The sequence below is a fragment of the Peromyscus eremicus genome, chromosome 8a, assembly GCF_949786415.1.
Source record: "Peromyscus eremicus chromosome 8a, PerEre_H2_v1, whole genome shotgun sequence".
Taxonomy (NCBI): Eukaryota; Metazoa; Chordata; class Mammalia; order Rodentia; family Cricetidae; genus Peromyscus; species Peromyscus eremicus.
This window is the reverse complement of record NC_081423.1, coordinates 77,815,456-77,946,307: the sequence shown is the minus strand read 5'-3', so window position 1 is coordinate 77,946,307 and position 130,852 is coordinate 77,815,456. Positions and strand designations below refer to the sequence as shown.

Below are 130,852 nucleotides of genomic sequence, written 5' to 3'. Positions count from 1 at the left end.
TTCAGTCCATAACAAAACTAGGTTATAACTGGAAGGGACTTCAGAGATTGTGGCTGTCCATGGATGCTTGTTTCTCAAGCTCTGGGCTTCTAAAGACTTGCCCATGGGCTCTAAAGAAAGAGAGGACCAATGGGGTTAGAGCAGGCCAAGCCTCTCTCTGCTGGCTTAGGGGAGAAGCTAGGCACCATCTCTTATTCTTCTATTCTCCTGGCACCTCTCATGAAATCTTTCAGGAACGCCCATAAATTCCAACTTCAAAAAGCTTTTGAATCCACACCTTTTCACTGTCCATTCAAGTTGTAGCTAACATCCTCTTTTGCTTGGGCCTAGAAAGTCCTAACTGCTTTCCTCAATCTTTCCCTTTGTGTTTTTAAGTTTGAAACAGGATCTCACTATTGTAGCTCTGGCTATCCCACCAATCGCTATGTAGACCAGGCTGGCCTCTAATTCAAAGAGGTCTGCCTCCCCAAGGCTGATATTAAAGTTGTATACCACCATACCCAGCGTTTTTCCTAATCTTTTGTGTAGCCCTTAATCCAGTTTTCATTTAGCAACGAGGGCAATCTAACAAAAACTGAAGTCATTTGTAAGTCTGGATTAAAACCTTTGACTGGGCCAGGACTGGTATTGCATGCCTGTAATCCTAACACTAAGGAGATGGAGCCAGGAAAACAGGAGTTCAAGGTCACAGTCAACCACAAATCAAGGTTGAGGCTAGCCTGGGAGACATGAGATTCTCTCTCAAAAAACTCAAACAAGGTATCGAAGAAATAGCTCAGCACTTAAAAGCACTTCTGTTTGGTTCCCCAAACTGGCAAGGTGGTCCACAACCACCTGTAATTCCGGTTCAGGGTATCCAATGCCCTCTTCTGGCTTCTGCAGGCACCAGGCAATACACACATGGCAGGTCCTCACACATACACATAAAATAAAAACAAATCTTAAGGGAATAAAATACCTTGAATGGCCGCTGCACTGAGAATGAAATCCAAGCATTGAAGTCAACTGCAGAAACGTAAAGTTGCCGGGGAGCACTGGCGCACGCCTTTAATCCCAGCCCTCGGGAGACAGAGCCAGGTGGATCTCTGTGAGTTCGAGGCCAGCCTGGTCTACAGAGCGAGATCCAGGACGGGCACCAAAACTGCACAGAGAAACCCTGTCTCGAAACAAACAAACAAAACAAAACAAAAAGTCATGTCCAGTCCTATTGCGCGGCTTTGTCTTCTGTTCTTGCCCCAGTCCCAGCGGCCGGCGTCGGTCAGAGTGCCCAGAACCCATTGAGCTCCCTGCCTAGCCAGATCTTGGCGGTTACTGTTCCTTCTGTCTGGAGCACCTTCTCCCTCGCTGCTGCTTCTTCTTTATCACGTCCTCAGAGACCCTCTCTAACCACTTAGTTTCTTTTCCAACATAGCAGTCTGGATTGGTTTGGTTTGGTTTGGTTTTTGTTTTGTTTTGTTTTTGTGTTTTCAACACCAATAATTTATAAGTGTTTTTGTGTAATCGTTTGTCTATGAGTCTTCCCTACTGAGATTATCAGCTCCCTGGGGACATGTCACTTCTGCGGTCCCTGAAGTCCTGGTATGCTGACCATGGATAGAAAGTGCTAAGCACATGTTTACTGGAAGGATAAATGGTGACCGTAACTTTGTCTGGGAGGTCAGAGAGGACCCGAATGAACGTTGGAAGCTGTCCTGGTCAGTTTTTTTTGTCAACTTGGTACAAAGAGTCATTTGGGAAGAGGAACCTCAATTGAGGAAATGCCTCCATCAGATCAGACTGTGGGCAAGCCTGTGGTGCATTTCTTGATTAATGATTGATGTGGGAGGACCCAGAACATTGTGTGTGGTGTCACCTCTGGGCAGGTGGTCCTGGGTGCTATAAGAAAGCTGACTAAGGAAGCTGTGAAGAGCAAGCAAGTAAGCATGCTCCTCCATGACCCATGCTTCAGTTCCCACCTCCAGGTTCTGAGTTCCTGCTCCAACTTCCCGTCGTGAAGGACTGTAAGTTGTAAGCTGAAATAAACCCTTTCCTCCCCAAGTTGCTTTTGGTCATAACAAACTGTAATAGTTTGTTTTGTTTTGTTTTTCGAGACAGGGTTTCTCTGTAGTTCTGGCTGTGCTGGAACCCACTCTGTAGACCAGGCTGGTCTTGAACTCTGGGATCCACCTGTCTCTGCCTCCTGAGCGCTGGGATTAAAGGCATGCACCACCCCACCCAGGCCCTGGTGGTCAGAGTGTTTTATCGAAGTAATTGAAACCGCACTAGAATAGAAATTGCTATATGGATCATGGGATATTTCTGTGATAGACCTGACCATGTTGTATTTGGGAGGATTGTGGAAGGACTTTGGTGAACTGTAAGCTATAATATGAAATAAACCCTTTCCTCCCCAAGTTGTTTTTGGTCGGCATTTTATCACAGCAACAGAGAGCAAAGCAGGACAGGGGTCTAAGTGGGGAACTGATAAGCAAAGGGGTAACAGAGGAGACAGACAAGGAGGACAAACCATCCAGAGGCCAGGGAGGGTATGGGGTGTGTGTGTGTGTGTGTGTGTGTGTGTGTGTGTGTGTTTGTACATCCTTGAAAATTAGTGACTGAAGGGCAGAGAGCAAGTGGGAGGGCCGTGTGAGATGGAGGGGGAGGGAGGAGGGGGAGGGAGGTTGGAAGAACCCTAGAGATAAGGACAGGGAGGAGGGAAGTTAAGAGGAGTTAAAGCCATCCCCTGAAGACCCCTCTTCTTGTTTCCCCCATCTCTCTGACTGCTCCTTCTCACATATCATCAGACTCTTCCTTAGCTGTGTTTGAAGGCTGGCTTCCCTTGGACCCATTCACTTCCTCTTGTCACACTGTCCTTACTTGCCTACAGATGGCTCATTCTCTCTCAGCTCCACTGCTATCCATCTGCTACAGAATATTCCCAGTCTGCCTGGAGCCAGGCCCTTCTCTCCAAGCCCAGACTTACCCAGGTACCTCCCCGGTGACCCACAGACACCTAACCACAGCAGATCTGGAACCTGCTCCATCTCCAGACTTCTCTATCTCCCCGGCTGTGTAAGCCGGGGCACTGGGAAGCACACTCGGCTCCCCCAGGCCTCAGCCAAGGCATCACTGAGTTCTGCCACTCCATCCTTTACTCATACCTCAGTCCCACCCACTTCCTTCCCTCTCTGCTGACACATCCCCAGTTGTTCTGTGGCTTACAAAGGCCTCCCAGCCTTTCATTCTCTACTCTCCAGCCAGAGTGAACGCTCTGAAATGCCAGCCTAATTTGATCACTTGTTTGCATAAAACCCTTCAACGGCGCCACACTACCCTCAGGGAAATAAAGTCCAGACTCTTTCATAAAGAAGAAAGACTCTCTGCTAGATGACCTGTGCCCTTGTGACCTGGGCTTTGTCTCCAAGCTCCTCCTTCCCTTAGCCATAGACTTTCTAGTCAGACACAGAGCTGCTTTCCATGTCTTACACAGTTCCTGGAGTGAGACTGGTTCTAGCTTTTTACGTGTTACCCTCCCCCAACACCTTTCTGGGCCCTCACTCACTCATCCCACATTAGTTTTCTGCTGAGGGACCAGCAAGATGGGTCAGTGGGTAAAGGTACTTGCTGCCAAGCCTGAGGACCTGGGTTCAATCCCTGGATCCCATGTGATGGGAGGAGCAAGCCAGCAACCCACAACCCACAAGTTATTCTCTGACTTCCATATGCATGCCATAGCATGCAAATCTGTACTATGGCAGGCTCCCTTACACAGACGCACACATATTGCTATAATAAAAAACCTTTAATTCTCGGCTGACTGTTGAGGTTCTTTACCCAGCTGCCTTCAGGACACTGTCTGTCTGGTGTTCAGATCCCTGAACTACTTCTACCCACGTCTCCTGCCGTGAACTCTCGTTTCGTGCTGCAGTTGCCTGGTCCTTCCCCACGTTGCTGCCAAAACTGTCCACTCCTCATGGGCAGAGGTTTCCTTTTGCTTTTTTTCTCTCCTATAATTCTGTACCAAGCAGCATTCCTAACACATAGCAGGTATTCGGATAAATGCATGTGGGCTGAATGTATAAATGAATAGTGAAATAAACATTCCTTTCAAGAACATGACTCTTGCTCTTTGGGGCCCAGAAGCTTCCATTAGCTTCCTCTTCCTGCATCCATTGTTTAGTCAGGTTCTGAGGACAGGGACACTCTTCCAAAAGGCTCCTTGACTCAGGCCCTCTGCTGGGAGCCAAGCTTCCCTTAAAAGGCCACCTTATCGGAAAGTGCCCGTGATGGCATTTATGAGGCCTATTTTTATCTGTGCTGGAAAGCCTCAAAGTTAATTCCCAAGCCAAAGACATTAAACTCAGGAACGTGGATGAGCAAGGAAGCATCTTGGAGATGCCTTTGAGTCATTCATGGCTTTGTTTCCTCTGGAAGAGCCTCGCAGATCCTCCCATCACCAGCCCTTGTTTTTAAGGACTGACTGACTCTAAAAAGCCTTTGATCTTACTTTAGTTAAAACTAGATCCTGTGGCCCTTAATGACCTGGGCTGCAGAGTCATGTTCCCCAAGACTATCTGCTCTGCTGGAGCTCTGGGGGGGAGGGGGGGCGCGGACCAACACAGAGCAGCTTGGCTAACAGCTCCAGTTTATTCAAACTGGTTTCCCAGCCCCACCCCCAAATGGAAATTAATCGTTGGATGTTAGAAGGAGGCAGGATGGCCGGAGGAAAGGGCTCCCACCCAGCCTGGCCAGAGGGATAATTGGGCAGAAGCTGGAGAAGCAGGGAGAGGAACCCAGCAGGGCTGTCCGGGCAGCCGTGGGCCTGTGCCAAGGAAAGGATTCAGTGTGGCCACTGCGGAGCTGGAGAAGGATTGCACTGGGGGTGTAGGGAGGGGTTATTGGGAAGGGTGCAAGGAAGGGAGAGACAGGGTGCAGGCTTCCAGGTGGGGTGGAGTGGGAGAGAGCAGGTCAGGGTCAGACGGCAGCCCCAGAGAGAGGGTCAGACCGATCCTGAGTTGTGGCTAGAAATCTAGATGCGTGCATTCGAAATGAGAACTGGGCCAGGCATGGTGGTGCACGCCTGTAATCTTAGCATTTGGGAGGCTGAGGCAGGAGGACCAAGAGTTTCGGATCAGATTGAACTATATGGTGAGACTCTGTCTACTGTCTTTTGGAAAGAAGAAAGGGAAGAGATTATAGGCAACGGGGAGAGGGAGAAGAGAGGGAGAGAGACTGTGGATGTAGCTTAATTAGCAGAGTACTGTCCGTACACAAAGCCCTAGGTTTTATCTCCAGCACCCAAAAAATCAGGCATAATAGCCCACACCTGCAATTACAGTATTCAGGAGGTAAAAGCAGCAGAGTCATAAGTTCAAGGTCATCCTTGAATACATAGTGATATTGAGGCCAGCCTGGGCTATATGAGACTCTGTCTCCAAAAAGAAAGAGAAGAGGGAGAAAAGCAAGGGGGAGAGGAATGGAGGGGGAGGAAGATGGAGACAGAGACAGAGAAACACTAACAAAAATCTGGGCAATGTAACAGTGAATGCTCTTACTTTCAGATTCAACATCGGATTTTACAGAGGAGTGTCATGGTGCACCCCGATAATCTTGCCGCTTGAGAGGCTGAGACAGGAGGATTGTGAGTCTGAGTCCAGGCTGGGTTACATAGCAAGATAATACATCCTGTAAATAAACCAGGAGCTGTAGAAATGGCGGAGTGGTTAAAAGCACTTAAAGCTCTTGCAGAGGACCCAGGTTCGGTTCCTAGCACCCACAGGGTGGCTCATAACCACCTATCACTCCAGTTTCCGGGGCTCCAATGTTTCTTCTGACCTCCTCAGGCACTGGATGCACATGGTAACACATACATACACTGAGGCACTCACACATACACATTAGATAGATAGATAGATAGATAGACAGACAGACAGACAGACAGACAGATAGGGGTTAGGGCAATGACTCAGTAGCTAAAGTGCTTGCCTTGCAAACATGAGACCTGAGTTCGATCCCCAACACCCACATAAAAAAGCCAGGCCTGATGGTACATTTGTAATCTCACTGCTGGGGAGGCAGGCACAGGCAGATCCCTCGGGCTCATGGGCCAGCCAGTCTACTTGATGAGTCATCGGTGAATGAGATATACCCTGCCTCCAAAAAAAAATGTGTATGGAGCCTGGGAATGACACCCAAGGCTGTCCTCTGGCCTCTACACACACACACACACACACACACACACACACACACGCACACGCACACGCACACGCACACGCACATGCACACGCACACGCAAGCACATATGTGTATCCCCCACACAAAAATAAATAAATAAACCAGATCATGTTTTGCCACTATCCCTAATGGGATGGTGAAATTAGGAAAGATATACTTTGTTAAAGAATGCTGGAAGCTGGGAAACTGGACCGCTTTGATCTTTTCTCCCCGCAAAACCCTCCCTGGTTCAGGATCTTTGTCTCATTTCCCTTCCCTGGTGCTATAGGTACACAGGGGAGGACCACAGTTCCCTGGGCACCTCTGCCTCATTGGCCACTCTGGGACAAGGGCCAAACAAGAGCTGGGCGCCTGGGCAAGTCAGAGTGGTCCGCACACCCGAGGGATTGCTTCCTGGAAAGTCTTGCTACAAAGATTCCCTCTCTCCATGCACTGGGTGGCTGAGTGAGGCTGCGGGTGGTTTCTACTTTTCAAAGCTCCTCTCTTCAGAAAGAACAGCATGGGGCACAGGCGTCCATAGCCCAGCCTAGAGAGTGACTCCAATCTACTTCAGCTGCCCCAGTCCCCTTATTCAGGAAGACTCCAGAGGTATTTCAGGGCCAAGATGGAGGCTCGGCTTCTTGAATGATCTGGTTACTTCAGGATGAAATATACTTTGGAAGTCTCAGATATCTATTTTTCAAAGACATGCCCTTATTCACTGGGGCAGTGAGAATGCATATGGGCTGCTCTGTGTGGGCAGGAGGCAATGTCCTCTCTAGATGAAAAGCACAGCACAGCCTTCCAGAAAAGCAGCAGACTACGGCGGGGTCAAGTGACTGCTCTGCTTCTGGGGGCCACGGCGAGGAGTGTGAGCCACCCCCGCCTTCTCTTTCCCTGGCAAGTTTTGATCACTCATACATCTTCTCCCCCAACGCAGGGTAAGGGATCATTCTGATGATCTCATTTTGGACAAGCGAGAAGCGAAAGCTTTTTAACTCTGACCCACTCGACTGCTTGCTATGCAGTGGGCACTCCGGTGTGTAGGCAGTGGGTGGCAGCAGCTGCCAGACACCTTCCCCCGAGGATGCATCAGTTGGTACCAAAGCCCACATCAACTCTTTCTCAACTCTGTGCCAGCGGCGGCAGGTCCTGGAAGGAAGCCAGGAAGTCCACCGTGGAGCCCTGCCTTCTTCCCCAGCCCCCATCCTCCAAGAACAAGGAGGGCCAGCAGGAGAGCCCGCTGAGAACGGAGCCGATGGTTCTTGGACACGTTTTCCAGCTGCCACGCCTACTAACACGAGAACTCACACATGCATGCACAACCGCACACTCAGCCGTGAATTCAGTGTCAGGCTTTTGTGCTCTGTCTGTCCCATGCCCAAAGCAGTGGCAGTAAGAACGTCTGTCAGCAAACTGTCACTCCCTGTCCCCTGCCTCCCTCCCTCCCTTCCTCTCTTTCACAAACATTTGTTGAATGCCTGCAGTGAGCTGCTCAGTCTTGGGGTTAGAGCCCTTAGAATACTGCTCTGATGATGGGAGTGCCATAGCAAGGGTGATGGCCGCCTGGTGGTCCCAGGACAGACAGACCTGACCAGAAGGCCTGTCTACTGTAAACCAGCAAAGAATTAAACAAACAAAACTCTGGGAGAGGTCTTGAAGAAGAGAGCATTTCCATTCTCTCCTCCTCCTCCTCCTCCTCCTCCTCCTCTTCCTCCTCCTCCTCCTCTTCCTCCTCCTCCTCCTCCTCCTTCTCCTCCTCCTCCTCCTCCTCCTCCTCCTCCTCTGTAACCCCTCTTTCCCTTCCTTTCTTTGAGGCAGGGTCTCACATAGTCTAGGCTGATCTTGAGCTCACTACGTATCTGAGAATAACCTTGAACTTCTGGTCTTCGTGCCTCTACCTTCCAAGTGCTGGGATTCCTGGCATGCACCACTATGTCTGGTTTGTGATTTGCTGGGGATCGAACTCAGGACTTTGAATGCTAGGTGAGCAGTTTACCAACTGAATTATGTCCCCAGCCCTCCGTCTTCTCTTGACATGCATGACAAATGTCATTGATCAGAAGAAGAAGATCTACTGCACCCTGTAGGTGGTATTTGCATTTCAGTCTATCACAAACAATTCCATCCTGATCCCGTTACATGCTTCCCATCCCTACTGACTTAAACTGGCCACTTCCTTTATGTGTGTTCTCTGCAGTGACTGGACCGGTATCAGGATCTCGGGCCCTTAACATGAGAGGATCTGAGAGGGGACAGTTAACTCTATTCGAGGAAGACAAGTCAGTTAACCCTTGAACCAAGTCCAAGTACTTTGTTATGTATTTGCTTGTATCATCCTTCTCCCAATGGGAATCATAGGGGAAGGGCTCCAGGCAGCCTTCTGCTCCACAGTCTCTCTGGCACACAGCACATTGCCACGGCCCGTCTCAGTGCATACCAATGCAATGTGTTGAATGAACAGGGTGGCTAAAAGTACCAAATGGAAAAGGGGGATTCCAAGCAAAGGGAACTCTGGGCACAAAGGCATGCCGGTAAATACCATACAAGGGAAGCTGCAACTAGTTCCTGGTGAATGGGAGTGCTGGGAGTGTGAGGTGAGTGGGATGGAGCAGGCTGGAATGCAGCAGGAGTTGACGAAGGGAAAATAGACACCAGTGGGCTCCTGAAGGGCTTTTCATGCTCCATGGAGAAGGTAACTGGGGAACCTTGGAAGTGATTTCGGAGCGAAGTGACAGGATCAGGTTCTTGACTCACAGAAATAGCTCTGGCAGGGTGTTAGGGTGAGAAGTGAGCTTCAGGGGGAGGACAGAAGCAGCAAATAGAACCTTCAATTCAGTGTCGTCCCCCCCCCTTTCTCTTCCTGAAGCCCCCAGCAACTCGCCTGGAGAATCTAATCTAGGTGAGTGGTGCCCCCTGCTGATGAAGTCTGGTACTGCACTTCCCTGGGCCTCCGGGGAAATAAAAAAATTTGGCCCCGAACAAAAAGTACCTGGAAGCCTTGAGCACAGAACTGAGACTTGAATGAAAATGAGAGCGCCTCCTTAGGAAGAGAGGGGCCCACGAGGACATTTTGGATAATGACTAATGCCAGATAAAATATAGAATGCTGGCTAAATTTGAATACAGAGACATATACCAAAAATGTGTTGTTTATCTGAAACTCAAAGTGAGATAAGCAGCCTGTATTTTTATTCATTAAACCTGGCAGCCCTGGAGAGTATCTGGAGGGTCCAGGAGGAAACTGGAAATTCAACTGGATGGGCTGCTGTGGTTGGTGTACTGTGCCCTCAACCTCATTACCTCACCCATAAAGCCACTGGAAACAACTACCTTATTTTGCAGGATACCAAGTCAAACTGCTCTGTTTGGGAAATCATTGTGTGTGTGTGTGTGTGTGTGTGTGTGTGTGTGTGTGTGTGTGTGTGTGTGTGTGTGTGTGTGTAGACAAGGTCTGGCCTCAAACTCACAGAAATCTGCCTTCTGAGTGCTGGGATTAAAGGTGTGTACCACCATGTCCGGCTGGGAAGTCACTTTGAATTAAAGGAGTCCCATGACTATGATGAATCTTGTGTATGGAGCCCCCAGTAAATATGAAGGGAATATGGACCCTTTCCTACATAAAAGTGAGCCTACAAGCTTGGCATATCACACACACACACACACACACACACACACACACACACACACACACACACTTCATGGAGTTCCCAACCTTCATGGATAGAGCCTTCAGGCCTGTGGTCTGAATGTGGCGATTCTAGGATCCCAGGTAGGAGGAAAAACATCTCGTCAGATTGAAGATGAAACATGGTGCCTTTCCTGGTTTTGAACATCCAGATGCCATGACCAAAACTGAGAAGGAGAAGCAGCACTTGCTTCGGCATATAGCCTGAAGCACTTCCCTCTTTCACCTTTCCCAGAAATCACAGGAGTCCACCCGTTCGGACACAAAAGGAGAGCTTCCGGAGAAGGCAGAAGCAGCAAGCCACACGTGAGGGCTTGTGGCTCTGTGGGCAGGAGCCACTGACTGAATTGCTCTTGGTTTTTCATCCCTCTGGGTCTCCTGGCCCCTTGCGCTGACTGAATCGCTCATGGTTTCAAGTTCCCCTGGGTCCTCTTCCCATCCTTCCTGCCAAAGGCAGACAGGGCTCACTGGCTGCAAGTCTGAGGAACGGGCCTGTCAGATGGCTTCGACAAGGCAGTGGCTACTCTCCAGTATGTTCTGGATGACACGGAGCTGTGTGATGAAACCAGTCTGAACATACTGCAGGGAGGTTTCGGGAAGAACTATCGGAGACGCCTCGCAGCCCCTCTTGAAAAGCCCCTGGGACCTCCACAGCCTGCCTGCCACCTGACCACGAAGTGAGGGCAAAAGCCAGGAAAGGTTGTCAGGGGGGGAGGTCAGGGGAGGTCATTTGGGGCTCGCAGGTTGCTCTGAGTCACGGACACTTTCATCGCAGGATGCTTTCCTGCATCTTTTTCAGCACGCTTGACCTTGCCCCCTCCCTCTGCTGGGTTGCACTATGGAATGAGACCTCCAAACCGCAAGGGGTTTTGCCTTTCCAATGCTATGAACTGAACCCAGGGCTTCACTCATGCTATGTAAGTGTAGGCTAGACCCCCCTACCTAGCCTCTTCTATTTTTTGTTTTGAGATAGGGTCTTGCCAAGTTGCCTAGACTGGCCTTGAGCTTGCCATCCTCTTACCTCTGGCCCTTAGCAGCTAAGATTACCAGGAGTGAGCCACTGTACTAGCTCAAAGAGAAAATTATACCACATGAACACTCCTAGTGAAATACCCTGTGATGTCTAATCAGAGAATGATTCATTTATGTAGTCCTGGGGATTGAACCTAAGGCTTCCCAAATGACAGGCCTCTGAGCTGTATCCCCAGTCCTGGCTCCCCTTTGTTTTTGTCCTTTGTGATGGGTCTCATGCAGTCAAGGCTGACCTCAAAGTTGCTAGTTAGTTAAGGACCCCGGCTTTCTGATCCTCCTGCCTGCATCTCCTGCTGGAGATGCAGATGTGTTTTACCATGCCTGGTCGTGCCGGCAATCTAACGTGCTGGCTTGGACTTCACGCATCCTCAGGCAGGGGCCCTACCAAGTGAACTCTATCTCCAGCTCCACTCATTGGTTATTTAATTTGGTTTTGGGTTTTGTTTTATCTGTTTGTTTGTTGAGAGAGAAAGAGCCTCATGTAGCCCAGAGTAATCTTAAACTCCGTATAGAGCCAAGGATTATCTTGAGCTCCTGATCCCCCTGTCTCCACCTCCCAAATGCTGGGATTACAGGCATGGCAACTGTGCCCAGCACTCCTCGCCCCCACTGTTTGAATCAGGTTCTCTTAACTTGGCCAGGTTGACCTTTAATTTGCAACCCACCTCAGCCTCACAAGTAGCTGAAATTAGAGGCACATGCCACCAGGCCCGTCGACAGAGAATAATGTTTTGTCCAACATCTTCTGCAAGCGAAAATAGAATTTATCATCCAGATAGTGGGATGATTATATTCTCTTGGGGAGCAAATGGATAGTCTTTCCCACAATTTTTTTTTAGCTAAAATGTTCTTTTCTAAACTGTAATGGTGTTGGGCATGGTATCCCACACCTTGTAATCCTAGCACTTGAGATGAAAAGCCCGGAGTTTGTGAATGTTTCTTAATAATATGTATGTGTCTGTGTTGGAGTGTGTGCCTGTGAGTGCAGGTGCCCTCAGAGGCAAAAGGTATTGGCTCCTCTGGAGCTGGAGTCACGGGTGGTTGTGAGTCACCAAACATGGGTTCTGGGAACCCAAGTCCAGTCATCTGCAAGAGCAGCAAGTGCCCGTCACCCCTAAGCCATCTCTCCATCACCTCCAGAAGGTGGTGTCCCAACTACATATTGAGTTCTAAGCCACCCTGGGCTAGACGAGACTGTGTCTCAAAACATGAAAACAAGGCAAACTATAACGGTCACAGATTCTATTTTTCTATTTCCATTTTTAAAAGTCAGCATTATTTGTTGTCAGTCCTCAAGTTCTTTGGAAGTTCTCCTAGGAATTTCCAGAATCTCCAAACAGCTGAGATCCACCAGCCCAGCTTACAGAAGGTTAACGAAGTCCCTGAAAGGAAAAACCAGGCTTTGGCTACTCCACTCCCCCGACCCGCCACCCTCCAGCTGTGTTCAACCATCAGCCGAGGCACCTTGGTGAATTTCAGACTTCCTACGTCAAATGTGGGAGGCTGCTTCTGGCCCAAGCTGTCCCCAGGAGTGTCTTAAGGATAGAATGGCCCAGCCTAAAGAGCCCTGGGAAAGCAAGGAGCATTATAAACATGTGAGCTCACTGTTCCTGAGGACAGCTGGTCTGTTTTCAATGGGAAGGGCTGAATGATCCCACAGAGACTGAGGGCAATTTCTCTGCCAGGGCATCTGGGGGAAATGACCAGTTGTGCTTGTAAAACATACAAACTGTTCCCTGACAAGTGGAACCAGCTATTGGAGGCGATGAGCCTCCTGAGGGGGCTTTACTTTCCTCCCTGGGAGGGCCCAGGTCTAGAAGACAGCCACAACCGGAAGACATACCAAAGACCTACAGCTGGTCACCTAACCTTCTGGCTGTTAGGTTCTCCCATCTCTGAAAAACACAGACATTGTTCGGTGCTCCTTGCAAGTGTGTTTCAGGGGAGCAAGGGTACAGAATCTGTTCCTTACGCTTGATCTACAGTAACACTTAACACCTGCCCTTCCACATCCTTTTAAAAGCAGTATCATTTTTATTTCTATGTTTAATTCCAGAACAGCTCTCCTTGAGATTGTACCCCAAATAACACTTGGGCCACTCTTCCTTGCTGTAGGCCAAAATGGAAAATCAGTTTATCAGGAGCCTGAGCACCAAGACCCAGAGAAGGCAGACCTGATGTTTTGACCAAAATAGAGCTAAGTATAATGCAGCCCTAGTAAAAACACAGGGCTTCAGGAAGTCTGCAGACTGGGTTCCTCCCTTCTGCACATAGCTGAGAATTAACTGCAGAGGAGGGCCTTTGATCTTTCCAAACCTGAGGCATCAGGTTGCCCAGGGTTAGCAGATCCACATCGCCTGTTTGAACTTGCCTGGTATTTCAGTATCAAGCCTGTTTGAGACTAACAGCAGGGCTGATTTAGTCAATTCTGGCCTTCCGTTTCCATGTTCCTGCGGGTAGCATGCCAGCCTCAACAAGCCAGCTGCTGAGTTCTTAGATATCTTCGAGTTGAGTAGAATGCTGCCTCAACTGAAAACCTTGGTCCTGCCCCGTGTTCCCACCGAAACGAACTGGGGATCGCCGACCACAGGTGAGAGCGCAAGGCAGTTGGAAACCACGTTTCCTGCTCAGCAGCGAAGCCACGACTCCCCTCCTTTCATCTTCCGACATGCCAGTCAAGCCTCGCCTTGCCCGGACACCTTCTTGCATATCACTTGAGTTTCTGAGATGCAGTGGTTTGTCTCCCAGCCTCCCTAAGAGCCTCCTAGAGGCAAGAGGCAAGCACCAGTCTTCCCTAGCACTGAAGCTCCCACATGCCCGCAGGTGGCACCAGAAGTATCAGGTGAGCAGACAGGAATACCCGGAACCTGGACTCCCAAGCACCAGCTGGCAGGACAAGCTGATCCTATGAGCCATCTCATCTCAAGCTGCTGAGACCGGTCTTGTCTTGGTGACCAGTGCTGGATACTTTCAAGATAGCTAAATGGCAGGGGGAACTGATGTTTTTTTCTTAGAACAGTAGACACAGATGAGGGCCACCCGTGGGACCCTAGCCATGCTGACAGGTTCCAACCGCCATCCAACCCACGAGAGAACACCCAAGAACTGTGAGTGCAGCGGAGAAAACAACCTTCAGGGTGATGAAAAAACAGGGAGGGGGTGGAGAAAGGAAATTAATTCCACCAAGTAGCTTTAAAATCCCCCCCTCCCCCAAGTGGAAGGAGTTCAAGAGAGGGAGACTTGCATCATGACACCCAGCCCCTGGGGAGCATGGGGAGTGTGAACAGGGAAGGGCTTAAAAGGCTGGGCAGAGGGTGGCAAGGCAGCACTCAGGAAAGAGGCCAGGATCCCATCTGGAGAGCCAAGGGGCGGGGGCTGGAACAGATGGGAGGAAAGTTGCAGCTGGTGGCAGTGCACTTTCATGTGTAAAGTTTGGTCCCTGGAGGATTGTGCTCCGGCTCTGAAGGCAGGAGTGAGCAGGTGGCTCTGCTCCATGCTCCTCCTTCTCCCCCATTACCACCCAGAGCACTTGACAGCTGCTCTGAACCGGGACTCAGCCACCCTGCCTTCCGCCCGCCAGCATCCCCTTCAACGGGCAGGAGCTGGCGTGGTGACACCTTGGCACACCAGCACGGCACAGGGCTGAGATGCTTCAGCTGAAGTGGGCAGGGGAACAGGAGGAATGAATCCAGGCTCCCCGGAGGGGGCCAGGTGGACGAGAGAGGAGGAGGGAGGGAGGGAGTCGGGAAAAGCATGCTCAGGGACCTTGGAAACATGTTCACGACTCACGCACAGGTTCTGGGTTAAGTCTGGCTGAGGGGTGCAGCAGGAACAAGATAGAAGCCAGCGGATTTTGAGGTCCTGGGCCCGTCTCGAGCTCTCGGTGTTCCTTGAGAACACACCTTCCGTTTTTTGGCAACCCGACTCGTTTGCTGCCGTGCTTTGAAGTGATTTTACATCCTCTGGCTCTAACAGCCAGCCACCTGTCTCAGCATATTTAGAGCTCGCCCGTGGGAACAGAGGCTGCTGGCACAACCCTGCCAACTCCCAGAGCTCTCCCTGCTCATACACACTTCTGTGCACTTCGTGGGGAGCCTTACCACCCAGCCTCGCCCAGCCCAGCCCAGCCCAGCCCAGCCCAGAGAGCAGCAGTAGGGTCTCCAGCTTCCAGTTTGCCTTTCTTCTCTTTATTTGTGCTAGACTGGGAAAAACCAGACATTAGCAACCTGTCTTGTTGCTTTGTTTAGAATATTCCATCTTGCTTCCTTTGATTTTATTTATTTATTTTTTATAAAAAGGTTGGAACCCAGTCCCTTATCGTGATTGAGTCCATTTTCCCAAGATGTCACCGTTGGAGATAATAATTTAAGTGTTTCTGGAGTGGAGGAAGCCTCTCTCTTCCTAGTGGGAGGTCTTCTTTGCTCCTTTCCCAAACTTGGCATCAAGACCGAGACCTATGGAAAGGGGAGAAGCTGCTTAAACTTCACGGGAGGACATGAAGCCTGCCAACAATTTGAGGAAGTCAGCCTAGCTTCCCAAAGGTGGGGATTTAGATACAACAGACTCTGTTTGGGTTTTTTTGTTTGTTTGTTTGTTTGTTTGTTTGTTTGGAGACAGGTTGCTCTGGCTGTCCTAGAACTCACTGTATAGACGAGGCTGGCCTCGAACTCACAGACCTCTGTCTGGCTCTGCCTCCTGAGCGCTGGGATTAAAGGTGTGCACCACTTTGCCCAGCTTTAGGTACAACAAACTTTGGAAGACTATTTTATGTGGCTTCCTCAACGATAACAGAATGCCGTCGAATAAAAAAAAAAAAAAAGAAAAGAAAAACCCAAGACACTGGGAACACACACAACAATACCAAAAGAAAAGTCAGAATCAAAATTCCCCAGCTGTTTCCTTCAGCTCCTATAATATCACAGGTGGCAGGGGAGTAAATACCAGACTCTGTCCCGCTCACGTCATTAAAGGACACCACGAAGATGGAGCGCACAGGAGGGAGGTCCTATTAGAAACAATGCTTCCTTTCCCCTTTAGAAAAATTCTCTTTAAAATCACAAGATAAATCCCTGCCATTTTCCCTCAGTGGCCCCTGGAGGCACTTGCTCTGGGTAGTACTCACCTAGGAATACCAGCACGGTGCCCACCCACTGCATGGAGCTGATAGGGTTGGCAAAGAAGATCACAGAAGCCAAAATGGTGAAGAACTTCCGTGTTGTGGTGATGATGGAGCATGTCAGGGGACCAAAATACACAACTGTCATGAAAATGAAGCTCTAGAAAGAGAAAGGTGGGGGAGACTCCTGAGCACTGCCGTGAGTTACGACAGACACCAGGCTAACTGGGCCGCCCTCCTCCCCCAGCAGTCTTTCTAACTGACACAGGAGGGAAGCCGAGCTTGCCTCCTCCAAGAACTTACCTGACCCAGGGCACTGGTCAGGCCAAAGAGCAGGATGTTATAGATGATGCTTGGGTACTTCTCAGCGAAGCTTAAGAACTCCCAGAGTTCCCCAGTGAACAGGATCCCTAAAAAATTCAAGAAGTAAACAGCTCATCTTATGCTTACCCATACACCTGCATGCAGCCTGCTTAAATACCATGAGGGAGGCTGGGCGAGGAACCATATGTGGAGTTTACTCTGGCCTGGTATGCACCTTTCTCAAATTCCTGTCTAGTTACAGAAACTAACCTGATTTTCCAAGAAAGGCTTCAAAGTTGATATACTTCTACCAAAGTGATTGATGTTGGGTGTAATCTTGGAACTCTCAGAAACTGAGGCAGGAGGATTGTGAGTACTAAGCTAGCCTGAACTACAGAGTGAGAAAATGCCTCAGAAGACAAAACAAAAGTAAAAGTTAAAACCAGCAATTTTAAAAAAGGGATTAGAAGCAGAGATCCTTGGATGCTGCTGACAGTGACCTCTAGGTCTCCAGCTCAAGGACACTCCTGGAATCGGTCACCTCCAGCCACCAAGTCTTCTCCACTAACCCCATTGTGCTACATGAAAAATGCCTTCTTCATGTGCTCAGATTTGAGAAGTTAGGAACCACTGATTCCAAATCAAAGGTTTCATACATGAACTCCAGTATACTCCTAAGTCAGCAAGTACCATACTAATGTCTCATTCGCTTCCTGAGAAAGAATTCCCTAGATACCCCATGTATTTCACCACGTAGCTTCTCATGATATCTGGCACGTCTACCCCTACAGTGTCAGTAACAGGGGGCAGAGACACTGCCAGCACAGGTCTTTCCAGGAAGGTCTCTCAGGGGCTGGACAGAAGGGCATGTTGGAACCAAGTCAGGCCCTTGGCCTGCACCAAGTTAGCAACTGGCAGCAGAGCTAGGGATAAATGGATGAGAGCAGTCTGCCCTCTGGTGATCTGTGCAAAGAACAGCAGAACAGCTCCTTACCAGCACCGAGCAGCAATGTGGACCAAAGGTTGATGTTCAACATCATGTGGTTGGAACCTGTTTGGTAATGAGCCCGCATATGGTCCTGAGAAACACCTGTTAGTCCGTCCAGGGTCAGAGACAAGAGCTGAGAAAGGAAAGGGAGCGGCTGGCAATGAGGTGGCCAGCAGGGCCCCTTCCTAATCCAGGACACAAGATCTTCCCTCAGGCACTTCAGAAAGCTGCTGCTCTGAGTCCTCAGAACTAAAGCTGCTTGTGGTCGGGTGGAGGGGTGAGAGAAAGACCATGCTAGCTGTCCCTAGGCAGGCACTGGACTGACAGACTAACCTCATCACAATGGACTGTAATCAGAGCAGAGCAGGAAGCCCGCCATTTCTCAATGTCAAAGCCTACAAGCTGGCGCACAGGGACTAGAACAGGCCATGGTGAGTGGGCCTCCTCCTGCAGGGTGCCTTCTGCTCGTAAAGAACTACCTCCAAAGACTAGGGTCTGAGATCTGACTGCCTGGCCTGGAATCCTGACTGCCTCGACGTGTATGACAATGGGCAAGTGACTTAGCCTCTCCTCAGTTTTTCATTTATAAAATGGAGATAACACTACCTGTGTCAGAAGACTGTTATAAAAGTTAATCAATAAAGATATGAAGCACTTGGGACAGGGTCTAACACTAAACGATAGCTCCTGTTGATTCAAGTCTGGCTTCTATGTTGCCTGAAAACCTAGGGAAGCACACACCTTCTTGCCTAGTTGGGTCTCTCTGAGCTCACACCAGGATCTAAGCACAGACCCCAGAGGACTCTTCTCCAGGACAGCTTGCTTAGCTATAGCTAAATATTTCAGCCTTCCTACTGTGGCCATAGCAGAACCAGGGTCCTTGCAGCAGTCAGGGGATAATAGCAGCTCCCATCCCCCCTGGCTTTCTGCCTGCCTCCACTGTCCTTGCTGGAATGTGCTAGAAAAGGCTGCCTTCATAAAAGGACTGTGTACCAGAAGCAGCTCTCCGAAGCCGACTGTGTGCTCTTCTACCCCAACCATTTTCTTGGGCTTGTACATGAAGAGAGCTACACCAGCCACAATTAGCAACACACACAGGTACTTGGCCACTGGGTACTTCTTCTTCAGGAGCGTCACCCCAAGGAGCATAACTATAGGGGAGACAAAACAAAAACAGTGGCAATTCAAGCACCCACTGGCATTAGTGACCCCAACACCCTCCTCCCGACAGCCACTGGCATTAGTGACCCCAACACCCTCCTCCCGACAGCCACTGGCATTAGTGACCCCAACACCCTCCTCCTGACAGCCATGTCCAGACTGAGGGAGAAAAGAGGATGAGAGCTGGGAGGGGTGTTGGGCTGGCACCCAGATAAAGATGATTGAGCAACAGGCTTGAGTAGTGAATAAGGTGGAGAAGGGCAGAGGACAAAAGTCCAGGAAGGAACTGGGCAAGGGTGGAGAACAGGGAAAGATGAGAAAGGAAGAAACTGCTGGCCCAAAGGGGACTCAGGGTGTGAGGTGACGGTGTAAGCGCAGGGGACACTACAACAGCTGAGGACACAAAGTAGGCAAGGTCAGCTTCCGGCCCTCGCTCAGCCTGTGCACACCACAGGAAGCAAGAGACGACAGGAAAATCCCTAGACAGACCTATGACGAGATGGTAAAACCCAGAGGGACTCAGCGCTCTTGGAGAGAGAGGAAGAGTGAGCACAGAGAATGGGGACTGGATCATCTTTGCTTACCTGGGATTGGCTTGCAGGATTTACCAAGGACCTGAAATAAAAGTGAGCAAGTGATTTCTGAGCACCTGTGATGTGCCAGGAAGGGTCGCAGGTGCTGCATTAAAAGGCGTTAGCACTGGAACTATACCAGAGAACTTGGCCTCAAGAAGCTGTCCTGTCACAGCCAGACCCATACTCATACCCCAATTCTATGGTCCTACACTCTACACTCTTCTCAAGCATACTCTGCTATGACTATTTTTTTCTCCACCCCCTTTCTTTTCTTATTTGTTTATTTATTTTTGAAGCATAGTCTTATTTATTTATTTATTTATTTATTTATTTATTTATTTATTTATTTTTGAAGCATAGTCGCAAGTAGCCCAGGTTGGCCTTGAACTGGAGATACAGCTGAAGACGACTGTGACTCTCTGAGTCTGATCCCCAGCCTCTACCTCCTGAGTGCTGGGGTTGTAGGCATGTGACACCACACCTGGCTCCTGCAGTGTTGGGGTGGAACCCAGGTCTTCATGCATGCTCAACAAGTTCTACCAACTGAGCTACATCCCTAGCCCCTAGGACTGTTTCTTTTTATTTAAACCTCAGACCTTAGGGACGACCCCTTAGTCCTGTCCACACAATTCCGAGCCAACTCTCGTCTCACCCTGAGATTTCACCTGAGTTGGATAGTTGACAAACTGTAGTGCCGAGTTGCTGGAGACCATGGCACCCACATAGGAGACGGAGCAGGCAGCATAGAGCCAGGTCCGAGTACGGTCCACCCTGGCAGTGTCAAAAAACTGGATCACTGGGAGAAGACAAAAATAAAACAAAAACAAACAAAACATACAAGAGAAACCCGGTGGGGCAAGGATGGACCACTGAGCAGAGGCTGGGGCGATAGGAAAGGAACTTGCCTGTCAAGTACGACAGCCATTTCTATCCTCTTAAGCTGGGAAATCTCTGAAAATTATTCATCTCTCCAGTTCCCCTTAAGCCTAACAAGACCACATGCAGAGGGAAGGTAGGGATGCATTGAATTCTAGAAAGGATGGCTTAACTCTGCCAATAGGCTTCAAGGAACAAAGACATGTTTGAAGCTGTCATACAAAGCAAAGTCAAAGGGATAAAGGGGGAAATGTTCTAAGTATTTTCAGTGGGGATTTGGAATACAGAAGACCCAGTCATTTCAGACTCAAAAGTTGGTATAATTTAGAGACCTAATATTTTAATCTCATTTCACAGCCATCGGTTTTACAGACCACAGAGGGCTGTTTTAAATCTTCAAGGGTATGGAGGCAGGGAAAACTTAGACTTTAAAGATGAATCCACATCTAATGTCCAGAATATGGGGGAAAGCTGGGTGCACCCAACAAATTACTAGGAGGTACTCACAGATCTTGGCAAACATAGCATTGATCACGCACTGGATGAAAACCAAAGTTAAGGCAAAGGTGAACGTCTCCTGTTTGGGTCCTTCCCCATACTTTCCTCTTGTTCTACGATGAAATACAAGAAAAAGAGACAGGAGAAATTAGTATGCGTCACTCGGTGTCATCAAGTATGTTCAGAGCCACTGAGGGCTTTGGAAATATCGTGCTTTTGTGGATGTAGTGAGAGTTAGTAAGGCTCATTGAGTTTATTTACTCAAAGGGGCCGACTTGATTTAAACCTAGAAACTAGATAGGCTAGTCTGCTGATACCATAACCAAAAGAAAGAATATCCATAAAGAATACAGTTAGGGGCAACAAGGAAAGTCAGATAGCGGGATAAAAAGTATCCCCAGTAGGAAAGCAAGAGAGAGAACAATAAGATTAGCGGTCTGCAAGCTCCCGAGAGTTCAAACAAAGACCTGGCTCTCGGGTCACAGAACGCTCTTGTAATCAATAAAGGTAAAAACGTCTAAAGGAAGAAAAACAATCGCGTCCCAAAAATCCAGAGGCCGGCCCTGTAATTTTAGAACCACAAGGATGCTCAGCCGGCAAAACATAATAGCAGAGTGCAAAAGAGGTCAGAGGGCCGAGCCGGAGAAGAGGGAGACCTATACCACACACAGGAAGCCTGAGGATCAGGCCGTAAAGCAGGCGGTGGGCACTGCATGCCGGCCCTGGTTGGGGGATGTTAGCAGTCCTGCCCCCAAGGGTCCACTCACATCTTCTCCTGTAGGATCCCATAGTAGAAATAGCAGACAAAGACACCCAAGAAGCACAGCGGCAGGCGCAGCCGGTCAGGCACCAGGGATCTGCTAGCGGCCATGAGACGCACGGACGAGTCGGCCGGAGACCCGCTCAGAGCAGGTAGCGGTAGCGGCGGCGAAGGCGAAAGCTCCAGGCGGACATCGCCGGCCGGTGGCAGGGACCTCATAGGAGCTGCGTGCGACCGCCGCCTTGTAGGACGGAGCAGCCACCTCCAGAACTGCCAGCTCACAGCGGCCGAAAGAGAAATGCCTCCCACCCCGACAGCAGCATTCTAGAAGAGAAGGCAGGTCTTAAAACCTTGGTTCCATTCCTGGTGGCCAGGAGAGCCAGCCATATCGAGGTTAAGGCCTCATCCCCTAGATTTTCCGATCAGGCAACGCCGAGGACACCTATAACCCCGAGCTCGTCGGGGAGGCCTAGGAGATAGCCCGGCGTGCAGTGATGACGTATGAGTATGTGGACGTTATCAATTGGCTACACGGAGCGAAAATAGACAGATGGGCGGAGAAAGAGGCGGTGAGGCCAGGAGAGTGAATCAAAAGTCTTTTTTGCGATGGGCTGTCAGGCCTCGGCTGGGTCCTAACGCCAAGAACTCTTCATAGTGCCTTAGCGCCCTCTAGTCGCTGTCCAGCGTCAGCGACTCCAACCCCGTCTACGGGGCGTTCAAGGCCTGGCTGAGGAATACAGGTCTTCTGGCACTTGAGGTTTCCAAGACAGGAAGCCCGCAGGGCAGACTCCGTGATACGCCAGGGCTCTTGTCACTTAAAGGCAGCACAGCAGTGTTACTTAAATTCTGAGCCCCAGTTTTCTCACTCTGTAAACTAGGAGTAATTAGTAATAAGCACCCTGTCACCCCTTGAATGTTCTGAGGATTCAATGAGCTAAGGTTTGCCAAAGTGTTTTATAAACTGTAAAGTGTGCTGTGCAAGTTTGAGGTATTATTAGTCATCACATTTTCTCAACTTCAATTTTATTTCCTCACCTCTTGGAGGTGAAAGCTTCAAGTTTATTGAAATGTTTTTGTTTGTTGTTTTTTGTTTGTTTTGAGACAGGATCTTATGTAGCTCAGGCTGCCCTCGAACTTGCTATGTAGGAGAATGACCTTGAGTTTACAATCCTTTCTTCTCCGGCCTCCCACCCCCCATTAAGTACTTAAGTGAATTTTTTCAAGGCCTTCCAACTCTCCAATGAAGCAACCCCTCACACACACTCCTTCCCATTATTGGGCTCATCCCCAATCCAATGATTGGGTCTCCACTGCTTGACTAGAACTACAAGACTAACCCCAGTCCAATTCACAGGCAGCCGAGGGCCTCTGGCCTGCTTTTCTCTTCTAGCAGCCTGGCTCCTCTGGCACAGCCTCAGGCAAAGGAAGGAAAGGCCAGACAGCAACCACACCCATCACTGGGGACCTGACTCACTAAGGCTTTGGGGACAAGCCAGACATCCAGGGCTAGGAGGACCAAGAGAAGATGGGGTCTGTCCCTTGCCTAGTGTCTCCTTTGGGGAAGAGGAATTCCCACACTTTCTTACCCCTGACCTTTGACTTACTCTACTGAATCAGCAGACACTTCCAGGGAACCAAACAGTAACTGGGTGAGTCTTGGATTCCATTTCTGCCTCTTTAATTTACCAACTGGTACCACAGACAATTCACTTGACCTGGGTTGAGTTTCCCCATGAGAAATCATGGCAATATAATAACCAGCAGGAGAGCTCTGTGGCTAGGAAGCCCCAGCTGTGGAGAGAAGCAATCAATGTTCCAATTCTTACTCCCCAACTTGGTATGGTCTTTTTGGAAAAAGTTATTCAATCTCTTTGACCTCCCTTCACTCAGAGAGCGGTGCTTATATTTCTCTCATCTAACGGTTGTCATATTCCCAATGACATTTCATTTAATACCCTAACTTGGTATGTAGTGATTACCAAACCAACAGATAGTAGTAGTTGGGATAGCCTGGCCTAGGGGTCTGTCCTGAGGTCTTCTGAGACAGATACAGTTGTATTCATTAGGGTAAACTTTCCATCCAATAGAATGGGAATGTCTTTTGCCGAAATGCTTCATAAACTCCATGCACTAACAGAATGTAGGGATGGCAATTCCCACTTTTCTCAAGTGTCTAAGTTCCATTTTTTTTTTAAAGATTTATTTATTTATTATGTATACAGTGTTCTGCCTGCGTGTCAGATCTCATTACAGATGGTTGTGAGCCACCATGTGGTTCCTGGGAATTGAACTCAGGACCTCTGGAAGAGCAGCCAGTGCTCTTAACCGCTGAGCCATCTCTCCAGCCCCATGTGTCCAAGTTCTTACAGCGCAGCACCAACAGAGAGGCTATAAAAGGACAAGATCAGTTTCTGTGCCCCCCCAAGGCTGCACACTTTGCCTTGGGTACTCACTGAGACACAGGCATGAATTTAAAACCTTAATGCTGTCCTAGCTTCATGTCATTCCCTGGTCTTGTTTCCCTGCCAAAGCAAGAAGTACCTGCAATGTCAAACTGTCTCCCTTCAGTTGCCCTCATGCTCTCTCTCAAGTCGACTGTCCCTCAGGAGCCTTTTCAGACTATTGTTAGCCCCGTCCCTAGTGACTCCCATATCCACTTGCAGGACACATCATGCTCTCCATTCTAGACAAGACTTCATGAGTCTACCGTTAGTGTGTCTTCGGGAAGAGTCTCTAGCAAGGCCCATCCTTACAGCAACTAGACCATGATGTGTTAAATGGGGCTCCTTCTCTTGAAGACAGGCTAAAGTGACAGCTCTAACCTTAGCCTTCCATTCTACCGTTCTCCTCCCACCCCAGGGACTCACAGAACCCAAACTGCTGGAATACTTATTTATTTGGTCTATTAACATCAAGATCTGCAAAAAACAACCTCTAAACACAAGATAAGAAAACTCGAACATTAACATTCTTCAATTTTGTGTAAGCTCTGCAGTATGGAAAATATACAAACTTCAAATAGTTGCAAAAATAGTGTCTTTGGGAGAAAATAGAGTTTCTACATCGATACAAGAAAAATAGGCATTTTTCTAATCCAACCCAACCCTGGGGCAGGTGGAGGGTATGGAGCCACTACATGCCACCTGGAGGAGTGCCAGCTCTCCCTCTTCCCACTATCCACTTTGGGCTGGGATGCTGCTTAAGACAATCTTTAGTCAGGGTAAAAGTGAGATGAAAATGCCACTTGGGAAATCTCGTGGTCCCCCTGCCAACAGCTGAATTGGTCAAGTGTTCTGGCCCTGAGGACCACTTTGGTCAGCTCCTCTAGGAGGAAGGCATCTGGTCTGCTTTCCTCTGTCTCTAGAGGTGGGGCTGTAAGGAAGTCTGTGGCATCTCCCCTCTCTCATTCACAGCCAACTTGTTCCATAACAAGAGCCTCCTATAAGTCATTGGAACTCACACCCTGGGCTAGAAGACTCGAGACCTTCTAGCAAGTGAGGGAAGCCGCAGGTACACAAGTGTAAGTTGTGAGCTGCCTAGCTGCTAGTGGAGAAGGTAAGCCTCCTCCCTTTTGGAGGGGCTGACGTCCAAAGGACCTGGAGCTTTGACACAATAAATGAAAGTGCTCAAAGGCCTAGAGGGAAGGGCTCCTCGATCCCCCAGCTTGGGAAGCTAATGAGGAGCTTGCCACCAAGGCACTAGTCTCCATGGTAAGAGTGTGTGTAAGGAGTGGGGTGGGGCTCAGACTACCAAGGAGCTCTGGAAAAGCACGGACTCTTCTGATGGTGGGGTGCGCTGCCATGGCTCAAATGGCAGTGAGGAGGCCTTGGAAGCTTCTGGATCCTTCCGAGGTGGTGCCCTGGGGCTGGCAGGGGGAAGAGGAGAGCCAGGGCTGGAGGGGCAGTTCCGGAAGATGAAGCCCATGCTGGGGAAGAGAGGTTTGATCAAGCTGACAGGGCAGAAGGCTGAGCCAGTCGGGTTGAAGTGAACTTTGTTCTTGTCAGGACAGGAAGTCAAGAAGGCCAGGTCAGGACCTGGGGACCTGAAGGATGGAGAAAGACAGACATGTCAGTACACAGAAAAACAGTCAGTGAAAGAAGGGAGACTTGGCTTCAGCGGGGCGCCCTGGGAGCTGGGTCCCTGTTCAGAGAGGCTAGTGACCTGAGCAAAACCTGAAAAGCTCTGTCACCTTTCAGGTCCCTCAGGTCTCATTGCTGCTGCAGTGGGTTTGACCTGAAGCAGGGCTCCCAGCCTTAGCCCTATTGACATCTGGGGTTGAATAGTTCCCTGTTGCAGGGATCATGGTCAGAGGCACCGCCATGCATGTCACAGGACATTTAACAGCATCCCTGACTGTACCAACTGGATATCAGCAGGATCATGTCTCCTTCTCCCTAGTTATGACAATTAAAAATGTATCTTGGGCTAGGGGTGAATGTGCGAGGCCCTGGGTTCTATTACCAACTACAGAAATATATGCGTATAAGGAATTTCTCCGTAGGAAAACTGAAGAAAGCCCAGGAGTTCCTAGGAAATAACTGATCAACAGCAGCACCTTCCATAAAGGTCTAATGCAGGGTGGGAAGCTAGAGGAGATGACTGAGGTAGACTACCTCTAGCTTCATGACTCTGGGACACAGTGAGGAACAACCTCACTTCCGTCTGTGCTCATGGTGTGGAGGGAGGGAAGCTACAAGAGCCCAGCCTGCAGAAGCTGAGAGAGAGCCTCTTCCTTCACAACACCTCAGAGGACCAGAAGCCCGAGGAACACCAGGCAGCAGTGGGAACAGTAACGAGGACCTGCTGACAGTGGTTCTTTTCCAGAACGCCTACCACCATGGGCTGTCTTCTCCCTCAGTTGAGATACAAACGGTGCCCTCAATGCCCGAAACCCAGACCTAGCCAAATCTTTACTCCCACACCATGACTAAACTTCCTGGCTGCTATCGAAACCACAACTCCAGTGTGAATCTGCCCAAACAAACAGAAAGCTGCAGGAGAAAACAGAACAAGCTCTCTCAGACCTGCAGAGGGGACTGGGGTGGCCTCTGCAACGGCTATCCGCAAACCCACACAGATGGGAAAGAAATCAGTGGATGGCTTCTGAACCATCCAATATGACTGGAGAATATTCCAAAGTTCTTTCCTGCAAGAATTAGATTTCTTTCTGGAAGATCACAACGCTAGACCTGAACAGCCAGCCGGGGGTAAAAAAGTACTGGTATGTTCATTCTCTTTCATGCATTCATATTCAGTCTGTCTGTCTGCCTGCTTGCCTGTCTATCTATCTGCCTGCTTCCCCCCTACCCCCCTCTGATTATGGTCTAGCAAGTCCTTATACTTTCCCCAGGAATGGTAAAAAAAAAAAAAAAAAAAACATAAATAAAAAAAATAGAAGGAACAAAAGGCTTAGGTTTCAGATCTCTTTCCCTTCCAGCTCCCTCTGTGCTTGTGGCTGGCATGTGGGCAGAAAGCAGGTTTCTATGGAGATAATGATAAGCAAAGATTTAAGTGCTCAGAGTAGGTAATGTCAACAAGTTTGATCATGGAAAATCTGCGAGACTGATCATCTGATGTTGACAGCACCTCTAGACCGGAGAGAGTGGAGAGAGACTGAAGAAGGACCTGTCAGGTGGGATAACACAGGCTCACCCTCCATGCTGTCCCTCCCTCCCACGCCCCATCCATGGGATGTACTCACGTGGCCTCCTCAAACACACGGACTCTCTCACAGCCTTCTGGGGGCTCCCGTTTGAAGACATAGCTGTGATTGGGCCGGGGGGAGGCAGCAAAGGCAAGGACTGGAGACGGACTGCCATCTTCTAGGAAGGCTGGGCGGCCTGGAGAAGAGGCTGCAAACAGAGCAGGGTTGAGCCAATGGAGGCAAAGGAAAGCCTCCACTTTCTTAAGCTCAAGCCTTCTGTACAAAGGGGCCACATCGCTCTGCTATTCAGGCATATTTCATACTATGCCACTGAGGGTGGCGGTGTGCTCGGCTGTAGAGCACTTACTAAGCAGTATGAGGCCATGGGTTCTATTCCCAGTACCACCACCAAAGGGGACAAAATTGCTGAATGATAGAAAAAGATTCCTTTCAATCCTATATTCCCAGGAGCCAAGAGAGTGCCTGGCTCTCTGACACAAAGGGAACTACCTGCTGTCCCTCTGCCTTCTCCTGGGAGCAGTGCCCTGCCTGAGGAACACCACAGCTTCATCAATCTGCATTTTGGAAACGCTATCCCCTCCTGTACAATACTCTTGTATTAACTCCAAGAAGCAACCTTGACTCTACCCCACTCAGAGGATAAAATTTCTCTCACTTTCCATCCTGGAACTGCACTTTGCCTAGGCTGCAAATATTGACTTTATCTGTGTTTCTCTTACATTTATTCCTCCTCATTCAGTGCTCTGTTTATTTCCCTGTGTATACTGTTAGACTGTGCCCTCGGCTAGCCTACCTCATGGGGTTAGTGTGAGCAGCGAGTCAGATGGTGTGGGTAACAGTGCTTTCCAACATATGGTGTTAGTAGGATCCTGACTTATATAGTGGACGGCCAAGGTGTACATGGGAGAAAGTAGGAATTCAGAGCCAGAAAGCTGAGGTGTCAGTCTGGGTCAAACATGCAGGACCCTGAATAAGAGACTGCATTGTTTTACCGGATTTATAACTGGGTGGAAGCTCTAGCTGGATGAGTCAAGGGGACCCTTGAATGGAGATGCCCTGGTTTTCTACCTTGGCGCCCTGAACCTCAGCCAAATAACAGGGATGGGAAAGGCTATTCTTTTGGGTTAGAGACTTTATAATATAAACTAGGAGTCAGAGTGCTGTAGGGCCATTATTATCACAGGTAGAGTGTGCAGAACGATGACTCACAGACACTGGCTGGTTCATAATAATGCCAGGCCTGAAACTGCTTCAGAGCCAAGGCCAGTGGAGCCCCCTCCTGTTGCCCAGAGCCAGCTCTAGTGCCTTGGCTCCATGACTCACCTTTGTCACTGGGGATGGATGTCAGCTCCTCAGTGGCACCCCGGTGCTCCTCACGGCTAGCCTGGCCAGGAGGCTGAGGGGATGCCAGGGGCACAGAGGGAGAGCTGGTCATGTTGCCTGGTTCCAGGAGGAGGAGGGGATGGTCACAGCTGCTATTGTGTGAAGGAGCTGGGGCACGGTGCCCATCAGGGACCTCAAGGATCTGACGAGGAAGGAGAAGAGACTCAGGCCAGGGCCTTCTCAGCCCGGTGACTGCAGTGACCCCCAGGAGATTCCCTGCACCTTTTCTCTTAGCCTCGAGGACAGAAGACTGTCACTTCCTCAAGTCATTTATTCCTTGACCTACCTTCAGTCTAGGAGAAACTGTTTCTCCCAGAGCACTTTTGTTTTTTTTCCTCGAGGCTTGTTAGTCCAATGTACCGTCCCGTTCATTTGTGTCATGTGATCAGTGCCCCTCTGTGTACGAGTCTCTTGGACACAAAGGTGATTGATACACAGGGTGATATAAGAGGGGCAAGGTACTAGAACAGCACACATGCTATAAGCCACTGCAGGGCAAATGTGCAGATGGTTATCATACATTGAATACCTATCATCCTCCTTTTTAAACATTTGATGGTATTTAGACCCCAGTGAACTAGTTGTGTGCATGTGTTTGGGGGCATATGAAATCCTACATATATCCAATTTAAAAAGCAACCATAAGCTGGGTGTGGTGGTGTACATCTTTAATGCCAACACTTGGTAGGCAGAGGCAGGTAATTTCTGTGAGTTCCAAACCAGCCTGGTCTACACAGTGAGCTCCAGGACAGCCAGAGCTACATAGTGAGACCTTGTCTCAAAAAAACAAAATAAGTAAATAAACAATAATAAATAAAAATCAGCCAGTAGGTAAATAACAAACTGAGGCCTATACCCATCAGAATTATGTTCATACTGCCCAACTGCCATTCTGTAATTAAACTGTCAGTATAAAAATCTGCCCAAGATTGCAAAAGAGGTAGCTGGTAATTTTGCCTGTGGGACAGGGAAAAGGCTACATATGGCACCTGGGCATGAAGGATTGACTGCTGCATGTCACCAGTAGAGACAGAGGGAGAGAAGTGGTGACTGAAAGTGAGGTGGCAGGAGCTGAGGCACACGTGGGTGAGGGTGCCCAGTCCTCAGGGACCTGTCAGTGGACAGTTTCCTCCTAGCTAGGGTCCTCTTCTGTGCTCATTTGTCCTGGTGAATCTTGCGTGTCAGCTTTATGGAAGTTAGAACCCCAGTGGAAACAATCTCTGGGCATATCTGTGAGGCATTACTTAGGTTAGGTTCACTGAGGTGGGAAGACCCACCATAAATGGGCATGGCGCCATTCCCCAGGCAGGGGTCCCAGACTGAATCAAAAGTACAATCAAACTGGACACAAGTATTCATTGCTCTCTGCTTCCTGCAATGGGAGCTACACAGTGAGACGCTGTCTCAAAACAAATAAATAATAAATACAAATCAGCCAGTAGGTAAATAACCAACTGAGGCCTATACCCAGTCCTAATCCAACTGTGTCAGCATAAAAACTGACATAGAATAAAACCATCAGTCTCAGCCTCTCGTTACCATATGTGGAAGCTGGAAATGTGAGCAGTCTGTCACAGCAAAGATGAATAACTAACCTGCCTGTCTCCACCACGAGGCCTTCCCTAGTGACACCCCGCCCTGCTGTTCTTGTGCTCAAGTCCATCTGAGACCAATGAACTCCACATGTGTACTTCTGGAAGGTGGTGTTTACAGGTTGTTGCTTACAGAGCTACAGCCTGAGAACCCCAAAGAGTGACACTGTTATCTCCCCCATCGCAGGTACGGCCTTCAGTACACTCAGGGCAGCTCCCACTCACCCTCAGCAGCTCCTCTTCACCCTGCTCCTTCACAAACACCTCTTCCAGCTCCTGGTTGAGCCCCTCCAGGCTTCTGTGCAGGCAAGGGCTGAGTCGCAGGACAGGGGACCCTGGGGGGAAGCTGGGAAGGGGTGCCTAAGGAAAGGCAAATGAAGCAATCACATGAAGTCCCCACCAAGCCCAGCCAGTTATCCATTATGACCAAGAGTATATATCATGTCCATATAGCTTTCTTCTTCAGAGGGGCTTTCTCCAGGAGCTGGAGCTTTGAGGTATCTCAGGGATGCTGTTAGTGTCACATGTGATCGGGGGTAGAGGAAAAAGGTGCTAAGAACAGTGAGGGGCCCTTCCAATGCAACTTCGCCTGGTCATCCATGTGACCATGAAACATTAATGTGGCTCAGTGCTACAAGGCTGGAGAGAACTCTATACACTATGGAAGTCTGCCAAGAAGGAAGACAGAGGGGGCCTGGTGGTCAGGGGAGACAGCATACCCTCACCATTCCCCGAACAGCGTGGTCCCCTTGGACAGGGGAGCTCCGCTCCTTCTCCTTCCCACTGCGGCTCAGCTTCGTCCTCTGCAGCTGTTGCTTCAACTTGGTGATCTAGCAGCCAGAGATGGAGGAGAAAGGAGTGTGAGGCAAAGGCAAAGTATATTGGTTCCTTCCCCTAGGTGAAGCTGCTGTCCCTGAAGATACAGGAAAGGGACATGGACGTCAATTTTTTAATCTCAAAACAGCTCAGTGGTGCTAAATCCCATGACAATCAGCTCCTCAACTAAGCTGGATCCACTGCTTCTAGACTTGATTTTTTTCAACTGCCATGCATTCCCTAGGTGAATCGGTTTCTAAACAGAAAACATCTAACATCATGGTTATGGATTGTAAGGGACACTCTTCCACTAAGATCATGGGGTTAGGCATGGAAGCACATGCCTTTAATTCCAGCACTTGAGAGGCAGAGGCTGGTAGATCTCTATGGGTTCCAGGCCAGCCTGGTCTACATAACAAGCACCAGGATAGTTGGGGGTACATAGAAAGACTCTGTCTCAAAAAAATAAAAACAAAAAAGGGCAATGGATGGTCTCTGTTTTTCAGGAGGCTGGAGAGATGGCTAAGTGATTAAAAACATTTGCCACTTGCTGCTCTTGCTGTGGACTTGAGTTCAATTCCCAGCACCCACATGATGGCTCACAACCATCTGTAACTTAGGTTCCAGGGGATCCAATGCCCTCTTCTGAATGCTGTGGGCACCAGTCACACATTGGTACATAAGACAATACATGCAGGCAAAATATTCATACATATAAAATAAAATCTTAATTTTTAAAATGTTTCTCAAAGACTTCTTTTCAATTGTGTGTATGTGTGTGAGTCTGTGTGTGCAGGTGAGTGCAGGTATTCATAGAGACCAGAAGCACTGGATCCCCCTGGAGCTGGAATTGCATATAGGTGGCTGGGAGCTATCTGACATGGGTGCTGGGAACTGAACTCTGGTCCTTTGTAAGAACAATGCATGATCTTAACTGCTGAGCCATCTCTCGAAACTGGCTGTTTTTCTGTTTTCCTTCATTGAGACAAGGTATCATTCTGTGTAGTCCAGACTGGCTTTGAACTCACAACAATCCTTCCTGCCTTAGCCTTTTGAGTATTGGAGTTATAGGCATATGCCTCTATGCCTGGCTGAAAGTGGCATTTCTGAGGGTCAAAAACAATTTCTCAAATGATATTCTCAAGTACCCCCAAGGCTTTGAGACCAGAGAGTATGGAAATCCAACCCTTCTCCTCATTTAAAAGCAAACTACACTGCAGAAAGATATGTGCTCTAGAAGGACAGACCGTGTTTCATCCTGACTCCCGGGCCCTGTAACAATACAGGGTATCACTAACATTTTTTGGTCGTCAAGGAACAAGCCTACTATAACCCCAGCACTTGGGAGGCTGAATCAGAATTTTTAGTTTGAGGCTAGCCTAGGCTATACAGTAATATCCTGCCCTCTCCCCTGCCAAGAAACCCCAAGCCAAACAAATAAGCAGACAAATACTTTTGAATATGATTCCTATCAGACTTGTAATTCTAGGCCTTCAAACCCTGAGCAGGACGCAGAACTATATGAATGGGAGGGAGCCTAATGGAATTCAGAAAGTAGGTCTGCTGCTCACTGCCATAAAAGTTACCGCTTTGTTAAATTGTTTTAGATTTATTTAGTTTATGTGTATGAGTGTTTTGCCTGCATGCATGTTTGCTTAGTGGCTGTGGAGGTCAAAAGAGGACATTGGATTCCCCCAGAACTGGAGTTACTGATCGTTGTGTGCTACCACGTGGATACTGGGAACAGAAGTAGGTCCTTGGAAAGAACAAGTCCTCTTAACCTCTGAGCCATCCCTCCAGCCCCTCAAAAATGCTTTGTAATTACAGTGCTGGGGACTGAACCCAGGGCTAAGCAGGCAATCTACCATTGGGCTGCATCTCCCAGCCCAAGAATGTGTTTTTCGACTTGCTACTGTGGATCAACCAGACCATGAAGACCAGGACTCCCCACCCTTCCTGTGCAGAATTTGTTTACTCTGCCAGTCAAGGCTTTAAGAACTTTTTACGTTTCCACTTGGCCTTTAGCTTGCAGTCCAATCACCTTCCATTTTCTCAGCGCTCTAAGCATCAAGGAGGGCAGAAACAACGTCCCCCTGTGAACGGGTCAGGGATGAGTCCTGGTAAACTGACCTTTCCTTTGGAGCCACTGCATGACACTTCAGGCAGAGCTGGGTTAGAAGCCTTAGAATTCTAGCCTGTGGCTTTCTCTCCTCAGTCTCAATACCTCGAGCCCTCCTGGGGCAGAGGGAGGGCCAAGACAAAGCATTTAGGAACTCAGGATTATTTTTCTCTTCTTTTAAAAGAAAAGTACGTGGATGATTAAGTAGCAAATGAGGCTGGGAGCTAGCTCCTGGTTCCCAGGGGCTTGTTCCCTGCCTTCTTTCAGTCTCTGAATCACTTACGAGAGTCCAACCCCAAAGTAGCTAAGGCGAACAACTCTCCCAGTCTGGATGCTGGAACCATCAGCAGACACTGGCTGGGTTTTCCCTGGCAAGAGGGTCTGTGGTCCTACAACCAAGCCAATGGAAGGTTGGGAGTCAGCTGAAGAGCCATTCTCTCAGAAGCAGGAGGCAAGAGAGACTGGAAATGTAGCTCTCCTCAGGTAAAACTGTCACACAGTGCCAGGAGTTACAGAGGTCGTGGAGAGAGGGCGGTTACCTCTTTTCGGTGGTCTGTGCTGCCCCACGATGCTGATCGCTTGTGCATGCAGAAGCTGGCCCGCTCACCTTCTGGCTCTTGCCAGGAGAGGGGTGTCTGTAGAAAGACAGGCGGTCAGACAGGCAGCACTGCAGGCAGGAAGCAGCCAGGCGGTTTCCTGGATAGAGGTGGTGACCTATGAAGCCTTCTCACATCTGTTCATCCACCTCGTGGACACACCCAGCCTGCTTTACTCTTCCAGGGAAGGAAAGCCATGTACATGGCCTTATCCCAATTTTTACTCTCCAGGAACCCTTCCCCAAGGTCTAACAGTGTTGACCTCCTCTCTCTTTTAGTTTTTTTTTATTGTGTGTTTGGTACTAGGTATGGAACCCAGGGCCTTGCATATGCTAGGCAAATGTTCTACCTCTGAGCTACATCCTCATTCCTCCTTTCCTTATCAGCCCCCCCTCCCCCCATGCCCTCCCCCCTCAGACAGGGTTTCTCTGTGTAGTTTTGGTGTCTGTCCTGGATCTCGCTCTGTAGACCAGGCTGGCTTCGAACTCACAGAGATCCTCCTGGCTCTGCCTCCCAAGTGCTGGGATTAAAGGCATGTGCCACCACCGCCCAGCTCCTTATCACTTTTTTCATATGTTATATACCCAGTCAGTCTGGGTACACTCCAATGGTAAGGCCAAGTACTGTCTCTCTCCCAAGCCACTTCAAAAGAGCCCTGTACCCTTTATTCTCACTCCCTGTGTGCTAAGCCAAGGCCAAGGCCAAGTGCCTAGGAGCCCATGAAAAACAAGTCACCGGACAGGATTCCAAAGAGGAGCCAGGAGAAAGGTCTCCATGGGTGCCTCTGGATGAAGCAGGTGGCAACTGTGTACCATGGTGCCTCAAGCTCACTTCATCACACAGAGGGAGTGTCGGGAACTCCAAAGTCCTCCTGAACAAGCAAGGAAAAGACAATTTCAAAATATGGAGCCAGAATTCTGAATGGCCCGCTCACACCTCCTCCCCACGGGCCTTCCTGGCTCCTCGTGGGGAAGGACTTCCCATTTGCTGCCTTCCTCTCTCTGCTGCATGAAGACAGGGGATCCAAGATGGTGGTGGAGGAGCCCCTTCTAAAAGAGGGAGCTATTGGCTTCAAGCATGAAGCTCAAGAGGCCCAGATCCCTCCCCATCACTAACATCCTACTTCCATTCCAGGAGAGGGGCCAAGGGGAGGGCTCCAGTGGGACCAATTCCTCTCTGACTACTGGGCACAGGCTGCCAAAAACGCAGGGCCTGGGAACTTAGCTCCTCTAAGAGATCTGCTGACCTCCCCTGAGAGGCTGCTGCACACAGAGAGGGGGAGGATCAGGGGGAAACAAGGCTCCTCACCACCCAACAGCTGCTAAGAGGAGCTCACTGGGCAGCCTGAGGCAGGACTGCCTCGTGTGACAGCTGCATGCAGAGAAGCCTCTGCAGACGGAGCCTCTGGCCCTTCCTGTCTGCTGCTGCTGCTGCCCATGAGCAGGACCTTTACCAGGCCCGAGTAAGACAACTGGCATCACCAGGGAGCACGTCCTCAGCCCATTCCCATCGTTCCTCCTTTATGAAAAGGGCGGTCAGGAATGTAGCATGTGCCCAAAGCCCTCAGGTGACGCTGGCCCTTACAGTCTCTGGGAACCAAGTAGCTGATCTCCTTCCAAAGGTCCACGTCTCCTAAACCAGGGTGTCTGACTTCCGAAGAGCTGCACGGGCTGACAGGGAACATAGCCCATTTCCCCCTCAGCTGCTAGGATTCTGCAGACACCCGCATGCCCTCCTTTCCTGGTACGCCTAAGCCAAGCTGGCAGATCACCAGTGCTGCTAGTACAGCTGAGTCCCACACATCCCTGTCACCCCTGGAATAGGAGCAAAGAGCACAGAGGAAAGAGGAGGCAAACCCAGAGGACGACACTCACGCCTCGCCTCTGAGAGGCGGGCGGTGAAAGACGGAACACCCCGGGTCAGCTTGCAGCTTTGCAGTTCAAATGCTTCAACCACCTTCTTCTAGGAGGTGTGAAGGAGTAAAAGGGAAGTGTGGGCTGGCATAGGAGTGGAGGAAGGATGTGAAAACTCCTACTCCATTTCCCGCCTCCCTCTCCTCAGCACCAACCGCTGCCCACTCTGTGTAGATGGAATGCTAAGGGCATCACTTTATCTCAACATCTACCGTCTGCCCAAGGAGACCATCACCCCACCCTCATCCCAGGCAAAGCCATCTCTCTCTCCTTTTCTGGCCCTCACCCACTGGTCTCTAAGCCTCTTCCCATTGAAGACGGTGTGCCTGATGGCCACTCCCAGCCTTGCCAGTGTCCTTATAAGAGGGGGGGCTGAAGGAGCGGGTATATGCTGAGAGGATGCAGCAATGTGACCACTAAAGCAGAGACTAGAGCAAGGTGCTGTAAGCTAAGAGAGCCACTGGAGAGCCAGGCACGCCTTTGATCCCAGCACTGGGGAGGCAGAGCTAGGCGGATCTCTGTGAGTTCAAGGCCAGCCGGGTCTACAGAGCGAGATCCAGGACAGGAACTAAAACTACACATAGGAACCTTGTCTCAAAAAAACAAAACAAAACAAAACAAAAACAAACAAACAAACAAAAAGCCACTTGATGTCAGAAGAGGCTGGGAAGAAACCCCGCCCCCAAGATCATGGCATCCTGAACTAGATGTCAGGCACCTGCACCAGCACTTGGGAGGCTGAGGCTATAGGACTACTATTTTCAAGGCCAGCCTGGGCTACACAATCAGTTCAAGGCCAACCTTCCATAGTAAGGACCCTACCACAAAAAGTAAAAGAACAACAGCTTCTGAGAGCATTTGGTCCCGCCAATACTTTCATGTCGAGTCACTACAACTGAACTTGGAGACTTCTGGAATCTAAAACTCTGAGGGAATACACATCTGCTGTCTTAAGCCATGAAGCCTGGAGTAACTGCTAGGCACCCCAGGAACGTAACACACCAGGGACGCCTGACCTCCAAGCTGCTTCCAGGTTGTTGTGAGTACTGTCAAGCCTAGCTTGTATGACAGTCTAACTTTCTGCCTCTCACTGTAGTAGGTATGTCGGGGGGGGGGGGGGGTACAGGGGGGATGACGACTGTGCCCCCTGGTTGCTCAGGACCCTCCTTCCTGAGCCTCACTACAAAGGTCTAGATCATGGTCTCCTTAGGGAACAGTAAAGTCACAGCTAAGACCCATCTCGAGGAGGTCACCAGGTAGGGTCAGGCCAAGCTGTGGGACAGCAGTATGAGTAGTCACTCTAGCCCCTTTGTATAAAGGAGAGTCTAAGGCATAGAAGACCTAAAAGTCGTGCTTGCCAGGGGACTCATGCACTAGAATGGACTTACTCCACACCCTGGCGAAGGAAGCAACTGGGTACGGAGTGAGCTGACTTACGAACCGTGAGTGGGGCAGCCAGCTGTGGGGCAGCCAGCTGTGCAGCTGCTCAGACTGTACAGAACTGGACATGCATGGGTAGAGTATGAATGCCTTGCCAGGGATTCCAAGATTCCAGGGCGATATGCGGAAGGAAAGATGGGCATGGAAGTGGAGGACAGCTTCCCAAGGAGCTAACAGGGCAACAAAAGGAAGGAGGATGGAATCCTCCACACTAGAATGTCTTTTTTTTTTCTCAGATAGGGTTTTTTCTGTGTAGTCCTGGCTGTCCTGGATATCACTCTGTAGACCAGGCTGGCCTTGACTCACAGAGATCTGCCTCGCTCTGCCTCCCGAGTGCTGGGATTAAAGCTGTGCGCCACCGCCGCCGCCCAGCTTGGAATGTCTTTTTTGGCTTCCAACACAGCTAAGTTTCTACCTGGAGGTCATGACCAGACAGGGAAGAGTCCAGGCTCTCAATGTCTCCAGTGCCCTTGGCTCCTGAGCATATTCTGATTGCAGAGCTGGGCTGAGTCTTAAGAACGTTACCCACTGTATCTGTTAGAAGTAAAGAGCAGCATGGGCCCTGGCTGGGGAGCCACATGACTAGCTCAGTTCAGCAAGGAGCCAGTCCCTTGGGACTCTGGCCAAACAAAGAGGCTCTGAGGGTGGTCCACTGGCCAGTACCGAGAACTCTGGCTGCAGGTGGCCAAAGCCACCATTGCTAACTCAACAGTGACTAGATGACCCTCAGCTTTTCCATCATGACTCCATTTTCAAGTATTTGCTGTATTGTCAAACCATGTCCTGAACCTGGTTGCTAGTTTGGAAAACAGGCTCTGTGCCTAAGCTCTCACACCCACAAATAAAAAGTTGTTAAAAGCCTGTGACGGTCACGCTGAATTACGTGCCACCAGTGAGCACTGAGGTAATAGCTCAGGGAAAGGGAGGACCCCTTGGTCCCACCCATGCCACCACAGGTGGGAAAAAGACAGAAAGGAAGTCCTCTCCAACCAGTAAGCTGCCTCCACCTCTGGCCTTTGGGATGCTGCTCTATGATGTCTGTTAAGGACTTATGCTATTTCCCCCGCAAACGATAAGTCAGAGGTCCACGTGGGGAGGAAAATCACAAGGGCTTTCCTATCTTACCAATGAATGAAGCAGAAACGGGGATGCAAGGAAGCAGAGTGTGGGTGGAGCCAGGCAGGGCAGGTACCCAAGGTCCCTTCTGTGGGCAGGATGCCACCAGCTGGGGAACTTCACTCAAACAGCCATCCCAGCTGTGGTAAGCCCACTTCCCCCTACAGAAGAGTACAAGGCTTAGATGCTTTGCACAACACGAAGGGAGAGAGGTGACCACAGCCACTGGCATGTGCTGCCATCGCTGGCCCTGGTCTGGGCCCAGCCACTCGGGAGAGACCGACTCAAAAGCACTTGGTGGCCAGCTCTGGGTTACCGAATGGCCTGGGGGAAGGGCGGGCCACTGCGGAGAAATCACACTCAAAGGCCACACTCAAAAATCACACCCAGGCCATTCTGAAAACCTCCTCTGAGACACAGGACTTCCCACAGAAAATGAAGACGCCACAGCGGTGGGACTGGGGGATTAACTTCCTTCTCAGGAAGCTAATGAAGGGGACACCTGTTCACATCTTTCACATTGTTCCTCCAGGCTCAAAACATGCTGGGCTTGTTTTAGGTAGAGCTCAGGAGCAGAGCATTTGGCTAGCATGTGCAGGCCCTGGGTTCCATTCTCAACACTGCAAAAGACACAAACCATGAAGCGGTACTTCCCGAGTACCCCTCCCCAGTTGTCACAATCACACTCCTTCCTTCTTCCTAGAATAGCTGTTTCCCCAGATAAGACCCTCCCATCTTCCATTTGCTCCTCTGGCCTCAGCTATGTGAGGATCCTAGCTCCCATGTGGATCGATGGCTGCCCGAGGACCGGCTTCACACTTGACGGAAGGCATACAGCGTGGCCAGGAAGGGGAGCCTGAGAGTGCCAACCACATTACCGTAGACTCGGGTGCTGAGAGCTTTCAATCATCTTCTGCCCTGTGCAGAGGCCCGGAGGACACAGCACACCCAGCTCTCTAATGGCAGGTGTTGTGGGTCTGGGGTCTCGTGCTGACACTGGCTTGGAATGAGCAAGGCCCCTGGTCCTTCTAGGGATTTTCTGGGAAGGTGCTGCTTAGCCTCAGCCATAACTGAAAAGCATGTCCCTGGGAGTGTCAGGTATGATACGGCCTCCAACAAAAGGAGTCTAGGCACCCAAGAGAGCGGTAACAAGTACCTGCCAGGTAAGCTGAATGAATCAGACCACGACACGCTCCACTGCTGTGGCTAGGAGAGAAGGGGCACAACGGAGGGGAAGGGTAGGACTAGCTGGCTTGCTCAAAGCAACTGGGAAAGCTCTGGCATCCACCATGCCTGACGGCTGAAAAGCTTTTAATGAGCTTGGGATGCAGCTCAGTGGTACAGCACAAGCACTTGCCTTGCATACTTGAGGCCCTGGGCTCTATCGCCAGCATCATAAAATTTAACCAACCAACTAACTAACTAACTAACTACATAAGCTTTCAAAGACCTTAATAGATCTAGCCTCCTTCCTCCTCTTTTCCTTTCCCCATACTCCCTGAAAATGCCTTCTTTATCTATCCTTTCTGGGTGATCTCTTGCTGTTGAGAAAGGAAGTACAAGGTCTTCTGGGGAGATGGCAACTGAGTCTAAGGCTTTTACAGTGTAATGCCAGTGCTAAAAACGGTAGCTTGTGCCAGGCCAGGGGCCTCCAGCAGGAATTTGAGTGGAGCCCAAACCTAGAAGCAGAAAATTCCCTGAAGAGCAGGACTGGAAGACGGGCAGAGCGCATACTTGGGGTTGGATGCTTTACGCTGATCAGAATTCTCCCACCTCTTGCCTGCAGCCACAATATTGACAGGTTGCTAAGAGTTTCCTCGAGGGCTGGAGCCCATCCCAGGGAAGAAGAAAGCTGGAGGGCTGGGCCTTGCCAGACCCATGGAGGCACATCGCTGACCTCTGTCTTGCTGTGGCAAGAAGCCCAGACTTGTTATATAAAAGATCTGGCCTGCAGCTGGAGCTGAAGCAAAAACATGCAGTTGAGAACCCAGGCCACTCCACTTGGCCAGAGGACGCCTGAGGCCAGGCTTGCCGAAGGGTGACAAGGAGAAAGCTATGTGAGGAGTGGGATGGTCACTTTGCAGAAGGCTAGCAAACAGGAAGTGACAGAGGTAGGGATAAGTGGGCTGTACAACTGCCTGATGTCTAACAAAGGATGCTCATGAGTCCACCTACTTGAAGCAACCTCAAGTCCCACTCCTGCAGGAAGCCCTCCTTGATTAAGTACATTATCTGGACTGAGTCAAGGAAAAGGAGTGTGTCCTCGTAGGCCCACAAGAGAGAACCTTGTTAAAAGGATAAGGAGAGAACAGTGCTGGGTTCCCAGGAGGGTGCCCACTCCTCTCCCCTCCCCTCCACCTGCACATCTAAAGAGGACCGTTGTCGTCACCTTACTATCTTAAACTTGTTTCAGTTATTTCCCGTGCAACATGGGGGCATTTCCGGAAGAATCTTGCTCCTCCAAACTCTGCCAGACACTCACCCCATGACAACCCTTGGCTGTTCACTGGCCTTCAGGGAACTGGAAACCAGGCTCAAAGAAACCAAATCTTGTTCCCATTGAAAAAGAGTGAGCAAATTCAAACATTCATTAATAACATTTGAAAAATAGATCTCATAAAAAGAAAGGAACCAATGTGATGTGCTGAGAAGGAGGCAGAGTGAGCTGCATGGGAAGGGGGTCTACATCCCTTGGCCATCATGCAGCATGTATGTGGGCAGAACAGATACACTCTACTCAGCACACAAAGGAAGAGCTGCCTCGCTCCTTCTCGTCCTGTTACCCAGAATGGAGGGCTGAGGTGAGCTGGGTGTTCTTTCCTACATTTCCACCTATAGAAGAACAACTCAGCTGTCTTGAAGTTGAGCAGGACTCAGCCTAAGCTGCCCCCAACGGGAGCCTTACTCTCACCAAATTAACTGCTAAGAAGACTGAAGTCCTGAGTCAGACGAGGAAATATCTTTGGGTGGTTTCCAGATGGGATGACTTCTTGCTCAGGCTAACAGGTCTTATCCAAAAGACGGACACACAGATGGAGGTCCCTTCCAAGGGCAGGACTCTTCATGAAAACACAGGAGAGAAAGCTGGGCTCTGCAGGACTCAGATGGGTGCCCTGGAGCCCTAGCCTGGCTGCTAGCAATGCGTAGCTCCTCACAAGAATGCCTTACTCCTATTGCTCTAATGGGGTCGAGCCTGGCTCAACACTGCTTTGACCACTTCCTTGGCTGCCTGGGGGAATGCAAACTGGACTGAATGTCGGCTTGAGTGTAACTTCAGGAAAGCAAATTTCATTTTAAAAATCCCAAATTCCAAAGTCGGCTGTGGAGTCCCCACATGTAACCTCTGAAAACCCCAGCTTGACATCTCTCTTCACCAGGCAGATAGAATGCAAACTCTTTTTCATCTACATTTACAAAGAAGAACAACCGCAATAACAACAAAAACCCTGGTAAACAGTAGAGGATGAAGAGTGTCTATGAACAACCAAAACCCAGGACAAGTCATTTCAATGAGAGTAATGGACCAGAGGCCCCCTCAGCCAGCCCTCCTCTCCCTCCTGATCCCATTAGGAGACAGCTGCATTACCTGGGTGGCCTTGTCATTGGTACAGCAGGTGAAGGCCCCATCGGCATCTCGTGGCCACTGGCCCAGAAGGTAGGAACTGAGGACGGTGTCCAGAGAGAATGTACGTCGGACCTGGGGTGGCTGAGGCCTCCACACTGACTTTTCTGGGGCCACCGAACATGGGACACTGGCTGAAAGAGAGCACAGCCCGCAACGCCTTGACATCAGCATGGAGGACAGAGTCCTGGTAACCAGCCTGCTCTCTGGCAGGACACCTCACCTGCAGGCCATGTCTTCACTCCTCCCCTCCCCCACAAATAATTCAAAGCAGCAAAAGCACATCCTATCTGACAAGCTTTCCTGACTTCACTTTAGCACTGGGAATGATTTTTCACCAGTTCACACTGGAATTAGGGGTTACTTTTTTTTTCTTTTCTGTTTGGTTTTTTAATACAGGGTTTCTCTGTGTAGCCCTGGCTGTCCTGGATCTCGCTCTGTAGACCATGCTGGCCTCAAACTCACAGAGATCCACCTGCCTCTACTTCCCAAATGCCGGAGGTTAAAGGCATGTGCCACCTGTCCGGCTTTAGAAGTAATTTTAGACTCTAAGCCCAGAGCTCCCAAGTCTCCACGCCGAGACTCCTTGGAGGAACTCTGTTTCCCAGCCTTAGAGGGAACCCCATGTTCACAAAATCCAAGCTTTCTTCTCCCTTTCTAATTTTCTGCCCTCCTTCCTCCCTCCTGTATCCATTTTGGGGCTTCTACTCTGCACAAATTTGGCTCAATTCATTTAAAAAAAAAATTTCTTTCTTTCTTTTTTTTTTTCTGGAGCTGAGGACCGAACCCAGAGCCTTGCGCTTGCTAGGCAAGCGCTCTACCACTGAGCTAAATCCCCAACCCCCAAATTTCTTTTCTTCTTTTTGTGCTGCTGGGGACTGGATCCAGAACCTTATATAGGCTAAGCAAGCATTCTACCACCGAACTGTATTCCACAACTCCATTTTTTCCCCCAGTTTTTTTGAGATAGGATCTTGCTACATTGTTCAGATAGCCTTGAATTGACTACATAGCTCAGGCCCACCCTGAACTTGTAATCCTTAGGTCTCTGTTTCCCTACTAGCTGGGATCATAGGTGTGCACCTCCATGCCCAGCACGAAGGAGTCTTCCTATTTCCTCCAGTCCAGGCAGCTCCAGGAGAGCGAGGGGACTGGCATGGAAAGAATCACAGAACTCCTAGAAGAGGAGTCCAGTTTAGGACACTCTCCAAGTCTGCAGGTCCTTTCCTCCCCCTTCTCTGCCTCTTATCTGAGTGGCAAAAACAAAAAGAAGGCAATTATGAATGCATTCATTTCATTTTATGTCGGTTAAAGATTTCTGGGAGAAATTAAAAGTTGAAGCTGTTTTTAAAACGTAAGGGTTCTGGAATCATCTGGAAGTTTCAGTGATCTGGGTTGACCCTGTTTTCCATGGCCACGTTCAAAACATTCCACTATCTGCAGATCTACAAAGACTCTCCTTTAAACAGAACAAAATGCTTTCACATCTGTAGTAATCCCTTGGTAATTTATGTGTATATTCAGCACAGCAGAAAGAACTGGGAACTGTAGGTATAAATAGACTCAAAGAGGTTTATATTAAAGAGACACAAAAAGATTGGCAGTTCCTCAAAAAATTAAACAGAGGAGTCCCTGAGGGTCCAGAAATTCTACCTCTAGGTACAGACTCCCCTCAAAACAAAACAAACAGCAACAACAAAAACCAACAATAAAACAAACCTGAAAGCTGAGATTTTTAAAGTTATTCATACACCCGTGATCACAGTAGCATCAATTATAATAGTACGGGAACAACACTGACGTTGCAAGGTGAAACAATCCAGACACAGACAGGCGGGCAAGTGTTGGATGATTCCATCTTCATGAGGCAAATCCACGGGGACAAGAAGGAGGCAGAGGTGACCATGGGCACAGGAGGAGGGGGAATGGGAGTTACTGTTAATAAATACCAACTGTCTGGGATGATAAAAAAAATTCTAGAAATGATATGGTGATGGCTACACTGTAAATGTACTCACGCCACTGAATCATAAACTCACGATGCTTAAAGTGGTAAATTTTACATCATTTATGTTGCCACAGTTAAAAAAAAAGATACTAACAGTGTCATAGTCTCCAAATTAATTTAAATATATATATATAAGCTATAATCAGTATAAAATATACTATACTATATTCCAGCCATTATAAAATCCCAATTCAAGTATCAATGATCTACATATTTGCCATTTTTAAAGACTGTATGATGTCAAGCTGTAACTTGTTTAATCATTCCTATATTACTGAACACTTTGTTTGCTCTCTCATATGCAGATCATCAGTGCTAGTGCATCGCCAACCTTTCTTCTTAGTTTTTAATTTAACCTTTGTCATATTTCTAGGTCATCTCCCTTGGCCAGCAAGTAAGTATTCACTTAGAAGAACTTAAAAATGACTTTTAATGACAAAGTTGTAAGTATGAACTGTCGAAAAGTCAAGAAATATATAAATCAAACCAGCAAACAAAATAAAAAAACAAAACAAAACCTCAACCTCATCACCCAGAGATAATCACTGTCAATATGTGGGTATGGTGGTGCACACCTTGAATCCCATCACTCTGGAGGCAGATCTCTGAGTTTGAGGCCAGCCTGATCTACAATATATATATATATATATAATCCTTACCTTCTGAATATGGATACACATACATTTTAAAAATTGAAAAATGGGCTGGGTGCCAGGAGGTGGTCACGCACGCCTTTAATCTCAGCCCTTGGGAGGCAGGGGCAAGCTAATCTTTGTGAGTTTGAGGCCAGCCTGGTCTACAGAGTAAGTACTAGGATAGCCAGGGCTACATGGTGAAACCCTGTCTCAAAATAATAAATAAATAATGATTAATTAATTAATAATGGGAGCACATCATAATACTGTTTGGCTGTATTTCTACCTCCTTTCTAAAGGAAACCAATATATTCTGACTATAGCATACTTTTCCAGGGAGTTTGGTTTTTTTGTTTGTGTTTTCAAAACAGGGTTTCTCTGTGTAACCGCCCTGGCTGTCCTGGAACTGGCTTTGTAGACCAGGCTGACCTCAAACTCAGAGAGCTCTGCCTGCTTCTGCCTTCTAAGTCCTGGGATTAAAGGGGTGCATCACCACCACCCAGCATTTTTGGCTTTTTGAACTGATCTCTTTATATAGTCTATTCAGGCCTTAAAGTCGTACTCCTCCTGGCCCCACCTCCTAAGGGTTAGGATTATAGGTCTGCACCACCATGCCTGGCCATACATTATTTTAAATGATCATAACATCTCTACACTAAAATTCTCCAAAGGCCCTTTCAAAGCTGGAAGTCAGGAGCTAGCAAGATGACTCGGAGGGAAAAGGCACCCGAGGCCAAGCCTAAAGACCTAAGTTTGATGCCCAGGACTCGTTGGTGGAAAGAAAGAACCAGCTCCTGAAAGTTGTCCAGGTTGTCCTCTGACCTCCACTCTCATGCCATGGCCGTGCATGTGTGCAAGACACACACACACACACACACACACACACACACACACACACACACACACACTAAAGATGTCAAAAAAAAAAAAAAAAAAAGCCCGGTGTCAGAGGCCCCGTGTTGTGACCCACCCACTCGTCCTGTGCATGTCACTCCTTTCTCTGTATCCCAGACAGGGCACACTCTCACACTGTACCATTTCCCACCACTGACCAAGCCTTCTCTCCTCGGCCTGGTGTTGAAATCTGAGCTATTTGCCAGGCCAGCCTAACTGCCTCCACCTCCTCCCCAGCCTCCAGATCCTGGGAATCCCCTGCAAGGAGTGTCTCGGAATGTCTCGGGTTTGCTCGCCGGCGTCCTTTGTCCTCCTCTTGTACTTACTGTTCTCTCTCTTGGGCTGCAGGTATTTGTGACCCCTAGATAATGAACAGCCAGTGAGGTCAGGCTCTGATTTATCTGTGTAGCCCCCAGTGTCTACGGCATAGAGCTGGCAGTTGGCAAGACCCCAAGCACTTGAAGAGAGCTGAAAAATCCATAGCAGAAAGATAAAGCTTCTGTAATTATACCACCGAATCTGTACAGATCCATACCAGCTGCTCACCCCGAGTAAAGACCCCATAGCCACTTGTCTATCTTTCCCTCTCGGAGGCTTTGGAGGGCTCAACCTCTTTCTTTACTTTCCTGTGACCTTGTTACTGCAGTAAGTCGGTGACAGCCCATGAGTTCAGGAAGTTTACCTTCCACACAAGCCATTCAATTGCTCATTACTCTGCGCTGGGCTTAAGACGTAAAGTGGTAATTCAACTATTTCTAGGGGCTTCTGGCCTACAACAGAAACCAGCTCAATAATAAAGAGGCAGGTAAGCAAATGACTGGCATGTAGGCCAGGATGTCGTAGTCCCAGAGGCTGCTGCTTCTTCAGGACAGAGACTGTGACTCCAAGGCTGAGGAACCGTGATGGGGGAGAAAGGTCATTCAGAGTCATCTGCCCCATCCTCTCTGCTGGAAGACTCTCCAGAGACCCTGACATATCTCATGCTTCTATGATATTTCTCTGTCGTGCACCATTGCTACAAAGGACTCTGGTCTGCAGTCACCTTTCCCTCTCGTCAGCCCTGGAAAGGGACACGGAGACTGAAGAAAGTCAAGGCACTGAGAAGCAGTGTCGCATGACACCCCTCATCTCAAGAAGGTGGCAGCATCCTGAACCTACACCAAGGCTGTTTTCCACCTGTTGGGAGGCTGTGGGATACCTGCAGGGGACTGCCTTTTTAGCCCCTCTCAGGGACAAGGCATTATAAGAGGTAGAGGCGGGCCTGACCTTGGGTCTCCCGACATCCTGGCCTACATGCCAATCATTTGCTTACCTGCCTCTTTATTATTGTTAATGCAATATTGCAAACGTGCTTTCCAGGGTTCTGCCTTCTCACTGGGCTGTTAGGGGCAGTCTTAACGGAGGGTTAGAGGACAGCAGTTCAGTGTCTGAGCTGGTTTCATTTGTTTCTTGTGAGGCCTTTGAAATCTGTCACAGAGGAATCTATCACCAAGCGACCACGGCAACCACACAGATTTTACATCACTTCCCATCACCGCGCATAGCCACCCTATTCTGTGAGCTATTGCTGGGGTCCAATTTCAAGAACAGTGAATCGAGTGGTACTTCACTCACAGTACTAACAGACAGGGTGCAGGAAGTACTCAACATCCTGGAATTAGTATGAGAATCAACCATTATTCCACTTGATATTACATTCTTTCCAACTGCCTCTAATCAAAATTGTTCACAAAGACTATGTGACTTGTTCCTCCATTTATGCATAAAAATCACAAATAGTAAAAGGGAAATTTTTTTTTGTTTTGTTTTTTCGAGACAGTTTCTCTGTGTAGCTTTGGGGCCTGTCCTAGAACTCCCTCTGTAGACCAGGCTGGCCTCAAACTCACAGAGATTCGCCTGCCTCTGCCTCCTGAGTACTAGGATTAAAGGTGTGCGCCACCACTGCCTGGCTAAAAGGGAAATTTTAAAGGAACTAATAAGATAGAAAGGGAGGGAAGGAGAGAATGGAATGAAGAAAATCAAGTGTCCATGTGGAAGACTGCTCTGCCTCCTCTGATGGCAGGCAGATCTGCAAAGACCTCACCACAATGAGCCCACCTGAAGGACCCACCTCGCTTTCCCCACCCCTTTAAATGAGGTCACAGCTGGGCCCCTGCCTTATCTCCACAGTGGCCACATCCCAGCACGGGGTGCTGGCTCAGCTCCTAGCTAGCCACAAGGTAGAATTACCTCCTTTCTCAGAGCCCTTAGGAAGATTCCACGGCCCCTCCCAAATCCCCAAATTCTTGGCATGTCCCAGCCCCTTTGAGGAGACTAAAATGCCATGTTTCTCTCATGCCTAGGAAAGAAAGGAGAGGGTACTTTAAAAAGATTAGATTTTTTTTTTTTTAACTAGGGAAAAAACAAAATCTCCTGCTTATTTCGTAAACCTCCCCCGAAATGGTTTGGCAAGCACCTGCTGTTTCGGGCACCAAAACTGATTAAGAGCTAAACCAAGGCATCTATTTCCCCTAACAATAAATCAAAGCCAAAATCAGATACTGATGTGACTCTGTGCCCCTTAAAGGGGCTGCGGACTGGGGTGCACAGCAGGGTCCCGACCCTGAGAGGGTCCACACAAGCAGTGTAGGTCTGACAGCTGTGTCCTCCCTGTAGTGGGGCTGCAGCCCACTACCTTCATGGACCTGCCTCCTAGGGATGCTGAAAAGAAAAGAAATGCAAATATGCTTTCGTCCCTTAGGAGGATGCAGGGGAGGAGGTGGAGAAGGAGGAGCCTGCTGAGAAGCCTGTTCTGAGCAGGCTCTACCTGTAGGCCTGTGCTTTTTGGACTACCTGAGAAGGTGCAGAGCAGGCCTGGGGTTTGAACCTCATACACACTGGGCAAGCACTCTATCACTGAGCTACAATCCCAGCACACTCTCTTCACTTTCCGTTTGGAGACAGGGTCTCAATAACTTGCCCAGGGTATCCTTGAATTCAATCTTTAGCTTAGGAAAGCCTTACTTATATTTACATTCCTTCTGCCCCAGCCTTCTAAGTAGTTGTGATTACAGGCCTGTCCGTCCCACCAGGCCTGGCAAGGTATCTGTCTTTACTGTGAAAGTCCTTTCCTTTACTAGGGACAGTCTATTGCTGTCCTGGATATTGAGATAAGTGGTGCAAAGCTAGCAAACAGCTTGTAGCTAGACAGGTGGCTCACGCCTGTAATCCCAGCACATGGGAGGCAGAGGCATTAGGAACATGAGTTCCAGGCCAGCCTTGGCTACACAGTGATCCCTTGTCTCGAACAAACAAAAATCAGTAAAACTTCTTATAGCCGTGGACATAGCCGGCTATAGACGGGTAGTAGGTTCCACCCTCAAAAGCACCCTTTAGTGGCCTCGCAAGTGAGTGTAGTGGTGGGGACCCGTGGGCACACCGGCAAGACCTGGGGAGTGGGCTCTGCCCTGCATTTGTGCGATCACAGCTAAAGGATAGGAAGTGTTGAGCAGTCACAACGGTAGCTTGTGGCTGGAAGATGAACTGCTTTCATTTCTGGAAAGCGCCCCTCTCAGATTTGGGGACCTGGGAGAGAAACAGAACAATTGGCTCCTGGATCGGAGGAGACAAGCCACTATCACGACAGGCAATGACAAAGCAGCCGTCACCGGGGGCACGGGCTGGGTGTCTGCAGGAGGGTGGAGTGTCCTGTTTACGGCACCATTGGGTATTATCGGCCCATCGCATGCAGCAGCCTCCACAGCTCAGCCACCTGGCGAGGCACCCTGGCACCAGGCCAGACCATTTCACCACGCGGCTGAGCAGTGGCGGATGCTTTGGTTCTTGGGCAACAGCAAATGGAAAAAACAAAACAAAACAGCACACACTAGATAAGAGGCCTTAGGTGCTATCTTCCAGGGCCACTTGGCCCTGTCTCCCAACTGCTATGCCTGTGTGGCTTCAGGGAGAGGGGCTAAGGGAGCAGAGGCCTGGCGGTCAGGCGGTGTCTGCCTAGTAGGGGACTGTCAAGGGAGCCAGCCGCACACACAGAGGACAACGCCTTTAGTAAGTAGGTTTGAGTGCCCGCTAAGCATCAGCTCTCTGATTGTCTCTGCTGATAGGAGAGGAGTAAGACAAGAAGCAGGGTAGAAGAGGGCTGATGCCACTGCCCCGTCAGATAGCCACCACCAGGCACACCCCTGGGGGCTACCCCCCAGCAAAGGTGCTTTCAAAAGGGCCACCAATCCATCTCTACTTCTCCCAAGATCCCTCACTGGAAATCAACTCAAGCCTAACCCCAGCAGAGGAACTCGGAGGAGAAGTGATACTGCTCAGGATGAAAACTACCGACGATGTAGGACACAAGACATTCCTGGTTCTTCTCAGCCTGGCCAAGGTGGGGACCAAGCAATGGGCCAGGAGAAATCAGGCCTGACCGAAGGGTTCTGGCTGGGCATCTGGAGGGACAGGTCCATCATTTCACCGTCTTACAGGCCATGTAGGAGGCAGAAACCTAGGATGCAAAGATGCTCTTCCTTACACCGCCACCAGCATGTGCCTAGCCTTCCTAGGACACTCCTAAAACGAAAGCCAGACATAATGAGACTTTACACCCAGCCAAAACTCGACAACTGGCTGGTTCAACAAACAAGGTCTGAGTCATTTTCTCATGGCATCAGGCTTTGGAAATCTCTTTTCACTAGCCTTCTCTCCTGCCCTCTTCAAAGAGAAAAGAGCCCTAATCGTAACAAAAGCTACAAATACGTTATGGGAAATAAGAAAATGCAGATGAAGCCGGGCGGTGGTGGCGCACGCCTTTAATCCCAGCACTCGGGAGGCAGAGCCAGGCGGATCTCTGTGAGTTCGAGGCCAGCTTGGACTACCAAGTGAGTTCCAGGAAAGGCGCAAAGCTACACAGAGAAACCCTGTCTCAAAAAACCGAGAGAAAAAAAAAAAAAATGCAGATGAGTGAAAACCCTAAACTAAAAGCCATACATGCCCCACCCAGAGATCACCACAGTGCTACATATATCCTCGGTTTTCTCCATGCACACATGCATGCTTGTTGTTTATTTTTGTTTTTCAATCAATGATCTTCACTTGGGGATGAGAAGCACGCAGGGCCAGGGCAGTATGGCGGAAGACAGAGGGGTCCTGCCCTGCCCTGTCCACTCTGGTGCAGCACTTGAGAAACTGGGAGAACAAAACACAACAGGGTCTCAGACTTTCTAAACACTTCCCCAAGGACAGATTTGTGGTACGTAGGAGAAGGTCCTCCAAGCAGCCTCACGGGGATTGTCTTTCCATTTCTGGACATGTGCTGGGCTTTGACAGGCATAGGCAGCCTCACGAGCTCCCTCTGGTTAGGGGCCTCGTCACTGCTTAGCTCAGGGACACGTGGGTTTTGGAGGGAAGTTGTGGTAAAACTGAAACCCCCAATATGACTGTAGGGGGGTTAGAAGACCTCCATGGAAAGCCCATGGAGACCCCATCCATCCCGGCTGGCTACGTTAAATCTGGAGCTTTGAGCGGGTTTCCTTTGTTCTTTTTTCCAGCACTGAAACTTGACCTCAAGGAAGCACTCTGTCTCTCAACTATAATCCCAATCCTGACTAACATTTCTTTCAACACTAAATCACAGCTAACGGTCAATTTTCACAGGGAGAAGGGACTCAAAAGAACTAGACAGGAGGGGGAAACGTTGTTTCCCCTACCAAGATTTTATCCAGAAAAGAGAAATGGTTTTTGTGTACACACGAAGCACTTCTCAGCCAAGCTCTCCATCAATCACTGTGACTCCATATTTAAACGTACAACACAAGAAAGAACCAGTGAAACCATTTCTGGCTTCATGTCTGACTTCCCAAAATGTAGACCACATCTGCAGGCAGCTGGAGGACTGGGCCAAGAGAAGCCTTTCGGGAGATGTCACTGTGGGAAAAAAAAAAAAATAAGGACTACACTCTGTGTATCTTCCAGGAGGCAAAGGGTAACCCCAGCGTGCATGCGCCGGCCTCAAAGAAGCAGGCTGCCGGGCCTCTGACATTTGCTTGGTTCTCAAGAAACTGCAGTTAGAAGAAAAGGAAGTAGTGTGAACTTTTCACCCTTTATCTCGATTCTCTGAAGAGGAGTTCTGTAGGACTGTAGCATTCTCAAGACAAAACAAATCACCGGCAGTTACTGATCGAAGCATGTCTTCCTTTAAGATCTAATGGGGGCCTTTGTAAGAAGAACCCACACAGTAGCCTCCTCCCATAAAACAATACTCACCCCATGGCTGTTGGAAAGTAATAGGTTCCTTGGGGACATACAAACTCAAAGGATGGGCAAGCACCTTTTTTCCTTGCTTCACTTCTTATGGTAATGATTTTCATCAAACAGAGAAAAAAAAAAAATCATGACACCCAGTCAGCTTTTAAGTTAGCTTTTAAGGTTAGTGGGGCAAAGGGAGAACCAGACTGGGGAGGTTCATCTATACCGAGGACAACTACGAAACTGCACCCTGGTTTCTGTTCTGATTCTGTGTACCCCACACTCTCATGCATTCCCCTATGGGGCAGAGTCTCCAAGACTTCACAGTGATAGGTATCATCTCACGTTGAAAGGTGAACTCGCAGCTGGGTGGGTGGTGGCTGCAGCGGCGGCGGCGGCGGCGGCGGCGGCGGCGGCGGCGGCGGCGGCGGCGGCGGCGGCGGCGGCGGCGGCGCACACCTTTAATCCCAGCACTCAGGAGGCAGAGCCAGGTGGATCTCTGTGAGTTCAAGGCCAGCCTGGTCTACAGAGTGAGAACTCATTTCTCCAAGGTCAAAGTGCAAAGTGAGGCCCTTTATTTCCCAAATAGAAGGTTTTTCAAAGAAAATTTCCCACACTTGTATCTTAGATTCAACTGTTGAATGACTTCCTGGCTGCCTTGGTTCGGGAAACGCTTGCTAGGAACGAGATGATCCTACCTGGGAACACTGCTTTAGTCACTGAGCACATTGGGTTGGCCAAGGGAAGATGAAGACAATTTAAAAGAGAGACAAGTTCTAGTGAGGAAGGGAGAGCCAAATACAAGGGAAATAAGATTACAGATTATTTTCAAACCATCAAAATCATTTCCGCTTTATGAATAAACCCTTATTCATTTTAACCCTGTCCAATCTGCTTTCTTCCTGGCTTCCAGCAAACTTCTAAATCACACACATTCAAGCAGCTAACATGCAATTTGACAGCCCCATTTTGTCGCCTTCCCCCACAAAATAAAATTATTTTTGCTATTCCTCTTGTTGAATTAGTCATGTCCGTATTCTTTTCAATTCGTGTTAATTCAGAACTGTCTTTATGAAATTCTCGATATACTATCTCTATCATGAAGAGTCAATAGATGCCAAGACTACTAGGCCAAAGGTTGTGGGGAAAAGGATATTTACACAATGCCAAAGTGTCCCCCCAGAAATCCCTTAAGAGAATGATGTGCTTTCACGGTGGGAAATCTGGTGGTCACCACCAGAAGTGATCAAATTTAGCATGACTAAGCTGGAGGTACAACTCAGTGACACAGCAGATGTGTGTGAAGCCCTGGTGTTCAATCCCCATACCTGTCTTCAATGACAGTATTACTACTAGGAATACTCTGGTAGTATATACATCCTAAAATAACAGTATAAAGACACAACTTTACTCATGAAAAGTTTATTTTTGTTTTGAGACAACATCTCATTATGTTGCCCTGGCTAGCCTAATACATAGATTCACCTGCCCTTGTCTCTTGAGTGCTGGGATTAAAGATGTGTACCGCCATGCTAGGGTCAGATGTTCTTGTAGAAATGCTTAACCTATATCTAAGATATCTGACATCAATCTCTGACCTCCACAAGTGTACACACATGTACATGTGCAAATCATCTCTCTCTCTCTCTCTCTCTCTCTCTCTCTCTCTCTCTCTCTCTCATGTGTATTCAGAGTAGGGGAAAACTCTGGATTGAGAGCCTTTTTAAAAAGATAGAACTGACTAAGATCCTTTGTGCTGAGGATGTAGAAAGAACACTTGCCTAGAATGTGTAAGGCCCTGAGTTCCAACCCCCAGACCAAGATTACAAAGTGAGCCACTAAATGGGAAGTGTGAAAACAGACTAGATACTAAATGATACCCAGTCACAGTTAATTTCCTTAGGCATGATAACATTGTGAAGAAAACCGTCTTTATTCTCAGGAGAAGCTGCTGGAGTAAGGGGAAAAGGACATGGTCATTTCAAAGAGTTCACCCAAAAGACCACGTACAGATGGACACATGTGAGGCTGTCCAGACACACATACACTGATGGACACATGTGAGGGTCTGTCTAGACACACATACACTGATGGACACATGTGAGGGTCTGTCTAGACACACATACACTGATAGACACATGTGAAGGTCTGTCTAGACACACATACACTGATGGACACATGTGAGGGTCTGTCTAGACACACATACACTGATGGACACATGTGAGGGTCTGTCTAGACACACATACACTGATGGACACATGTGAGGGTCTGTCTAGACACATATACACTGATGGACACAGGAGAACAGACAGGCTTGGACAACTTGGTCCATATATCTAATGATAGTTCCAGGCTAGCCAGGGCTACATAGTGAGACTCTGTCCTAAAAAAAAAAAAAAAAAAAAAAGGAGGGGTGGGGGGAGCTGGAGAGATGGCTCAGTGGTTAAGAGCACTGACTGCTCTTCCAGAGGACCTGAGTTCAATTCCCAGCACCCACATGGCAACTCATAACTGTGTGTAACTCCAGTTCCAGGAGACCCAACACCCTCATACAGATATATATGCAGGCAAAACACTAATGCAGCCAGGCGGTGGTGGCGCACACCTTTAATCCCAGTACCTGGGAGGCAGAGCCAGGCGGATCTCTGTGAGTTTGAGGCCAGCCTGGTCTACAGAGTGAGATCCAGGACAGGCACCAAAACTACACAGTTTTAACCCTGTCTCGAAAAACAAAAAACAAAACAAAAAACACCAATGCAAATGAAATAAAAGTAAAATATTAAAAAAGAAAAGATAAGTTTAGCTGGAGAGTCTAATTTGACAATGGGAAGAACTAACGCAGTCCGCAGCACTGAATGAGCGAGATTGTAAATGATCTGTATGGTCTGTCCCTGAAAAAAGGAAGAGACCATTACAGGTTCCTGACTCAATATCTGCCCTTGAGGGCAGAAGGTTGCAACTCCTAAAGGGTAGAGAGGAGAGGACTGCTGACCGACGCAGCTAAAGTGGAAAGTCAGAACACGCAGTATCATCTAGGGCACAAGAGAAGAAATGACCAAGTCAACGGTAAATACGCCTCACCGAGGCAGCTGAGACAGCTGTGTTGTAGGCTCCCACATGTCCCTGCCCACCTCCTCCCAAGCAGGAAAATATAAATAGTGCTCAATTTACCTGTGGCTGGCCACACCAGAAAGCCTGGTCACATGGCTGGGCAAGCTGCAGTAACCACCAAGCATACTCAGGAGCACGGAGGGCACACAGGTTACTGGCTTGCTACACTTCACTAGCTTGGACTCTGTCAGGATCCGCTGCTCTTAACTTTGGTTTTCATCCTGCTCTGGGCTGGGCTAGGGACACTTACAAGGGACAAAGGCTCAGTTAGGTTCCTCAGAGCCAAGAATGTCAGTCACCGAATCTGCTCTGCCTCATCCGTGAAAACCTGTGTGAAGGGTTTGGGGATGCAGCTCAGTAGTAGAGCATCTGCCCAGCATGTCTGAGGCCCTGGGTTCAATTCCCAACACTGTCAAAAACAACTGTGAACTACCTTGTCCCACTTGCAGACAGTCCGGTCATCTCTTCACTCCAGCTCTATTTCACGTCCCCAGCTTCACAGGGGAGACACCACAAGACTTCTACATCCGACCCAGTGAATCCCTTACCTGGGCCCTGACCTTCTGGAACTGAACTGGAAATAAATGGCAAATGACCGCGCTGTGCCTGGGCTGTGGAAAAACCCCAAAGTGTGCTGGGAGACATTCCAGGGCAGCCCCTGCTCTGAAGTCCTGGTCTTGCCCTCCAGTTGTTCAGATTTCCTAAGAGAGGCGCAAAGGTTAGGCAGTGCCTCCAGGGTAAGCCCGCCTGAAAAGCAAGGCTGGATGGATGTTTAGAGCCCAGACCACAGCAGGGAGGAGAAGAAAGCAGCCAAGAGCTTGTTCCCGGGTCACCTCTCCACAGGCAGCTCCAGAGGCAGAGGGTGAGGCAACACACATTATAGGGAGGTGACAAACCAGATCTTCTCCCGCAAGCTGCTTCATGGTAATGTCACCTTCTATAAGAGAAGGCTCGTCTTACTGATACAGAAGGCTAACTGGATCCAGGGAAACAGTATGGGATTCATCACCCATATGTCCTATCCCAGCTTCTGAGACCCAGAAGGCAAGCTCAGTTAGCCTTTTTTTAAGCAGACAGCTCTGTTATCTGCACAGTGGCTCCCACACAGACATCGAAACTCCAGACAGCCCCCTAGGAATTGGGGGTAGCCTCATTTCATCCTCCTCCTCCTTGCTGGTTGTCAACCGCCCATCAGTTATTTTGGGTCAGGACAGAGCCAGAACAGTGGAAGATACAGGCAGATATACAAAGCGGGTCACGGAGGGAGTCCATATAACTTGATCACTTCCTAAGGACAAGCGGCGGCACTCACATAGTAAATGCCCACAGGTCTACTTCACATAGCTGGCTGGGCCATGAAGTAATCCTTTAAGGACAGCTTAATTACAGCCAGCGACAGCAAGCACCTCAGATAAAAGATGTACACCAAAACTGAAGATTTCCAGAAAACTGCCTTTTTAAAAAAGATTTACTTTTATTTATTTATTTTTTAAATTTATTTATTATGTATATACAGAAGAGGATGCCAGATCTCATTACAGATGGTTGTGAGCCACCATGTGGGTGCTGGGAATTAAACTCAGGACCTCTGGAAGGGAAGTCGGTGCTCTTAACCTCTGAGCCATCTCTCCAGCCCCTTACTTTTATTTTTAACTATGGGTGTACTTGTGAGTCTGTGTGTGGGTTTGTGCATGTGCATACAGGTGCCTGTAGAAGCCAGAAGAGAGTGTTGGGTCCCCCGGAACTGGAGCTACAGGTGGTTGAGAGCTACCCAATGTGAGCACTGGGAACTGAATTTGGATCTTCTATAAGAGCGGCAAGTGCTCTTCACCCCTGAGCCATCTGTCCAGTCACAGAAAACTGCCCCACCCCCACCAGGTTACACAGTAGAGTAGGGATAAATGTGGTGACACAGATCTGCAATCCCAGCAATCAGAGGGCAGAGGCAGGAGGATTGCAAACTCTACAATAGCCTGGGCTACACAGTAAGAATCTGGCTCAACTGACCAAAATAAGTAGAATAGGGTTCACTCATTCCCTGCAGCATAAACAAAACCACAAGAATGGCTGAATGCCCTTAGGGAGCACAGCCAGAGAGCTGAAGTGGTTTGATGTGAGAGGAAAGGGTGGGATACAGCAAGGGCTGTCTGTTCCTCTAACCTTGCTTAGTAATCCCAGGCCCAGCCTCCTTGGGCCTGGGGTTAAGGGAAAGCTAGACCAAAGGGTACTTCCTTTAGAGTAAGCTATAACTCCTGTCCCACTTGGTACAATGTCCTGCATTAAACCACACAAACTCCCCTGAGGCCTACCATATTCACAAGGCAGAGGGTACAATAACTACCTAGCATATGTCACAGAAAAAGCCATGTGGCCCGGGCCCATACCCTGGCACCACTTTCTGAGCCAAACTCACTGATTTGCCCCTCTGTCCTCTCCTATATAAATGTGCAGTAGTGTTACTGCATGGCTGTGGCACGGATGTGCCTTCTAATTCCCAGTATTTTAAGAAGTGAAGAGCTAGGTGATGAGCAGAGGAGAGTGGAAGAATGCTTCATCTTCCAGAGAGGAGGCATGTTCCTCCAGAAGACACTGGACATGCAGAGCAAGCTCAGCGTGGGATCGCATCTGTAACAGCACGCTGGGGCAACATGGAGCAAGGGCCGCACTTGCAAACACAGAAACTGGCCCCCAGTCGGTTCCCAGGTCTGATACCAATCTATCCAATTGGGGAGGGGCAAGCTGCAGGCTCCTGAAAGGCAATCTAAGACAGAGGCAAAACCCTGACTTCACCCCAACATGGTATGTGAACTCAAAACAGGTCCATAACTTCTTGGGAATCAACTGTTCCATCTGTTAGGTGGGGAGAATAAGAGACATTACAAGCATGTAGAAGCAACCTGATAGTCAGATTAGTCTAGTATTTATTGGTTAAGTGTTTCTTTGGAAATGATTTAAAACTGATTGTTCAAGAACAAGCATACGGAGCCGGGCGGTGGTGGTGCACACCTTTAATCCCAGCACTCCGGAGGCAGAGGCAGGCAGATGATCTCTGAGTTTGAGGCCAGCCTGGTCTACAGAGCGAGTTCCAGGACAGCCAGGACTACACAGAGAAACCCTGTCTCAAAATAACAAAAATAAAAAGAATAAGTACACAGGATACATACATAATCTTTACCTAGATCTGCCTATTAACACACATGCCAATTGCTTTACTGACAGCTTGCTGTCACATGCATTTTACACATGCTCACATACTTTCCAACACTCATACTTGACACCCACAGGTTTGCTCAAAATGTGCGTGCGCATGCACGCGTGTGCGCGCGTGCGCGCGCACACACACACACACACACACACACACGAGAGAGAGAGAGAGAGAGAGAGAGAGAGAGAGAGAGAGAGAGAGAGAGAGAGAGAGAGAGAGAGTTTTATTCCTTGAAAGGAATAGGCAACTATGACAAAATGGGATTTGGCAATTAAGAGACAGCAAAAGGTTTTGTCATCTGGTGAGGGTTTGTGGACGCCTGCTCCTTTCCCTGCAAATGGCAGCATTTAAATGTCCACTGTTTTACATGGACAGTGACCACACAGTTCAGACAAGTTCCATAAAGTGATACAAAGTCAGTTTCTATTCCTCCCTGTGTTACGGTGTATATGCACTTGTGTGTGTGCGTGTGTGTGTGCACATATATGTACACATGGAGGCCAAAGTCTTCCTCAATTGCTCCTCTACTATATTTTAAATTGTTGTTTTCTTTGGGGAGGACAGGTTCTTACTATGTAGCCTTGGCTGGCCTGCAACTCAGAGACTTGCCTTCCTCTGCCTCTTGGGTGCTGGGATTAAAATCATGTCCTACCACACCGAAACTTAACTTCTTAAATTATTATTTGTCTGTATGATATGCGTGGGGATACAGGGAAGTGCATGCCACAGTGTGCATGTGGAGGTCAGAGGCCAACCTTCAGGAGTCAGTTCTCGCCTTCAACAATGGGATCGAGGGACTGAGGTCAGGGCATCAAGCTTCTGAAGTAAGTGTTTTTAACCAACCGAGCCATCCTACCAGCTCTATCTCATTTTTGAGACATGGTCTCTCACTGAACCTGGAGCTCACAAATTCAGCTCGGCTGGCCAGCCTAGGAGCCCAGAGGTCTAGCTATCTCCACACCCCCAGTGCTGGAGTTAATGTGCACCACTGAACTGCACTTTTCCATGGCTGCTGAGATCTGAACCGGGTCCTCAGGCTCGGGCAACAAGCACTTTACCAATGACGCCATTTCCTAGCCCTTCCTCCTTTTTTGGTTTTTTACTTAAAGACACAAAACTTACAAAACAAACAACAAGAAAGCATTATATAAATGGAAACAACTTTATTATACAGAAGTGTTTTTAGAATACTTGCTGACTAAGATTTTTACCTTACAAGGTTGTGCAGTAACTGGAAAGGAAAGACGACACACAAGCATACACACATTAGGACATGAAATAGTTCTATAGAGAGGAAAGTCATCTTGTAGAGGGGCGAGTTAACTCCAAGAAGCCGGCCAGGCAATGCTTCCTGGATGGAGCTTTTTCTCCTAGAGTTCAAGCCTCCACTGGGCCCCTACGGGATGCTATTAAATATCACAAGGACCCCACTCCTAGCTAACCAAAAGTAAGATGAGGGACGTGCTTAGGCAGATTATGGAAAGGCTTCTTTCCCATCAGGAATGTGGGAGTGGTGGTGCCAGGGGCTACCCTACATGGAGGACTAAGTTGTTTTCATGGCAGAAAGCCACCCGTGCCCACCCCCTTCCACAGGAAGCACCATCCACATTTCACAGTGACACGTAAAAGAGACACCGTCTCTCATAAGCACGTGCCATCGAGACATATCTCCCTCATACGATTCCAGATCAGTACCCACAACTATGACTCCACAGAGGCAGGAACATCAGTCTGCCCCCAGCTTCCCTCCTGTCCCTGGTGAGCTACTCATTCCGGATGGCAATTGCCAATCTCCAAATAGCCAGAAACACTCAAAAGTCACCACCATGTCACACACGCAGTGCTGCGCTGGCCACCATCTTCCCATTATCCACCAGTCTACAGCTCACAGGACAAGTTCAAGGTGTGGAAAACCCACTGTGTGAGCACCCCGGGAGGCTCAAGGAATAGACTTATCTTTGCAACCGATTTCCAGTTCTCTCCTTAATCCGTTTATCGGGTGCACTTGGAGCCTGGAATAAGATATACAAACCAAAGGGAACAAAAGCTGGAGATGAGCGAGGCGGTGGGGATGCCATGCCGGGATCAAGTTCACGACACACTTCCATGTGTGGGAAGAGACCCTTGCTTAATCAAGCAAAAGGGCTTTGTCAATCACATGGTTGTGGGCAAGTTATTTCTTTTTCTGGGTCTCAGTTTCCCAGTCTGCAAAAACAAGGAAATGCCACCCTCCCTGGCAGGACACAGGGAAAGTAAATGTAAAACATCTGAGTGCCAATTATGAGCAGCAAGAGAGACAAACAAATGAATACTGTCAAAACAAAGCTATTTATGTCTCAAGTTCTCTGAACAATACAGGTGAACTGGGGGCTTTCAGATTTGGAATTCTCAGGCTCTTACTATGGAAACAGCCCTTTATTACTTTTGTTGTTGTTGTTGTGAATACAGGACGACTCACGTGACAGCTCCATGTGCTTCCCTCAGGTTAAGGGGTACTTGTCCCCACGGACGTGGCTCCCACAGCCCTCTCCTCCCCTCTCCATCCACGCTACTCTGTATTTAGTATAAAAGACCTCTGGTTGCATCCTCTCTGTCATCTGTACCACCCACCAGCTCCCCACCTCCCAGGGCCTATGTGATATCTGATGGGCATGCGTTGAACAGATGCTCCCCGATCCCGGGACAGCATGACAGGTTTCTGCGAGCCTACAGCTGTGGGGCAGGGAATGCATGCACGTGTTATCCACAGTGGTTCTCTCAAAGCCACGTGGACGATCAAACAGGCTCAGGAAACTCTAAAGTGGAGGGAGTGTGGAGGAGGGCAGAGGGAGGAAGGGGAAGAAGAGGAGAAAGAGGAGGGAGGAAGGAAGAGGGAGGAAGGGAAAAGAGCTGACTGCTCTCCTGATCACATGTTCACTCTGTTCAAAGTCACACCCAGCTGGGCAGGTTCATTAAACCACTTTGTCTATGGCGACCAACAGTTGGCTACAGAGAAACAGACTGGATAACAGTCTAAATGTCTAGGGTTTAGACAATGGTCATGAACACCTCTCTCCTGCATTTCTCCACTTCAGCAGGTGAAGGGAAGGAACAGCAATACCTGATGTTATGGGATGCTGCCTGGCATGGAGGAGGGGGCTTTCAACCTGATCATACTTGGGAAAGCCAACCTAAGGTCCACTGGTAGTTCTGTTGCCTGGCCTAAAAAGGCATCCACTAATTTTGTAATCCTGCTTTTCCTTACTGTACAGTAGAGCAATACCAAAAAATTGGTCCTAGTCTGTCTGGCATGAAAGACACTGGGCACTCCTCTCAGTCTCCTTAACCTATCAACCACGCCTCCTTCTAAGCCAAAAGCCAGGTAGTTCAGACTTTAAACAAACCTATAACAGAATCCTACACTTTGTCTTTTTCCATGATTTGCCCCCCTAGTTTTAAGTATGTTAGGAAAAGAACCTACAGGCCTAGACCTCCATGGAAATGCGACATCTCTGCTACCAGCTGGGCTTGAAGCCCAAAAGCCAGGATGAAAAGGGGACCAATGATTTAGAGAACACAGCTGCTTTGTGGAGTGGGCAGGTTGTCCTGCAAGTGAGCCTGGAGAGGTGCGAACGAGGGGGAACGGTGTACGGGGACTAAAAGTGGGAAAGGCCATTACAAGTGAGCCTGGAGGAGGTGTGACTCCCTTCTCCACTCCACTGCCTTTCCAGCAACTCAATCCAACAAGTATTTATTGAGCATGACACTCCCCATCTGCCCTGGCTCTCCCTCGGCAGAAGCACTCAAATCTGTTCAAGCTGTGGGGTGAGTTCCACTGTACTTGAACTGGAAACACGAGGTATCTACTTCTGAAAAAGGCATGCACACAATTTACAGGATGGGGCAGAAGGGACTACGGAGATCTGAGAACACTGCTGAGCCGACAAGACTACAGCAATGGCACGTTGTGTGTGTGTGTGTGTGTGTGTGTGTGTGTGTGTACAGTGACGGGGACAGAACCCAAAGCTTGGCACTGCTAAGCACATGCTCTACCACTATGCTACATCCTAGACTCTAAAAAATGTCACTTTTGAAAGAGAAAGGAGAGAAGACAATAGAAACCTAATTTAACTTTAGGGAAAATACATTGGCCAATTTCAAAGAAAAGAAAGAAAGAAAATCTATTCAAAAGCTGGTAGGTCTATAATTAGCCTTACCACATACTGAATATTCCTTCATTCTGCACCTTCTCCAGCTTGCATTTATAATTCATTTGCTTGTGGATGCGCTAGCACCTGCTTTTAGAGCTGTGTGTCGAATCCCACCTTTGGTCTCAACACTTCAATGCTGGCCTGAAGGTTGTCACTTCAGATCATAGGAGAAGGGATTCAGGTGGCCGAGCTGGTGATACACTATCTGTGCCTTAGCAAGATGGTTCCCTGGGAAAAGCTGCCTGCCATTAGCAGATAGGGAGCTATGGTCAGAGGGGAGGCACCCTAAACTTACAACTTTGCTCTGGCCAATACTGTCCACCATTTAAGATGACACATTCTGGCAGCCTCCAATAGAATGCACCCCCAACTCTTAATCATGATCCAAATGCATGAGAGCAATCAAATCCCTCAGAAGACTCTTCCCAGGCCTCCACACACACCCCTTTTAATAGGGAGCTGGAGGCATAAACTGCTAATGTGCAGGCGGGTGAAGCCTAAGGCACCCCATCCCCCTTCCCCAGTGTCAGCTGTCTAAGGGCTCAAGAGCAAACCCACAGACCTGTGTGCCTGAACATGGCAGGGTAAGTGTCTGTACATGGCCAAGGCTTCAGCTCCAGCTTCCCTAGGGCTGGACTTGCAGTTTTCCTATTATGAAATACTCTGATAGTGCTCTTTTAAGTTCATTTAAGCTGCTCTTGATTGGCTGGGGTACTCCCACACAGGAAAGTCAACTGCAGCTTACTCAGCCCGAAGGATAACCATTTAAATGACTCCGAAGCTAGGTATTCAACTTGGTTGTGACTCTAGGGAGAGAGCAACGTGCTAGAAAGCTAGGATGTCCAGTGGGCACTGTGAGCTGGAAGGCTTCATGTTCACAGGCAGCTGTGCCCAAGAATGACAGCCGTCTGGAGCCCCACATGGAGGAGGAACTGGAGCACAGATAATTCATGGACCTCAAATAGCATCCTCAACTCTTCCCTTTCCGAGACCAGGATTTGTTTTGGACCTAACCATGTGAATAGATTTGGCTAGTGTTTGGTTAATTCCTACTCTGCAAACCAAATAATGGAATCTCTGTGAGGCTGTAACTCAGGCAGAGCAGAAAGCTGAGAGTCCCTACTCTTGGCTTCTACTCCCTGTTCTACAGGGAAGAACAAATTCTGTAGCAGAAGAGGGCAGAAGTGATTATGCCAACAAGACATTGTCCACACTCCTTAAATTAACTTACTGCTGGGCATCGGCGGTAGTTAATTGTGACTACCACCTTGTCGGGGTCTAGAGTCATGGAAGAGACAAGCCTTTGGGTGTGATTCTGAGGGACTGTCTGTATTAAGTGAATTAAGATGGAAGACCTACCCTAAATGTGGGTGGCACCATCCCATGGACTGCCCAAAAAGACACTGAGCTGAGTGCCAACGTTTTTCTCTCTCTGCTTCCTGAGTGCAGATGTAATATAAGTCTCGAGCCCCTTCTCCATGCTTCCCTGTCCTGATGGACTGCATCCTTGGACTATGAGCCAAAATAAACTCTTCCTTCCTTTTCGGTCAGGTATTTAGTCCTAGCAACAGGACAAGGAACAAATACACAGTATCCCCAGGTTTACCTCGCCAGCCTTCAGAAGGGCTGCACACTGCCTATGGGACAAGAGCAAGACCAGGTAAGTCCAGGCAGGACCCGAGCCAGTGTCAAGCAGTGCTCGATACATTTGACAGTACCTATAAAAACTCCAAAATCAGACCTGGAAGAGGATGTCACGGCGCGAGGTCTGAATCCTTTAGCTGGTAAGAACCTAGAGGCCGCTGTTAAATTCTAAACAGTTCTACTAAGATGGAGGGATAGCGTGGGCCCATGTGACTCAGGACACACTGACTTCAGCAGAGAAGGCAGGCAGGGCAGCAGAGGTCTCCTGGCTCTTAATAGCCCATCAACCGTGTTGACAACACTCGAATCCACATCACTATGAAAATTTTGTAACCCTGCCTCATGTTTCCTAGAGATCCCTATCTGGAACCAGAGAGAACAATATCCACTAACCACCACACCCCCACAATGTTCTCACTCCTCTTCTACTGGCCTCTTAACTGTGTTATATAAGAATTTCTCACACTATCTAACACTGTGCCATCCAAAAAAACCAACCAAACAAACAAACAAAAAACCAACCAAACAACAACAAACCTAAGAACACATGGACCCACACTCCTTTGCGTACCCAAAAGATAGGCAATCATCATAGCTAATGACATTCTAGAAACCGGAGACTTCTGACTTCAAGAAAGTCATCACTACTGATAATTATCTAAGGGTCAGACACTTCAGAAATGCACTTTTTACTGGCTGTGACTGGGCTGGGCAAAGCTATGGAAGGACATCAGTTAGCTGTGTCAGGCTAGGAAAAGCCTGAGGGTTTAATGCTTCCCAAATAGAAGCTGTCTCAATCGCAGGTTACAGACAGACAATTGTGGCTCTGTAAGGATTCTAACTGTACCCCCAAGCTTTATTATACCAAGATGACTCCTTGGCAGAGAAAGTTCCAACTCTATTTTAATCTTCCAGCTGTTTGTGGCACCACAGGCCACAAGGACACAGGCTGAAGAGCACCCTCTCCCAGGACCTCTAATATACAATCTCTTTGATATGGCTTCATACCCATCTAAACATCCATCCTCCAAGGGCTAAGTTTTCAAAACAATGCAAGGAAAGGCATTAAATAATTAGCACTGACATCCCTAATAACAGTGACACCTTATATTCAGGAAATAGCCACTCAAGAGAACACTCCCTATGTCCCTCTGGGGAATTTGGTATTTTAGGGCAACCATGACTACTACCAGCTAGCTCTCAATGACCTGTTCAGAAAACTATAAGGTAATGAGAAAAATTCAATACAGGAGATAGTCCTCAAGTGACGTCTATATAATTTTAAAAATATGTTCTCTGCAGTTTGAGTTGTTAGGTTGAGGGTAGGGGGCCATAAGGAAAGAGGGGGAGCAAATTTGCTTAACAGTTAAGCTTTTATGTAAATTCAAATGAGCTCTGTCCACTGAACACATGTCACCTGACAACCGTGGGGGTGGGAATCTGTATTCACAAGTGCTGGCCTGTCACAAAGCCTGAGAACTGACTAGAAACAGATGGTTCCTTTCCCCCTAAAATATGAGTAGGGGTACAGGATTGTTCCCGTCCTCTAACCTTAGGGTGTTCTGAGGATGTGTACATTACACACTCTTGAAACTGATTTTTACATTGGTGTAAGAGTCAAGCGTACAGTTCGGAACAAGGATAGATGAACTTTTTGTACAATGGCTCAACTCTGCCACTGACAGCATGAAAACAAGATATAGCTAATGTCTAAGGAGTGTGGCTGTGTTCCAATAAAACTTTATTTACAAAAACAGGCTCAGGGCCAGATATAACCTACAGGCTATAATTACCAACCCCTGGTTTAAGAAAGTTCTGGTGGAGTATGGTGGTTCCCAGGCAGCATCTGGTTTCCCAGGTTGGCTGGAGAAATAATTAGCAAAGTTTAATTAAATGTTATCTTCATGGGCTGGGAGATGTGGCTCTGTGGTAGTGTTTGTGTAGCATGCACAAAGCCCCGGGCTCAATCCTTAGCACCACAAAACTACTGTTTCCATTCTAGGGATATGGAGACTGAAAATTCTCCATAGGTATAGGATAAGACCCAGAAAATTCACTTCCTACTCCTGTTATATATTTGTCATCATTGGCTCTGGAAGAACACAAAAGTTAGCAGCCTCAAATTGGCTTCAGACACAAAGGAGAATTTAATTCAAGGGACAATTGTGGTAAGAAATGTATCCAGGGTTTCAATTACCCACCAGTGGCTCTTAGCTCTCTTAGAGCTGGCCCTCATTTTTCTCTTAGCTCTTCCAGCTCCAGCTCATAAAAATGAAGCCATTCCTCGCTTTATGAAGACACCCCTTCTGGATGAATGGTCACAGAAGGTAAACCCACTCTTTGCACCATAACCCTTTATATAAGGCCTAATCTGTCTTGTCAGGAACCCAGCAGGGCGTGCGGTGAGAGATAACTGCACAGGCAGAGTATTACATCATTTGGGATGGGAAACAGAAACAGTGACGACACTTAATTGTTCCTGAAACCCGGTCCCGGCTTGCAGGCCTTTTTAAACTGTTGTGTTTCCGAGCTCTGTTTAGAAAGCTCCTTTTAAAAGATGACAGAATAAAAACGCAAGAGGCCCTGAAATTCTGACACCCACAGCACTGGTTTCAGACCAGTCAGGGTTTGCTCTTGGAAGCCTAAAAGGCAGTGGGCTCTCCCCAACAGTGCTCTTACAGTAGTTCAGTGCAGAGCACAGCAGTAACAGGCCCAGCGGCGGCGGCAGCGGCGGCAGCAGCAGCAGCGCACACTTTTCACAGCATCTTTCATGTGCCAGGCACTCCTCTAAGAGCTTCATGAACTCATTTAGTTCTTAGGATATAGATATTGTTGTCCACAGAAGAAAGGGAGTCCAGAAACTTCCTCAAGACTACACCAGCTGGTCAATGAAAGAGCCTGTATTCAACTAACCAGACGACTAACATCATTCTTTTCGGGGTCTATGACAGCAAGGAATTTCCATGTTACATGTCCTAATGGCCTAGAGGAAAACACTCCTGTCCCTTCCCAAGGCGTGTAAGGAATAAACGACCTGAAGATACACGAAGGTGAGGCGAACATGCACAGGGCTAATACGCCCCAAGACAAAGACCAGGGGACTCTGCCCTCCTTTAATGCTTGGCCGCAAAAATACCAATGGGCTCAGGCTACTATTTCCTTTCTCCCCTATCTACTGAAAACCTAAAGATAATCCTACCCCATAGGCCAATGTCTATTTAATACCTCTGGGATATTAACAGGTGGAGACACAATGGACCAACTAAATACATAATGCAGGGATCCACTCAATCTTCCCGAAGTCACCTGACAAGTTACACAGCCCTGTCTAGTTTCCTGTTTTCATCAGTGTCTTTAGAGACCCTGCCCCTGCAAAAGGAGCAGGGGTGTGAAGAACCCAAGCATCCAAGCCCACATTCCTCCCCTCTGCCAGCACCCACCGGTGCTTTCCCTTTTCATGCTAGCTCTGTGAGACCCACCAAACAACTGCTCTGAAAATGGTCGCTAAACACTTTCTAACTACTGCACAGACAAGGCTGTTGTCATTCCTACCAAGCGACATGGTTCTGGTGCTTGCTGCTCTAACTGCCCTGGGTCTCAAGGAAGCCCAAACAAAACCAACAGGTTTGTAGTCTTGTGGCTTGCTCTAGAGTTGATGGTAGGCATGAGTCTGTCTGGGCATTGCCTTCTTCTACACCACCAGATTCTACACATACTTTGACTACTTGGTCACCATCTTGCTACCAGATTTGACCAAGTTCTGCGTTCCAGGATGTGATACTAACACATACAGCGAGGTCCAAAGAGACCTCAAAGACCTGATGATGAATCCCATTCCTACCTAGCAAGTCTCTTGTAACAGAATACCTTCAGGAAGGGGCTATGCAACATCCAAGCTTAGTAATCTCCAGAAAGCTTAAGAGTCTGGTTTGGAGAATGTCACACTAAGATGGCAGGGACATAACTTTTGTACATTTGGTACAAACAGGCTTAGGAAGTGTGCAATGATCCTTTCACATCTGGTGTGAATCAAATGCAAACTTCACTTTTAACTTATTGCCAACCTCCTCATGCAAGTAGGTTCCTTTTCCGTTCCAAAGGGCCTGCATTTGTGGGTCCCATCACAGCCTTGAGTGTGCAAGCAAGGTTAAATTTGCTCCACCCTCGTTTCCCCACACCCACCACATCAAGCTGCTATTAAGAAACTGCTTGGGCGCTGTTCAGAAAGTGGGGTATTTGCCACAGCATACTTGATTATAAGCACTCCACTGCCACGTTGGCTGGGAACGCTCAGGACAAAACCACCTTCGGTGTGTGTGTGGGGGGAGAGGTATGGTGCAAACTGTCCAGCTCCGGTACACAAGCACACATGCACAGGATGACTGGAATGAGACAGCCATATTAAGCAGGTCAAAAATACAGGGAACATACAACTTCTGGGCTACACCCGAGAGGAATGTAGAAAATCGGGAACAGAGGTGCGTTTGCACCGCAGTAAAAGCCGTTAAACTAACTTATTCCAACGGGCTGGGCTCAAATCAGCTCCTGGAAGAGGCATAATGGGAAGCGCACGTGAAGTGGTGGAGAAAGGAACTCCAGAGCCATAGAAAGCGACGCTGGGGCCAAACTCAAGCTGGAGAAGTAACACATGGCTCCACCCGGCTCTCTTCCATGCCCCTCCCCCTCCCCGAGCAGGCGTCCAGCGCCCACCGGCTCCCAGTGAAACCCTCGGCTCAGGGCGCCCACAACACTCCTTACACCCATCCCAGCACCTCTCACTCCGCCGGGGCAGACTCTTCGGGCCACTTTTCGGTTACGCCCCCCAAAGCTAGTTTCCATCGGCCAGGTCCCTCCTCTCACCTCCCAGCTCGGACTCCCGACCCCTCCTTCCCGGAGTTGCACCCCACGTTCGCAGCTGCTCGCCTTCGCTCCCTCCGGCCTCGGAACTCTGCGCGCCCCCTTTTCTCTTCCCTCACCTCCCATCCACTTCCTCCTCATACTTCTCCCAGTACTCTCCAGCCCCTAGCCCCAGCACCCGCTCCAGACCCGGCTCACCTGCGCGGCCACCCCCGTCCCGGCGCTGGTGCGGCTGCTGCAGCTGGAAGGGGACCGTAGCCCTGAGTGGCTGCAGCCCGGCCCGGGGGGAGCCAGCGGGCGCCGGTGGAGAGCATCCCCGCCGAAGACCTCCCGCCCCTCCGCGCCCGGGTCCCCAGGAACCTCCGCCTCTGCTGCCCGCTGCGGCCCCGGACATGGCCCACCCGGGTACCTGCTGCCTCTGCCCCAAGGCGAGCCCCACACAGCCCCCAACCCCCGCGGCCGCTACTTATCTGCCCTACGGGCGGGACCGGCCCCCTCGGTCCAGAGTTTCAATTGGCCTATAGAGTTTCAGTACCTCCCCTCAACCAATCTTCGGCGGGGCTCTTCCTATTCCGAGGATGATTGGTCCATGTGCTCAGCCATCAACACAAGACCCCACCCTCCTGCTTTTCTTTTTTTTTCTTTTTTTCTTTTTTTTAACGTCCTTAAGGCTGCCGATTGGTCCTTCTGGTAAAGGGCTGGTTCTCCGGCACCGCCAATGAGAAGGCTCAAAGAGGAGGATCGTCACACCCAGTCCCAGGTAGTATGCAAATATATGCCACGTGATGTCAGGCTGTGCAGGGGGCGGGGCTGGATGTGGGTTGGAATCAAACACTAATGAAATCTTTATATGGGGTAGTGTCAAACTCTAAGCAGTCCTAGAGGGACTGAGAAAAACCTAACTTCAAAAGGCATTACATTTAGTTTAACCTAAAATGTTTTCAATTCTCATGAGATTTCATTGCTGTTGGCAAACTCCAAACTGAGAGTCTATATATTTATACAAGGTTTGCCTATCATTTGCATGAGCTTTGCATTAAATTCGTACATTTAGTGGCTACTTTGCCTCATGTGACACTCACATTTGTCTTTTAAGTTTCCAAGTCCCTTCCTGAGGCTGGTCCAATCTCAATAAAAACAGCTGTCAGCCTGTAAATTAACTTGAGACTTTAAAGGGGAGCTGGGAATTTCCCTTCAGAGCCATCCATTGTAAGTCTACCTAGTAAAACAAAGTGACTGATAAATCTGCCCAAGTTTGATAGTGACTCCATTAGGAAATTTTGGTCTTCCCAGTCCAGTGCTCCTCTGACCTACAAATGAAAGTAAGACCGGATGGTCCCCAAAGAGAATACTTGCAGTTGTGAAAATTATATGATATCATACATGTATATGATGTAATATATATATATATATATATATATATATATATATATATATATGAAGGCATTTGCAGGAGCGAGGAAAAAGCATTAAGATACTATTAAAACTTTTTGCTTCTCAAAAGAACAATAGATTACCCTTGGCATTTTGTTCTATATATGGAAGACACGAAGTCAATCAACCCTGAGTTGTCTGTGAGAAGAGACCATCCAAGTAATTGGATAATTCCCTCTAGATTTATATTTAGTTATGAATTCTAATTTTGACCTTGCTACCGATTTTTCTTTCTATTTCAGTCTTTGCTGAGTTTAGTGTTAAAAGAAAGGCATTCCCCTGGAGCCACACTTACTAATCAGAGACGAGGAAGTAAACTGGGAGTGTGCTATGAGGGTCACTGTGGGATTAAATACTGAAAGCAGATAATACTCAAAATGGGAATTCAAGAGTTGGTTGGATATTAAAATCAGCCTATGAATGCAGAACAAATGGAGACAACAGAACACTCTGTAGGAAGATTTTCTTACAAAGACACTACTTTCATGTTTGAAGGATTCGCTTCAAGATCTGACATACAGATTCTTTACAATTGAAGAAAACTACTCCTTTTCCACAAAGAGGACAAACTTTCAGAATGGAGGTCAGTGGAACAGCACTTGCCTGGCATACTCAAAGCCCTAGGTTTGATTTCTGACATGGGGGAGGGGTGAAAAGAGCAGCTTTTATTCTCAATTTCAATTAGTTCAACATTTCATACACTTAAAAAAAATCCTCACAACTATCTGAAAAGGGAAAAACATAAATTCTTCCATGGTACAAGAAGAAAAACTGAGGTTCAAAGAGTCCTTTTGATTCCTATCTCAGCCCTCTATCAAGTCTTATTCCACAACCATGCCTCACACCCTCACTAATAAAGTCAACACCAAATAGCATTTAATAGTAAATGAATTCCTTTCTCCATGCCAGGTACATATCAAGTACTGTGCACATTACTTCATTTAGGGCTCATGGCTGCAACTGTGAGGTTGCTATTACACTCTCTCTACTGAGTCTTTGGAAAGAAGCATCATGATCATGGTTATTTTGTAGGCTGACCACAGAGCTGAGCCTCACTTGATCTCTATGGTTATAAAACTTTTTCATGAACTTTTTCTCCAACGATATATATCTGGCTAGTGTGCTGACATCCGTCTAGTATTTTACCGCTTTCACATCATCACTTTATTTAATTCTCACAATAGACATGGAATGTAGAAAATGCAAATATGATTGTCTTCACTCTACAAGAGGTTAGTTAGGTCACAGCGGCTGGACTACTTGCCAAAGATCTTTTGGCAGACACAGAACTTACAGTCTAGGTTTTTGACTCCAGCTTCAAATACTTTCCCAACTAACACTCAACTTCCTGACCACTGGAACTGCCTGAGAGGAAAAGGGTGAACTGTGTGGTCTCTTGAATATTTGTCTGATAATGTATACTATTTTAAGACTCCTTGCATGTATGTAGATCCTTAGATAGTCTCAGGCCATGATGAGCGGTTTTTATCGGATGAGTATTTTAAGTGTGTGTTAATGATAAAAGCCTTGGACTGAGGGATTCTGAAATACATTAGGCAAGTGGCTTCCTCTCTCTGTGCAAGAATCACCCCTGATCCATCAACCTTACAGACTTGTCATAAGAATAAATCGACACATTATTTTATAGATGTAATTTTGCCTTGGAGAAAGAAGTTAGCTCAAAGAAACAAGATGTAAACACTTTTCCAAAGCTAAGATACCAGAACTGAGGACCTGGATGGTAGAAAAAGAGTTACTAAACGTGGCACAAATGAAGAGCTGGATCTTATGAGTACAGAAAGCTATGTATGGTCTTTCTTGATAAGTTGCTGGCAAAAGACACTGAAGTTGACCCTAGTTCAAGGCACAGAAGGCAGGCAATGACTATAACTCTCGTCCTCTATTAAGTATCATGCCCAAACAGCTGTCTCTTGCTCACTTCTCTATACCTGATAGCTCCCCCTAGCACGGGCATGATGGCAGGATAAGGTTGGCCCTTGTCTGCTGCTACTAATGAAAGAGCCCACGGTCAAGGCTCCAAAGGGGCTGTGAGATGCTAAGGAGAGATGCTTCCCATTACAAGGCGCCTTCTTGCTTGTTACTGTTTTCATTGTCATCCTTATTAACATCATTGCCAACAATTCCTTCTTCACAGATTTGTTGAAATGACTACTATGTGTCACACTCTGAGCTCATGGAATAGCAAAACTGTTCAAGATGGGGTTCCTAAGAGATGACTCAGCAAATATCATCAAGTCTGACAACCTGAGTTTGAGTTTGATCCCTGGAGCCCACATAATGGAAGGAGAGAACTGACTTCCACAGTTGTCCTCTGTACCTCCACAAGCATGTCAGGGACACACACACACACACACACACACACACACACACACACACACACAAAGATGTGGTTCCTAGCTTGAGGTTCACAGCCCAGCAGGCTTTGAAGCTTATACACAGGAATGGTATGGGCCAGATACTATTCCAATTGGAGGTCATGACCTGGTTTCTGCTTTCAGAGACTTTGGATGAGATGTAGCTCAGTCAGTAAAATGCTTATTTCCCTGAGTTCCATCCCCAGTACCACATCAAACTGAACATGGTTATACAAACATGCCTGTAAGCCTTGCACAGAGGATCAGGAAGGAAGATTAACAGTTTAGGATCATCCTTGGCCATTCTAAAATATATAAGACTCAATTACAAAAAGAAAAAAAAAAGAAGAAGAACTTTGGCCAGAATCAGGTACTTAAAAACATCAAAAGTGGAGGATTGCATACAGCAAATGTATCAATAGTCCTTCACCTATTGCAAACTAAATTGTTTAAGGTTTTTATTTGTTTTTGAGACAGTCTCACTATAGAATCCTGGCTGGCTTGAAACTCTGTACAGAGCAGGCTGGCCTCATAGAGATCTGCCTGCCTTTGCCTCCCAAGGGCTGGGATTGAAGATGTGTGCTGCCACACCTGGTGTTTACGGGTCCAAAAGACCCTTGATCTCAGATTGCTCTTGGGATGTCCACAGCTGCTGCAGGTAAGAACTCAACAAACTGGAATTATTTTTCCTGCAGGCATGATTCAAGATAGCCTTTCCTCAAGCAGATGCTGTAAGGCTCTGCGGCCTTAAAAGACCCTGAGGGATTGCCTAGGATAAAAAGGCTCTGGGAAAATTGACAGGTCAGATTCAGCAGGGAGGCTTTACTCTAGTGGCCACTGGATCAAAAAAGGATACAGTTGTCACAGCCAAGGAGAACTTCACAATTCTTAAGGTTGGAGTTCTGCGCTAGTCATCCATTTATGCCACAAATACGGCATTTCTACCTTCCAAAATATGACAACCAGGTGCAATTAATTGTTCAGCAGAGCGTAGAGAAGTCCTAATAGCCTTTCTTCCCTCGGGGACCAGCTCTGAACTTCCTGGTAAACGTCTTTGGCCCCATGGTTCTAAAATAATAAGGCAGAATATAAGATGACGCAGACACACAGTGTCTTTTTCTGACCTACCTCCTTTCCTCAGCCTCTGTCTGAAATGTCAGGCCCGGCTCCTCAGGGAACTAAATCCTGAGGAAATGGGGTCAGGGCTAAAGGAGCAGAACAGCCTGAGAGGGACTGGAAAGCAGGGTTAAGGGAATGAATGAGGTTATGGGAACAGAAGGGGGGGGTCCTATCCCTTAGCAACTTTTCCCATTCTGGTAGCTTCTCTCTCCCTTCCCTTACTCCCACAATAACCAACTGGCCTGGATTTTGACCTTCTATATTCTCTCTGACACATTTTTGTCCCTTGCTGTGGCCCATACATTCTGTCTTCTTTGTTAGTCCTTTTTCCCTTTTCCCTCTCCTTCCCTCCCCTTCCCTCCCCCTAACCCTTATTTTGCACACAGTAAGAATCTACTTTACTTGTTAAACACAATCATTTGTTTGGTTGGTTGGATTTTTTTTTTTTTTTGAGACAGGGTTTCTCTGTGTAGTTTTGGTGCCTGTCCTAGAACTCTCTATGTAGACTAGGCTGGCCTCGAACTCATAGAGATCTGCCTGCCTCTGCCTCCTGAGTGCTGGGATTAAAGACCGTGCCTGGATCAGGCTCACCTTTTAAAAGTGTACTCCCTTCAGGTACAACTGCAAGTTCCTCTTGGCATTGTTAGGTCACTTTGAGAGATACAAAACCTGAAGTTTCAAACACAGAATAACTAGGATGGCCCCTCTCTGTCTCTCTCTAATAATTTACTCTGTGTGTGTGTGTGTGTGTGTGTGTGTGTGTGTGTGTGTGCAGGTTCCAGCAGAGCCTAAAAGGCATCAGATTCCCCAAAGCTGGGACTACAGGAGGAAGTGAACCACTCACATGATATGGGAGCTAGGAACCCAACTGGGGTCATCTGGAAGAGTAGCAAGTGTTTTTAACTTCGGAGCATCTCTCCAGCTCCAGCATTTCTCATTTTTGAAAATAGATAAGCACAACCAAAAAAAAATGTGCAGCTGGGCAGTGGTGGTGCATACCTTTAATCTCAGCACTCAGGAGACAGAGGCAGGCGGATCTCTATGAGTTCAAGGCCAGTCTGGTCTACAGAGTGAGTTCCAGGACTATATAGAGAAACCCTATCTTGGGGGGGAAAAAGGAGAGAAAGAAAAAGAAAATAGATAAGCTTCCTAAGAAAACTAAGGTTGTCTTGCTTTTGTTTTATGTGTATAAATGTTTTTAATGCATGTAAGTATGTGCACCACGTGAGTGTCTGGTGTCCTTGGAGACCAGAAAAGGGAGTTGGATCCACTGGCACTAGAGTTGGAGACAGTTGTGATCTACCATGTGAGTGCTGAGCCTGTGTCCTCTGCAAGAGCAGCAATCACTCTTAACCACCAAACCACAGTTCCATTGCCTTGCTTTTTGTTTTTAAGCTGGGGTCTCATATAGCCCAGGGCGCCTTCCAAATCATTATACAGTGGGGGCTGCTCCTGAATTCCCGATCCTCTTGCCTTCACCTCCCAAGCGCCACCATGCTCAGCTTGAAACAGGCTTGTCCTACTCATTACCTCACAGCCTGGCACTGTGACCAGCAGGCAGATGGTGATTCAGAGCAAAAGAAATTAAAACACACATTAGGGCAGGTAATATGGCTCAGGATAAAGATGTTTGTGGCCAAGCTTAAAAACCTAAGTTCGATTCTTGGAACCCACACGGTAGAAGAAGAGAATCAGTTCTGCATGTTGTCCTTAGACCTCCATAGGCATGATGTGCTTGCTTACGCCCTTCCCCCATGTGTGCCTAAATAAATAAAAATACATTTTAGGGGGGCTGAAGAGATTGCTCAGCAGTGGGAGAATTTATTGTTCTTACAGAGGATCTGAATTCAGTTCCCAGCACCCACATCATGTGACTCACAAAGTCCTGTGACTCCAACTCCAGGGAATTTGATGCCTTCTTCTGGCCTCGGTGGGCACCCACAATCACATGCATATCCTCAAATACACAGAAATAAAAACAATCCTTCTTATAAATACACTTTAAAGCTGGGTGTGGTGGTTCGTGCCTTTAATCTCAGCACTTGGGAGACAGAAGCAGGTGGATCTCTATGAGTTCAAGGCCAGCCTGGTCTAGCCAGGACAAGACAGGCTGTCAGCCAGGGCAGCCAACGCTGCGCAGAAAACCAAACCAACCAACCAAACAAAAACCATTATAGGTCCATCATGGCATCTTGGAGGAAGCCGTTTGCACCCCACACCTAAGTCCTGCCTCAAGGGTGAAAGTCTCTGGGGAGGTCATGTTAGTTCAGTACCCTCTCAGGGGACTGTGTATAAACCAAATGACACACTTGCTTCATTCCCACTGTAGAGTTCTCTCTGCTCCACCGCTGTTCTCTTTTATATCCTTTATGTCTGCCTCAAAAATATAACTGTCCCTGGGGAAAATGCTCCAGTCCTTTCGAATCCTCCATCTGATTTCACAGGCAGTTCTCTCACACCATTCGCCAAATCCTACCAAAGACACTGTGAGTGTAACACCAGGGAGGAGTGGTTTGCAAGTTTATCTTTACTCTGATCCTTCATACCCAGAGCTTAGGCTCCAGAGCCTGCTTTCAGAACCAAAATTATTTTCTCCATAGGCTTTAGTCGTTAGTAGTGTGGTGCACACCTTTAATCCCAGCACTTGAGAGGGGGAGGCAGGCGGATCCCTGTGACTTTGAGACCACCCTGGTCTACATAGCAAGTTGTAGGCTAGGCAGGGCTACACAATGAGACCTTGCTTTATTTGATTGATTGATTGATTGATTGATTGATTAGTTTTTCAAGACAGGGTTTCTCTGTGTAACAGCCCTGGCTGTCCTGGAACTCACTCTGTATTTTTGAGACAGGATCTCACTATGTAGCCTTGGCTGTCCTGGAACTTATGATGTAGACCAGGCTGGCCTCAAATTCATAAAGCTCTGTCAGCTTTATCTTTTGAGGCTTGATCAATGAGCCTTTTTCCTGTCCTGTGACTCCATCTTCTTCATCACCATTGGTTTCCACTTCCTTCTCCAGTCGACAGTTTCCACATGTCCCCCAGCTGACCTTGTCGGATACGATCCTCTTGGGACTAAGGGGCTTTAGAACCAAGCCTGCTAGTTCATTTCCTACTAGCTTCTAGGCACCTTTATTGTTTCTCCCAAGCGAAAGTGTGTGTGCGTTTGTCCTTTCTCTCCAACTCTGAGTAATGGGACCTCTGCCATCTCATCAGCAACGAGTGCAAGCCACTGCCCCAGCAAGGCTGGGTGGTGTCACTTAAGTATCTGTTTCTCTAACATTTCTGGTCACTGCTGAATGGAGGCTAAAAGCCATACGGACCAAAAGCAGGGCAGGCTCCAGGTTTTGTGAGGCCTAATGCTACTGTTGACTTTTCTCTCCTCCTCTGCTCCTCCTCCTTTTTCTTTTGTGTGTGCTAGGTAAGTACTGTACCACTAAGTAACAGTGCCAGGCCTTAAAGAAAAAGCATCCGCCTGTCCATACGTACATACGTGTGTATGTGTGTTAGTGTTATGCACATGGGTGTTTGTGGATGTGTGTGCCCCATGCATTTTTAGGGTCCACAGGAAGTTGCCAGGTGTCCTGCTCTATCACTTTCTAACTCATTCCTTTTTTGGGGGGGGGGGGTTCTGTGTAGCCTGTCCTGGAACTCGTTCTGTAGACCAGGCTGGCCTCGAACTGACAGAGCCCTGCTTGCCTCTGCCTCCGGAGTGCTGGGATTATAGGGGTGCGCCACTGCCGCCCAGCCCTCATTCCCTTCTTAACGAACCTGAAGCTAGGCTGACAGACAACAAGCCTCAGTGATCCTCCTGTCTCCACGCCCTTACAAGTGCTTGAGTAACAGGCACCCAGCTATGCCCGGCTTTTTACATGGATGCTGGGGATTTGAACTCAGGTCCCCAGCCAGCATTCTCACCCACAGAGCCATCTCCCCAGTCCTAATCCCAGGTCTTGTGGTTTTGTTTGTTTTTTCCAAGACAGGGTTTCTCTGTGTAGACTGGCTGTCCTGGAACTTGCTCTGAAGACCAGGCTGGCCTCAAACTCATAGAGATCCGCCTGCCCCTGCCTCCTGAGTGCTGGGATTAAAGGCATGCACCACCACTGCTCAGCCCAGTTTTTTTTTTAAAGAATCATTTTGGTGTTCCTCTTAGAAAAAAAAAATTTTTTTTAAAGCTATAAATATAGAGTTAGGTGGAGAGTCTCAGAAGGGACCTTTGACACTGTTTCATTAGCATCTTGGTAAATCTGTTCTGACTGAAGGAATAAAGCCTGCTTACATCCCAGCCAACTCTTGAGATCGGGCTGAATTCCGTGCCTATTCCTGGCTTTTCCTGTGGATTTCCTGTACCTAACACATTTATTCCACAAAACGGCACTGGCGCAACTAAATGGCCTTGACAGCCAAGTCTCTAGCTAATGAAAAATCCCAATGTGCTGGGTTACCACTCCTCCTACTTAGGTTACCTGGTGGCACTTAGAACAATGTCGTTTAAGCAGGTGGTTTCTCCTGCTATATACAGAAGGTCTTAGATTGTCTATTCCACCAGTGGTCTCCAAGAGGACCTGCTTCCATTCACCCTTGGCAAAAGCCTCACAGCTTACGGAGTAGCTTGGATTCTGCTTGGGGAGGAAGCAGCTTAGCCTTGCTTTCCCATGCCACTTTGATAATATCACACACACGCTGGCACCTTTCCTGGAGGTCCCACCCAAATGTTCTGTCCAATTCTCTGGCCTCCTGAGTTGGCCTAGAATGTTGAGTCAGAGTACAAATACCAACTCTTGTTGATTTCACGGCTCTAAACACCCAATTCTGAAATTTCCCAAACACATTAGAAATCCTGGGTTTCCTGAATCAGTGAGGGCATCTGTGAAAGCTCAGGGAGCCCCTTTACCTATGGGGACATTCACACCAGGACTCTAGATGCAATGTAACCATAATGCCATGGGGTATGTGCCCCTACCACACAGAACAGAAGAGAGTAAGCATCTTGCACATTATCATATATAATTATCCTGCCATCTTCACGATTACTCTATGTAGTGGACACTGTTACCCTCAACTCAGAGAAGTTAGGAGACATACCATACGAAGGGACACACGAAGTGACAGCTCCACCTGTTTTCAAAGATGCTGCACAGTCACTACTCAAGGAGGCAGTGTACTGGGCCAGAGGCACCAGACCCACATGTGTACCTGACCCAGAGGTAAGGGTCAACACTAGGCCATAGAGGCCACACTAGTCGAGACATACTACAACTCCCTCTGTCTCCCACACACCTAAACTCTGAAACTCTGATTTTGTTTATGCTACTTAGAAATTATGGAGGTGAGTCTGATAGAATCTAACTGCCCCCAGCATAGGAGTTTAATTTCTCCACTAAAATCTTGCCATGTGTGCTTTGGTGGCTAGGTTAGGGTCAAATCCGTTTTTCTCTGAGTTTCCTATCTTGGAAAAGGAGAGAAGAATGGGGGTTGGGGTTTACATTAAAGAGAAACCAGAAAAAGATCAAGGGAGGTGGTAGGGTGGTGCTACTCTTTAAGGCCTGCCAGAACTCTTTAAGAAGCATAGGTAGTGTGCCAGGGCAAGAGAGAGAGCTCATTGTAGGGTCAAAAGAGAAACTGTTAGAGGAAGCCTAGGGAAAGACTTGGACGGAAAGAGCGAGAATGAAGAGAAGAATCTATCCAGAGGCAGGTGGATCTCTGAGTTCGAGGCCAGCCTGGTCTACACAGTGAGTTCCAGGACAGCCAGAGCTACACAGAGAAACCCTGTCTCAAAAAAACTAAACAAAAAGAACCTATTCAGGGATGGAAGTGTGTTTTAATTCTGAAACCACTATAAATCCAAAGAGAAAAGGATCTGCCCCTTCATTCTGTCTCCCGATCTTGGACAGCAAAGTAAGGGGAACTCACGCCTGATTGGACTGTGCTTACTCCAGGGCCAGAAAACCCTGGCTGCGACGCCTGCCCAGCCTGCCAAAATGCTGCCAGGCACAGGGACTGGCCACCACTCGGTTGATAAGTGAAGGGTACCCCTTGTGTGCTGCCTCTCTCTTTACTTCCTGCCTAGTGTTCAGCCTCGGCCTGGCAGGGAGCCTCCAAGTGGGGCTTGTAGAGTAGGGCCCTCTAGACAGTACTTAAAACACAGTGATTTATGAGCTCCTAGAAGGGCCTAGGTGGGAAAGCAGAGAGGACCCCAGACTAGTTTCTATGAAGCTTCAGCACCCCACTGACAAGAGTCAAGGTACTCATCTTCTTGATGTCTGTGACCAGGCCAACTTTGGGACAGGGTATAGCTTCACTTTTCCTGGGGCCCAAGACTCTGGCTCTGTGTTGAATAAGACCAGTGGAACTGGTTGGAATAAGACTAATGGACGTCTATGCAAATCCTTAACCTTGAAATAAGCGAAGTGAGCAGCTCAGTAATGCTAGTTTTGTAGGATTTTTTTTTTTTTAGCATGAAAGAATTCTTTTGAACCCTCCATGGCTCCAAGAAAATCTATTTGAAATGTCCCCTCTTATGGGGCCATGGGGTTAAGTGCCAGGGATGGTAGGCTAAATGCCAGGGATGCTGGTTGCATGGCTCTTGGGAGCAAGGCTAACGGCATCCCTGCTGTGGACTCAGGAATACCAGGCCTAGGCACTGGTTGCCCAGAGAGATGCAGCCATTTTTACTTCTAACTGAAGGACACCACCTTCTGGGATTTCCCCTTCTGTGGTGGGAAACAGAGCAGCAGATACCCAAAGGCTCAACAGGGCCTGTACCCAAAGTGTCCAGGCTGGGAAGGAGCTCTTATGAGCGCCCAGGGTAGGGTGATTTATGTAGTTCGGGATTTGGTTCCTGCTGGTGGAAAGAAGACGCATTTTGTGAGTGCTGCATGGTAATTGCCCTTCATAAGGATGATCTCAAAAGGTCAAGAGATGGGTCTTGAATAGCCCTAATGTCCCTGAAACAGTCCATTGTGTAGCTATTGTCTATACATGTAAAGGAACTCTTCTTGCCCCTATTCATACTTTTCTCTTTTGGCCCCCAGGGTTTCCCAAGTGAATAATTACATACTACCTTATTCTAGAGCAAAGTCTATCTCTTTTCAACAACAACAACAACAAAAAGTTCAATACACATTTCTTGAGCTCCTACTATGTATCAGATATTATGCAAGGTTGGGGGACATATAGATGAATAATACATGGTCACCTTTGGAGGGAGTCTGAACCCTGGTTTTCAAAATATTTCCCAATGACCTTTGGAATTTAGTAAGCAAATCTGCATCTATCCCTTTATATTTCATACACATGGATTACAAACTCAGTCTCCATCTTCCTGCAATCTTTTCTAAAACTCTTATTCATAGTGTATGTGTATATGTGTGCATGAGTTTGTGTGCACAACATTTGTGCAGGTGCCCACAGAGGCTAGAAAGGGTGCTAGATCCTATGGAACTGGAATTACAGGCCATTATGAGATGCCCAATGTAGGTAGGTGCTGGGACCAAAACCCGGGTCCCCCACAAGAGTAGCAGATGCTCTTAACAGCTGAACCACCGCTCCCTTCTTGCCATCTTTTAATTTGGCCTCATATGGTAACCTTCACTTTGATCAATTTGGATGGCTTTCTCTGTACTCTAATAGGTCTTCCTTAGCAGACAGGATAACCAGAATTAGGCTCTATCCTTTAAATGCAAATACTATATGAATGTGTACACTGCTAAGTTAATTAACTTCCTTTATCCACTTATAGACCCTGTAGTTATTGAATGCCTGCTGGGTTCATGCATTCTATTAAGTGAATAGAGTAGACACTGCCCTCACGGAAGCCACCATCTGGGTATGTGTTTGGGAAACAGAAGGTAAAGACCCCAAACATCACACAGATAAATATGTAACTACAAACTGAGACAAATGTTATGAAGAAAATACAGGGTGCTATCAGTGTAAAAGTGGTATTGTGGTATAGTCTAGAAGGCTTAGAGAAGGTTCTCTTGAGGAAATGACATTTGAGCTGAGATCTGAAAGATTAGTGGACATAGATGAAGCAGAGTCCAGGGAAGAATGTTCCAGGCAAAGTAAAGAGCACATACAAAGGTCCTGTGGGAAAGGGAAGCAGCATCCCTCAAGAACTGCAGGAAGGCCCGTGATGCTGTAGCACAGAGCATGGCCAGAGGGCTGTATGTGAAGGACATGGAAAGTCAGCCAGAGGCCTGACCATGAGGACGCTGCAGGCCTTGCCCACTGTGGGAAGGCGCATGGAATGAAGGTTTGTACAAGGGGCTCCTTTTCTCAGGTTATTGTTGCTCTCCTCTTTCCTCTCTTAGGAGCAAAAATGATGGTCTGAACTTCGAAGAACTTTCTTTCCCAGTGTCCTGGCACAGTGTGGTTATGCCTGGGTGGCGGAAGATGTCCCCCACACTACTGGGTCAGCCTCTGTCAATGTGGACAGAAGGGCAGGGCAGAGGGTGGGTGGAGTGCTTTGCCTGAGGTATCAGCTCCACAGTGACGTTTGGAACAGCCCCAAGACGATAGTCCTTGTTCCCAGATCACTCTATCACACGTGCCTTCCCACCCCCACTGAAATGCTCCACCTGCCCTGCCTCCTACAGCAGCTCTGCTCCCCCACCCAAACTGGGAAGGTCTCTGGAGAAGAATTCTGACTCTGCCCAGCTCCTTGAGTCTTGTTCTGAGGCTGTCAGGCCACAGTTTTGTTGGGAAGTGTGGATATATACACATCCTAAATCATCCCCAGAGGTGCTATGAAAGCCATGGGAGGGTCATAATGGTCAGACTTGGCCTTTCAGAAGCCCTCCCTTTCATCTAGACTCATCTCCGGAGAATGTGGCTTGGTGCAGTGACATCTGCTGGCAAGGCTGGGCAGGTAATAAAATGACCAGATGCCCACTCATCTTCATTTCCAGAGTAATAAGTATATCATCATATTAGACCTGGTGATATAGGCCTATAATCCCAGCCACTCACAGGCAGGAGGGCAAGTTCAAAGGCCAGCTGGAGCTACAAAGTGAATTCAAGGCTGCCATGGCAATTTAGTAAGACCTTGTCTCAAAAAATGCAAAAACAAACAAACAAACAGATAAATAAACAAACAAATAAATAAATAAATAAATAAATAAATAAATAAAAGGGGCCAAGGAGATATATTGCTCAGTAGTAGGGTACTTGCCTAACATTTGTGAGGTCCTGGGTTCATATATACTTCTGAGATTGGACTGGAGCCAGCTGGTCGGTACAAAGCTGAAAGATCAGGCTGGAGAGCTGGTTCTGCTGTTAAGAATGCTTGCCACCCTTTGGCAGGACCTCAGTTCAGTTCTCAGTACCCACGTTGAGCAGTTCAGAACTTGCTTAAAACTCCAGTTTGTTTTTTGTTTTTTGTTTTTTGTTTTTTTTTGTTTTTTTTTTTTGGTTTTTCGAGACAAGGTTTCTCTGGGTAGCTTTGCGCCTTTCCTGGAACTCACTTGGTAGCCCAGGCTGGCCTCGAAAAACTCTAGTTTTAAGATGTGATGCCCTCTTCCGGCCTCTGCCTGTACCCACAAACAGGTGACATATACTCACACAGACACACACTCACACAACACTCACATACATGAATTTTTTTAAAAAATAAAAGAAAAAGAAAGGAACAAAACACCACCTTAAAATAAAGCTTAAAAAGGGCAGAACAGTCTAAAGCTGTAGGTCTGACCCCTAGGCTAGTTTGTGCTACGTACTGAAAATGCTTTTTCTAGTGGTGGCTCACAACTCCCCTGTTGGCTGGTTGATTCTCATTTAGGTACAGTTAGTCAGAGGAAGTTTGGGTAAACACATGTAAATGACTCAGGCAGATCCATTCCTAGTCCTCATTTCTGGGAAAGTTTATTTCCACAAATAAAAAGACTCATAGTTTAAAAATAGGAGAAGGCAATGTCTTGTTTTTCTATTTTTAATTAATGAATTTATTTGTATTTACTGAGATGGGGTCTCTCTATACAGCTCTGGCTGTCCTGGAACTCACTCAGTAGACCAGGCTGGCCTCCAATTCACAGAGATCCTCCTGCCTCTGCCTCCCAAGCACTGGGATTAAAGGCCTGTGCCACCATGTCCATCCAGTCTTTTTTTTTTTTTTAATCTCCTTGAGGTTGACCAGTTTGAGAAAACTTTGTTTTTAAGGTTCTTTCAGGTTACCAAGAAAATGCTGTCAACAGAAACATTCTCATGGTTTTACAATGGGTAGAAGAGAATAGTTTTTTTTTTTTCCTTTCTGTCCTAAGGATAGCACCTCACAACTGCCAGGCAAACACTTCATCACTGAGATATGATCAGAGCGTTTAAGGTGAACCCTTAATACTATGTGGGGTAAGATATAACCTGCCTCCCTGCTTTCATGCACTTTATGTTTGCATTCTGTTCAGTTTTGCTCTTTGTTATTATCATGTGCACTTGACAGAGTTCACCAATGGTGTGACTGGGAAGCCAAAGAGGAGAGAGCAGATAATACTAGAGAAAGAATTATTAAGCAAATATTCCATCTTCTTAATAACAATTCCTCTGTAATTGAATGTTACTCACATTCAATTGTGGTGGCCACTCCACCCCCAATCTCATTCAAACTTAAAAATCAAGAGTCCATTAGAGAAGTTGGAAATGAACAGAATTTCACAGAAATGAAACACACACACACACACTCACAACTAGAGCGCCATCCTCCTAAAAACCAAAATCAAAAGTATGAGGGACTAGGAATGTGGCTCAGTTGTTAGAGAGTGCTTGCCTAACATGCACAAAATGCTGGGTTCGATTCTAGTACAGTATAAAAAGAGGTGTGGTGGCCTATGCCGGTAATTCCATCACTTGGGAAATGGATGAGTTTGAGATCAGCCTGGGCTACATGAGGCCCTACCTCATTAAACAAACAAACAAACAAACAAACAAACAAAAAAACCCAAACATTATTTGAGCTATAGTTTAAAATTTTAATTCTGGAACTATCTTGATTGGCATTCTTACACTAGTGACTATGCACAACTCTTTGAGGGAAGAAAAAAAGAACACATTTGAGGGAGACATAAAAGCAGGAGGGAGCCATAGGTACAAGCACACACTGCAATGTTCTGATATACAAGACCCTGAATACTAGGGAAATGAGAACACGTCATACATCAGAAGCGTAGTGCAATGTCACATGGTAGTTGTAGCTTCAGTTAGGAAAACCACAGAGATACATAGACAATGATGAATGTTCTAGTTTGCTTTCTTGTGGCTGTGGTAAACTCCAGGACCAAATGCAATTTGGGGAAGGAAAAGGTTCATCTGGCTTCCAGGTTACAGTTCTAGGGAAGCCAAAGCAGGAATTGAAGCAGTGCTCCTGCAGCCACCTTTACCACACAGCCTAGGACTACCTGCCCATGGGTGACATCACTCACTTTGGGTTGGGCCCTCCCACATCAATCATACCCCATTAAGAGGGCTGGAGAGGCCAGGCAGTGGTGGCACACGCCTTTAATTGCAGCACTCGGGAGGCAGAGGCAGGTGGATCTCTGTGAGTTTGAGGCCAGCCTGGGCTACACAGTGAGTTCCAGGAAAGGTGCAAAGCTACACAGAGAAAGCTTGTCTTGAAAAATTAAAAAGAAAAAAGAGGGCTGGAGAGATGGCTCAGTGGGTAAGAGCACTCACTGGCTGCTCGCCCAGAGGATCTGGGTTCAATTCCTTTTATCTACATGGTGGCTTACAATCATCTTTAACTCCAGTTCCAAAGATCCAATACCTTCTTCTGACCTCCGAGAGCACCAGGCATGAAACATGGTGCACATACATGTAAGCAAAGTATTCATATACATAAAATCTTGTGTGTGTGTGTGTGTGTGTGTGTGTGTGTGTGTGTGTGTGTGTGTGTGTGTATGTAGCTTTAAAGTAGCAGTAAATTTCAGAAAGTCTCACTTTCTTTATCGGCTTGTCTGGGTTAATAATTTTTGAAAGGCGGGACACACACACACACACACACACACACACACACACACACACACACCGCAGGCAGGTGAAAGTCATGCTCCACAGCCCCCTCCTGTAAGCAGTTGGCCCAAGTTGATGACTTATTTGCTGTGTTCACTCAACTCCCAGATTAATACCTACCATCTATCATATGCTAAATATCTGATTGATGAATAAATGAAAATGCCTGCCATCTGAAAGTCTCAATCCATGCTTACTATGTGCATTCCACCTTGAAGTATCAAAAGGAATTTGGTTTTCTTGGAATCTAAAAAAATGAAGGGCCATCCATAATGACAATTCCCTGGTCTTCTTGATAAGTGAATTTGGGCACAGAGAACCCAAGGAGAGACAGTCTGTTAGAGAAAACCCAATTACACTGAGGAACATATGTTGCCCTGAGGCTTCTGCTGCCATAACAACATCATGTAACTATAACTACAGCCCTGGAGGGCCCTGGCCCCGTCAAATATGGAAAAGGATGTCTTCATCATAAGACAGCTTTGTGCTCAGATAGACTTCCCTGGAGGGTTTGGATCAGGGAAGGGAGGTAAATTAAGTGGAGGGAAAGGGGGGATGAAGGTCAGGAGAGAAGAACTGCTACCAAAGCAGCATAATGATTTTTTTTTTTAAGCAATTTTCAAAATGTGGTTATTTGACTGTTCAGCTTGGGTGGTTATTTATAACCCCAGCTGCAGAGGCGGGAAGCTGAGCTGGCGCCTGCTGAGATCTATCCAATAACTTCCCCCAGGGTGGGCTGAGGGTGGGGGCTAGGGACGACACAAGAACCAACTTAACCAGTGGCCGGAACATTAAGAGAAGCTCCAGGCCATATCCAGCAGGGGAAAGAAAGAAAGGTCCACCCTGACTCCTTTTTGTTGTTGTTGTTAAGACAGAATCTGTGTATGTAGCTCTTGATGACCTGTAACTCTGTGTAGACAAGGCTGGCCTCCAGCTGCCTGCATCTGCCTCCCAGTGTTGGTATTAGAGGTACGAGCTGCTACAGCTAGCTACCACCCACCACCACCACCCCCCCCCCCCCTTTCAGCTGTGTTTGCTATGTAACTCTGGCAAACCTAGAACGCTGAACTTGCCTCTGCTTTGAGGTTGCTGCCATTAGAGGTGTACTCCACCAGGCCAGACTGACTATTCTTTGTTGTTGTTGTTGTTGTTGTTGTTTTTTTTTTTTTTTTTGGTTTTTCGAGACAGGGTTTCTCTGTGTAGCTTTGCGCCTTTCCTGGGACTCACTTGGTAGCCCAGGCTGGCCTTGAACTCACAGAGATCCGCCTGGCTCTGCCTCCCGAGTGCTGGGATTAAAGGCGTGCGCCACCACCGCCCGGCTCTGTTGTTGTTGTTTTTTGAGACAGGGTTTCTCTGTGTAGCTTTGCGCCTTTCCTGAAACTCACTCTGTAGCCCAGGCTAGCCTCGAAATCACAGAGATCTGCCTGTCTCTGCCTCCCAAGTGTTGGGACTAAAGGTGTGTGCCACCACCACCTGGCTCTGACTCTATTCTTAAGGCAGATGTAAAGAAAAAAGATTTTAATATGAATTATGGTGACATCAGCAATCTCTGAGAGTCTCCTAAAGGGATAGAGGATAGATGAACACTTTTGGCTGGAAGTTAAGAGATGAGATGGGTCTAGTTACAGTAGCATTGTCTTGAAAAGGTCCAGGCAGGCTTCTCTCACTTTACAAGAGAGCACCTGAACAGAGGGAATGTCTTCTCCCTAATCCTGCCAGGAATCACACTTGGTCAGAGAAAAGAGGATGATGGGTTCTTTGCAAGTCTTTCCTAGCTAGTCATCACCTGGCACTGGCGTCAGGAGCATTTAATTTGGTACTACTCCAGTCACTGCTGAGTCCTTTAGATGGCAAGCAGCAAGAGTGAAGCTGGAGACTGTGACAAGCCAAAGGTCCCAGCTTTCAGGAACCCTCAGGCTTCTGAAGCAGGCAATGAGCAATCACACTTGTATTTGAACTATGGCACCTATCATTTTACTGGCAAAGGACTATTTCTTTTAACTCTTTGAGTTTCTTTTAATAAAATCACTTTATTGTAATGAACTCACAAATAAAACATCCTACAGCTAGATTAAGGGAGCTGCTCAAACACTTGCTGAGTCTCGAACTCTATCCCAAGCTCAGTGATCTTCCACAGCTAGAATGGCTATTCTCAAGCACTGGAACCGGGCTCAGAATTTTACACCTTGACTATCAGATATGTCTTTATTCACTTATCCACTGGAAAAGAAAAAAAGAACAACTATGACAGAATTGAAACCAAGGGGGAAACTAGCCTTATATCCTCTTTCATGACTCACGTGTCCTTTTCCCTACACTCTGTCCTTCCTCTTCACCTAATATTACTCTTTCTTGGTAACCGAGGAACGTTTTAGGACCCTCAGAAATGTTAAGTGAGGAGACAAGACACAGATACAAGTGAAAACAATATAAAAGACACACACGATTGCCCCACTCTCCCGGTCCACTTCGGCTACTCTGACCTTTGGCTAAGGAGACTGCAACAGCAGTTGAACTAACCTACTTCGGGTTTCCCTGACACTCTGATCATTCCCCTAAAGGCTGCCAGAAATAAATCTCTAAGATGCAAGTCTGATCATGGGATTGCTCTGCTGAAGTAGTTCAGGACCAGCCCACCACCTCCGATCCAGTCTCCTATCACGGCACAGAAGACTCCGCATGAACTGGTTCCCGGCACCATTGTGGCAATCATTTCACTCCTGCTTGCCAAGTAAGTCACCCCAGACACCATGCTTGCTCCACACCTCTACTTCTGGACATGTCGTACTCTTTGCATGGAAAGCCCCCATTTTCTGTGTCATCCTATTAAATTCCATTTTTCATTCACCTCTTATGAATTTTCTCCTAAACTTTCCATATGAAATATTCCACCTCCTTCTCTGTACCCAGTGGACCTTCCCTATACTTCTATTTTTTTCTCTGTTTATCGAGACAGTAGTTTTGGTGCCTGTCCCGGATCTTGCTCTGTAGTCCAGGCTGGCCTCGAATTCACAGAGACATGCCTGGCTCTGCCTCCCGAGTGCTGGGATTAAAGGCGTGCACCACTGTCGCGCGGCTCTGTTTTTTTCATACTCCATAACATTTTAGAACTATGAGCTTACTGGCCAATTTCCCTCACCAGACTTAGCTCCACTGAGGGAAGAGGGTGTTTTCTTCATCTAGGTGTAACATGATATCTGTGTTAATTGCTGGGTTCCTAAAGCTGAAGCGAGGTTAAACAGGTAAATGTGATCACTGATATGTACAAATACCCAACATTAGGATGTTATAGTCATGATTAGGGAGACCACAAACACAAAAGCCTTTTCTAAGCTGGGCAGTGGTGGTGCACACCTTTAATCCCAGCACTCAGGAGGCAGAGCCAGGTGGATCTCTGTGAGTTCGAGGCCAGCCTGGTCTACAGAGGGAGATCTAGGACAGGCTCCAAAGCTACACAGAGAAACCCTGTCTTGAAAAAAAAAAAAAAAAAAAGCCTTTTTTACTTTTCTGTCTCAGGAACTTGCTGAGTATCTCAAACACTCGTTTCCTTTATTGCTTAGAACCACTTAGTAAGCTGGTCATTAGCATGAACACTTCAAGATGAGAAAACTCACATCAACTTAAAAACTTGTCCAAGAGCAACACAGAAAACACATGACAGAGCCGATTCGAATCTAGGACTGACATCGAAGCCTCTTACTCGATGCCAGTAAAGCTGATGAGTAAGGGGGATAGGAACTCTAGGCTGGGAAACGCAGTGGGGAACAAATATCTAGTAAACTTTAGGAGAACATACAGCAGTCACTGCAAAGTAATACATGACTATGCTCTACTATCTTACAAACAGTAAATCAGGATAGACTTTCTGAAGAAAGACAAGCAATTGCAGAGGGTTGGAAGATGCATCCAGGCAGGAAAACCGTATATAAGGAATATTGGCTGGCAAAACAAAACAGTGGGGAGTGCTTAGGTGGTCTGTCAGATAAAAACAGTTCCTGTTTTTGCCATAACGAAAATAACTCTCAGCGTAAAGATTATAATTGGAGAGAGTGAGAAAAAGTAAACAAGATTAAAAAAAGAAAATCGGGAAACAAATAACTGGAGAGGTAAGCCAGCGAGAGAGGGAGAAGGGGAGAGAAAAGGAGAGAGAATGAGAAGGAATCCAAGAGAAGATGCCTTTAAGATTCTGCTCTCCCTGGCCCAAACATCCACTCTTACTTCAAGAATACAGATTTTTGCCAAAGATCATATTTCTATCCTAGTGTTAGTTCTTCATCTTTTCCAGAGTGCATTTTCAAAAGATAAGAATTCTATCTAAAAGGACTTTAAACTAACAAAAATATTGAACATCTGTAATGATGTAAATGCTAAGAATAATCTGACTGAGTAGCAAGTATTCACTGTGGATTGAACATGGACTGGGTACTCTAGAAAGGCCGGTACAGAAAAACTAAATATAAAATCATACATATATTTCTCTTCTTTTTTGGCAGGAGGGGGTGTTGTTTTTTGAGACAGTGTCTCCTACAGCCCAGGCTGTCCTAGAACCATGTAGCTCATAACCTTAAACCTTCTGCCTCCTGCTCCAAGTACTGGGATTACAGATATGTGTCACTGCAGCCAATTTAAAATGATATTATTCAAATAGAGTTAGGGAGTTCTAACATTCCAGAGTAACCCCAGGAACACATCCATGAGTGTAAAAGAACAGTAATAGAATGAAATTAAACACATGAGCGATAAAATAATAAGAGGAAAAAATGTGAGCCATTTTCTTTCTTTCTTTCTGAGACAGGTTTTCTCTGTGTAGCTTTGGAGCCAGTCCTGGAACTTACTTTGTAGACTAACTAGGCTGGCCTCGAACTCACAGAGATCCACCAGCCTCTGCCTCCCGAGTGCTGGGATTAATGGCATGAGCCACCACCGCCCGGCTGAGCCATTTTCAAGTATGCTTTTATGTGAAGTTCAACTGTTCAAAGGTATTTACGCTAAGTACTAAAAATGAAACACTAAACGCTGCCTGCGTCAACAATGGCTCAAGCTATCCCCCAGGAGTGTGAGCTAAGGGTTGGGAACTTTTAACTCTGTAGAGTCCTCTGTTTAGCATATCAATCAGGTGTTTGTAGTCTGTTCTTTAAGCCTCTCTCCAGAGGTTAAGTCTCAGATTGAAATTCTGATAGGGGCCTGTGAACCCGCTCATTGGATAAAGGTACTTACTCCTTCAGCAAGCCTGGTGACCTGAGTTTGATCCCTGAGACCCCATAAAGGTGCAAGGAGAGAACCTACTCCACAAAGTCGTTAACTGAGCACACTCAGTCATGCGTGTACACACACACACACACACACTATTCAAGCAGACAAATAAATTTGGAACCAGAATCCTAACTTGGTAACTGAGCTTGCTTTGATCCCACCAAGTCGCTCCTCGCCAAGCCTTGGTTCTCTCAAGTCCCCTCAGGTTAAAACTTCAAGGCCTGCTAATCACTTTCCTGCCTTTTCTTTTTTGAGAGCGGGCCTGGCCTGTGTAGAACAGCTAGCCTTTAACTCAGAGATTTGTCTGCCTCAAAAAGCATGCATCGCCACGCCCGGTTCTAGGCTTTTCTTATAGCTCTTCCTCCAGCCTTAATCAGCTTCTCTTTCCTATGCCCTTTTATTATTACTTAAACATCCATTCCTTTTTGGGGGGGCTCCAGTGTCTTTAAAAATACTTTTTTCTCCACCTCCCACCCCCAATTCTTGGCTCCGGCAGTTGGGCTACCGAGGTCACATGGGCTGAATGGAGTTCAACGCTTCTCCGACTTTGGTACAGCACCTAGCACCCTTATATTGACATCACCTCATCGCCCCCTCTCCAGCCACCCAAAGCTCGCAAACCAAAGCAGAAAACTGCTCGGCCAGGGGCGTTTCACCGCAGAGCTAAATTGGGAATTTTTAGGCACTACGGCATTCGGAGAACAGCTCTGCATCATCCTGGAACGTGAACGTAACTTACTCGCTGTTCTCTTAATGCAAGGACAATGTCTCCTCTACCAGACAGGAAACTTCATCACCGACATAACCCTGCCAATCCTTTATTCAAGCCCCATTCACACCACTCCGGAACAAGAATAGGTCTTAGAACAGTTACTTCGGCAAAATATTTCTTCCCAACTCGGAATTTACATGATAAACGGAAACGTCCTTTGACCGATTAGGAAACGAAAGGGTTAAAGCTCGACAACCTGATGGATTCTGGGGTTTCCTTCCTCCACGCCAGAAATTAAAACGACCAGGAAGGGAGATTTTGCCCAAGATAAAGATGAAAACTGTTAACTTCCACTGTCAGACGTCTGCCCCAAACAATCATGGCTACCTAATCCCACAAAGGAGGCCACACACCTAACTAAAAATGGCTGGTCCCAGGTTTCATTATCGGTGGTGTTTCCTGCCCGACTCCAAAATGGCGCTCACTGGCCTCTTAAAAGTTGCAAACTTCCCAGTATCCTCTCTGGCCTCAACGTCAGGTGACGCGAGCCTCAGCCGGAAGTGAAGGAAAAAGCGCTTCAGCCCGCGGCGCCTGCGCAGAAGGCTCTAGACGCTGAGAGGCAGGAGGCACTTGGGATCGTCCGCAGGGTTTGGGACTGCTACAGAGGCCGCCACGGAGCCCGCCGGAGCCACCGTTCCTGCTGCTGCTGCCGCCGCCCGAGTCGGAACCGTCGGGCTGCAGCCGCCGGCAATGCCGCGAAGGAAGGTGAGAAACGGCAGAGGAGGGATGGCGGGTTTCTAAGGCGAGTCGACTGAGTAACGTGACGCAGCTGGCCACGCCTCGCAGTGGTTGCGTTCCAACTTCCCGCTCCCCCAAACCTAGCCTAGCCACCCTGCCTCCTCTCGGTACCAGACAGAAAAATGTGGGCCCGACCCTGGCCTCGGCCTATGCTAGGAACTATTCCCGCCCTCTGCTTGCCTGGATCGGAGGCGTTCTTGTCAATTGGTCGCCGAAGCGTCTGGCAGCGTATTGATTGGACGGGGACGCCGCCTATTTGGGCTCAACGGTCACCTCCCCGCGTGCGTGGGCGGTGTCTGGGTCTGGCCCCGGTGCCCTGCGACTGGCTGTGGAAAATGCTATCTCTTCTCCTCATTGGCCCAGCTTCGCAGTCTGTTCTTGTGGCGGGTGCGGTTTAGCAAGGCCTGGATTGGGTCGCCCGAGGCCCCGCCCTTCCGGATGGAGATGGCGATAGGTGCAAAGACGAGTTGGGGAGACCACTTTCCTTTCCAGGTGGGGGCCACAACAAAGCGGAGGGATGGGTGGTGGGAAAACCAGCGCCCCACTCCCAAGGGATACCTTGCAGGCCTGTTGCATCCCAGACATCGTCTTCCACTTATTTGTTCAGTTTGACATTGCCTAGGAAGTGCATTTTGGAACAATAACAACACAAAACTTGTTGGAATTAGAAGGGTCCTTTGAATTTTGAAACCACAGAAGGAAATATATGATGCTGTATGTGGTGCATGCAGTTGAGGGTGCGGGTGCGGGCGCGGGCGATTGACGGTGTGTGCTAAGGCCTGAGCAGGACATCTAGCTTTCTCTATGGCTTTCTTACTGAACCAGAAGGCTCTCCAGATCCACCTGTCTTGTCTCCTCAGTGCTAGGATTCTAGGCTCGTGCAAATTTTTTTTTTTTTTAATGCATTCCTGAGATCTGTACTGAGGCTTTTATGCTTGCAGCAGAGCGAGTGCTCTTGCCTGCTAAGCCATCTCTCCAGCCCTGACCCTGCTCTTTGCATTCTACAACTGAACATGTGGAGGACAGCTGAACTGTGTCTAGGCCACTTGTCAAGCAAAGGCAAGCCAGAACTACAGAACAAATGTAATGCAGTTCCACAAATGTTCACTGACCACTTGCTACATACTAGTCGAAAGGGATTCAAAAATTATGAATGATCACTGGTTTAAGGGTATCACAGTTGCGTGGAGAACACAGATAAAGACGTAACCACAGAAGGCTGCAGTACAGTCTCTGCTTGAAATTATGTAGACTGTAAAGAAGCAGTTAACTCAAATAAATGGTGAAGAGCTGACTTTCAGGGTTAAGCCAGGAAGAATTAGTAGAAGGTAATGGATTCCCATCTGGGTCATTGGATGACTTTAAAGATTGCCTTTTATTTTAGGGATACTCTGTGACTTTGGAGCCTTTATGGTCAGATTATGAATGAAATATATGGGTGGATAGATGGTTGGTATTAAGATTTCTGCAGAAATTATTCTTTACAGAGGATTTCCAGGTTGAATATTTACATTAATGTCTCTTAAAATGACTGGAGTTGACAGGTTGTATTTATGTCCAGGTAGATCAAATGTAAGAGACGTATATACTGGTATGTTGGAATAGGTCCAGTCTCCTTTTAGCATTTTCCAAATAACCAGAGTCCTGGGAAATATAAATTCTTACTGGGTGTTATGGCACAAACCTTTAATCCCAGCGCTTGTGAGGTGGATCTCTATAGTTCAAGGTACACCTGGTCTACTTGTAAGCTCTTGCTGGTGTGGTGGTATACACCCTCACATCTGTAGTCCTAGCACTCTGGAGGCTGAGGCAGGAAGATCACCACGAGCTCAAGGTAGACCTGGGCTGTATGATAAATTCCAGGCTAGCCTGAGCTGTGTAGGAAGATCCTATCTCAAAAACAAGAAAACCGCCGGGCGTGGTGGCGCACGCCTTTAATCCCAGTACTCGGGAGGCAGAGGCAGGTGGATCTCTGTGAGTTCGAGGCCAGCCTGGGCTACAGAGTGAGTTCCAGGAAAGGCGCAAAGCTACACAGAGAAACCCTGTCTCGAAAAACAAAAAACAAAACAAAACAAAAAAAACAAGAAAACCTCAAATGTAAATATGTTAGTAACTTGTTTGATGGCAAATCTGTCCTGAACTATCCTTAGGTTATTCGCTTTTTTATGTATCTCATTTAGTGTAACACTACATTTCTATTTGCTGTGGAAATATTAATGTGTTTAGTGTGGGGGTTATTTGCAGGATATATGTGTTCTTTCTAAAAAATCTAAAGAATTATTAACTCCAAACATACTCGGCAGCTTATTCTTTGAATAACGAATTTTGACTTGGAGCTAAGGTGTAGCTCAGTAGTGTGTGGTTAGCACCTTGAAGCCCCAAGTTCAGTCCCTAATGCATCCCACTCCCTGCCCTGCCCAATATATTAGGACTTAAGTTTGAAGTGTTGTAGTGATTTCAGCAAGTTTTCTCCTATTTCTGGCCTAGAAAAGGGCATAGTGTAAGTGCTTAAATGATAAAAGTAATCACTCATTAGTGATGGCTAATCACTCTTTAGGAGGCCAGCTGACAGTTATGGCTAGGATGTGAGGTGAGTTTTAAAAAACCTGGCATATGAGACTGGAGAGACAGCTCAGTGGTTCAGAGCACCTTTGCTCTTGCAGAGGACCTGGGTTCTGTTCCAAGCACCCACATGGTGGCTCACAGCCATTTGTAACTCCAGTTCCAGGAGTGTTGACAACTTCTCTTGACCTCTAAGATCACGGACATGTAGACAAAACGGTCATACATATAGAATAGAATAATTTAAAAAAATCTGGTTTGACCAACTATGAGTCTTTAGTATAAAATTCCTTTTCTAGCACTTATAACATCTATGTGGCAAAACTTTAAGGACAAATGGCTAAGAAAATAATTTGTATCTTTTTCTTAAATTCTTTTGGCATTAGAGTTATAGACCACAACATGATTGTTGTGTTTTTTGAAAGATATTTTTGCATGTATAGTGTGTGTATATGCATGTATGTAATATAGATTTACCATATATATGTAGGTAGATACCTGGAAAGTCCAAAAGAGCTTGTTGATGCTCCTAGAACTGAAATTACAGGCAATTGTGAGTCCCTGTGTGGGTGTTGGGAATAGAACCCAGGACCTCTACAAGAACAGCACATGTTCTTAACTAATGAGCCATCTCCTGCTCCATATTTTGAAATGATGTATTTTTTTAACGTGGGGCTTTTTGTTTGTTTGTTTGTTTTTTGGAGTCAGGGTCTCTCTATATGTAGCTCTAGGTGTCCTGGAACTCACAAAGATCTTCCTACCTCTGCTGGAGTTAAAGGCATGTGCCAGCATGCCCAGCTAATATGATTTTTGTTGATGGAGAGTGTGAACACAATTTACCCTGAAGTTAAATGGGGCCTAGCATTATCATTTTATTTTATTTTATTTATTTTATTTTATTTTTTAAAAAGATTTATTTATTAATTATGTATACAATGTTCTGCCTGCGTGTATGCCTGCAAGCCAGAAGAGGGCACCAGATCTCATTATATATAGATGGTTGTGAGCCACCATGTGGTTGCTGGGAATTGAACTCAGGACCTCTGGAAGAACAGCCAGTGCTCTTAACCTCTGAGCCATCTCTCCAGCCCCGCATTATCATTTTATATACTATCTTGGACTTTTTCTTTTTCTTTTCTTTTCTTTTCTTTTTTTGGTTTTTCGAGACAGGGTTTCTCTGTGTAGCTTTGCGCCTTTCCTGGGATTCACTTGGTAGTCCAGGCTGGCCTTGAACTCACAGAGATCCGCCTGTCTCTGCCTCCCGAGTGCTGAGATTAAAGGCGTGCGCCACCACCACCCGGCGACTTTTTCTTTTTTAAAAGAAAGATTTAGTTATATTGTTCTTACTATGTGTATGTATGTATGAGTACAGGTGCCCCAGGAGGCCCGAGGCATTGGTTCCCCTGGAGCTGGAGTTACAGGCAGTTGTGAGCCACCATGTAGGTGCTGGGAATTGCACTCTGGGCCTCTGCCTAAGCTGTATATGCTCTTAGCCACTGGGCTGTCTCTGCTTTTTCTTTTTTTTCTGACATGGTATGCTAGCCAGACCATTTTGATTTGGGTGTTTTGTTGTTGGGTTAGGTGCTTTTATTTCCAGTTTGTGCTAATCTCTTATGAGAGTTCTAATGATTCAGTCCGAATTGTTTCAGAATTAGTGATAATACAATAAGAATTACTTCTCTTTCCAAGTGTGTCTTATTTGTAGGATATTCCACTGAAATGTCTGAAATAAAGGACAGTTCTCTGAGCAGGGAGGGGAAGTTGTGGTGGAGTCCTTTCTTACACTGGGACATGGTACTTCATCATCGTGGTTCATTTTACTTCCAGTGCTAATAGAAACCCACAGTAAATGCTTCCATGCTAATGTCTGGATCTATGGTATTACAGAGAAATGCAGGCAGTAGTTCAGATGGGACCGAAGATTCCGATTTTTCTACAGATCTCGAGCACACAGACAGTTCTGAGAGTGACGGCACGTCGCGACGGTCTGCCCGAGTCACCCGCTCTTCAGCCCGGCTAAGCCAGAGTTCTCAAGGTAAGAGTCAGATGTCCTCACAGTGGGCAGGTTGGTATCATTTTATTGTGCTAGTTCATAAGGAGACTGGTCCTTTGGCTTAGTGTAGATGATAGAATGTGTCGGAGTGTAAGGCAAGTGCAGAATAGCCGGTGATTCATCAAAATGATTTGTCGGATACCATGTCCTGTTGATAGGCTGGGGCTTGCATAGATTTAAGACACAGGTGTCCTGTCACTTTTTTGTTTTTAAGACTTCATGGTGTTATCAGTCATCATAAAATGATAAATTGGGAATTTATCACTTTGTAAAATGGCTTAGGGGCTTAAAATGCCTATTGAATGTGTTAGTGAGGCTTAATGCTTCTAAAAGCATATTTAATTATGGAATGTAGAATCACATTTGTTAGATATAACAGTGTGTGAATAAATACCCAGAATTTTGCTTTGGTAGTGAAAAAACAAAGGCTTGTTCTCGGAAGCTAGTTGGAAGGCTCTTTAGTGTGCTTAGCCATTTGGGCTTATTTGGTGGGTAGCCTTTGCCCCTTATAGTTCTGTTCAGTGTGGAAGAGAGGTTTCAGATAATACCCAAAGGTGATAGGGTAAATGGGAAAGTGGCTGGGTGTAGTAGTGCATGCCTTGAATCCCAGCACTTGGGAAGCAGAGGTGTGTAGATCTCTGAATTCAAGGCCAGCTTGGTCTATATAGAGAGTTCAAGGCTAGCCAGAGCTACATACTGAGACTCTGGTTCTCCCCCTACCCCCCAAAAAAGTGTATTTATGTATGTATTATCTATTTATGATAGATAGTTACAGATAGAAATATATGGATGTGTGTATGTGCACATATAAATAAATAAATGTGATTTGTTAAAGAATCCTGTGGAAGCCCAGAGGTGGGGCAACCGCATTGTTGTCTAGTAGGAGTCTACTAGGATTTTACAAATTGAAAGATGAGAAAAATGTTTGAGGCAGAGGGAACCATATATGCAAAGAGTCCTAGGGGTTCTTAGAAACTATAATTAGCAATCCCCAAAAGGTGATGGATATTCAAAACAGCTAGACACATGAACTTGGGATCTCTGCGGTTATTTTATTTCCTGGCCACAGAACTGCACAACTCTTGAGCATCAGCACAGGGTAAGACCACTAGGTCTGTCTTAAAAATTTTTGTACTTTTTGAATCCTTTATGACTTCACATAAGAAAACAAGCATAATCAGAAAGAATAAGTAATCCCCTAATATAGTAGTATTTCTGTATTGTTGTGTTAGCTTTAGGACATCTGTATTATGATGGACTGTAGCCAGGGAAGAAACTGTCAGTGCAGTTAGTACTGGTAAAGAACTCTCCTCATAATGTTGAGGAGTATGCAGCTAGTCTCTCTCTCTCTCTCTCTCTCTCTCTCTCTCTCTCTCTCTCTCTCTCTCTCTCTCTCCCTCTCCCTCTCCCTCTCTCTCCCTCTCTCTCCCTCTCTCTCCCTCTCTCTCCCTCTCCCTCCCCCTCCCCCTCCCTCCCCCTCCCTCCCCTCCCCCACTTCTTCTCCCCCCTCCCTCCCTCCCTCTCTCTCTTTTTTTCTCCCAAACTAAACTAAGGTAAGTATTTTTCTTTTTTATGGGAAAAGAAGCAGGCTTGGAGACATTAACTTGCCCAAGCTGCCTCATATGGTTGCTATGTGGAGTGGGATCGAATGGCATTCAGTCTTCACTACAGAGCCTAAATTCTCATGTTCTGCTGTTATGATATTATTACACCTGAGCTAAACTCCTTTGTCATGTGTTATTTAGTGAGATTGATATATTCTCAGGACTTGTTGGGTTTGGTGAAATATGAAGAAAAGGAACTGCATTCTTACTAATGGTGTGGATGGGAATAAAATGGTTTTTCTTCTTTTTTCCTTAATTTTATGGCCTTTTAAAACTGGGATCAGATTCCAGCCCTGTTCGAAATTTACCATCTTTCGGCACTGAGGAGCCCGCCTATTCTACCAGAAGAGTGACCCGTAGTCAGCAGCAGCCCACTCCAGTGACTCCAAAAAAGTACCCTCTTCGGCAGACTCGTTCATCTGGCTCTGAAACGGAACAGGTGGTTGATTTTTCAGATAGAGGTAAGTGGACCTGTATGACTTGTTTGTGTACAGAGGATCTGGTCAGTTGTCTTTCTGCTTTGGCAGAAAGATACTGTCAGAGAGATACTGTCAGAGTTTAGGTAGGCAAACATTGTTTACCTGATTCCTGTTTGTTTGTTTGTTTGTTTGTTTGTTTGGGGTTTATGGCTTTGTGGTTTATGAAATAGGGTTCCTAGCATATAGCCTCAAACCTGTGATTCTCCTGCCTCAACCTTCAGAGTGCTGGGACTACAGATGTGTGCCACTATGCTCAATTTATCTTATTTCTTACTGTCTTGCACAGTCTATTTTGATTGCTAGAGTGTTAAGGTCCAAGCAACTGGAGTGTATTAGATTGGCTTTGTAATAGGGAAAAGGAGGTAGAGCTTTTCTGAACCTCCACATGAAAAAGGTATGAGCCATGATTACTAGTCCATTTTCCCTCCAGATTGTTGACTAGAAGAGACCTTTGGTAATAGACAGTGTTAAGTTACTGATGTTGTGACTTAGTAGTTCAAGAGCCTTAGAGCAAGAGGTGATAGAATAGATCTTACAAGCTACTAAGATTCTTCAGCCAGGCAATGTGGTTGGTTGATTTGCACAGTTTCAAATGGTTTGCCCAGTTACAGGGGTTTTGTTTGTTTGTTTGTTTGTTTGTTTTACTTTTTTGGTAGTACTTGGAAGTACAAAGATTTTCATATAAAAATCTGTACTAATTTTTAAATTTTCATTTATTTATTTTATGTATTGGTGTTTGGTCTGCATGTAAGTCTGTGAACCACATTTGTGCCTGGTAGCTATGAGGGACAGGAGAGGGCAGGGCCTAAGATCCTCTGGCATGGGAATTAAAATTGTGAGCTGCTGTGTGGGTGCTGGGAATGAAACCCAGGTGCTCATTCTTTCAGACAACAATGAGTTATCTCTCTAGCCCCAATACTTAATTTTTTGGTTGTTTATTTGTTTTTGTTTTGTTTGAGACAAGATCTCTATGTAGCCCTGGCTATCCTGCAACTCACTATCTAGATCAGACTGGCTTTAAATTTACAGATCAATAGTTAATTTTTAAAACAGGAAGATCTGGGAATATTGGATGGCCATTTATCCACAGTAATTATTAACTGGAGCTGAATAATGTTATCATCTTTTGATAGACCATGAGATTATTTGACCATGTCTAACCCTGTAGGTATCTGGTTTGTAATCATGTGTGCAGTTGACCAGGTGTGGTGGTACACACCTTTAATCTCAGCACTTGGGAGGCAGAGGCAGGTAAATTTCTGAGTTCGAGGCCAGCTTGGTCTACAGAGTGAGTTCCAGGACAGCCAGACTGTTACACAGAGAAACCCTGTGTCAACAAACAAAACAAAAGGTGCAGTCTCTGGTGCCGGAGAGATGGCTCAGTGGTTAAGAGGACAAGTGCTGCTCTTTCTTTGCAGGGGTAGGAGGCAGATTCTCTACATATCCCTGCATGTCCTGGAACTCACTACATAGACCAGGCTGGCCTCAAGCTCAGAGAATGCCTTTGCCTCCCAAGTGCTGGAATTAAAGGCACATACACTGCTTGCTCTTGTAGAGACCTGAGTTAGGTTCCTGGCACACATGTCTGGTGTCTTACAACTGCCTGTGACTCCAACTCTAGGAGGTCTGACACCCTGTTCTGGCTTCTGCCAGCATCTGCATTTTGCCCATGTACACATAATTAAAAATAAAATCTTTAAAAGAAAAAACAAGAGTATGGTATTTTTAATCCAAGCATTTGGGAGGTAGAGGCAGGTGGATCCCTATGTGTTTAGGGGCAACCTGCCCTACATAGAAAGTTCCAGGCCAGCCAGGAATAATAATAAATAATGAGAGTCTTGTTTTGTTGTTGTTTTAAAGACAAAGTGTGAATTTCAAGATTATGAGACCCCAGTAACTTCAGGCACCAGGCGTGTTGATAGTGTACATACATACGTGCAGACAAAACATTCATACACATAAAATAAGTATTGAAAAGTTTAAGTCAGTTTCATTTCTTTCCTTTTTTTTTTTTAAGTCGGGGCTTGGTTTTGAGACAGGGTCTTTTTTTTTTTTTTTTTTTAAGATTTATTTGTTTATTTATTATGTATACACTGTTCTGCCTGCGTGTATGCCTACACACCAAAAGAGGGCACCAGATTTCATTACAGATGGTTGTGAGCCACCATGTAGTTGCTGGGAATTGAACTCAGGACCTCTGGAAGAACAGCCAGTGCTCTTAACCTCTGAGCCATCTATGTAGCCTTGCTATGTAGTCCAGACTGGCCTTGAACTCATCATAGAGAATGCCTGCTTCTGCCTCCTGAGGCAGGATTAAAGGAACATACCACCACACCCAGCTCATTTATTTTTTGTCTTGTGTATCTCCAGGAAGGGAAATAGGTTGGTTATTTATTTACTTACTTTTCTAATAAAGAACATAATACATTTGGTAAATGTACTTTTAAATGACAGTAAATAGTTTTAAGTTTCACTACTGAACAACACTTGGACTGGTGAGAACACAGTTATCATACTTGAGTACTTTTGATAATATTTCAAGGACTTCATTTATATTCAATTTTTGATTACCCTGGATTAAAAGCTTAGGAGAAACAGAAGTAGGTGAACCCCAATTTACATTCAATCAGAATTTAAAGTTACTCCAAAGTGATGATTTCGATGTCTTATAGCTGATAAGTAGCTAAAAATGACTGGTTAAGGTCTTGGAGGCTGTAGACATAGCTCATTTGTAGCCTGCTGGCAGAGCGTGTATGATGCCCTGATTCTGTTCCTAGCACTTCATAAAATGCTAGGCATGGTGGTACATGCCTACAAGCTCAGAACTAGGGAAGTAGAGTCAGAAGGATCACATATTTGAGATCATTCTTAGCTACCTAGAGAGTTTGGGCTATGTGACACCCTGTCTTTTAAAAAAGCTTGTAGAGCCGGGCGGTGGTGGCGCACGCCTTTAATCCCAGCACTCGGGAGGCAGAGCCAGGCGGATCTCTGTGAGTTCGAGGCCAGCCTGGGCTACCAAGTGAGTCCCAGGAAAGGTGCAAAGCTACACAGAGAAACCCTGTCTCGAAAAACCAGAAAAAAAAATAAAAAAAAATAAAAAATAAAAAAGCTTGTAGAAAGAGAACTGCAGAGTCCATAAACTCTTCAGTCGAGTGAATCTTCAAATTAAGGGCCCCACTCGCCAGTTCTACCAATTGCTTTTTCTTTAGAAACTAAAAATACAGCTGATCATGATGAGTCACCACCTCGAACTCCAACTGGAAATGCACCTTCTTCTGAGTCTGACATAGACATCTCCAGCCCCAACGTGTCTCATGATGAGAGCATTGCCAAGGACATGTCCCTGAAGGACTCAGGCAGTGACCTCTCTCACCGTCCCAAGCGCCGTCGATTTCATGAAAGCTACAATTTCAATATGAAGTGTCCTACACCAGGCTGCAACTCTCTAGGTGAGTGTGCCCCAGCTTTGTGACTGTTGGATGGTACAAGGAGCCCATGGTGGTCCTGATTTTCAGACCCTTCAGTGGTTGTGAACTCGGAGCAATCATGAATGAAAACTGTTCTTGGCCTGTTGTCCATGCATAATAACAGATCTAGTTGCAGGGAAATAGAACTGTGATGAACCGTTCACTTCACTATGTGCTTTTCCCAGTGAAAAATTCCCTCCTTTCCTCAGCCGAGAGGGAAAAAAATGGAAAACAAGGTCTCTTGAAATGCTTCATCATGGGGCACATGGTCGATGCTTATGAGGACTAACACATATATAAGATACATAATATTAAGTATAAGATAATGCCTAATAGTGGATACACAGCTACAGCTGATAAGGAAATGAGGAAAACAGAATTCCTAAGAGGCCGTAAATCTAAGAGCATATGCATGAAATCTGGCCTTTTATGACCAGGAGTTTCAAATTCCTATGGTTTTGTGTATTGAGTTAGTATAAATGGGAGAAACGTCTCTGATAACTGTCTTGTTTTCTCAAGACTTTTAACTTCTAGTGAATCATGTTAGGGTTTCTGGCAGTGATTTGAAGCTTACTTGTACTGCTTGAGTAAGCTGGGGTGTAGCTGTTGCGAGTGAGCCTTTGCCTGAAGTTGGAAGGTGCTGGCTGATAGATAATGTGCCTTTCAGTATGGATTTATCTTTATGCTTGTACTGTGGTCTATGATGTGTGCCAGCAGTGTTGTGTGTTTTTTAAAGGTAAATAATTTTAAACATACTTTGTTAAAGATGCTAGTGAGTAGAAGCAGTTGGGAAATTGGTGTCACTACACTTGCGAAACAGAACTGCCACAGCCTTTAGTTTTGTTTTTTGTTTTTTTTTTTTTTTTAAAGATTTATTTATTATGTATACAGCATGTATCCCTGCAGGCCAGAAGAGGGCACCAGATCTCATTACAGATGGTTGTGAGCCACCATGTGGTTGCTGGGAATTGAACTCAGGACCTCTGGAAGAGCAGTCAGTGCTCTTAACCTCTGAGCCATCTCTCCAGCCCCGCCTTTAGTTTTTTGAAAGCAGGCTTGCCAAGTAGTGACGCTGCATTTTATACATGGTATTTGATCAGAGAATAGTTTTTCTCTGTCTAAGAAATGGCCTCATGTTGCTTAATGGCAAGGATATATTTTAAGAGCATGTACTTTGACAAACTTAGATGATTTAGCCTACTGTATACTTAGGCTGTGGGGTATGCGCATGTATTTGTATATAGCACAGCCTATTCCTCCTGCACCCTAGTGAACCAAGCGGCCTGCAGTAAGTCAGACAGAAGAACATGGTGCAGTTTAGAGACTCAGTAAACTCAAAATGTCTGGGATGCTTGTGCTGTAACCTGGGTGCTGCTTTACTGTGAACTCTTCTGTTAAATAGAAGGGCTACACTGCAATAAGGGTGAGCTGGGTGTGTGGCAAGTGCCGCCTTAACTTCAGCACTGGAGAGACCTAGGGAGAAGGCAGTTGAGTGCAAGGCTGCTCTGGGCTGTCTAGTGAGACTATCTAAGTAAATAAGAAAATGATGGAAATATAATGCCCTAAATCAATAACACAGTTGCTTATATTGTCAATCATTATGTGCTATATAGAATTAGTTGTATGTGTTGTATTTTTCTATAATCAACCTAGTAGGTTTGTTTATATCAGTGTGACCACAAATACATGAGTTGTGCATCCCACTTTACCCTTTGTGGCAACTGCAATATCACAAACTGATAGGAACTTTTCAGCCCCACTGTAGTATTATGAAACCCTTATTTGTGTGGTGCTGTTTTTGTTTTTAGAGGTCCCCTGTTTACTGAAACATTAGGCAGTGTATGACTGCGTGTGGCTCTCTAAAGTTGTAATCTGTTTCCTCTCACCTTAATTTTTTTGAGACAGGTTTTTGCTGACCCTGACTGGCCTGATGATCACTGTGTAGCCTACACTGGCCTCAAATTTATAGAAATTCTCTTTAAAAAAATTTTTTTTAAAGATTTTTTTGTTGTTATTTTGAGATTTATTTTATGTGTATGAGTATTTTGCCTGCATGTATGTATGTATACTGCATTTGTGCCTGGTGCCTGAAGAGGTCAAAAAGGTTGTAGGATCCAAACTGGAGTTATAGGTGGTTGTGGGTGCTTGCATCTGAACCTCGGTTCTGTGGAAGAGCAACAAGTACTCAAAATTTCTGAATCATCTCTCCAGCCCCCAGAGAAATTGTTTCAGCCTCCCAAGTGCTAGCATTACAGGCATGTTCCACCATGCCTTACTAAAAGTACAATCCCAGAGAACTGACCACATGAATGTTGTAAATACCATTCCTTCATAGTTGGATTATTTTCACCCTTTAAAGCTTACTCTATGGATTCTTCTGTGAGTTTTTGTTTTTATTTATTTTTGAGAATGTCATACTGTATGTTTTGATCATATCCTTTCCCCCACCTCCCAGATTCAGCCCCACCTCCCTGCTGTATAATTTTTAAAATCCCAATGTCTCCTTAACCCAAAAATTACAACTTTTCACCATGAAAGAATGGTGAACTTTTTGAAAGAAAATTGTGTGCTGTGTGCAGGTGCATGAGCCAGGTGCACACCTGTGGCAGGTAGATGAGGGTGTTGGGTGTCTTAGAAAAGTAAAGGTTTTTGTAGGCTTACAGTTTAGCTTGACTAGTTTATATTTTTCCCTTATTAGCATTATCTCTTTGCTCTTTGAATCATGGTGTTTTATAATCCCTCTTGGAAGAGTGTAGCAAAGAAATAATGTTCAGTTTTCTGTGTTTTTAAAGTTTCTTATATTATGTGTATAGAGGTGGGTGCACTTGTCACAGCATGGGTGTGGAGAATAGAGGAGGCTCTTCTCTCCTTCGCCTTTATGTGGGTTCCAGGGATTGAACTCATTACTGAGCTTGAGTTGCAGGACAGCCAGAGCTACATCATTAGATAGACTCTGTCTCAAAACAGAGAGAGACAGAGACACAGACACAGACAGACAGACAGACACTACCTAAGGGAACCGAGGAAGATGGTTCTCTGTCTAAAAGTTCTTTCCTTAAAAGCAAGCCCGACAATGGGACCCTCATAAAGTATATCTGTTAAGCCCAGCATTCCTACTACTCTGAAATAGGAGGCAGAGATAGAATTATTATTGGAACCTGGAGAGCCAGGAGTATAGCACCCAAAACAAAAAAGATCCTGCCTCAACAAGGTGGAAGGCAAAAGAAATAAACACCGCATGTTTTCCTTCATCTGTGGATCTTTTTATACACACTATACATGTAAACAAATGTATATATGGGCACAAAATAACATGTAGAAGAACAAGAAAGGGTAAATAGTAGCTGAATAGGATTGAATGCAAGTAATGGACACTTAAGTCATGAAAGAGAGTATAAAGCTAATTTTCTAGTTTTAGCTCTGTCATGGGTTGTTGGGTTTGTTGGTTGGAGAGAGGTGCATATATTTAATAGTGAAAGTATGAAATCCATTGTAAAACTCCACAGCTTTAGATTGGTTATCCTAACTGTACAGAAATTCATTGAAATCTCTGGTTATTCCCTGTGTTTGTGTGAGTTTTTTTGTTTGTTTGTTTGTTTGTATGCAGGCTCTTTATAATATTAAGTTTTAATAAATTATAAACAACAACAACAACAAAAAACCAAGGTGAAGGTAAGAACCATTTTCCAAAAGTTGTCCTCTTCAGTACACACACATTAATAATAGTAATAATAACAACAACAACAGTAATAATAACACTTGTCTAGCTGGATAGCAGTGGCACATACCTTTAATTCCAGCACTCAGGAGCCAGAGGCAGGGGGATCTCTCTTAAGTTTGAGGCCAATGTAGTCTATGGAGTGAGTTTCAGGACAGCCAGGGCTACACAGTAAAACCCTGTCTCAGAAAAAAACAAGAACAAAACAAAACAAAAACCTGTCTGAAAAATAGAAGAATGAGTAGAAATATAGTTCTTTGATAGAGTGCTTGTCTAGCATGGCTTAGGCCCTGGCTTCTATTCCCATTCACCCCAGGAAGGAGAGAAGGAAGACAGGAAGACTGACTGCCTTTTAGTTAGTCATCCCTAGTGTTTCCCCCAAGAAGGCCTTATGCTAACTGCTCTATCTTAGAGTTTAGTTATTGAAGTCCAAACCTTTAAATATTCATTCTTCAAAAAAAGCATGTTGAATCTTGTTCGAGATTATCCAAATATGTTTCCATCGGGCTGGAGAGATGGCTCAGCGGTTAAGAGCACCTGCTGTTCTTCCAGAAGTCCTGAGTTCAATTCCCAGCAACCACATAGTGGCTCACAACCATCTGTAATGAGATATGGTGCTCTCTTCTGGCCTGCAAGGATACATGCAGGCAGAACACAGTATACATTTAAAAAAAAAAAAAAAGTTTCTATATTGTAGAAATGGCCATTTTCTTCTTCTTCTGTTTGTTTGTTTGTTTGTTTATTTGTTTGTTTGTTTATTTGTTTGTTTGTTTATTTGTTCTTTGAGACAGGGTTTCTCTGTGTAGCTTTGTGCCTTTCCTGGAGCTCACTTGGTAGCCCAGGCTGGCCTCGAACTCACAGAGATCCGCCTGGCTCTGCCTCCCGAGTGCTGGGATTAAAGGCGTGCGCCACCACCGCCCGGCTTCTTTTGATTATTGAAAGAGATTAAATGTAGATGAGGATAGTTTTTGCATAGTAGAAAGAATAGTATACTTCTTTTAAATTCATTAGACCAGATTAATTTAACAAAGGTTTTATTCGTTTGTTTGTTTGTTTTGGTTTTTTGTTTGTTTTTTGAGACAGGGTTTCTCTGTGTAGCCCTGGCTGTCTTAGAACCCACTCTGTAGACCAGGCTGGCTCTGAACTCAGATCCACCTGTGTTTGCCTCCTTGCTGGGATTAAGATATGCGCCACCACCCAGCTGCAAGTCATGATCTTGACAGCACTTCCTTTTGGTAACATTAATTTGTTAAAACGCAAAGTAAAATAACAGCTTTGTTGTCAAGGAAAAAAAATCTCATTTTGTAAGTGTGCATGTTCTTCCTGGAAATTAAGTTTTCCCTCCTTTAACAGGACATCTTACAGGAAAACACGAGAGACATTTCTCCATCTCAGGATGCCCGCTCTATCATAACCTCTCAGCTGACGAATGCAAGGTAACCATGTGCTCCTTTATTCAGGGTGTGCTCTCGAATGCTTGCTGCTCGACCTGCACTTGGCTAAGCTCTCGGGGTACAGCAGTAAAAAGGGGACAAGGTCTTGTTCTTCCATGTCAGTGGAAGAGCAATGAAAAAAAGTTGTTTTTTCACAAACGCTAGCTACATGAATACATAAAAGAATTGTCATATGTAATGAGTGTTAGGGAAGAAATTAATAGGGAGATTTATCTTCAGAATATTGGGAACTTCACCACTAGCACATTCATTCCCTTGGTAACTGACTTCATATTCTGCCAGGGACAAACCTTCTCTACTCAGGCAGAGTTTGCATAGTTGATCCCACTGTTCCCCTTTCGGTTTCTACAAATCCGTGAAGCTGTTCTCAACCATTTTCAAGTGTTCCTCTCCTGTTCATTTCTGCAGAACACTGTTCCTATCAGTCACGTCTATTCTTGGCTAGTTCTTTTAAATTCTTCAAAATACAGTTCCTAAATAACCTTCGGGACTTGGTGTTGATGTGTTTGAGACTCGAGCCTGAGATCTCTTTTGTGCATTCCTGCGTGGGTTCCTGCTACCAGAATGGAATCGTGCTAATTATGGGGAGCAAGAACTGCAGATAGTAATTAAACAGAGGGCTCAGGGAGTCTTTGGACAAGTTATCCAAACTGAGTACTTAGACTGCACCGAAGTCTTTGTTGCTTTGTTGTTCTTTGTTCACAAGGCCTGGTCACATGTTTATGCTTGTGTGAGCAGGTCTCATTTGGAAAAGAATTCAATTTCCTGTTCTCCTTTCCTCGGAAACTTGCTTGTATTTACAAGGTCTCGGGGTGGGGTTGGGAAAGTGTTTCTTCACACGTTTAAATTTTCACCAAATAAAACTTGAAATGCTTACAGCATGTATTTTTCATGTTGTCAAAGACCCTGCTCTTTGTTTTCATTCCAAATCTGTCTGTCTGAGACAGCTTCTGTGTTGGCTCTTGCTGTTGTCTTCCTTCAGCTGGCTGAGAGCAAGCATGGCGGGTGGTGTCAGCACCTGATTCGGAAGCTGACCAAACACTTGTACTTCTTTCTCTGAAAATAACTGTGATGGTGTTTCATAATGTTCCTCTACTGCTTATCTTCACATATCAGTCTGATAGTGCTTTGTTTTACATCAGTCTTCATGAAGCATAACTTTGAAGAGCTTGGCTTGAAGGAGTATCTACAAAGTACCTTAAGCAATTTATTTTAGAAATTTGAGGAGAATTTCAAACTAGGGAAGAAAATCCTGAATAAAGGGAAACATTTCTGTTGTAAATTTTTCCTGTGTGTCCTGTACAGGGGAAGTGAGACGAGCATCATCCTTTTTACTCCTGGACCGTGTGCTTGGATGAGGGCACTAGGAATCAGAGCCTTTGTACATGCTAGGCAAGTGTGCCATATTGAGCTACTTCCCTAGCCTGATGAAAGCTCTTAAATTTTAAATGGCCTGCATATACATGATTGCAGTAAACCTCTTTATTGTCTTACATTTTTTTGTGGCTGCATGTAACTTTATGGATAACCAAAGATTCAGTTGACTATGATAAAAATAAAAAACTAAAACACCTGTGATCAAGGAGTTTGCATTCTCATGGGGAAACCTGTAAATTAATAAGTAAATATAAGTTTATGTAATTATAAACACCATGAGAAACAAAAAGAGAAAGAGAGACTTTTCTAAGGTGGAAGTAACGTATTGCTTTTGCTAGAGGAGGTCAAGGAAGCCCTCCCTGAGATTGGCATGTATAGAGACCATGGATGGTGTCAGAGTAACAATGTGTAAAGACCCAGGAGTGGAGATAACGAAGAAGGAATAGTAAGTGCAGTGGCCATGCGCTGGAGACAGACTGCTGGGCTGGAGAGTAGATTGTGTGCCATGGAAGGAAATGAAGAAGCAGGATTGAGATCATAAAGGCCTGTAGGCCTTAACATAAAAATTCTGTTTTTATTCTGATGGCAATGGGAGCATTTGGAGGGTCCTGCAGAGGAAGAGTATGTCATTGAAAGAACTATTGAGCATGTGGAAAATGACTGGGGAAGAAAGAGATGACACAAGATAGACGGATTGAATGCCTGCTTAGTTCTTCCAGTAAATGGTAGCTTGGACTAGTGTGATGGTGGTAAAATGTCTTAACAAAGATTGAATTCAAAATGTGTTTTGAAGGGCTCAGTGTAGAGAAAAAGAAACTGGTTGATATATTGTGCACCCCAATAAACTTATCTGGGGGTCAGAGACGGAACAGTTACTATATTAAACATAGGTTTAGGCAGTGGTAGCACACACCTTTAATCCTATCATTCCAGAGGCAGAGATCTGTCTGAATCTCTGTGAGTTCAAAGCCACACTGGAAACAGCCAGGCGTGGTGACACACACCTTTAATCCCATAAAGTGATGGCAGGAAGCAGAAAGGTAAATACAAGACATGAGGACCATGAACTAGATAGAGTCCCTGTTAAGCTTTTAGGTTTTTAGTAGCAGTTCAGCTGAGATCCATTCAGATGAGGATACAGAGGCTTCCAGTTTGAGGAAACAAGATCAGCTGAGGAATTGGCGAGCTGAGGTTAGCTGTGGCTTGTTCTGTTTCTCTGATCTTTCAACGTTCACCTCAATACCTAGCTCCGGGTTTGTTTTTATTAGTAAGACCTTTTAAGATTCGTGCTACAAGGAGCAAAGGATTACATACAAGTTTTGAATTGATCAGCTGTTGAGTTGGTACCATTTGTTGATACTGCAGATATGGGAAACACTGGTTGTCTGATTCGAGCCTGCTAAGTGATTCAACCCATAAATGTGAGGTATCAGTTCTCAAAGAGTAAAACGGAAGCTAATGAGAGCTGATGTGATTTCTCTGGGGTGTTGTATCTACAGAGTTGTTTGCCTGTAGACTTGAATTCAGGTTTCCCCTCTTTCCTTTTCTTCAGCCCCCATTCCCTTTCCAGTCCTCCAGACAGGGGCTTGTCTCTTTATGTTGCATAGGTTGGTCTTGAACTCCTAAGCTGTCTCAACCTGTCTGTTAACTAAGACTATGGGCAGATGTCACCATGCTCATCCTGAACCCAGATTTTTCTGATGTTTTCTTCATACTTGGTCACTCCCTTGTACTTCTTCACAGTTTCCTGTCAGGATAGTGAAAGAAGTCCAGGCCAGAGTCATCCTTCTTACAGCAAGCCTCAACTGTACAGCATGTAGCTGGGATCATTTCTTTTCTTTGATATTTAGTGGCTGAAAAAGTGAGCCTTGCCTTCATACCTTTCTAATAGAGATAGCAATAATCAATAATAAGAATACTTTTGCTTTCAAGGAATAGTACAAATACAAGGGATTATCACAATTTTTTTTTTTTTTTTGGTTTTTCGAGGCAGGGTTCCTTTGTAGTTTTGGTGCCTGTCCTGGATCTCGCTCTGTAGACCAGGCTGGCCTTGAACTCTGCCTCCGCCTCCCAAGTGCTGGGATCAAAGGCATACGCCACCGCCGCCCAGCGATTATCACAGATTCTTATGCTTTAAGTATATGTAGTCTTAGAAACAGGTGAATTTATTGACATTGTTGATGGTTGCAGGTGAGAGCACAGAGCCGGGATAAGCAGATAGAAGAAAGGATGCTGTCCCACAGGCAAGATGACAACAACAGGCATTCAACCAGGCACCAGGTATGGGCCTTGTGAAAGCTCTGGCCAGCCAGTTTGAGGTCTGTCTTTTGGATCTCCTTTGCCCCATAACTGTCTCTGTAGGCAGATCCATGCCTCTTGTTTCCCATGGCACATCAAAATCACTGGTCCTTCCAGCTTGAAATCATGTTTGGCTTTCAACTAGTAATTTTTCATAAAGCAAACACTTCTTTCTCATAAGTGGAGGAATCAAGCTATTTATAGTAATAATAGCAGTAGTAATAGTATAAAAAAATTTTGGTTATTTGGAAGGCTACATTGCATTTCCATTTCCTCATTTTGCATCCTTATTTTAACCCATTGTAGTTGGCTCTCAAATACCTTTGACTTTGCTGGCATATTTTCAGCATCACCTGTGGCATTTCCTCAGTATTTGACACTTGTCAGTTGTGCCAGTTTTTACTTCTGTCTTTCTGTGATTTGCAGAAAGCATCCTTGTTCTGTCCTAATCTTCCTCTTTGAGCATTCAGGCTGCGTAGATTGCACTTAATGCCTTGCTTCTTCCTAAATGACTTTGATCTTTCTGAGAACTCTGTATCATTACCAAGAAGAGATTACATATATATCCTTCAAGGCTTTGAGCAAGTCTTAGCTCTTATAGGAATTCTTCCAAGACCTTCTTCTGCAATTAGTAAATCTTTCTCACATATTCTTCTCATGTACTTTCCCCCAAATGTCAGCCTTTGTCAAGTATTAGTCATAGCTGTCATCTAAGTATCTGTTTCTGCAGTTAGATTGTAGGTGACTAACAGAGGAGGCACAGTGGTAAGAAAGATGTTTGCTTTTGGAGAGACATCTGGATCTGAATACTCTGATTCTCTCATTAGCTGTGTTGTCCTGGACAGGCCAGCTGGTAAACTTCATTTCTTTGTTAATATGAAGGAGTGAATAATGCCCACCTGTTGGGGTAGTCATCTAGCATGTGTATAGTACCTAACCTCAGTGCTTGACAGGCAAAAGCAATCTCAATCTGTAATAAATCCTTATACTTTTCTTATTCTGTCATAGGTTTTATTTTTGCTGTATTTCTTTGAATACCATCATTGATGGAACATTAAGTAATGGTACTTAGAAATCAGTATTTATATAGTTAAAATAATCACTATTTCTATTTTGGTAGAGATTTCCATTTTATTTTAGTTTTTTGCTGGGAATCTTGCTGTATAGCCCTTTCAGGCCTGGAACTGGCTATGTAGACCAGACTGGCCTGGAACTTAACAGCTATCATTCTGCTTCTGCTGGGATTATAAACATGAATCACATGTTCCTCCTTCCTCCTTTGTGACTTCACTCTTCATTCATATTAATTAAAATAAATTTGCATTCCTGAAAGGGCAGTAAGAAACAGTGGTTTGGATGATAAAAGAACCTACTGATTTAGAATTGCAAAATTAACATATTATTAACTGTGTGGCTATACTGTTTCTGGCAACTATTTTTTCTTTAGGGAAAAAAAATTTTTTTTTTTTCCTTAAAAGCTCAATATGGTTGCCCAAGCCTATAATCCCAGCATTCTAGAGACTGAGAGAGGAGGATTGCCAGCCAGGACTATGTAGAGAAGACCTTTCTCTCTTTTTAAAAAAAAATAATAATAATAATACTGACATAATAGATTGGATTTGTAATTCCAGCACTTGGGCGATAGAAGCAAGAACAGAAATTCCAGGTTTGAGGCCAGCTTGGGTTATATAAGATCCTAAAGAAAAGAAAAGAAGAAAACCTTAAAATCAAATTCATAATGAGTTTTCTAGTGAGCATCTCTGTTTTGTTTTTCTTTTAGGCACCAACAGAGAGGCAGCTGCGGTATAAGGAAAAGGTGGCTGAACTCAGGAAGAAAAGAAATTCTGGACTGAGCAAAGAGCAGAAAGAGAAATATATGGTGAGGAGAAAATCCAGTCCTTACTTAACCTGAACCCCACATCACACTTGAGTCTAAGCTTCTGCCTTTCACGTTATTTTGTTGTTTCCTATAGGAGGACTTCCGGGGCTCTTTTCTGTCACCTAGTACCCTCCCCCAAGTTGGAGCTGTTGAGTGGAGACAAAGGGATTTATACAGGGGAAACAGTTTATGTTTTTGAAAATTCCATCCTCTAGGCCTGGGGGATGCAGCTCAGTTGGTAGAATCTTTTCACTATAGTTTTAAGTAATTACATTTAAGGAGATGTGGCTCTGTAATCCCAGCTGCTATGAAGGCTGAGGCAAGAAGATGATGAGCTCCAGGCCTACCTGGCTACCAAGTGAGTTCCGGGCCAGCCTCAGCAATATAGCAAGACCCTGTGCCCAAGTGAAAAATGAGGGGCTGGTCTTATATGTCAAAGTGGTAGCATGTGCAAGGGGCCTCGGTTCAATCTATAATACTGGGGAAAGAGAGCAAATTTGCCTACTAGAACAAGTACTGGTGACATTAGAAATGTCTGTATATAATAAAATATTCACAGACTAGAGATACAGCTGAGTACCAGAGCACTAACTTTGAATATAATATGCATTTTATAAAGAAAAATTAGCAATAGCGTACAGGAGATTAATCTACCTAAAAATAGTCATAATTAGCATTTTATGAAATTTCTGGCTTTCTGTATTGTAACTATGTAATTTATCATTTTCATCATTATGCCCTAGCTCCTAGTTATCTGTCTTTTCACTTAAAGATCTTGAACTAATGTCCTCATGTTAAAGTCTTCAAACCTTTTCTGCATAAAGTATAGCTTTTTAGTCAGGCTGTGATGGTGCATACTTTTAATCCCAGCACAGAGGCAGGCGGATCTCTGGATTTGGTTCTAGCCTGGTCTACAGAGTGAGTTCCAGGACAGCCAGGGCTACACAGAGACACCCTGTGTGTGTATATATCTATATAGCTATATATATATGTGTATATGTATATGTGTGTGTATGTATGTATACATACGTATATATATCTTTTTAGGTAACAATTTATTTTTACTGAAAATGTGTTAGTACATGTTTTCTACTAAAATATGCCAGACATGGTGGTATGCCCGGAGACCAACCTAGGCAGCATAGTAAGACCCTGTTTCAAAACCAAACCAGAAGAAAAGGAAAGTCAGAAGTGATGACTCTCACCTGCGGGGAGGTCATGAGTTGGAGGCCAACATGAGCCACAAAGTGATATCTAAGCCATCCTGGGCTATAGAATGAAACCCTGTCTTGGGAAAAAAAAAAAAAAAAAAAAAAAAGAGAGAGAGAGATCAAAAATTATAGGATATTCTCAGTAAAAATCATTCACCCAAGATTTTATATATATTAGTGATGTGTTGATGCGTGTTTTCTTGGTCTTTTTCTGAGTATTTTTTTCTTCATAGAATTGGAATGCTATTCTGCTTTGTCACGAGAATAGGTAATAAATGTATGATTTGTAAGTTGTAACTGAACTTACTGAGAATCTGTAACTAAACACATGTAGTTTTATGGACAAGGTGGGCTGTTGGGCTGTCATCAGGTCAGGGTGCATGTTTGTCCCTGCTTGCTTGCAAGTTTAGTTATGGAAACCCAGTGATATCATTCACTGATCTTCACTCTTCTTCACCCAGGACACAGTCCTATAGGATGGGTAAGGGCTTAGAAAAGGTAATGAACCTTCAAATTAATACAGGTAGAAAGAGCAGATGATATAAAAGCTATTGAGCTGTTTAACCTTACAGACATCTGCTTTTCACTAGCTTGAGATATGATATTTGGATCCTTCCTGATTTAAAAATGCTGGATAGAAATTTTTCTTGTTACTGAGTGGTGGTGGCACATCCCTTTAATCCCAGCACTTGGGAGCAGAGGCAGGTAGATCTCTGAGTTTGAGGCCAGCCTGGTCTACAGAGTGAGTTCCAGGACAGTCAGAGCTACACTGAGAAACCCTGTTTCAAAACACCAAAAAAAAAAAACCTTTTTTTGTTGCTTATTTTTTGCTTTTTGAAATAGGGTCTGATGTGGCACAGGCTGGCCTTGAACTTGCTAATATGTGGCCAAGGCTAGCCTTAAACTGATTCTGCACTTCCCAGTGCTGGGATTACAGGCCTGTGACATTACCCCTGGCTAGTTTGCTTTGGTTTCTTGGTCTGGAGAAGTGGCTCAGTTGGTTGAGTGTTGGACTAGTGTGTAGGACATGCCAAGTTTGTTTCCTTAGCGCCGTGGGTTGGGGCCTGCTTCTAATTCCAGCACTTGAGAGGTAGAGGCAAGGGGGGGGGGGGGCTACATGAGATCCTTTCTCAAAAAGTAAGGAAAGGAGAAGGTGCGTTGACATTTTCAAACTAGAAGAAATCAGTAATACTTAGAGCCTAAACTTGAAGTCACAAGACCAAATTTCAAAAAGAGTTATAACAGATTGAATCAGGTTAGCTGTAGGAAATGTTCATAAGGTGAGTGCTTTCTTCAGATGCTGATGTGTGTGTGAAATGTGGAATGTTCTTCCTGGGATGAGTCTTCCACCCCTAGTAACTCCCATGCTTCCTTTCTGGGGGAGGTGGAGCTTAGAGCAGAGAGAAGGGCTAGAACCTGGATTAAAAGAGAAGCCTCCCTTTTCCTCCACTGTCCTTCCAGGGAAAGGATACTTGTAGTGACCAGCTTGATCAGGTTTGAAAATTATTTAAAACAGAATTCCTTTTATGTTCTTTTTGGTTTTTTCCGAGACAGGGTTTCTCTGTGTAGTCTTGGTGCCTGTCCTGGATCTCATTCTGTAGATCAGGAGCTCACAGAGATCCGCCTGGCTCTGCCTCCTGAGTGCTGGGATTAAAGGCGTGCGCCACCATGGCCCGGCTCCTTTTATATTCTTATCTTTAATTTTTCTTGATGTTTAGCAAGACATTGTTAGAGATTCCAACTGTGCACTTGGGCTGGGGTTGTGATGTGGGCGCCTTGCACGTTTGCAGTCGTGAAGTCATGTCAGGAGCAGTTTCCCAAGGACCACGTCCAGCAGCTCTCCTTGCTGCAGGTTCCCTTCCAGGCAGCGTCTTCAAGCACTATGGTGGCTCAGAGGATCTGCTTACTTGTCAGGGAGTGTCACCAGCCCGATTCCAGGATCTGTGGTGCCTCCTGGGGGCTGCTGTCATTTACATTGTTCAGATCCATATAGGGGTAGCCTCTGACACTGACCTGTTAGCAGTTTGCCTGAGCTCAGTTCCCCACACCCAGTGTGTAAGTGCTTTGTAAATAGCTTCTAATTCAGCTTGGCATTCATGGGAATGAAATAAAACAAGGTCTACAGACAGTATCACCCCCGGTTGTTTTTCCTAGGAACACAGACAGACCTATGGGAACACTCGGGAGCCTCTCTTGGAAAACCTGACGAGTGAATATGACTTAGATCTTTTCCGAAGAGCACAAGCTCGGGCTTCTGAGGATTTGGTGAGTATCAAAAACCCCACACTGAGGGGAGGACCCTTATGAAAAGCCCTTAGAACTGCCAAGAAAGGTGATTAGCAACTAGTCTGATGGGAGTTGGGTGCTTTACTGCTGAGATCTCATTCCTTCCCCGGCTGTCTTTAGAGACAGTCTTCCCATTTCCGTAAAACACATCACCCTCTTCTCATCCCTTCCCCTTGAAGTTATTCTCTATCTCCCTCAACTGGAAGATCCAGTTTGGCTTGAGGTAGTGAGGCTGGTTAAAACTCTGGGTGTCCTTTTGTTTTGGATAAAATTTACAGTTCTGAGAACCTCAGGACTTGGGGGGCTGCAGCGCCACCCTTTTATAGGGTTTCTTTTCATTTTAATAAATACATTTACCCTTAAAGCATGAAAATAACAGTGAAGAAAATGGTAAGGAAAACTACAATCAGATATTTTATTGATTTTTGACACGGGGAAGGGGGGCCTCATCTTGTTGTTCAAGCAAAATTGAAACTTCTGGGCTCATGCCATCCTCCCACTGATCATAGATGCACTCCATATCTTTGCAGAAATGCCCCTTTTTGTTTACTTTTGATATGGTCTTGTTATGTACCTGTGGCTGGCCTAGAATTCACTAATGGCTGGTCACTGTCTCTACTGCTAAGATTGCAGTCATGTTTAACCATGCCCATCACCTAGACAGACTACCCGTGATAAAACAAATTAAATGTGCTCAAGGAAATTTAATTTGTAGTGTTGATTTCCTCCACTCCTTCCTTTTATTATATCAGTTGCAGGAGGCAGAGTTTGGTAGCTGCTCTGGGCTGGACTATTTATTGGTCGCCACCTCCTGCTTTTCTTTTCCATCATGAAGATAAAGCCTAAGGCCAGCCTTTCCTGGTTCTCCCGATGGTTATTACAAGTAATTGCCTAGTGTGCACTTGTAATGCTAGCACTTGTGAGGTGGAGGAACAAAGACCAGGAGGGCAGCTGCTGACAAACAGGCCTAACCTGAGTTCAAGCCTGAATTGATCTTCAAGATCCTCTTGTAAGGAGAAGACTGACTCCCTACAAGATGATCTCTGACCTCTACTTGCATTTACACACATACAATATAAAAATTAACTAAAAAAAATTAAAAACAAACAGAACCAGGAGTGGGCTAAGATTGTAGCTCTTTTGGTAGGGTGCTTGCTGAGATCCAAGAAACCCTGGGTTCCAACTCCAGCACCACATAACTTGATGTGATGGTACACATCTGTAATTGCAGCATCTGGAAATGAAGGCAGAAGAATCAGGAGTTCATGGTCATCTTCATTATGGAGTACTTCTTTTTTTTTTTTTTTTTTCTTTTTTTTTTTTTTAAGATTCCTGGGCAGTATAGCTGACAAGTTTTCTGTGTGAGCCACCTGATTTTCCATGCTCAGGTAACCCTCATTAGTGGCCATCTCATGGCTAGAGGCCAAATCTAGCTGATTTTTATAGATTAGCTGCCGGCCTGGCAGAGGCTTTTAAGAATAAGGATAATAGGGGCTAGAGATGGCTCAGCAGTTAAGAACACTTGCTGATTTGCAGAGAACCACGTTCAGTTCCCAGCCCCCTCCTGGTGGCTGACAGTCACCTATAACTCCCAATTTCAGGCATCTGATGCCCTTTCTTGCCCTGTGCAGGCACTAGGCATACATGTCTTGTACATATATGTATGTAAACAAAACATATAGATTTGTTTGCATATAGATTAAAAATCTAATTTTAAGGCTGGGCAGTGGTGGCCTTTAATACCAGCACTCGGGAGGCAGAGGCAGGCGGATCGCTGAGTTGAAGGCCAGCCTAGTCTACAAAATAAGTTCCAGAACAGCAAGGACTAAACAGAGAAACTCTGTCTTGAAAAACAACAACAACAACAACAAAAAACAAACAAACAAACTAATTTTAAAATCAAAGATAAGGAATCCTTATTTGTTTTGGTTAAATCATTATTTGTTTTGGTTTCTTCTTGGCAATAGGAGAAGTTAAGGCTTCAAGGCCAAATAACAGAAGGAAGCAACATGATTAAAACAATTGCTTTTGGCCGCTACGAGCTGGATACTTGGTACCATTCTCCCTATCCTGAAGAATATGCACGGCTGGGGCGCCTCTACATGTGTGAATTCTGTTTAAAATACATGAAGAGCCAAACAATACTCCGCCGACACATGGTATGTTCTCTTGAGTTCCACTGTTGTGACCATGGCCCTGAAGGTACTGTGAGGTGATTTTCCAGTTGTGTCCTAGAGATGACATAAGTGTCTAAGAGATGACATCTCCCAAGTGTCCATAGCAATGGAGTGGAGACTGAAGGAATTGAAATTTACATTTCAGGGTGACTGTCCGCCAGGACCAGTGCTGTATGGGCACATTAACTTCATCCTATTCACAAACATCTTTTTTCTTTTTCCTTTCGTTTTTGTATCTTCCTCAGAATATTAATTTCCCCTCCCTACAGTTTGAGTTTGTCCCAAACTCCAAGAAGATAAATATGACAGGACAGTGTGGCTTATATTTTTAGGTGGTGGGTGTCTATGAAATGTGTGTTGAATGAATGCATATATCCACTTGTAATGGATGATAAAAGTAACAGAATTGATTGATAGTTTGTATTTCTGAACGTTCTTCATATTAAAATAAGAAAGATGTGCACACCTTGGTCTAGTGAATTGTGAGTATAAAAGTCAGATTTCAGGAAATGCAAGCTTGCTTATGTTCCCATTGCCACAGGTGTAATCACTGAAATGGCTTCTTTGGCTGGGCTAATGTTTTAAACAAATAGCTGTTGCGTGGGTTTGGTCATCATGGAAAGAACTGGCAGGAATAAGTGTAGCAGGCTTTCATGGACCACCAGCCCCCAAATCAGGACACAGAGACTTAGTATTAGTTACGAATGCTCGGGCTTAGTTTAGGCTTGTTCCATTAGCTCTTACAACTTTTTAAATCTGTTTCTCTTCATCTCCATTTTGCCTCAGGGCTTTTTACCTTTCTTTCATTCTGTATGTCCTACTTTCCTGCGTATCTGGCTGGCTGGTGTCTCCCTCTCTTTCTCCCCTTGAGCCTAGATTCCTCCTCCTACTTATTCTCTCTGCCTGCCAGCCCCACCTATCCCTCTGCTGCCTAGCTATTGGCCTTTCAGCTTTTTATTAGGCCAACCAGGTGCCTTAGGCAGGCAAAGTAAAACAAATGCAACACATCTTTACATAGTTAAACAAATATTCTGTTCCTCAACAAGTAAGGGGAGGAGATAGGAACATAGATGAAACTTTGAAACATTTCTAGTTAATAAGTTTTTGAGTTAGCTGTGAAGATTAGAACAGGGTATCCAGGCTCTAAGCACACACACACACACACACACACACACACACACACACACACACACACACACACGCATGCAAGCACTCAAGCCCTCTGTTAGAGAGGAAGTGCAGTCTCAACTTACTGAGTAAGTACTAAACCATCTACTGTACCATCAAGCTACATTCCCAAACCTGGAGCATAATTCTTGGAGGGCGTGTATATGATTTTTGTTTGTTACAAGTCGGGTCTTTAGCTCAGGCTACCCTTAAACTTGTAGCTGTTTTCCTATCTCTGTTTCTTGAGTACTGACATTACCATTGTGGACCAACCACTATGTCCAGTGGAACTTTATTTATTTATTTATTTTTAAGATTTATTTATTGTGTATTATGTATACAATGCTCTGCCTGCGTGCCAGATCTCATTACAGATGGTTGTGAGCCACCATGTGGTTGCTGGGAATTGAACTCAGGACCTCTGGAAGAGTAGCCAGTGCTCTTAATCGCTGAGCCATCTCTCCAGCCCGGAACTTTATTCTTGAGTTGTCAAAAAGTAGTAAATTGTTTAATAAGAAAATTTCTATATGTGTGAGCTTGTGTGTGTGTGCGTGCGTGTGTGCATGCATGCAGATGTGTGCACATGTGCATACACACCATGGCATACATGTGAAAATGAGAGAACAACTTGTGGGAGTCAGTTCTCTCTTGCTATGTAAGTCCCAGAATTGAATTTGAGTCATCAGGCTTGACAGCAAACACCTTTACCTGCTTGGAACTTTTCACTGGCAGGGTAAGAGAACTTGGCTTGCTGCCTAAGATGCTGCGTACTATCTTCACCATGAATTGAACATTTTGGGACTAAGAAAATGGGGTTACTTTGGAACCAAGTGCCTTCCAGCTTCCTACTGCTTAGCCAGGCCTCCTGCCTTTTGAGATAAGTCATAGAAGGGCTTTCTTTTCTCTTTCTAACATATGGCAGGAGGTGGGCAGCTATCGAGCGGCTCATGCTCTTCATCACTGTGGATCTGTTTTCCAGTCTGAAAACAGATGCTGGAGGCAGCATGGTAATGGGAAATGACTGGGAAAGGTGAGCGTAACATACTTAGCAACACTAAGCTGCCAGAATAAGCTGCTTAAGAATTTCCTGTTGGCATGAGACATTTTATTGTAAGCAAGGATATTCTTATTTATCTGGCTTTTACGTTATAGGTGATTTAATATCTTGGGCTGAGATAATGCCAAAAATAATCCAGACAACGTGAGCCAAACAGCCATAGAAATGCCATAGATATAGTGCAACAGCTTAAGAAGGCTTTAACTTTTCTGAAAACAATTGATTTCACTGTCCTCAAGTGTGTTCAACTGTCCATTAACTCAGATAACCAGTTTTAACCTGCAGTTCCTTTTCCCTCTGAAGGAACAGGGTTGTAGAAAAATCTGATTGCTTCATGTGGACTCCATTCTCTTGTAGGCCAAGTGTGTATGGAAACACCCCCCTGGTGATGAGATATACCGCAAAGGCTCCATCTCTGTGTTTGAAGTAGATGGCAAGAAAAACAAGGTAAAAGTGGTGACTTGAGAGAAAGAGGTGCTAGGGTCACGCATTGGTGGGTTCCCAGGTTTGTTTGGTTTTCACAAAACATTTGTGTGGACTAGGGATTAGTTCTGTTTCAGGATAGTGCTGGTTTGGCCGTTCTTTGCTTTGGGTGTTTTCTAAACTCTTCTAGTCTCTGACCCCCCACATAAACTCTTTCTCTGCTTCCAGATCTACTGCCAAAACCTGTGCCTTTTGGCGAAGCTTTTTCTGGACCATAAGACGTTATACTATGATGTAGAACCTTTCCTGTTCTACGTTATGACAGAAGCAGACAATACTGGCTGTCACCTGATTGGATATTTTTCTAAGGTCAGCAGGATCTGGTGATTTAGAAGCTTAACAACCACAGCAGCATTATGGGTATTGGCGTTAGAGGGCTCAGACCTCTGATGGGGAAGCAGACAATGGTGATAGGCTTCCTGTAAGCCAAAGAAGGCGGCGGCGGCCAGCACACGTATGACAGATAGCTTCATGAACATATTCTGTCTAGGTTCTTCTTCTGTTACCCAGTGGCCCTGGAATTACTATGCAGCCTAAACTGGCATGAAACCCAGGATAGTCCTCCTGCCTCAATCTCCAAAGGGCTGGGATTACAGACGTGAACCGAGATACTTGGCTGATACTGTTATTAGAAGGTTCTAGTTTATTCGATTTCTGTACTTGTGGATTGGAGCTGCTACTGGCCTGGACCCTTCCTGTGAATTTAAAACACGTCTTGTAGTCGAGCCAACTCTGCTGGCTTTGCCTTCCTCCTTGTTAGGTTAAAACCAGGAACATATTCTAGTTGCTTGTTCTCCAGCTGGGTCATTGTAGCATGACTAGTCCCTCTAGTGGTAATACCTCTTCATCTTTAAAAGGTACAGGACCACCACAGTGGCCTCCAGCACTATTTCAGAAGTACTTTTGTCCATCTGTTCTCTGTTGTGTGGTCCCGATCTAGATGTTTTAGTGCCCGAGGTTGCTGGGATCTACAAGACAGAGAGAGAAAAGTATAACAGAGTAGCTCAGGAATGGACTCAGAAGTGTGCGATTTAATTAAAGAAATGACTGGATAACCTCTAAGAATAAAGCTGGGGAACTCTGAAGGAGGAAGGCCTTTTGATTTGACTGCTTTCTGTGAGCCCACACCTCATCTTCCCTGTGCACATGTTTACCTGACACAGCCATGCTGTGTGTTATACACACTTGAAACAACAAACTAGAAATACTGTACTTCTGTACCAACATCGCCTCCCAGCAGGGAAGTGTGTGTGAGAGAAGCCAGTTCTCCAGGCTTGGTAACCTAGGTGTGAGACTGAAAGCTTTCCTTACTGACCTAAATTTGATAATGGTAAGATGGGAGGGGTGCTTGGATGCGAGGAAGAAGCTCCAGTGACCCGTAGGGGATTGTTAAGTGGAATCCAAAGCAGGGTGAAGAAGAACAAGAAGCTGTTTCTGTATTCATTTCACCCTGAAGGACCTACAGCTTAGGTGAGGGCTATGACCAAACAGATTAAACGCTGCCTGCGTGCTGTATTTTAACGTCTGAGTTTAACTGATGGACATTTCAATGGACTGGAGCTGTTAGTACATAGAGTGTAAGGGCTTTCTTCCCAGCACTCTCACATCCCTGCTCTTCTTTCAGCCTGCCTCTCTTTAGCCCCTTTCCATAACCTTTGGTTTGTATGTGGTCTCTCAGTTAATACGTAGCTAATACCTCTTATTTTTCTTATGTTTTTAACTGCTGTAGGCCTATTTCAATGTAAGGGTGAAAATTTATTTGATGGAAATACTTGTGTAAAGACCCAGTTGCTCCTCTGGAACTTGTACATTCAAGAATGATTAATCTGTGTAATAAACTGATAACTACCATTATTACATATTTAAAAAAATATGTAAGACCAGATCCAGCTGAAGGTTTTCTTTCATTTTGTTGAGGCAGCCTCCCTATGTAGTCCTGACTGGCCTAGAACTCACATAGATCCACCTGCTTTTGCTGCCTCGGTGCTGGGATTAAAGGCCACCATAGCTGTGGTTGGGGGTTTTAATGTATTTAACAGTTTTAAAGTAATGTAACAACTTAATTAAAGTAAAAAACAATACAGCATACAATTCATTCCTTAAACTGTACAGGGCAGTGGCTTCTAATACAATGACAAGTTGTGTGACTGGTGCAGTCCTCACTTTCCTTTGTTTCAAGAAGAAACACTGCAGTCTGTTCCTGTTTCCTCTGACCTTCCTGGCCCCTCTTACAAATTGGCTTATTCTGGATATTTATAAATGGAATCAGCTATTGTGTGATTTGGTTGTATTTTGATCTTCAGGGGAATTCTGTTTGGTGTCCTGTCTTCCCAGTGGGCAAGCTGTCTCTGAACGGTGCTTCTTAAAGAGGGTTTCCAGTAGGTTGTCCCAGCAATCTTAGCATTGGCGTGCTCTTGGAGTTGTCTCCCTAAATTGACACTGGAGGTCTGAACTGGAGACATCCTTAGGTTAATAGCCCTCACCATCATGATGTGGTAACAGCTGTGGGTGTCATAGTCACTTCCTAGGACTAACAATAATTTAATTTTACAAGGCCTTATAGCCTTATTTTTTTTATCTAGGAAGGGGGTGATTGTGGTGGTGAAATTTTTGTTCTCAGTGCCTCATGATCTGCTTGTCTGTTCTTGATTTTAGGAGAAGAATTCATTTCTCAACTACAATGTGTCCTGTATCCTTACCATGCCTCAGTATATGAGACAGGGCTATGGCAAAATGCTCATTGATTTTAGTAAGTGATGTTGCTGAGCATCAGCTCTTCAAGGCTGGAACCCTGGGGATGTTGTTGGTCACTTTTGATGTGTGCTCTTGGTAGTTTGGAACATGTAGTGGAAGTACCCTGACAGCTAGTCACTGAATGAACAAAGGGAGTGGGGACTACGATGACAATGACACGAACATTTACCAATGAATACAGAACCAGGAGTTGCTACTGAATCAGTAGGAGTTGCAGAGAATAATAAAGTAAGCTCTGCAGGATTATCCCATTTGAGACTGAGACAGCACAGATGCGTGCCTAAGGCTTAAACCTGTCCTTTGATGCCTGGGATTTCACTTATGTAAGCACTTACAGAGGTAATCCATGTACCTGATGCGTGCTTTGGGCATTATACTCACTCTTCATTAATCATGGGTATTGGGTTTGAATTTGTCTACCCACTAATGTGTACCTCCCGGATTAATGGGGGGAAGGGTCTTATTACACTTGCTTGTTGGTTTGGAGGGTATATGTGGGGATCAGAAGACAACTTGCAGGAGTCTTCCTCCTCCATGTAGGTTCTGGGTTTGAAGTAAGATCGTCAGCTTGATGAAAAGTGCCTTAATTAAACTGTTATTTAAAATGGTTGTGAGCATTGTGCTGAAGTGATGATCTTTAGCACAGGAAGACTGATAATGCAGGGATTAGATAAGCTCTCTGCAGACATGAATTAAAGTACTATGAGTTACGAGAGCAGTACCTCTGAATCAGCAGAATGTGTTGTAAGATGTTTTTAAACAGAAGAGAACTTTATACATGGAAAGTTTGATGGCTCTGATCAGAGGCTCTCAAGAAGCAAACTTCACTCTCCTGTGAGCAGTGGTCCAGTGTTCCTGAGTCAGCATTCCCAGTGCCTGTAGAGCATAACCACTGGGGCCGACAAGAATCAGCTGTGTGCTGCCAGCATCTGTCATTGAATTTTAGTCAGAGGAAGGATGGAGGTGCGGCTGAGCTGGCTCAGGGAGTGAGAGCACTGGCTGCTCTTGCAGAGGACCCAGGTTCAGTTTCTAGCACTCAGACAGCAGCTCACAACCAGCTGTCACTCCAGGGGATCAAATGCTCTCTTCTGGCCTCCACACATTGTGCACATACATTAATTCATACATGTAGGCAGACACCCATACACATAAAATACAAATAAATGTTTTTCAGTCTTTTTTTTTTTGTCATGGGTATGTGTGATGTGCATGTGTGTTATGTTCACATGTGATAACGAGAAGTTGATGGTGTCTTCCTCCATTTTTTTATTTCCTTATTGACAGCATCTCTCACTAAACTGAGAACTCACTTTGACTAGTCTAAACTAGTCTGCATGTCCCAGAGATCCCACCTATGCCTCCAGAAAGCTGAGGTGACTGGCAGCCACCATGCCTGGCCTACTTTTATGAGGGTTCTGGGGATCCAGACTCTGGTTTTTAATGCTTGCATGGAAAGTACTTTATCTGCTGAGCCATTTCTCTAGCCCCTAAAAAAAAAAAAAAAAAAATTAATATTTATTTATTTATTTTGGTTTTTTGAGGCAGGATTTCTATGTATAACAGTTCTGGCTGTTCTGGAACTCACTCTGTAGACTAGGCTAGCCTCAAACTCACAAGATCCACCTGGCTCTGCCCTCCAGGTTCTGAGATTAAAGGTGTGCACCACTACCACCCGGCCATATTTATTTTTATTTTATGTACATTGGTGTTTTGCCTGCATATGTGTCTATGTGAGGGCTTCAGGTACCCTGGAAGTGGAGTTACAGACAGTTGTAAGCTGCCATGTGGGTTCTGGGAGTTGAATCTGAGTTGTTTGGAAGAGCAGTCAGTGCTCTTAACCGCAAAGCCATTTCTCCAGCCCCAGGTAAAAAAAATTTAAACTAGACATGGTGGATCGAACATATAATGCTAACATTCCTATCTCTAGAGGATTGCCACACTTTCTGGCCAACTTGGTTTAACTTTAAAAAAAGAAAAAGAAATGGTTGTTTTGTTTTGTTTCGTTTTTTTTTGTTTTTCGAGACAGGGTTTCGCTGTATAGTTTTGGTGCTTGTCCTGGATCTCGCTCTGTAGACCTGATTCTGAGTTCAATTCCCAGGTACCTAAATAGTACAAGGAAAGAACTGATTCCTGCAAGTTGTTCTTTGATTTCCCCACCAGTATGCACACAAAATAATTAAACATAATTTTTTAAGGCCCTCTCTCCAAATAAAATAAATAAATAACCAAGTCTGTGTTTTTTCTTGGCAGGTTATTTACTTTCCAAAGTGGAAGAGAAAGTTGGCTCTCCAGAGCGCCCCCTGTCGGACTTGGGCCTCATAAGCTACCGAAGCTACTGGAAGGAAGTGCTGCTCCGGTACCTGCACAACTTCCAGGGCAAGGAGATTTCCATCAAAGGTAGGGTGCACTTGATGACAATGGCCCCTATTCTATTTAATCTGACTGTGACTAGAAAGCATTGCAGAGACCTCACCGCAGGGCTTATGATCCCAGAACTTTGGGTCCTGGGAATGGCTATAAAGTGGTTTCTCCCGTCTGGAGTTGTTAACACTCAGTTCTTGTAAAAACTAAGAGGAAGACCTGGAGAGATGTCTCAGTGGTTAAGAGCACTGGCTGCTCTTCTGAAGGACATGGGTTCAATTCACAGCACCCATATTGTAGCCCACAACCGTATGTAACTCCAGTTCTTGGCACATATGTGCATAGACATACACCCAGGTAAAACACCCATATACATAAAATACATAACATACACATGTGAATATATATCATTTCTTTTAACAATCAAGAAGAAAGACTTTAAGGATTTTGAAACATTGGAATTTTAGGAAAGACATCTGGCCCTTATACAGGAAGAATTTGGGGTTCCAGTTTGACCTTGATTTCTGAGGGGCTCAGAGTAGCTTTTTTTGTTTTGTTTTTTTTTCAACACAGGGTTTCTCTGTGTAGCCTTGGCTGTCCTGGAACTCACTCTATAGCCCAGGCTGGCCTCAAACTCACAGAGATCCACCTGCCTCGGCCTACCAAGTGCTGGGATTAAAGGCGTGTACCACCACTGCCCGGCCAGAGTAACTTCTTACCATTAAATCTGCTTTTGTTAGTTACTTGGGCTGGTCAAACATTCTGATCAGGTAGCCTAAGTACCACAGATTTGGGCTCTGGAAAACTCTATATGAAAGGGAACCTTGGGAGACATGGGTGTGGGGGTCTGTGCTTCAACTGGGATCTCAGTAGTTCCTCTGTTACAGAAATCAGTCAGGAAACAGCTGTGAATCCCGTGGACATTGTCAGCACTCTGCAAGCCCTTCAGATGCTCAAGTATTGGAAAGGCAAGCACCTAGTTTTAAAGAGACAGGTGAGAGTTCCCTCAGCTGCCCGTGGTGTCCTTGGAGCTTAGCAGAGCTCATTGGGCTGCACAGTTTACTTCTCTTAGAGGGTATGACTGGAAGCTCCTTCTAGCCTGTGGAACCAGGACCAGCTGGCAGCAAGGTCCACGTGGCCTTTGTTGCTAAACTTATTTCCTCCTTGTCCTTATCGGAACTTTTGGTAAGCTCTGTCAGATCTGTGTGACACAAGCTAAGCAGCTTTGTGTGGCGTAACACTTCTGCCCGTCCATGCGAGTTCTCATAAGTTCTAGGAGTCTCAGAAGTGGGTTGAGATTATTTTGTCAAATGCCTCCTCAGCTCATGCCCATTTTCCATTTTTAGTTACTTACATGTAATAAGCATACATGGATTAATAGTTTTCAGTTCTCACTGAAGGCAGAATAGGAAGAAATAGATTAGAAAGGAAAGCAGTTTGCAAATCCAAAGATGATATCATGTTTTACCTTTAATATATTATTGGAACCTGGGTGAATCTATTGCTAGTCATTTTGGAATCTGTTTTAAAGTGTGTTAGTTCCATGTATGTAATAATCGCTCCCTTATTCTTCACAGGACCTGATAGATGAGTGGATAGCCAAAGAGGCCAAAAGGTCCAACTCCAATAAAACCATGGATCCAAGCTGCTTAAAATGGACCCCTCCCAAGGGCACTTAAAGTGACCTGACATTCTGAGCCAGCGAGCCCCAGCAGTAGGAATCCGTACCCTAGGGATCTGTCTGTCATTTCTGTTGCTCTTGTGATTGGCAAGTACAGTATCCTTTGGGAAGGCCACCCCCTCAGGACTGTCCTGGCTCCGACCTTCGTGTACTCTGCAGACACTAGTTCTGAGGAACTGTTGTTTCGGCCTCAGTGAGGTTGCCTGGACGGATCTGTATCAGGCTCACGTGCAGATCCTCATAGCACTGACCCAAGGAGTTGTGTTATGGTACTGTACCTGTCCAGTCACTGGTTGTTCCCGCCTCATGCTCTCTATCCCCATGAGGTTTGTTGTGTCCTGAACTTTGTGCTAGTGCTTTTTCCTGCCTGGTCGCCAGACCTCCAAACATGGTTGCCACCGAAGGGCCCTTGACAGTTATTCCTTACATAGTCTTCGTGAAGGGGCGGGGAAGAGGCAGCACTTGTGAGTATATGTGTGTCTACTGGGAGGGGTCCATTCACCTTGATTTCATCTCACAATCACTTATTTTTCTCCATTGTTTGTCCAATGACTTGCCTTTGGTCAGGATCAGGCTGGCCAGAGCTAGGTTCTCCTGAAGCATTCCCAGGGGGTCACAGCCCCTGGTCCAATGAGATGGGGGAAGAGAAAGAGGTGGTGACTTCATGTTCTCCTTTGTATTCACTTGTGGGCACTGGGGCAGTATCTTGCTGGAAAGAAATGGATATTCTTTTTTCCACAGCAGAAAATGCCCCTCTCTTCATTTCCTGCCCCTTTTATGTTGGCAGTTGCCAAGTATTTTAACAGTTTCTTTCGTGCCACATGTTAATTGATTTGTCATACTGCAGATATTCCCACCCGCCTTTGCCAGTCTGGTGTAGGGCAGCTGTACTTCCACATACGTTGCACTGATTTTGTCCAGAGCTTCCTGGGAGAAGTGGAAGGTGGTTGAAAATGACTTCTGTTTCTCAGCCCATGACTCAGCAAGACAGAGTGGCCACACCACTACGGTTTGCTTCCCTTTTCCACAGTGCCTCCCCTACAGCAGGCTGAAGTGCTTCTGTCCCTCCAGGAACTTTATTTCCCTTTTGGGACTTCACCATCATCCTGTTCTCTGGTTTCCTATTTTTAGTGGTGTTAAGTGAAGGAAGAAGTGTTCCCTCTAATTTCTCCCTGTCCCGTTATATAACCTGCTATCTTGGGGCAGCTTTTGATGTCTGACATGTCACCCTTCCCAACTTGGTCTCCTCCAGCACTGCTGTCTTCACGTGGCACCCTCACCACAACCCTAACTCTGGTCATCTGTGCCTTTCTCTTGTCATCTCTGTACACTACTAATACTCACTGTGGGTTGGAGGGAGCTGAGCTGAAGCATGTCAGTGGCAGCCCCTCCAGTTTCAGTGTCACTGTTAAAATTTATCCAAATGCCGCTTCACTGGGGGTTTTCTTAAGGGGTAAAGGCCTTTTACAGATGCTGAACCCTTCCCCACGTGTGGTAGAATGTGCTCTTCTATATCTACTCAATAAAGCATGTTCTCTGCTCATGTCTGGTTAATCTGAGTGTGTGATTGATCTGTGGTTAATGCTTAGTGAAATGTTAGGAGTGGGGTTTGTAGCTGTGCATTGTTTTCCCCTGTCAAACAAATTGTTGACAGAGTCAGTGTTTACTCTGAACTCATAATTGGTAGAACAAATTGAATCTGCCTCCCTTTGGCTCCAGGAACTAGTTATGTACAACAGTGGCCAGCTGGTATAACATTCTTGGATTCTTCTGCCTCTGGTTTAGAATTGGAACCAGTGGAAAGTTAAGGTAGGGAGGAGTACCATGAATGCTCGTAGGAGGCAGAAACAAGTGTGTGCCTTTTCTCCAAGTATGTTCACCAGTAGTGAGCTCTGCCATCTCTAATCATTACCCAACTCAGATTGTGCTTCTGGAAATAATTGTATTTTGCTGTGTTTGCTCGGGCAGGAATAGGAGGTTGGGCACTGCCGTCTGTATGGTGGAAGGGGAGTGTTTGCTGGAGTGGTTTTGCTCACTGGCAGGCCCTCCTACTGCAGTTGGGAAATGCAGTGGAGAAAACCAGCTTCCCCTTCTATTCATCTTAGAACAGGGTTTGTTCAGGTCTCTGTGTTGTAAACATTTGCAGCCGACAGAGGGAAATTTTGTTCTTTCGAGGTTTGAAGATTGGAGGTAGTTAACATGGTCCATGGGAATTGAATGCTGAGGGAGAAAGATACACTGTCCTGGTCCTGTCTCTAGATGGGTCATCACCACTGAAGTCTGGCACTAACCAGTATGCAAGTGTTCACCTCCCTTGACAACCCACTTGACTTTCCTACCTGTAGAAGAAATCTGGAGCAATAGTCTGCAGTTAGTTGTTCCTGGGTCTGATTCCTGATAGCCACTCGGCAGGGGCCTGTGAGGGGTGGCAGTCTGTGTGCTTAGCATTGCTTCCCTAGACTCTTGTATTAGCTCCATGGAGTTTGCTCACACTGGTTATACAGAAGGAAACCAGGAGCCTGCTGCGACACAGGAGCCATGAGGCCATTGTACTGTCCCCCGTGAGAATCTACTACCTCTGCCATTGTCTTCGTCAGCTTCAGTTCCCTAGTGTTTAATCCTCCTTCCTCTGCTAGGTACACACATACACTCGTTAGAAACAGCCATGTTTCTAGAGGCTTCTTTTGAAAGAATACTCATTCATCTGAGAACTTTCAGATGCTGAATGAGAGAGAGCCTTGCTTCTCTTGCCTCCAAAAGCTGTGCTGTGGTGAGGTCTGGTCACCTGATGCCTCTGTTTTCCCATTTCTTATGGGAATAATAAGTCCTGCTGAGGCATTTTTAGCAGTGTAGTATACACTCTGTAGAGCAC

At 46.1% G+C, this 130,852-nt stretch overlaps 3 protein-coding genes and 1 long non-coding RNA gene across 11 annotated transcripts; 2 read left to right on the top strand and 2 right to left on the bottom strand.

Moving 5' to 3' along the window:
- Positions 1-15,077: 15,077 nt before the first annotated feature.
- On the bottom strand, positions 15,078-21,601 carry Slc35b1 (solute carrier family 35 member B1). 2 transcript variants are annotated; one of them, XM_059269627.1, is made up of 9 exons: positions 21,197-21,601; positions 20,439-20,542; positions 19,721-19,851; positions 19,065-19,095; positions 18,313-18,470; positions 17,326-17,452; positions 16,332-16,438; positions 16,035-16,188; positions 15,078-15,366 (listed from the first exon to the last, which is right to left on the bottom strand). In XM_059269627.1, the coding sequence occupies exons 1-9, from the start codon at positions 21,406-21,408 to the stop codon at positions 15,314-15,316; spliced, it is 1,077 nt and encodes a 358-aa protein (XP_059125610.1). In that variant the 5' UTR covers positions 21,409-21,601; the 3' UTR covers positions 15,078-15,313. The 2 variants fall into 2 exon arrangements, with proteins under 2 accessions (XP_059125610.1, XP_059125611.1); XM_059269628.1 differs by lacking the exon at positions 21,197-21,601 and having other exon boundaries at positions 19,721-19,826.
- A 163-nt stretch (positions 21,602-21,764) lies between these two features.
- On the top strand, positions 21,765-26,553 carry LOC131917618 (uncharacterized). Of its 2 annotated transcripts, none has more exons than XR_009380712.1 (3): positions 21,765-22,838; positions 24,603-24,744; positions 25,691-26,553. It is a non-coding gene; the product is annotated as an uncharacterized LOC131917618 (long non-coding RNA). The 2 variants fall into 2 exon arrangements; XR_009380711.1 differs by lacking the exon at positions 25,691-26,553 and adding an exon at positions 25,194-25,679.
- On the bottom strand, positions 24,068-68,660 carry Fam117a (family with sequence similarity 117 member A). Of its 3 annotated transcripts, none has more exons than XM_059271588.1 (8): positions 68,425-68,660; positions 41,416-41,585; positions 33,304-33,399; positions 30,549-30,659; positions 30,055-30,189; positions 28,178-28,379; positions 26,891-27,041; positions 24,068-25,231 (listed from the first exon to the last, which is right to left on the bottom strand). In XM_059271588.1, exons 1-8 carry the CDS (start codon positions 68,618-68,620, stop codon positions 24,931-24,933), a joined length of 1,362 nt encoding a protein of 453 aa, XP_059127571.1. In that variant the 5' UTR covers positions 68,621-68,660; the 3' UTR covers positions 24,068-24,930. The 3 variants fall into 3 exon arrangements, with proteins under 3 accessions (XP_059127571.1, XP_059127570.1, XP_059127569.1); XM_059271587.1 differs by lacking the exon at positions 68,425-68,660 and adding an exon at positions 45,315-45,782 and having other exon boundaries at positions 30,555-30,659; XM_059271586.1 differs by lacking the exon at positions 68,425-68,660 and adding an exon at positions 45,315-45,781.
- Positions 68,661-91,154: 22,494 nt separating this feature from the next.
- On the top strand, positions 91,155-129,523 carry Kat7 (lysine acetyltransferase 7). 4 transcript variants are annotated; one of them, XM_059271581.1, is made up of 15 exons: positions 91,652-91,879; positions 96,362-96,509; positions 98,416-98,592; positions 101,820-102,059; positions 107,149-107,231; positions 110,817-110,906; positions 112,705-112,803; positions 116,169-116,279; positions 118,268-118,459; positions 121,059-121,148; positions 121,353-121,493; positions 123,840-123,933; positions 126,189-126,335; positions 127,187-127,293; positions 127,877-129,523. In XM_059271581.1, the coding sequence occupies exons 1-15, from the start codon at positions 91,865-91,867 to the stop codon at positions 127,976-127,978; spliced, it is 1,836 nt and encodes a 611-aa protein (XP_059127564.1). In that variant the 5' UTR covers positions 91,652-91,864; the 3' UTR covers positions 127,979-129,523. The 4 variants fall into 4 exon arrangements, with proteins under 4 accessions (XP_059127566.1, XP_059127564.1, XP_059127568.1 ...); XM_059271585.1 differs by lacking the exon at positions 91,652-91,879 and adding an exon at positions 92,083-92,404; XM_059271583.1 differs by lacking the exon at positions 110,817-110,906 and having other exon boundaries at positions 91,155-91,879.
- Positions 129,524-130,852: the final 1,329 nt, after the last annotated feature.

Bases quoted from the DNA above. Each gene is read 5' to 3' on its own strand.
- Slc35b1 (XM_059269627.1), bottom strand. From the start codon at position 21,408: ATGAGGTCCCTGCCACCGGCCGGCGATGTCCGCCTGGAGCTTTCGCCT. The intron at 19,852-20,438 runs GTGAGTACCTCC...GTCTTCTCCCAG, and splicing joins TGCTATGTTTGCCAAGATCT to TGATCCAGTTTTTTGACACT. The intron at 19,096-19,720 runs GTGAAATCTCAG...CTTTTATTTCAG, and splicing joins TTGTCAACTATCCAACTCAG to GTCCTTGGTAAATCCTGCAA.
- Fam117a (XM_059271586.1), bottom strand. From the start codon at position 45,552: ATGGGGTCTTTACTCGGGGTGAGCAGCTGGTATGGATCTGTACAGATT. The intron at 27,042-28,177 runs GTGAGTCATGGA...CTCTGTTTGCAG, and splicing joins ATCCATCCCCAGTGACAAAG to CCTCTTCTCCAGGCCGCCCA. The intron at 25,232-26,890 runs GTGAGTACATCC...TCCATCCTTCAG, and splicing joins CGTGTGTTTGAGGAGGCCAC to GTCCCCAGGTCCTGACCTGG.
- Kat7 (XM_059271585.1), top strand. From the start codon at position 92,351: ATGGAGATGGCGATAGGTGCAAAGACGAGTTGGGGAGACCACTTTCCT. The intron at 98,593-101,819 runs GTAAGTGGACCT...CTTTTTCTTTAG, and splicing joins GGTTGATTTTTCAGATAGAG to AAACTAAAAATACAGCTGAT. The intron at 107,232-110,816 runs GTAACCATGTGC...TGATGGTTGCAG, and splicing joins TCTCAGCTGACGAATGCAAG to GTGAGAGCACAGAGCCGGGA.